The sequence below is a fragment of the Callospermophilus lateralis genome, chromosome 18 (genome assembly GCF_048772815.1).
Source record: "Callospermophilus lateralis isolate mCalLat2 chromosome 18, mCalLat2.hap1, whole genome shotgun sequence".
NCBI classification, from domain to species: domain Eukaryota; kingdom Metazoa; phylum Chordata; class Mammalia; order Rodentia; family Sciuridae; genus Callospermophilus; species Callospermophilus lateralis.
This window is the reverse complement of record NC_135322.1, coordinates 3,015,568-3,154,297: the sequence shown is the minus strand read 5'-3', so window position 1 is coordinate 3,154,297 and position 138,730 is coordinate 3,015,568. Positions and strand designations below refer to the sequence as shown.

General features: G+C 52.5%; 5 protein-coding genes, 1 non-coding gene and 1 pseudogene across 11 annotated transcripts in view; 5 read left to right on the top strand and 2 right to left on the bottom strand.

Annotated features, from left to right (window-relative positions):
• Nlrp12 (NLR family pyrin domain containing 12) overlaps positions 1-17,522 on the bottom strand; it is a 19,555-nt gene extending 2,033 nt beyond the window's left edge. The window contains exons 1-10 of one of the 3 annotated variants that reach the window (XM_076839148.2): positions 17,234-17,522; positions 15,031-15,111; positions 11,805-13,452; positions 11,578-11,606; positions 10,407-10,413; positions 7,340-7,510; positions 5,289-5,459; positions 3,413-3,583; positions 1,911-2,081; positions 1-6 (exon numbers count right to left, since the gene is read on the bottom strand). The exon at positions 1-6 is cut by the window's left edge and continues 165 nt beyond it. In XM_076839148.2, the coding sequence (XP_076695263.2) occupies positions 1-6; positions 1,911-2,081; positions 3,413-3,583; positions 5,289-5,459; positions 7,340-7,510; positions 10,407-10,413; positions 11,578-11,606; positions 11,805-13,452; positions 15,031-15,111; positions 17,234-17,522 (2,744 nt within the window). Of the gene's footprint in view, positions 7-1,910; positions 2,082-3,412; positions 3,584-5,288; positions 5,460-7,339; positions 7,511-10,406; positions 10,414-11,577; positions 11,607-11,768; positions 13,453-15,030; positions 15,112-17,233 lie in introns of all 3 variants that reach the window. The other 2 variants (XM_076839150.2, XM_076839149.2) reach the window with 2 other exon arrangements.
• Positions 17,523-29,126: 11,604 nt separating this feature from the next.
• Positions 29,127-29,199, top strand: Trnap-ugg (transfer RNA proline (anticodon UGG)). Its single transcript has one exon. It is a non-coding gene; the product is annotated as a tRNA-Pro (tRNA).
• A 26,618-nt stretch (positions 29,200-55,817) lies between these two features.
• On the bottom strand, positions 55,818-56,206 carry LOC143384196 (ubiquitin-conjugating enzyme E2 variant 1 pseudogene; annotated as a pseudogene).
• A 3,764-nt stretch (positions 56,207-59,970) lies between these two features.
• On the top strand, positions 59,971-66,739 carry Myadm (myeloid associated differentiation marker). Of its 3 annotated transcripts, none has more exons than XM_076839093.2 (3): positions 59,971-60,053; positions 63,119-63,205; positions 64,445-66,739. In XM_076839093.2, the coding sequence occupies exon 3, from the start codon at positions 64,447-64,449 to the stop codon at positions 65,410-65,412; it is 966 nt and encodes a 321-aa protein (XP_076695208.1). In that variant the 5' UTR covers positions 59,971-60,053; positions 63,119-63,205; positions 64,445-64,446; the 3' UTR covers positions 65,413-66,739. The 3 variants fall into 3 exon arrangements, with proteins under 3 accessions (XP_076695208.1, XP_076695206.1, XP_076695207.1); XM_076839091.2 differs by lacking the exon at positions 59,971-60,053 and adding an exon at positions 61,340-61,443; XM_076839092.2 differs by lacking the exon at positions 59,971-60,053 and having other exon boundaries at positions 62,912-63,205.
• A 3,073-nt stretch (positions 66,740-69,812) lies between these two features.
• On the top strand, positions 69,813-86,582 carry Prkcg (protein kinase C gamma). Of its 2 annotated transcripts, XM_076838257.2 has the most exons (18): positions 69,813-69,982; positions 70,342-70,373; positions 71,310-71,392; positions 74,415-74,526; positions 74,652-74,783; positions 75,295-75,451; positions 76,180-76,314; positions 76,672-76,759; positions 77,038-77,067; positions 80,546-80,698; positions 81,026-81,214; positions 81,990-82,081; positions 82,164-82,226; positions 82,343-82,481; positions 83,693-83,773; positions 84,913-85,020; positions 86,050-86,190; positions 86,394-86,582. In XM_076838257.2, exons 1-18 carry the CDS (start codon positions 69,813-69,815, stop codon positions 86,580-86,582), a joined length of 2,094 nt encoding a protein of 697 aa, XP_076694372.1. The 2 variants fall into 2 exon arrangements, with proteins under 2 accessions (XP_076694372.1, XP_076694374.1); XM_076838259.2 differs by lacking the exon at positions 80,546-80,698.
• Positions 86,583-89,156: 2,574 nt separating this feature from the next.
• On the top strand, positions 89,157-108,114 carry Cacng7 (calcium voltage-gated channel auxiliary subunit gamma 7). The gene is made up of 6 exons (XM_076838806.2): positions 89,157-89,244; positions 91,758-91,982; positions 92,614-92,700; positions 93,021-93,161; positions 106,353-106,498; positions 106,878-108,114. Exons 2-6 carry the CDS (start codon positions 91,787-91,789, stop codon positions 107,133-107,135), a joined length of 828 nt encoding a protein of 275 aa, XP_076694921.1. The 5' UTR covers positions 89,157-89,244; positions 91,758-91,786; the 3' UTR covers positions 107,136-108,114.
• Positions 108,115-123,404: 15,290 nt separating this feature from the next.
• Positions 123,405-138,113, top strand: Cacng8 (calcium voltage-gated channel auxiliary subunit gamma 8). The gene is made up of 5 exons (XM_076839243.2): positions 123,405-123,411; positions 124,006-124,353; positions 134,393-134,476; positions 135,614-135,754; positions 137,132-138,113. Exons 1-5 carry the CDS (start codon positions 123,405-123,407, stop codon positions 137,881-137,883), a joined length of 1,332 nt encoding a protein of 443 aa, XP_076695358.1. The 3' UTR covers positions 137,884-138,113.
• Positions 138,114-138,730: the final 617 nt, after the last annotated feature.

The following is a 138,730-nucleotide window of genomic DNA, read 5'->3' as shown; positions in this document are numbered from 1 at the left end:
CCCAACCTGGAGGGACGCGGGACAGGGTGGCTGGCCGACGCCGGGGTTTCTGCGCCCACCCTGTGCCGGCGCAGACTGTGTGACCATCAGGGTGAAAAAGAGACCAAAGGAAAGCGTAGCGGGGAGCAACTCGGACTGTGAAGGCTGGGCCGGTTGAGGGAAATGGAGCCCTCGGTGCCGCCAGAGCGCATCCGCGAGAACAGGAGCGCTGACCATGCAGGGCAGGGAGACTTTTTGTTGTTGGTTTTGGGTGCCAGCGTTGAACCCAGGGGCACTGAGCCACTTAGCCACATCCCTAGCCACCATCACCCCCTTTTTCAATTTATGATATTTATTTACTTGGTTCCATGGATTGAACCCATGGATACTGAACTACTGAGCCACAATCATCCCTTTTTTTGGGGGGGGGGCGGGGGAATACAGGGGATTGAACTCTGGGGCGCTCAACCTCTGGAGTCTCACTTTTTCCAGTCCTGGTTCGCATTTTATTTGGAGATAGAGTCTCACTGAGTTGCTTAGCACCTCAGGGTCGCTGAGGCCTGGCTTTGAACTCGGGGTCCTCGGGTCTGGGCCTCAGAGCCTGGCTCTTTTTATTCTTCACTTTGAAACGGCCTCATTGAGTTGGTGAGGCTGGCCTTCAACCAGCAAACCTTCCCCCCAGCCTGCTTCGTGGCTGGGATCACAGGCCTGTGCCAACCACTACGAATCGAATAAAGTTTCCCAGATATTTTTCCAGGACCAGGAGTGGAACCCAGGGGAACTGTACCACTGACACACACACACACACACACACACACACACACACCCGCCCCCCGAAAAATATATATATATATTTTTTAAAATACTGAAACAGGGCCTTGCTAAATTGTCCAGGCTGGGCTTGATCTTGAGGTCCTCCTGCCTTTGCCTCCCCAGTTGCTGGGATGACAAGTGTGCACACTCCCAGTCGTGCTGGGCTTTGAAGGGGTCTTGAAAGAGGTGACAGAGTTTTAAAAAGGTCACTGGGCTGGCCCGGATGCAACATGGCCTGTGTTCCTTACAGGACCTCAGGACAGAGGTACAGGGATAAACACATGGTGGCACAGTGAGGTGGTCGTCTAGAGACCACCAGGAAAGGCCTCAGGAGAAACCAATCGGCCAAACCCTGACCTGAAAGGGTGGACTGGTCCCCAAAGCCACCCAGTCTGGGTGTCTTGTTAGGGCAGCTCCAGACCCTAATAAGGCCACATTCTGGGGCTGGAGCTATAGAGCCCAGTGTCAGAGGACTTCCCCTGGAGCCGCTGAGGCCTCGGGTTCCATTCCCAGCACTGGGGAGGAATGTCAATATAAAAAGCTATTTTTCTGAGGGTTCAGACTTCAACCAAGGAATTCGGAGGGGGATTCAGTTCAACCCATAACACCAAGTAATTCAAAAGCATCACTTCACTTGCTGCTCATGACAACCATAGAAAGAAAATGCTACGAAGTGTGCGTTTTTAGTCTCCCAGGCCAGGTCTCTCGCTAGCCACTAGGAGCTGGAGTGGACACCGCTCTTGCACTTTGCAAAGCCACACAGGACACACCCAAATTACAAACTTTGTTAAGTGACCCGAGAGAAAGAGTCAGGTTATGAAGAATTATGAAACTCGGAATCCAGAGGGCCTCCATGGGGAAGGGACAATTGGTCCTGAATCATAAAAGATGAGCTAGACTTCTCAGCAGGACAGCAGAGGACGGCACAGAGGCCAGCACCGCTGATGGTCATGCCAGGAAGCAAGAACAGACTATGCAAAGGCCACATTCTGGCAGAGAATCTTTGAAGTGAGCTGAGGTAGCGAGAATTCAGGTGGGAGGGGAGGCTGCTTGGCCTCCCAGAGCATGGAGAAGTGTGTGGGGGTTTGCGCTCCTGAAGTGAGCCCAGCGGCACTCACCGCAGGGTCTGGAGATTGCACTTCGGGTGCTTGAGGCCTTCACACAGCAGCAGCACTCCAGAGTCGCCCAGGTCGTTCAGACTCAGGTCCAGCTCGGTCAGGCCCTGGTTCACACTGAGGGTGGAGGCCAGGTCTTCGCAGGCAGCAGCGGTGAGATGGCAGATTTTCAACCTACAGAAGACCCAACAGCAAATGTGGAGGGTGTTCTGTGTGGAGTTGAATTTAACTCCCACCCCAAGTTAAAGGTACTGCTCTTTGTTGTGTGGTGGTTGGAGGTTGAACCAGGGAGGCTTTACCACTGAGCTACACCCTGGCCATTATTTATTTTCAGACAGGGTCTCACTAAGTTGCTGAGGCTGACCTCAAACTTGCATCCTCCTGCCTCAGCCTCCTGAGTAGCTGGAATTACAGGTGTGCTCCATTGATCCTTGCATGTATTTGATGGTTCTGAGTATTTCACACAAGTGGAATCCCGCAATTTTTGTCCTTTTATTTTAATATAAAGCTTCAGGATGTATGTTGTGGTAGAAGTCACTCTTTTTTTTTTTTTTTTTTTTGTGGTCCTGGGGATTGAACCCAGAGCCTTATGCATGTGAAACAAGCACTCTACCAACTGGGCTATATCCCCAGCCCAGAAGTCATTCATTTTGAAGGATGAATGATATTGCATTGCATGGATACAACACTTTTTTGTTTGTTTGCTTGTTTTCTTTTGCAGTACTGAGGATTGAACCCAGGGCCTTGTACAGGCTAGGCAAGTACCATATCCCTGAGCCACATCCCTAGTCCTCTTTTTTCTTTTTTTCTCTCTTTTCTCCTTTCTTTTCAGGAGACAACTATGTTGCCCATACTGTGCCCCTCCCCTTAATTTAGGATCTTAAAAGTGGTACTTTGGGGGTTGGGGTTGTGGCTTTAGTGATAGAGAAATTGCTAGCACATGTGAGACACTGGGTTTGATTCTTAACATCACATAAAAATAAATAAATAAAATGAAGATATTGTGTCCATCTACAACTTAAAAAAAAAAAAAAAAAAAAAGCTCTTTAGCTAGGTTAGGTGCAGTGATGCACACTTGTAATCCCAGAAATTTGGGAGGCTGAGGCAGGAGGATTGCAAGTTCAAGACCAGCCTCAGCAACTTAGCAAGGCCCTAAGCAACTTAGTGAGGACCATCTCAAACAACAAAAAGTGCAGAGATGTGGCCCAGTGGTTAAGCCCCTCTGGGTTCAAACCCCAGGAAACCAGACCCCCCAAAAAAGGTAGCACTTTAATTTTTTTTTTTTTTTTTTTTTTTGCAAGACAAAGTTGATTCTTTCCCTTTTTCACTTAACATTGTCAGATTGTATAGACCACATTGTATCCATGTAGTCATTCCCCCCTGGATGTGTAGTGGCCTCCACCTTGGGCTGTGTGACAGGGAATGCTGGGCACATGCGGGATGCTATCCTCCACATCACTCAGCGGGACCGGGTTGGCCACGGGCGCTGCCCTCCAAGCACTCACCACAAGGTCCGCAGCCTGCAGCCCGGGTGCCTCAGTCCTTGACACAGCAGCCCCAGGCCAGAGTCCTCCAGGGCGTTTCCTGTTAGGTCCAGCTCCTCCAGATGTGGGTTGGTGCTCAGCACAGATGCCATCTCCTGACAAGCCCCAGCCTCCAGCAGACACTTCCTCAACCTGGGAGGGAAAAGATGCTTCTCTGCCTTCAGGCTGGGTATGCCTGGCCTGTCAATCACCCTGCACAGATCTATCCCCTGGTCGCTCAGCATCCATTGGGGACTTGTCTAGGACCCCTTGAGGATACCATGTGCAGGAGGTCCAGTCCCTTATATAAAATTACATGGTATTCATATAACCTGCACATATCCTCTTATGTATTTTATCTTTAGTTTTTCTTTATTTTTCTTTTGTAGAGCTGGGGATCGAACTCAGGGCCTCATGCAAGCCAGATAAATGCACCATCACTGAGCCACATCCTCAGCCCCTCTTGTGCACTTTACATGGTGACTTAATAACCTAGATGACTTATAATACCTGATACAATGTAAATGCTACAAAAAATAGTTGTTACACTGTGTCATTTAGGCAAAAATGACACAGTCTGTATGATTAGGCGCAGGGGTACACACCTGTAATCCCAGGGACTTTACAGGCTGAGGCAGGAGAGGCAAGTTCAAGGCCAGCCTCAGCCACTTGGTGAGGCACCAAGAAACTTAGTGAGACCCTGTCTCAAAATAAAAAATAAAAAGGGGCTGGGAATGTGGCTCAGTGGTTAAGTACCCCGGGGTCCAACCCCTGGTACCAAAGGAGGAAAAACGTGGGGGGGTTGCTGCTGGGGAAGTGGCTTGGGGTTGGGGAACCGATGAGCTCAACTTCCACCCCCAGTACAGAAACAAAAACTGTACATGTTCTGTACAGAAGCAACCTTCCTTCTTGAATATTTTCAGTGGAAGCTGGTGGAATCCCTGGGTGTGGAAGCCTTGGGCACAGAGTGGACTTCAGAGATGAGGCCCAGCAGGGAGCGCCCTGCTTCCCAGGTGCTTGCACCACCGCGTGGGCATAATGCAGCCCAGGAGAGGGGAGTCCTAGCTCCGCCTCTGCGTGTGCACCCGGGGCACCACCCTCCTGCCCTGGGACTTGGAGTTTTGCGTTTCCCGTGCTGCCTTGTGCCTGCTTCCTTAGGTTGCAAGAGTTGGATGATCTGAGAATGGAGGGAACAGACCTGGGCCTCGCCCCTCCTGTGAGCTCCTTAAGCTGAGCCACTGTTATTAAAAGCATCTCAAAGGCAGCGCCTGGAACTGGGCGTTGGCAGATAGGGTGTGCCGCTTGGGAGGAGCCCCGGGGGGAGTTGGGCTGGTTCTCAAGGGCCAAGCAGAATTCAGGAGGAGTGGGGTGCAGGTGGCATTGTGGGAAATAGGGGCCCCACAACCCGAGTCTGTTTGTTTAGGCAGCTCTGGGGTTCCCTCGGCTGAGGTCAGTAGGAGGGTGTGGGTTCTGGGTGGGCAGGTCGCTCAGGGCTTCCTGGCCATGCAGAAGAGGGTGGAGTCAGAGGCCAGAGTGACTTGAACGTGCCTAGGTGATGGGCAGAGGTGTAAGGCCATGGGCTTGAGGTCGAGCCCTGGTGTTGAGGAACAGACTTGGGGATCTTCAGCATTTGGGGTTCTTTCCAGCTAAGGCGACAGCGAGGTTGCCTGGAGGACTCGCCGTTTGAGAGCTTCTTCCCAGGGGGCAGGGTGGAAGGGGGAGGCAAATGTGATCCGTGCACATCCATATATGTATGCAAATATCACACTGGACCCCATTTAGTATTCATTTAATGCGTATTAATATTTTCATTAAAACAAGATGAAACCGAGCACGTATTCCAAGGAGGAGGACTCACCGAATCATCTGCAGCCGGCACTGGGGATGCCGGAGCCCCTGGCAGAGCAGGGTCATGCCCCGAAGCCCCAGTTCGTTGCCACTTAGATCCATCCTTATTAAATTCTGATTGGCCGTGAGGGCTGTGGCCAGGTCCTGGCAGGCGGAGCTGGAGAAGCAGCACCTCTTCAGCCTGCGGTAGAAGGAAGGAGAAGAGACAGGTCATCTCCTTTGCAGCAGTTTTGGGAATTCTGCAAGGTAGAGCCTCTGCTTAGCATGCATGAAACCCTGGGCTTGAGACCCAGCAATGCCAACAGAGCAAAACTAAAAGGAAAAAAAAAAAAAAAAAAGCAAGGTGTGGTGGTGCACACCTGTACTCCCAGTGACTTAGGAAGCTGAGGCAGGAGGATTGCAAGTTCAAGGCCAGCCTCAGCAATTTCATGAGGCCCTAAGCAAGCTAGTGAGATTCTGTATCAAAATAAAAAAAAATAAAACGGGCTGGGGATGTGGTTCAGTGGTTAAGCACCCAGGGGTCAATTCCCAGTGCCAAAAAATAAAAGGAGATTCTGGCAGTTAGGGACTGTGGGGTGTGGGGGTAGAGAGATCATTAATGGGTATGGGGTTTCATTTAGAGTCAGGAAAATGCTATGGACGTAGTGGTGACGTTTGCATAACGGTGAATATACTGAAAATGCTGAAATCTACACACTGACTGAATTTTCTGGTATGTGAACTTGGTACTTAATAAAGTAACAAAAATTATTCCTGAAAAATGCTAAGAGTAGATTTTAAATGTTCTCACCACAAATATGATCCCTTTACAGGTGATATGTTGATTAGCTAGAGTTTGTCATTCTACAATTATATATATATATTTTACTTTGGTTTTTATTTTTTGGGCAGCCCCAAGGATCAAGGCCAGGGCCTTGGACATGCTAATCAAGTGCTCTATCGTGGAGCTCTGCCCCCTGTGTGATACCTCTAGTTTAAAGCATCGTGTTATTATACACAATGAATGCATCATTTCATCTGTTATCCTCTCTCTCTCTCTCTCTCTCTCTCTCTCTCTCTCTCTCTCACCAGGTATTGAACACAGGGGTTTTTAACCACTGAGCCACATCCCCAGCCCTTTTTACTTTTATTTTGAGACAGGTCTCATTAGGTTGCTTAGGGCCTTGCTAAGTTGTCGAGGCTGGCTTTGAACTTGTGCTTCTCTTTCCTCAGTTTCCGAAGCTGCTGGAATTACAGGCATTTTTGCCACCACGCCTGGCTTTAGCTCTCAAATTTTAAAAGACGAAAAAACTTTAAAGCAACAAAAATAATACAAAATGTTTAGTGCTTTATAATCAATGAAATGTGTTCACAGAGACTGCCCTTCAAAAAGAAATTTAAGACTCTTCTTTTTTCCTTCCTCTCATTAGTGGGGGTCGAGCCCAGGGCTACTCCTAATGCTAGGACAGCGCTCTACCACTGAGCTACAGCCCAGCCCTTTTTATTTTTTATTAAAATAGGATTTCAGTATGTTGCCAGGCTGGCCTCCACTTTGCAACCCCTGCTGCAGCCTCCCAAGTCCCTGGGATTACCAGTCTTTGCCACCACGCCCAGCTGTTCCATTTTAAGGATGCAGTGTAACCCCAGTGACTCGGGAGGCTGAAGCAGGGGGACAGCAAGCTCAAGGCCAGGCTGGGCAAGTCAGTAAGAGCCTGTCTCAAAATAAGAACTAGAAAGGGCTGGGGTGTAGCTCAGTGGTAGAGGGCTTGCCTAGCATGTGCAAAGCCCAGGGTTCAATTCTCAGCACTGCAAAAAGGTGAATAGGACACAAACCTGTGCCATGTGCAGAGGGATGACATTGGGCAGACAGCCCTCTGAAAGCCAAGGGGACAGTGCTCAGGAAGAACCTACCCTGATGCCACCTTGATCTTGGGTTTGTAGCCCCCAGATCTGTTGTTGAGGGTGTCCAGACCATGGGACTTTGTTACAGCAGCAAGTGAACACTGATACACCAACCTACCACGACCCTGGAGAGAGGTGGTGGTCGGCAGGCCAGAAGGTCACGGGCCAGCTGGCACTCACCTGAGGTTCTGCAGCCGACAGAGGGGGTGTCTAAGTCCTTGGCAGAGCAGCTGCACCCCGCGGTTGCCCAGGGCATTCCGGTACAAAGCCAGCTCTGTGAGGTCAGGGCTGGTGCGCAGAGCAGCTACAAGGTGCTCACTGTAGGCATCTGGCAGCCTGTTCCTCTCAGGTCTGCAGGAAGGAGACAGCCAAGGTCTAGCCTTTCTGGTCACTTGACCACTATGTTTGCAGTTGGTATGTCACTTTATAATTTTTTAAACACTTTGTTTTACTTATTTTTTGGAACTGAGGACTGAATCCAGGGGCATGCTACACACTTAGCCATCCCCTGCTGGGATTCTAGGTGTGTGTCACCTGCACCCAGCCAACTTTAGTTTAATTTAGCTTCTGAATGAACTGGGTTACCTGCCCAGTTCCCATAGCCAGTCAGCAGCCAGACAGACTCCAGACCTGGGATCAGGGATGGAAAAGAGATGTCATCTGCAGACACACTCTGTATAACACAAGTCACCCTAATGGGTAGGGATTAAACTTCCCATTTTCCAAGCACAAAAACTGATCCAAGGAAAAGAAGAGTCTTGCCCAAGGCCACACAGCTAGTGAACAGCAGAGCTGGGGTTCCAACCCATGTGTGGATTGATTCCAAAGCCCAGGCGATTTGGGTGAGTGGTCGGGGGAGGAGATACTGGAGGCTGAACCCAGAACATTTTATCTCTGGAGCCAGAGTCCTTTCTATATTTTTGTTTTCTCTTTCTTTCTTTTCTTTTCTTTTCTCTCTCTCTCTCTCTCTCTCTCTCTCTCTCTCTCTCTCTCTTTTTTGTTTGTTTTTGTTACCAGGAAAATTTAACTCAGGGCTAATCTACCACTGAGCCACATCCCCAGCACTATTTTGTATTTTATTTAGAGACAGGGTCTCACTGAATTGCTTAGTGCCTTGAGATTGCTGAGCCTGGCTTTGAACTCATGATCCTCCTGCCTCAGCCTCCCAAACTGCTTGGATTATAGGTATGCACTACCACACCCAGACTTTTTTTGTTTTGAGATAGGATGTCCCTAAATTGCAGAGGCTGGTCTTGAACTTGCCATCCTCCTGATTTACCTCCTGAGTCTCTGGGATTGACTACAGGAGTGCTCCACTGCATCCAGCAGAGCCAGGCTATTAACCATCACTCCTACTGTCCCCTACCCAGGTTGGGCATCCCCAATCTGGAATCCAAAAAGCTCTACAATACAAAACTCTGGAGTGCCAACATGATGCCCTAACTGGCAACTTCCACAGCTGACATCCTGGGAGCAGTCTCAGGCAAGTGCCTTTGTACTAGTGTAGCCCCAGCAGAATGGCAGGCAGCAAGAGCACAAACTGCAGGGGTGGGGAGAGGTGTGGGGCACAAGGAACACTTCCTCACTGCTGGTGGGCTGGAAATTAGCATCCCACCACGGAAATCAGTATTCCAGCTCCTCAAAAGAAGAGGCAGGGAACCACCCCTGACCCAGCTGTGCCACTCCTGGGTCTTCATCCTGAAGAATTGAAATCTTCATGCTACAGCGATGCGTGCACACCCATGTTTATAATGCACCACTCCCAACAGCCAACCATGGAACCAGCCTGGTGTCCATCAGAGGGAGGTGGAGAAAGAAACTGTGGCCTGGATGCGCAATGGAGTCTTATACAGCGATAAAGAGGAAAGAAATTGTGGCTTTTGCAGGAAAATGGATGGAACTAGGGAACAATATGGTAGCAAAATAAGTCAAACTCAGAAAGTCAAGAGTCATGTGTTTCCCCTCATGTGGAAGCTGGGGAGGGAAAGGGAAAAGAAAGTGAGGTGGGGATCTCATGAGACTCATGAGACTCTAAGGGTGGTGAGTGGAGGAAATGCAGCAGGGGTGAGAGGAGTGGGGAGTGCTGGGGAGGGATATTGGCCAAATTGTTATTGTTAGGTTGTGTGCATGTACAAATGTGTGACAAGGAATTCCATCATTATGTCAGCTACAACGCTCCAATAAAAAATACGGAAAAAAGATTCCAGGGGCTTCCTGAGAGTGACCCTGAGATTTACTGAGAGGCTTCTGATGGTGAGAAAGAACAGGGCAGGGCTGGGCGCAGTCAGGGGTGAGGAAGGCCAACCTGACCACGTGAGGCCCTGGGCTCCAGAACCAGCACTGAGCAACCAAGAAAAAAGTGGGGGGAATCTTCTGGCTGCGTCTATAAGGTACAGGTGAAGCACACGGGAAGTTTGTGCTTAGACTTGGAGCCCACCTTTGAGCTACCTCATTATGTATTTGGATTTTTTTTTTTTTTTTTTTTTTTTTTTTTTGTGTGTGTGTGTGTGTGTGGTGCTAGGGATTGAACCCAGGGCCTTGTACATGTGAGGCAAGCACTCTACCAACTGAGCTATATCACTAGCCCTATTTGAAAGTATATTAAGGTCTTAAAAATGTGAAATCTGAAACATTTCTGGTCCCAAGCATTTTGGTTATGGGCATTCCACCTGCAGTGTAATCTAAAGTCCTGGCTTGCAACCCTGGAAAGAAAAGAAAGAAAGAAGAAAAACCATGATGCACATTTATGTCGTTTCTTACTAATGAGGGGTCTAGTTCCAACTGTGGTTCCAGGAAGGAGGAAGAGTCTGGTTGCTGGAATGAGCCCCAAGTCCAGAGGCTGTGGGCACTCCAACCCTCACCTGCAGCCAGGGTGGCTCCTCCTGCTCCTGCAAACCCTCCCTCCTCAACTTGTCTAAAGCTGTCTCCAGCTCACCCCACTGAGGTAGTTCAGGGCTTCACCCAGTCTTCAGGGCTGCCTGGGAGGGTGGAGACTGTAGCCACCTGGTTCTCATCCAGTGATGACAGGGGACCCTGGTTCTCATCCAGAGACTGACTTTGGACCACTTGTTCTCACCCAGTGATGGACAGGAGACCCCTGGTTCTCACCCAGTGATGGACAGGGGACCCTTGGTTCTCATCCAGTGATGGACAGGGAACCCCTGGTTCTCATCCAGTGAATGAGAAGGGACCCCTGTTTCTCATCCAATGATTGACAGGGGTCCTTGGTTCATATCCAGTGACTGACAGGGAAACTTTTTTCTTATCCAGTGACTGAGAGGGGACCCTAGTTCATATCAAGTGACTGACAGGGACCCCTGGTACTCATCCAGTAATTGGCATAGGACTCTGGTTCTCATCCCGTGACTTACAGGGGACCCTGGTTTTCATCCAATGATTGACAGGGGACACTGGTTCTCATCCAGTGAGGACAGGGGACCCTAGTTCTCATCCAGTGATGGACAGGAGACCCCTGGTTCTCATCCAGTGCTGACATGGGCTGGCTCCCTGCCTGTGGGGGCAGACGAGGAGCTGGATGCTCCTTTGCTGCTGGTTTCCCTTCCGCTCTCCTCTCCTCTCTCCCTCTCTTTTGAGGTGCTAGGGATGGAGCCCAGGGCCTCATGCATGCCAGGCAAGTGCCCCCACTCACTCACGCCCAGCCTGTCTCCACTCATGTTCATTTTCCCAAGACCATCTACCAATGAACCATTCAGACCAGAACAGTCTCCCCCGACAACTCCCCAAATGTGAATGGAACCCAGGGGCACTTAACCACTGAGCCATATCCCAGCCCTTTTTGTTTTGAGAGAGGGTCTCACCAAGTTGCTGAGGCTGGCCTCCAACTTGCCAACCTCCTGCCTCAGCCTCTTGGGTAGCTGGAATCACGTAGAACAAAGTCTTCTTTGAGTGGTGAGTAAGGTTACTCACCACCACTTCCTCAGCACCTCCCACCTGATGGCCAGCTCCAGTGTCCCCCACCCCTCATCACTGCCACCCCATCATCCTGTTGGATTTTCCTCACAGCAGTGACCTCTTTGAAACTCTTAATCTTTGACAAGCTTGTTGCCTGTTTGCCTACTTCTTTCTGTCTTTTCTCTTTTTGCGATGTTGGGTAGGAACCCAAGGCCTTGCACGTGGTAGGCAAGTGCTCTACCACTCAGCCACACTCCCAGCCCTTGCTATGTTATTTGGAGACAGAATCTCACTAAACTGTCCAGGTGGCTCTTGAACTTGTGATCCTCCTTCCTTAGTCTCCGGAGTCCCTGGGATTACAAGTGAGCGCCCTGTGCCTGACAGGATATCTTGATCGAATGTTCTCCATGACATAACCGCAGTTTAGTCCCCGTGCTTGCTGTTCAAAAGCAGGCTCTCAGCTCTGGCACTGTGGGCATTTGGGGGCCAGATCACTCTGGGACTGCCCCGCAGATTGTGGGACGTTCTGCTGCACCTCTGCCGTCTAGCCACTAGATGGCAGCAAAGTCACTCTGCTGCCCAGGTATTGCCTCCTGCATCCAGACGGCAGTGATGGCAATAAGGCTGCAAATTTCCCCTAACAGAGAACCAGTAGATGAGGGTATGGACTTGGAAGGTCAGCCTGAGGGGTACTTACGTCAGGGCCGACGGCGCCTGGGTTTCAGAAGGCCACGTGGAGCTGTCCTCTTGGTCGGCGCTGTAGGCAGCCCCATACAAGTGCAGCACCAGGACACTCCTGCAGCTCCTGGCACAGAAGGAGCAGACCATGTGCTCCATCTTGGTGGCAATGTCGCCGACCACCACCACCTGGAAGGGGCTCAGGGCCTGTTGTATAAACTCCTCCTCCTGGATCTCATACAGACAGCTGAAGAACTCCAGGGAGCCCTGCTGCAGGGTGGAGCCCTCGCTCCGAGCTTTGCTTTGGATCCACTCCAGCAGCTCCATCTTGACGTGAGGCAAGGTCTTCCAGCAAAGATGCTTCTCCAAGTAGCTTCTCATCTCCCCATTCAGTAGCCCAAACAGGAAGCGGACGGTGAGCGCCAAGAAACTCCTCTCTGAAAACCCGTATTCGGTCAACAGCCGAGTCATGGTCTGCTCTGGGCCTGGCCCACACTCCCCGCCCTCCAGAATATAGTGCATGGCAGCAAAGAATTCCTGGAAACTCAGGTGGATGAAGCTGTAGAACTTCTCACAGTCTATGTCCTTCTGAAAGATGGTCACGTTGAGGAAGGCAGAAACATCTACCCCGTCCAGGCCGTGTTTCTGGAGGTCCTGCTCCTCAAATAGGATTTTCTGATTCCAGAGGCCATCTGCGGCCAGAGAGCACAGCCCCCTGTGGTTCCGTGGGCATTTGAGGGCCGGAGTCCCTGGTTTGGGTTGCATTAGGCTGAGAAGGTAGAGGGTGTACACGGCAGTGGTGGTCCTGAAAGGCTGTCTCAAGAGCCCCCCACCCTCCAGCTGCTGCTTGAGGCAGGTGCAAACCACCCAGCACACCATGGGAACAAAGCACATGGTGAAGAGGGGCTCGTTGTCCCTCACAAAGCTCAAGACCTGGGTGGCCTGCTCTGCACTGCGGAAATACTTGTGGAAGTACTCCTTCCTTTCCGCCTCGGAGAAACCCAGGATCTCCACGTGCCTGGGGTATTCCAGCAAGCCGTGGAGCTTCTCCAAGGCGGAGGGCCGCGTGGTAATGAGCAGGGACAGCTCCGGCAGCAGCTTCTTCCGAATCAGGCTGCCGAGGAGCAGCTCGGTTGGACGTCTTTCCTCCCAGCAGACGCACCAGGATCCCTGAGGATCATGGAAAGAAGGCTTGAGCTCATCGAAGCCGTCGATGATGAGCAGGAGGCGCTCGGGGGCACAGACCAGCGCCCGCAGGGGCACCCCGGCCTCTGGCCAGCAGCTGGAGATGAGTTCCTTCACGCTCCGCTCGGCTGCGCTCCGGTTCATCTCCCGGCAGTGGATGTAGAAAAGATAATCAAACCGGTCTTGGAAGAGCCTCCCGTCGGCCCAGTCCAGCATCAGCTTGTGCGCCAGCATGGACTTGCCCATCCCTGCTGCCCCCTGCAAGACCACGGTGCGCGGTGGTTCTGGGCGCTCCTCGTCCGGCTCGAAGAGGGTCTCTATCTGGATGGGGCTGGACTGGTGTCCCCGGCCTGTGTCCAAAAGCTTCTGCTGGGCCCGCATGGGATTTGAGTGATCCTTCCCGAGGAGCAGCCGGGTGTACCTGCGGCTGAGGTTGACGCACTCTCCCAGGCGCGCATTGCGGTCCTCCATCAGCCGGAATTTCCTGCGGACATAGTCCCTGTAGGTTTCCCGGGGATCTAGAGGGGAGGAATGGGAGACTCATCAGCAACGAATAAACTCCTGGTCTGGCGCCTGCTTGTCCTGCAGTGTCCTCGGAACCGTTCTCTGCTGTGTGTGTGTGTGTGCGTGTGTGTGTGGTGCTGGGGATTGCACCCAGGGCTTTGTGCATGCGAGGCAGTCATCCTTCCAACTGGGGTGTGTCCCCAGCCCTGGAGCCGTTTTCTGGACGGAGTCTGAGGGCCTGAGCCCTTCTTTATAAAGTCCTTGTCACCTTGTCACGGGAAGCTGAGGCATTACCAGACATGGTGGGTAAGTACACACTCCACGCCTTCGACTCCAAGGACAGTCCCCAGAGCAGCAGCATTTCCAGGGAGCTGGCTGGAGGCTGCCCACCAGCTCAATCAGAGGCTGCATCCCAACAAAACCCGGGGCTGGTTGGAGGAGCAGAGCCCCTTTATCTGCACCCCTTTGGCAACCCGCAGATGCACGTTTATAGTGCAGGAGAGCTATCTCTTCCAGGAATCCTCTGCTGAAAGTCTCTGGGGGTGGAGGGCTAAGGAAAATATTAAAGATCTTCCCTGTCCGTGTGCCTCTGTGACCTTCCCACGCCCTTGAAGTAACATCTACAGAATGCTGCCTTCTGGTGGGAGGGCTCTTCCACAGGAACTCAGTCACCCTCTTATCTTGAGGCCATCACTCTCTCCCTTCCGGGATCCCCAGTCTTGGGGGCAATGAAGTGTCCTTAAGGGTTTCATTGAGTGACACAGTTTGTGGAAACAGAGCTTTCTGTGTTCTAGCTTGCATTTCAGGAGCCCCACTGGCAACAGGACTTTGGAGTCTCACCCGCCGAGCCACTGGGATTACAGGTGTGGGCTCCTGTGCCCAGTGGTTGTGCTTTGGGGCACGTGCTTGCTCACAAGCCACATCCCAGCATCATCAGCCCCATTTCCTTCCCACCAACAGGAAGCTGCTCACACAGTCGGTGTTGACCACTGTCCTCGTGAACGGTCAGTGTTGCCCCTTCACAAGCCCCAGAGGGTGAACCGTGGCTTTGTCAAACCCGTCATGAGAAGTCTTGCTTTGTACACCAGTGACTAGCTGAGGAAGCACATGGACCCCAGTCCTGACCAGTGAGCCGCCCAGCATGACTGCTAAGAGCCAGAGAGCTTACTGGAGTGACTGCATTTCTGGATAAAGTGACAGGTTCTTTTATCATTGTTGTCATTACTACTACGATTACTATTTTATTGTATTTTGAGATGTGGTCTCAGAGTTGGCCAGGCTGGTCTTGAGCTTGCAATCCTCCTGTCTCAGCCTCCAGGGTCCCTGGAATTACAGTCCTGCGCCACCACATCTGCTAAGTGACAGACTCTTGAGTCTCTTGAGGATGAAGGACCTGGCCCTCCCCTTTGTCCTGGCTCGTGATTCCCTGGTGTGAGATCCCTTGGTAGCCACTGTTCAGCCATGAGATGACAAGTGTGTCTTACAGGGTCTGACTGAACTGCAGCACAGGAAGACATGGGGGCTGCGGTGCTGTTGGTGCCCCACCGATGGCTGGTTCCACGTAGCTAGTGGGTACCTGGAGCGTGGCTCACCTTTTCTTGGAGTGTTGGGACAGACGTCCACAAGGCCCGCTGACAGGCTTCCCAGAGAGCAGGAACCACGCGGTGGAGTAACTGGAAGAGAAATTTTGGGGGATCAGCAAGCACAAAAGTGACATTAGCTGCTGTTACATCTGCAAGCTGCTTCGTTCCCCTGGTGCCTCCTCCCTGGAGCATGTGGGACTCGCCTCACAGACTGCCTCGCACCCGAACTTATATTCCAATGCGCTGTGGAGCTGGGTGCACAGAAAATACACAGCCACCGTGACCTCAGATGATGAGTGACAGAAGTTAATGAAGAGCCCGTCCCCAGGGCTCTTTCCGATGGCCCTGGGGGTGGGCAAGGCTCCCAGGGGGCCAGTTCTCCGATCCTCTGGACCAGCTGCACCTTGCCTGGTCACCAGCCCAGCAGCATTCCCTCCCTGCCAGGCCAGGAAATCATTCAAACAAGCCGACTGCACCTGCCCTCTAACTAGAAAGCCTGCCCCTGCTGGTCCACTCGGGCCCCAGGTAACTGTGTGACTCTTTGTGACTTCTCCTGGTGGGTGGGGTTCCTGTCCCCCCAGGCTCTGAGTCTACAGGAGTCCGCCTTCTCTATTTCACTGTCCGTGGTTTCAGTTGCCCACCGTCAACAGTGGCCTGAAAATATTAACTGGAGTTTTCCAGACATAAGCAACTCCTAAGTTTTCAGTTGCCCCCATCTGACTAGCATGAAGGAATCTGAGGCCATCCTCTCTGTTCCACCCAGGATGTGAATCATCCCTTTGCCCAGCGTATCCACCCTGTGTATGCTATCTACCCACTAGTCCTTTAGCAAACATCTCGGATCCACTGTTGCAGTACTGCAGTACTTGTGTTCAAGTAATCCTTATTTTATTTTTTCTTCTTTTCTCTTCCTTTCTTTCTTTTCTTTCTTTTCTTTCTTTCTTTCTTTCTTTCTTTCTTTCTTTCTTTTTTTTTCTTTTGGTACTTGGGTGGAGATTAAAGTCAGGGCACTGAGTACCACTGAGCTACCCCCAATCCTTTTTATTTTTTTATTTTGAGACAGGTATCCTTTAAATTGTCCTCAATCTTTGATCCTCCTGCCTCAGACTCCCAAGTTATAGTTCTGTGCCACTGTGCCTGCTGCTCCCTGTTCTTGAGCAGACGGAGAGGAGACAGAGCTCTGCCACATCCAGCAATAGCTGGAGCCTGAGAGCCCTTGCTGCCTGCCATGCTGAACCTTTTCCATGTGCTGGGCATCATGGGCCTCAGCTTGCTCACCTCGTAGCAGGGTTCGTAGCATTTCTTTTCTGTACTGGGATGGAGCCCAGGGTGCTCTACCACTGAGCTCCATGTCTAGCCTGTTCTGTTTTTTATTTGAGACAGGGTCTCACTAAGTTGCTTAGGGTTTCCCGAAGTTGCCCAGGCTGTCCTTGAATCTGTGACTTTCTCCCTCACGCTCCGGAGTCTCTGGGACAGCAGTTGTAGACCACCATGCCCGGTTTCACCCAGCATTTTAAACATGCCCTGGGATACTATGCACAGGGCATAGAAAGGAATCCACACGGGTTGGCACCTTTGTGACGATTTCATAAGATGGAAGCAGAATACAAGAAACCGAGAATGTTAAGGAAGCAGTGGAGAGGATTGTTAGAGCAGTCAGGCGGTCAGTGGTAGGGACCGGAAGGAGCAGGGAGTACAGAATTTGTAGAGAAGCTAGAACCTAGCTTGAGCATCCCTCATCTGAAAATCTGAAACTCAGAAACCAACAAATACAAGGATTTTAGGGCTGACTTGATGCCACGGATAGAAAATTCCACACCTGAACATGGGTGACCATGTAGACAAATAAAAATTCTGTCTGACGTCCCTCCAGGCTCTGCATCCGAGGTATACAAGAAACACAGTGGATTTCATGCTCAGATTTCAGTCCCATCCCAACATACATCACTGTGTATATGCCAATGTTCCCAAATCCAAAATAATCCCAGCTCCAAAACACTTCCCATCCCAAGCATTTCAGCTAAGAGACACTTGACCTGTGGCTCAAGGTTCTGGTGGATAAATAGGAACTTTCCGGGCACTGGAGGTAGAGTGTGCCCAGGGCAGAAGACAACAAGAAGAAAACCAAGGGACAGAGTGGGGGCCCCATGTCCCCAGGGTCAGGTGTCTGTGGGAGAAGAGGGACCCCGTGACAGTCCCACCACCTCCTTACCCCTCACCAGGTCCTCTCTCTGTCCTCTCTCCACCAGGTCCTTCCTGTGGATTCGATCAAAGATGCGGAGAGTCAGCAGCCAGGCCTCCCTGGTCCCCAAGTGGGTCACCAGCAGCTGGGCCATTTCCAGGGGCCCAGCGGGCTCCAGGCGTCCCCAGGGGATCTTGTCCTCCCCCAGCTCCGCTGCAGTCCCCAGGAACAGCTTGAACTTCTTCAGTTCCACAGCCTCGAGTTCTTCCAGGTAGGTGGACAGGCGGCAGAGGGCTTCCCCGGCTGTGGCTGGCAGCATGGGGCCCTCTGGACCGGCAAGAGACCTGGCTGCTGGGGCACACAGGAGAGCGGGCGGTTCCAGCATGCCCACCACGGACGGTCCGCAGGCCCGAGGACAGGCTACTGCAATCTCAGAGAGGAGACAGCTGCAGAGACAGTGCTGCGGGTCCCCTGCCTGCCCGGCTCACAGAGGGGAGTGGCTCTAAGAAAGGGGAAGCTGAGGCGGTGAGGCAACCCCACGAGTCCTGGGCCTTCACTTCTGCTCTGTCTTCCCGGCTCCCTTCACACACCGGCCCCTCTTCTTGGTCCTCCCTCCTGTCTTCCTCACCTCACGCGTTCTGTGGTGGATTGCATTATCACAGTCGTGGCTGGGCCTCATCTGGGGAGGCGCCACAAGAACTTCCAGGAGTCGGCACCGCGCATCCCCGTAGTCCCTCCCATTCTGGAGGCTGAGGCAGGAGGACTGCAAGTTTGAGGCCAGCCAGGGCAACTTAGTGAGACCTCATCTCAGAATAAAAAAAACAAAAAGGGCCAGTGGCGGTGATGTACGCCTGTAATCCCAGCAGCTGGGGAGGCTGAGGCAGGTGAATGGCGAGTTCAAAGCCAGCCTCAGCGATTTAGTGAGGCCCTGTCTCTAATAAAGTATAAAATAGGGCTGAGGATGTGGTCTAACCCCCTGGACCAACCAAACAAACGGACCAAGAAAACATCTCACGTGGACTGGCTGTTTCCTCTTAAACCCACAGTGGCGTTTCCCACAGAGGGATTCTTTTGGGGGGGTTGGGCTACTAGGGATTAAACACAGGGGTCCTTTACCAGTGAGCCACATCCCCAGCCGCCCCATTTCCACCCCGCACACCATTTTTTTTTTTTTTTTTTTTGGAGACAGAGTCTCACTAAATTGCCCATTTTTGCATTGAACTTGAGGTCCTCCTGCCTCAGCCTCCCACAGTGCTGGGATTACAGGTGTGGCCCCTCTGCCCATCCAATTCATGGACTTTAAATAGGTTGAGAAGATTGTGCGACCATCACCACTCCCCATTTCCAGGACTGCATCTCTACCCCAAGAGGAAATCCCAGACCCGTGAGACAGTCACCCCAACCTCCCCCTCCAGCTCCTGGCACCCACCATCTCCTTGCTGACTCTAGGGATTTACCTGCTCTGGATCCACCACCCTCCCTCCCTCCCTTTCTTTCTTTCTTTCTCTTTTTCTCAGGAATTGAACCCAGCAGTGCTCAACCACGAAGCCACATCCCCTGCCCTTTTTACTTTTTGCTCTGAGATAAGGCCTCCTTAAATTACTAAGTCACCGGGCTGGCCTCGGGCTGGCCATCCTGCCTCAGCCTCTTGGGTTGCTGGGGTTCCAGGCCCGTGACCCCATGCCCAGCCACTCTGGAGCTTTCGGATGGACCCTTGCATTTGGATTCTTTCTCATAGGAGGAGGTTTACAAGTTTCTCCCCGATGGTGGCGTGTGACTGTCTGGCTTCTTTTTTGGACTGGATAATCATATTCCACTGATGGTGTGAACTGGCTTTGAGCAGAGGTGGGGAAGTCAGATCTGGGCTAAGGAGATTCCGTCATGGCTGCTGACGTGGGCCAAAGGAAGGATGCATGGGGCCGGGAGAGTGAGAAGCTGGAGCCAGGGCTCAGGGATGGAGGGGCAGCGGTGGGTCTGAGGGGTAGGGGACCAGCAGCCAGAGTCCACAGCAGTCGGCAGAAGACCAGGTTCTCTGTAGGTTTGGTCTGAGCTTCCTCCATGAAGTCACCCACTCTCCTTCCCCGTCACCATCGCAGCAGGAAAATCAAGTGTCTAGGAATTCAGGAAGGAGAGTGGAGGAAGCTGATTCTGCCCTGTGGGCCTCCTGCATCCCTGTTCACAAAAGCCTCCCTCCTCCTGGGAGGAAGAGAACCAGCAATTTGTGGAGCCATGTCTGGACTCAGTGCCATTCCTGGAAACCCGCGAATGAATCCGTCTCCGTCCCTGCCTTCAGGGCTACCACAGTCTAAAGACAGAGGGCAGGAAAGAAAGAGCCCCGCTGTGTTCATGAGAGCCAGGGAAAGCTGGAAATGTGTCCTGGGAAGTTTTTCCTCACCAAGAAAATGTGATTTTCTGATTAAGAAAATGCCCCATGTGGATCGTAGAATCTTGCACCGTATCCATATGTGGAGAGGAACTTCAGGGGGTCAGAGTTCTTCGTGCTGTAGTGACTGGCCTTGGGATTGGTGTTAGGGAAGCTGTGTGGGATGGAAAAGTGTCTTGTTAGGTGGGTTGGAGAGAAGGATGAGCACTGGGTTCAAGAAAGGGGAAAAGCTGTTCGTTACATAAGGGCAAAAAATAATTCATTGTTTTGCTCCTGCAAGGGACAGCATGTTAGCTGAAGGTCTTCCTGTGGAGCCAGCTTGGCCATGTACGCTGCAGTTCAGCTGCCCGGCAGGCTGAGGCGGGAGGGCTGCTTGACTCCCTGGCTGGACACTGGCTTGGACCACATAGAGAAGTGCTTGGCTCAAAACAAAAGCAAACAAGCAAAAATGTTTACTGTTGAAAAGTACAAAACACAGCTCCATCTAAAGATTAATCTAGAGATTAGTATAAAATGGTGCAACCACTGAGGAAACAGTTTGGTGGATTCTCAGAAAACTAAACAGAGCTATCACAGGACCCAGCAGTTCCACTCCTAGGTGTATACCCCAAAGAATCAGAGTCGATCCTCACAAAAACCTGCCGAGGATGTTCGCAGCAGCATTACTCATCCCAGCTAATTAGCGAAAGCCCCTCAAGCGTCCATCAAATGTTGGGTGATTGAAGAAGACAAAGTCGGGTTACACAAAGAAATCTTATTCAGTCACAAATCAAGAATCTAGTCCTGGCTCATGCTGCAACGGGAGGAAACTTAAAAACGTCAACGTGAAAGAAACCAGACACGAAAGGTCAGGTAATGGATGAGTCCACCGAGAGGAAACAGCCGAGGAGACAGGCCAGGGAGAGGTAAAGCAGAAGGGTGCCCGACCTGGAAGGGGTGGAGGAGGGACAACAGGAGAGACAGGTCAGCATGGGATCTTTTTTAGGAGATTAAGATGTTCTTCTTCACAAATATACAAAAGAAGCCTCTGAACTGTACACTTTAGAAGGGCGAATGGGTGGCATGTGAGTAATGTCTCAATAAAAATGAAAAAAAAAAAAATTGAGAGGCAGGAAGGTTCCGAGATTGTCATCACTACCGGCACAGCTGGCCTGGATAAACAGGTCCAGCGCTCTTGGCTGGGCTGTCTTTTCTTTCCGTTTAAACCACCCCCAGCTGCCCACGTCAAAGGCCGAAGCATCCCTAGGCTGAACCGCTGGGAACTCAGGGACCAGAAAGGGCGCCACCCTCCAGAGCGCTCATTGGCCAGACTCAGTTACGGACCTATTTCTGAGTCTCTGATTGGTCAGCCAAAAAAGACTGACAGCTGAAAGTGAGATGCTGATAGAACTGGGAGAAAGGGGAATGAGAAGGGAGAATGAGAATGTATGCCCCCAGGAGTGGAGTGGTGGGGGTATCTCCAGACGTTTTAAACAGCGACGCATATTCTGCAGACGCTGCCATTTCTGTGCTGTAAACTTCTCCTCCATCTCCCTGTTGAACCGAGTCTTCAGTAGATCGACTCTTCGCAGGAATTTTTTTTTTTAATTATTTAAAATTTTAATTATTTATTTATTTTGGTACCAGGGACTGAACTCAGGGGTTTCCACTGACCACATCCCCAGCCCTATTTTGGATTTCATTTAGAGACAGGGACTCACTGAGTTGCTTAGCGCCTCCCAGTTGCTGAGGCTGGCTTTGAACTCGCGATTCTCCTGCCTCAACCTCCCAAGCCGCTGGGATTACAAGCGGGCACCACCGCGCCCGGCTCTCAGGAATGTTTGATGTGAATGGATTTCCCTTCATATGGGGAAATCCAACGAGGGGCTGAGTTTAATTTCTGAGGACACCCAGAAGGGGACGTGTAGGATCAGACTCAGACCCAGGTGCAAATTCTGGTTCCCTCATTTACCCCCTGGGTGACCTGTGTGACCATCCCCACTCCCCATTTCTAGAAGTGCATCTTTACCCCCAAAGGAAATCCCATACCCATGAGGCAGCCACCTCCACCCTCCTCTCTCCAGCTCCGGGTGCCCACCATCGCTGGTTGACTCTAGGGATTTACCTCTTCTCACCTCCTGCCTGAGCTTCAGTTTCTCATCTCAAAGCACAGATGTGGGGAGCCACTCCGAATGATTAACCTTCTCCTTCCTGGAGAAGAGAGCGAGGCTTTGACCGTCACTACATCTCGTATTGACCTGGACATTGCTCCCGTCCTGGAAGTTTGAAGACGAGTCTTCAGATGTAGGTGAGTTACCCCATGATTGAGCTACCTTCACTCATTCCTTTGTAATATTACCGCTTGCCCTGTTTTCCATAAAAATGCCCTTTGTGTGTCCCCTTCTCTTGATCTGCCCTTGGTGTGGCCTTCCTAGAGGTCAGTCAACCTGCTGACAGCGGACATCACAAAGCTAGATTCAGCCCCCTGAAATCTGACCCCTGGCCTCATTTGAATGGCTTCTCCTCAATAAAAGGGGTCAGCATGGCTCGTTCTCTCTTTCTGCAGACCCCTAAGGTCAGAGGAGCCGTCACAGGACCCCCAGAGAAAAAGGCATCTCTGTCTCTTGTGTGGTTATTTCGTGCAGCTTAGTTCTCCTGGAGTGACCCTGAGGTTGTAGTCGTGAGGCACGCCACAGCCACCTTTACAGGATTGTCATGGACTGCAGGTTTTAGGTCCCCTGCATTTCATATGTGCAACCTCTGGTACCCATGTGATGGCATCTGGAGCTGGGATTGGGCAGGTAATGAGGAGCTGAGGGTGGAACCCCTGAGTGGGGTTAGTGCTGTTCTAAGGAGAGATGGTGGTGCGCCTGCTCTGCGCTTGTGAGGAGGCAATAAGAGGTTAGCCATCTGCAGAGCCAGAGAGGGCGTTCCCCAGAACTAATTCTCCTGGCACCTTGGTCTTGGGCTTCCTAGCCTCCACAGTGGGAAATGTGTGCCCTGCTTCAGCACCTGTGTTTTGGTAACTTGTTAGAGCCGCCTGAGCAGACTAAGACCCAACACGTGTGGGGATAGAACAGATTCATATAATTGAGCTACAGCCAATGGCAGGTGTCATTTTTGCTATGACTGATTCCTGGTTGGAGCCAATGGACAGAGGTTACCAGAGGTTACAGGTTGTCTCTGGGTTCAGAGGTCACAAAGACTGTCACCACTTGAGATGAGAATAAATGGCCCCTGCCTGAGCGTGACCTCTGGGTCCCTAGGGCTGGGTTCATGGAGATGCTCATTCAATGTCGAGTAAATGGACTAAATGAGTGCAGGAATGGGTGAGTGGGAACTGAGTGAGTGGATCTGTGGACATTTACTCTATGACCTCACTAACGCCTCATGCAACCCTGTGTAGGGACTTTGCTTTTTGACTGTTATACACATGAGAAGTAGATCTATTCTGAGATCACTTTCTCAGTGTCCCATGACCAAGATAGTGAGAGGCAGATCCAAAGCTAAGCCCCTCTAAAGCTGGTGGTGGTGGTCACCCTCGGTTCTTAGCTAGGAGTGCACATTATGATCGCCAAGGAGGGGCTGGGATTGTGGCTCAGTGGTAGAGCACTTGCCTAGCATATGCAAGGCCCTGACTTCAATCCTCAGCACCACATAAAAATAAATAAGTAAAGAAAAGGTATTGAGTCCAACTACTTCTAGATAAATGTTTTAAAAAATGATCACCAAGGACATTTTCAAAGACATATATAATAAAATATCATATTCTTGTACATAAATTATAGGCATAGTTATGAGCATGTAAATACACCACCTGGGCTCTTCCTCAGCCTCCTGAAGCAGTGTTGGTGGGGCAGGGACTGAGCAATGTCAGGCATCAAGTGCTGTGGTTTTTTTTTTTTTTTTTTTTTTTTTTGTTGTTGTTGTTTTGGTATCTGGGATTAAACCCAAGGTGCCTAACCACTAATCCACATCCCCAGCCCTATTTTATATTTTATTTAGAGATAGGGTCTCGCTGAGTTGCTTAGGGCCAAAGTTGCTAAGGCTGGCTATGAACTCACCATCCTCCTGCCTCAGCCTCCTGAGCCACTGGGATTACAGGCGTGTGCCACTGGGCCTGGCAAATGCTTTTTTTTTTTTCATAAAGCTCCCTAAGAGACTATGCTCTGAAACACTTCTCTACAATAAACTGTAAAGGAACAGGGGAAAAAGTGCTCCTATCAATTCTCCCCTTTTGTCATTCCAGAAGAGACTGGTTTCTGTTGAGGGAACACATCCAAAGGCCACCTGTGGGGGTCCTCTCTGTGGGAGGGCTGGGTGAGCTGAGGGGTTTGCAGGTGGAGCTAATCAGGTGGGATAAAAAATAAATCTTTGAAGTCACTTGGGGAAGGACAGAAGGAATGAGAAAAAAAACAAAAACAACACCAAAAAACCAACCTCAGATGTCTGGAGGAACCCTTTGGTGGGTTTCTGGAGGGACTAGTGCATAGAGAATGAAGGGCGGGCCATCTCCCACCCCAGCTGAACCCACCGTCAGTGAGGTCTGCGCTCACTAATGGGGTGTGGAAATGCACTAGCTTTTACCTGGGATGTCACAAAATGCCCAGGTCTTGGGTGGCGCTGGCTGAGACCAGGGTTGGCCCGTGGCCGTCACAACCCGGGTTTCCCCACCACCTTGCTGACACCTGGAGAGCTCAGCGCTGCCCTCACCTTTGCCTCCCCACCAGCAGCATCACCAGCTCTCAGCCAGCCTGCCAGAAGAGGGAAAGCATCCTTCCTAAGGTACAGAGGGGCACGGAGGCTCAGAGACAGACCCACACAGCAGAGGTGGGAGAGGACGCGCTGACCTCCACCTTGGTCTGTCTGGCGCCAGAGACCACGCTGGTGCTTGTACACCCGCCCACCAGGCCATGCTCCCACCCAGGAGAGGGGCAAGCTGAGCCAGTGACATCTTCCCGGCAGACCTCCCACAGCACCCCAAAGCCATCAGCTGTCCAGGGCTCCACATCCCAAGGCACAGTCACCCATCATGGGGCCTGAGCTTGAGAAACTTCCTCTCCTGTGAGCTGTGTCTTCACTCCCTGACCACTGACCCTGGCAGGAAGCTCCTGTTCTGCTGTCCCCTCCCCCGTGGGTTTTAGGGACAGGCAAACAGTCTGGCCTTCAGGCTCCACCCCACGTGTCCCTGTCAATCAGGAAGACTCAGACACCACTGATGTTAAAACAGTAAAGGAGGAGTGGGGTCACCCAGAAAACAGCTCATGTTCCTCACTTCTCAGACCCATCATCTCCCCTTGACACATCAGGGATCTCCAGAGATGAGCCAACAGGATAGATAGATTGCAGGATGTCCATAAAGATATGCAAACCCACCCACAGAGTACAGAGGGAAAGAGAGGGGTCTATTCTGGGCATTGGGTCCCCCAATCCTGGAGGCCTAGAAGGCTCCCATCTGCCATCTGCAAGCTGGAGAACCAGGAAGGCAGAGCTACAGTCCAAGTCCAAGGCCCTGAGATCAGGAGCTCCAGTGTCCCAGGGCCAGAGAACCTCATGAAGCTCCCAATTCAAGAGGAGAGTGCATCCACCCTTCCCCCACCTGCTTGTCCTATTTGGGACTCCCAAGGTTGCCTGAGGCTTGCCCACACTGACCAGGGCAGTCTTCCTTATTTTATTTTATTTTTTTTGGTACAGTGGATTAGAACCAGGGGTATTTTACCACTGAGCTACATCCGCAGTCCTTTTTATTTTTATTTTTTATTTGGAGACAGGCTCTTGTTGAGTTGCTTAGGGCCTCACTTAGTTGCACAAAGGATGGCCTCGCACTTGAACTTGGAATCCTCCTGCCTCAGCCTGCCAAGTCACTGGGATTACAGGTGTGCCCCACAGCTGTCCAGGGCAACCTTCTTTACTTGGTCTATGGATTCCAAGGCTTATCTCTTCCAGAAAGACCCTCACAGACCCAGCCAGCAACTGTGTTTTACCAGCTTCTGGGCCTCTCATGACAATGAAGTTGACACATGATTAACCCTCGAGCTGCCAGTCACAGGCTTTCCCTGAATCCTGGACTTGCTATGGCTTAGATTAGCACCTTGTCCTTGTCCAGTTAGCCTAGGACACCGGAACCATCCTGTGGTTGGCAGTGTTCAGGAGGAACAAGATGAGGCCAGAGTTGGGCCAGGGCCCTGGGCGTGGAAAGGAAGAGATTAAATTGAAAAGGATTAATAAAGTAGAATCAGAAGGGCTCAGTGACCAGCTGGGCATGGAGGCCAGGTTTTGCCTGTAGGGAAGTCACACACCACAGGTGGAACAAACTCTCATTAAAATCAATTAATTAATTATGTTTGCAGGGGCTGGGGATGTGGCTCAAGTGGTAGTGTGGTCGCCTGGAATGTGTGCGGCCCGGGTTTGATCCTCAGCACCACATACAAACAAAGATGTTGTGTCCGCCGAAAACTAAAAAATAAAATATTAAAATTCTCAAAAAAAAAAAATTATGTTTGCAGCACTAGGGACTGAGCCCAGGATCTCCTGCATGTAGGCAAGCACTCTACCCTGAGAGATACCCCAGCCCTGTTTTCTTTCTTGTTCCTCTCTTTGGTGCTGGGGTAGGACCCAGGGGTGCCTACCCACTGACCTGCCTCCCGGGCTCCCCTTTTTTAAATATTTATTTTTTAGATGTAGTTGAACACCTTTATTTTATTTATTTATTTTTATGTGGTTCTGAGGATCGAACCCAGGGCCTTACAGGTGCTAGGCAAACGCTCTACTGCTGAGCCACAATCCCAGCCCCCATCCCAGGCCCTTTTTAAATTTTACATTGAGGCCTGGGGATGTGGCTCAAGCGGTAGCGCGCTCGCCTGGCATGCGTGCGGCCCGGGTTTGATCCTCAGCACCACATACCAACAAAGATGTTGTGTCCACCGAAAACCAAAAAATAAATATTAAAATTCTCTCTTTCTCTCTCTCTCAAATAAATAAATAAAAATCTTACCTTGAGACAGGGCCTAGTTGTGTTGCTGAGGCTGGAGGCAGACACTCTCCTAGCCCATTCCTTACTTTGCTCCTGGCCTGTCCTTGGTCTCTGAGTCTCTGTGGCTTCTCATTATGTGGGGACACTCAGCGCCTACCCGCTGGTCTCTGGTAACATTTAGAAGGCCGCTGGGCAGGAACACTGGCTCAGGGAGCACAGTGACATAGGACAGCACAGGGTTTGCCTCCTGCTCCCCACTATTTGGGGGAGAAGTCTGTAATTTGCTGAGTGAAAACTTTGAAGAACCCCTTTGCAATGAGATCTGTTATTTCCAGGGACTTTATTACATTCCGAGGAGTTGATACTGTTTGGAACTAACTCTGATGATATAGAGATTTTGGATTTTGCTTGTGCTGTCCTGATACTTGCTTGCTTCACGTTTGAATGGCGATTTCACGGACACTTTGAAACGGCCAGCATCATTGCTGTACCATCTGCTCTGTGTCCACAAACAGGCCGCACCTTGCAGCCACAGATCAAGAAACTCAACAGGGCTGGGGATGTGGCTCAAGCGGTAGCGCGCTCGCCTGCCATGCGTGCGGCCCGGGTTCGATCCTCAGCACCACATACAAACAGAGACGTTGTGTCCGCTGAATACTAAAAAATAAATATTAAAATCAAAAAAAAAAAAAAAAAAAGAAACTCAACAGGGCAGCACCCTCTGCTCCTGCAGTCAGCCGCCCTCCCCAAGGCAGTCAGGACAAGGCGGTTGGTTGGGAGGAACCTGAGGACTCTGGACTCCTGTTACCTTCTCCACACATCAGTTCTCTGAGCAGAGTGTGGCTGGCAGATGCCTCCCCAGCCTCCTCTAAAACGCATACCCACTCATCGAGAGCAGGGATGCCCAGCAGAAATAGAATGTGGGCCACAAACACGAGACGCATTCCTCCTTTAACATTCTGTAGTAGTCACGTTACAAGGAACAGTAAAGTAAAGCCAGGGGCCATGGCACACACCTTCATCCCCACAACTTGCCTAGGCAGAAGGTTGGCAAGTTCAAGGCCAGCCTGGGCAACTCAGCAAGACCCGGCCTCAAAAAGCCAGAGGTGTAGCTCGATAGTAGAGCAACTCTGGGTTTTCGCCCTAGTGTTGAGAGAGAGAGAGGGAAAGGGAGAGAGAGAGGGAGAGAGAAAGAAAACAAGAAGTGGAATTAGTGTTAGTGATGTCTTTCATTTAACTCAGTATGTCCAAGACAATAATTTCAGCATGAAGTCGATATGAGGGGACCATCCACAATTTCCACCCTGACTGCTGGAGTGCATGTGAAGCACACCTCGCTTCACATGAGCTGTGGTTCAGTTCCCAACAGCACATGGGCCTCATGCTCGCCACATTGGGCAGCCAAGGTCTGGCCCATTTCTCCAGTGTCCTGGTCTCGTGGTGTCCACTGTCACCCTTCCATTGCATCTTGCACATCAATCTCAGGGAGATCGCTAACTCTCAGAGCTGAGCCTGTCTCTCCTCTGCTCAGAGCTCTTCCTTGGCTCCCCATCTCCCTGACGATCAAGTCCCAGCTTCTCAGCTTGCCATTCAAGGCCCTTCAGGATGGGACCCCAGCTGATCTCTACAGTTTGTCCCTTCTTCTCCTCCATCAGAGTCATCTGTGTCCCCCTTGTGAGCACATTTACCTGCGGTAGCCTCTGGCTAAACCAAGTGTCCGTCTGTCTCTACCTGAGTGAGTCAACTCCAGGACCACCTGCGAGGACAACAGTTGAATTAGGCTCGTGAGAGAACGGAGAGCAGAGAGGAGCTGGCCTCCTCCTGGACCAGCGAGCTAAGGATCCTGGGCTGGAATCAGAAAGTGGGGGACCAGTGGAGGCTGGCTGATAGGGAGTGAGGGCCCATAGTTCCTGCCCAAACAGGGGGAGTCAGTGGCGGACAGGGGACTCTGCATCCCCTCACAGCACTAAGTGTTGGATGCTCTGGGTATGAACACAGTAATAAAATCATTGATATTTATTCAGTCTGTACTAATTGATGGTCTCTGAGCTTGTGTGTGTGTGTGTGTGTGTGTGTGTGTGTGTGTGTGTTTTGCGGTTCAGGGATTGGAAGTCAGGCCCTCTCACATGCTAGGTAAGCACTGGACTACTGAGCTACAACCTCAGCCCTTTTTATCTGGAGGCAGGAGCTCATTAAATAGCTGAGGCAGGCCATGAACTTGCCTTAGCTTCCCAAGCAGCTGCAGTTATAGGTATGTGCCACTATGCTGGCGTAAGCTAAAAAAATCAGCTTTCAGGAAGGAATTTGTGTCTTTGTGATTCTATTCTCAGGCCATTCTCGAATGTGTTCTAAAACAAAAAAGCTTTTGTACTCAAAATTTGGCTTCGGCAGCCTTGAGTAACAAATAGGAGTTCAGAATGAGACAGTAAACAAGTTAGACCAAAAAGACAAGTTGCCTTCGATTACTGAGATATAGACATAAATCCATAAGATTCCATAAAAATCAGACCACGTTTTCCTGAAATAATAGAATCATATTTTTTATATCTTAGAGATGATCCCTTGAAAAATATACTTGTTAGGGGGCTGGGGATATAGCTCAGGTGGTAGAGTGTTTGTCTTGGATGCAAAAGGCCCTGGGTTCAATCCCCAGCACCACCAAAAAAAAAAAAAAAAAAAGAAAAATTGCTTGTTGAGGGCTGCTCCGAAATCTTGATGGCTTCACAAATAGGTTGAAAAGGGGCTCTGTCCCCAGCTGGCTTTATTCGTGTTCTGGGGAGTTGAATCTGTTGACCTAATGATAATCTAACGACTTCTCATTGGAGACTGCGTTTTAAACGGACTTTTTCCCTCTTACAAAGTTTGAAGACTTGGAAGGAGACGATCCATACATTTAGAAAGTAGAATACGGCAGCTGCTTCTGAGTGGGTTTATTTGCTGTGTGCGAAGAGGCGGGTCAGCAGGAAACTGAGATCCCGACGGCCTTCTGAGCGGCTGGGGTGCACCTGCGCCAGGTGGGGCTCACTCCCAGAAGGCCCAGGGTGCCTGGCATCTCTGCCGTCCCTGAGGTGCACCTGTGCCTCCAGCTGCAGGGGCATGAGGTTGGCAGCAGTGCCCATCATTCCCACCAACACTCCAGTGAGCGCAACTGTCACAGGGTCACACCTGCCTGCAAGGGGGCTGGAAATACAGCCCCTGGCTGGGGATCTGCTCGCAAGGTGTCAACGTGTGTTTTAGAAACAAAAACTGGATTTGATGAACAGCCATTCCCACTGTTGAGATAAGCTAAATTTTTTTATGTGCATTTCATCCTATAATTCTATAATCATTTCTCATATATAATATTCATATGAATCATATATTATCTATGTTCTACACACAATATACTCTCCAATCCACAGGGAAAAAAATACAGATCACTTTGTATTGAATGCATATGTGTGTACCAGTGAATATATGTATGTGTACGACAGCTATCTAGCCTACCATCACAAGCATATATGCACAGACGTAAATGAATGTGTGTATATAGGCATACGCACTGCATATACACGGGCCTTATTGTCATCACCAGGAGGTCAGGACTTCTCCAGCTCCTCATGATGCCCCTGGCTATGCCGCAGCACAGAGCCCGAGAATCACAGCCACTCAGCCAATAAATGATAATCATTGAACAAATGAGTAACGAGTTCTCCGAATAGTGAATAAAAATCAAATAAATGATGAATGTGAGAAAACGAATCATTGGCTGAATTGGCTAATGAAATAAGGCTGCAGAGGAAATGTGAAGTTTGGGAGCACTGGGGGATAACTCTGCCAGGCTCAGACACCCTGAATTCCCCAGAACCCTGGAAAGGATTTACCCCATCACCTCCAGGGAAACACGAGCAAACCCCGGGAGGGCGCCCTGGCTGCGGATCCTCCTCAGCCAGAACTGAGGGAACAGGCGGGTCCAGGTTGGAGCCCTGGTGCGGCCAGGCATCAGGTATGGGGCCTGCAGAGGTGGCTTCCCGTCTGTGCCTCAGTGTTCCCCTCTCAGAGGAGACTAACACCTGCTCTGGCGTGTCCATCACTGCTGCAGGACCCACAGGACACCTAGAACATGCCAGGTGAGCAGCGGGGCTGTGAAAACAAGCACAGTTCACTCCCAGCGTGGGCTCTGTCCAGCTAAAGGTTCATCTTCCAAATCTGTGACCCTGGCCCTGCAGGAAACCTGGCTGCCTCCCACCTCCTCAGGCCAGGACAACCGAGCAATCTCTCAGAACCTGCAGGAGAGGACTCGCCACCCACCGCCCCATCACCCCCTGACCCAGGGAGGGCTTCGCCAGCTCTGCTCCTCCTCCAACGTCAGTGGCTCCCTCCTGCTGGGCCCCAGGCTCCTGGAGATGGCACGAAGGGGGCCCACGTAACCCGTGTCTCACCTGGAATTTACACAGCCTCCTGTATCAGGGAGGGTCTGATTCTATAATTTTTCCAGAGAGGAACATGGTGTGAGATGGTCAAAAGGAGCAGGTCATTAGGTAAACAGCCAAGTGACAGAGATGCGGAAAGGCCAAAGAGAGGAAGGAGACACACCAGGTCAGACAGACAGACAGACACAGAAAGAAAAGAGAAAGGCAGGGAAACCCTGGGAGTAGATGGATGAGGTGCAGACCAAACAAGGGGGAGCCAGAGAGCCAAGCAGAGGGAGGACGCGGCATAAGAAGGGCTGATAAACCAAGGCGAGCACAGCGAGAAGAGCGCTGGGTACTTGAGGTCCTTGTTCAAGACTGAGCTGTCTTGTTCTCCGGAGGCCACGCCGTTCCAGGTCACACCCAAATGTCAACCTGGGGAGTTGTTTCCCCCTCGCTAGTCTCCCAACTCCTCCTCCCTCCGGGGACTCCAAGTGGGAGAGGGTCAGGCCTCAGGACCCTCCCTCAGGGACCCTCCTCCTGAAGGGACTGATTGACTCCACTTCTTCAAACATGGCTCACGGGAACTTGTTTGGGAGCTCAAGTTTTGGGAAAAGTCTTTTTTTTTTTTTTCTTCCTTTGTTTGCTTTTCTCCAAGAAGAGAGCATGATCAGGCTGCACTGAGAGAAGAGGTAGAGTAAGGGCGAGGCCTGGCGTGGAAGCAATGGAGCGGAGAGGTGGCAGGAGGAGTGGGAAGACTGGGGACAGGGACAGGGGGAGGGCTGTAAGAGAGCAAGGGCAGGGGGTTCCAGGTGTGGAGCATCCTCTATCCCAGACAGGTTGACCCAGATCCAGGCAGCCCCAAGGAGATTCGCCAGGCTGTAAGGAGCCCCCACGTGACCTTATTCAGTGGGTGGCAATCGCATGGCTCAGAGTCTCACTCAGCTTTATATACCGGGTCACAGCAAAGCCAGCAGCACGCCAGATGTATCCTGTGGTTTTATAAGAATGTGCCTGCTCTGGGGCTTGGTTGTGCCGCAGTAGTAGAGCACATACATGTGAGGCACAAGATTCAATTCTCAGTACCGTGTGTGAATAAATAAATAAAATAAAGGTCCATCAACAACTACTTAAAAAAAAAAAAAAGAAAGAAAAAAGAATGTGCATGCTTTTTTGTTTGTTTGTTTTTGGTAGCAGGGATTGCACCCAGGGTGCTTATCCCTAAGCCATATCCCCAGAACTTTTAATTTTTTGTTGTCAGACAAGGTCTCACTAAGTTGCTTAGTTGCTAAGTTGCTGAGGCTGGTCTTGAACTTGTGATCCTCCTGCCTCAGCCTCTCCAGTAACTGGGATTACAGGCATGCGCCACTATGAGGTAGGAGTTCAGGGACACTCTGGTCCATGGGTACAGTACCAAGAGGGTGCATGCTCCACCTTGGGAGGTGGTCAGTGTGTCAAGGGCCATCCTATTTCCCTGACCTGCTTTCTTCATTTGGTACACTTCTTCATGTAAGAAGGCAAAGGACTCACAGTGCCATTGAGGGCTCTGGCTGTGTGCAGTGCCAGAGCTGTAATCTCCACCTCATGAACAATGGTGGCCACTTGTGGTGAAAGCAAGGCTAAGGGGTAGTACCACTGTGGAGTGCACTCCACACAAAGCCTTCTCTTGAAAGTGTCCTGTAAGTTTTCATTTGAATTGCCAACTTGCTTGGATTGAGATATGCTGATGATTAAGAGGCTTATGGGTGTGTCAGTGAGGGTGTGTCCAGGAATGATTGGCATGTGGGAGAGCCAACTGAAATGGAGACCCACCTAAGCATGGGCAGCACCGTCCAATAGGATGATGGCTTGGATGGGATAAAAGTTGGAAGAACAAGGAAGCAGCAGCAGACGCAAGCTCGGGTCTTCTTGAGGAGGCTCTGGTTGCTGCTGTGATCCTCTGAGGATATCAGACTCTCACTTCTTCATTTTAACCAACCAGACTCTGCCAGCGATTCTCCAGAAGCCTTCAGTCTCAGACTCAGGTAGCACCTTTAATTCCTCTTGTCCTGGGGCTTCAGCTATTGGTTCTTCCAGCTGTCCAGACTTCAGATGGCCATTGTGGACTATACAGCTTCTGGTCAGGTAAGCCAGCCTAATAAATCCTCTTTTTATAATTATACTTCCTGTTGATACTGTTCCTCTGGAGAGCTGTGTCTACTACATTTCCCAACTGGATAACATTTGGATAAGAATTTGGAAACTTTGCTGGGAGATATGGCCTTCCCCCAGTGCATGGACCAGTCCACTTGGTAGGTAAAAATGGCTACTCACATTTATTCATACCCATAAATATCCCAGGGGCAAGGGGTAGGCACAGCTACCATTTCATGACTTCCAGTGTTAGAACCTTTAACTGTTATAGTGCAAAAGACGTGCAGGGTCCACCCCATAGATCCTCCTGCCCTGCTATTGTCACACTGGGGTGCCTTCTGGTTAAGCTCTACAGCTTCAGTAGGACGCCATCTTATACCATCCTACACTGAATAACTCTAAAGGACTGTGACAGAGTTGCCCACTGTTGTACACCTGCAAAAATATGACTCCTTGTATAGTTCCATTGAGGGTCAGCATGCTCCAAGTCCAGGCAGAGGTTGTTGGATGACAACAGGGGACCCTGGGCGCTCTGCACAGTCTGCTTGGCTCCCATGAATGCCTGGTCACTTCCTGTAGCCCAGTCCCACTTTTCTCCCTTCTTTACTAGGGCAGAAGAGTCGGTATCATTTGGGCCAGAGAGGGAAAAAACACTCTCCAATACCCTGACAATCCCTAAAGGGTTTGTAATTGCTTTATGGTTGTGGAAATGTGGTAGGCCTGGAACCTATCAGTAACTGCATTGGGAATAACTTTATGCCTCCAAGAAATTGACAGACAATCCAGGTCCTTGCGACTTGTTGCTATTGATAGACAGACCACATGTTGCCAGATGGACTAGCAATTTCAGTACAGCATCCACTAAATCTGCAAAGGAACCACTGGTAACAAACAATCACTAATTATAGTGGAATAGACGCACAGGGGATGGCTTTGGCCATAGCCAAGTCAGAGGCTCCTGGACCAAGGTACATAGATGGTCTATGCAAATATCCCTGAGGCAGCAAGGGAATGGTGCACTGCCACCCATCCAACATGAAAGAAAATTGGTCTTGGCCACCAACAGCGATATCTGTGGGAGAGAAGGCATTAGCTAAATCAAAATGGATGCCCATAAGTCGTTAATCAATACGTCCCTCAGGTCAGCCACTCAAGGAACGGCAGCATGACCTGGGGGAGCCACTTTACTAAGCCCACGATAGTCCACAGTTGTTCTCCAGGATCTATCCGGTTTCTTCACTGTCCACACTGGGGAGCTGAAGGGACTACGGGCAGGTGGCACTGTGCCCACCGTCCCACCTCCACCATGGCCACAGTCTCTCTCCATGCCCTGCAAGTTGACATTGCTTGTTGTTGGCGATGTGTCTGGTGGTGGTAGTGAAGCACCAGGGATCCCCCACGTCCCCACCACTGCCCTTAGTTACAGCATGGACACACAGCGAAGCCCTCCTCCATAAGCCTTGGAGGACGTCCACCTGGCTTGCACTTTATTTACTTATATTTTTTCGCTTTTCAGTATTTATTTATGACATAAAATAAAATTGGAACAATACAGAGAATATTAGCTTCACCCCTGTGTACTTTGTTTACATTTTTTCTTAGTTTTATTGAGGTAAAATTGAAGCACAATAAAATGCACATATTTGAAGTTTGCAATTTGATCAGTTTTTACATGTATGTAATCAATACAATTAAAATAAAAGCATTTCCATTACTTTTTTAAAAAATTGAAATTGTGCAGACTGTGTTTTCCAAATGAGTTATTACATTAGAAATCAATCACCTTAAGTTTTATAGAACCCAACTCCACATGTCAACTACTTCAAAATTAAATGGCACACATAAATATCTCAGAGGTCAAGGAAGAAAGCACAGTAAAAGCAAATAAAAAATGCTTCAAACTAAGTGATAACAAAAGATTAAAATATCAGGATCTCTGGTATGAAACAGTACTCAGATGAATATTTGCAACTTAGAGTCTTTGTATCAGAAAGAAGCTAGAATAACAATCAAGTTATTTTCAGATTATGTAGTAGGAAGGAAAAAGTCAGAGCAGGGGCAGAAATATATAAAATAGAGAAAAATAATATAGCTAAAGTTTGATTTAAAAATAAATAAGTCTAATCAAGAAAAAAGCAAGAATTAAAAAAAATTAATATCAATGGAAAGGGAGCCATCAAAATGACCCTACAGGTGCCAAAAAATCTTTTAAGGTAATATTACAATTTCATGCCAACATATGTGATAGCTTACATCTGTAACATGGTCTGTGTTAGAGAAGGATCCGTGTGCAGCTGGGATGAAAGTGTATTTCATCATTGATGGATAGTCTCTCTCTCTCTCTCTCTCTCTCTCTCTCTCTAATATATATATATATATATATATATATATATATATATATATATATGTAAATAAAGTGCAAGCCATGTGGACGTCCTCCAAGGCTTATGGAGGAGGGCTTTGCTGCGTGTCCATTACCAACAGTCTGAATAATCAACTGTATTTCTTACTTCTGTAGCCTCTTTATTTAGTTTTTGTTTGGAGGCTCTCTATCCAGGGGTGACAGAGGCATGTTAAAGTCACCCAATATTATTGTGTTGTGGTCTATTTGATTCTTGAAATTGAGAGGGATTTGTTTGATGTACATAGATGCACCATTGTTTGTTCCAAAGCTTCTTCTTTGTTTTGTGACCCTCACACCTCAGCACCTCCAGGACAGTGGCCCTGGCTTCTGCTCTCAGAGCAGCTGCACATGCACTGCTGTTTTCCCACGTGATATGACGCCTTTTCCAACCCCATGGGGGAAACACCAACCTCTGCCCATTCCTGGGGAAGCCAGGAAGCTCACAAATACCACATTCCTGTGGCTGGCCACCCCTCCATACCCACTTCCATGGGTGCAGAGGGTGCCATAACAGGAGGCTGCTGATCCTGCCGACTATGCCAACTGTAGTGCATAGCTGTGGGCCGCCTACAGAAGACATGCAGAGCTGCAGGGAGGTCTGACATATCTTCATTCAATCCATGCTGCAGAAAGCCCCTGCTCAGCTTATGTACAGAATTACAACGAGCCAGCTGCATGCCAAATGTGATGTGTGGTTATATAAGAATGAGCATGCTCTATTGTTCCTGACTTACATAGGACATCTTAGTCATTGCTTCCTTGGCGAGGGAGCCTGATTGATTCCATTTTTCTTTTAAATATTTTTTTAGTTGTTGATGGACTTTTATTTATTTATTTATATGTGGGGCTGAGGATTGAACCCAGTACCTCACACATGCTAGGCAAGTGCTCGACCACTGAGCCACCATTCCAGCCCCTCGATTCCATTTTTCTTACATGAGGTCCGGAAGAAAAGGGCGCAAAGAGAGTGTGTAGATAATAAGTCTTGGAGGAAAGAGTACAGAGTACGGGAGAGAGTAAGCATGCAAAAGGAAAGACACAGTGTTCACAAGAGAGAAGGAACTAGTTCCAGGAGAAATGGGGGGTAGGCAAAGAGCAAGTAACAGAGGCAGAAAAGGGAGAGGTTGTGAGAGGAAGAGCATCTGGTTTGGTAAAGAGGAATGTGGCTAGTGAGGGAGGGAGCTTCCCAGGGAAGAAGAAAGTAGATATGTTGGGACCACACAGCTGGGTATAAAAGTCTGTTGGGTAGAAGGTCAGCTAGGGAGTAGGAAAAAATATGGGGGTGTGAGCTAAAAGCATCATGCAGATGGAGAAAGAAGATGGGGCTATGGTCCTGGGAAAAGAGGTGAGGAACAGAGAGGAATACAGTACAGAGCAGGGAGGGAAAAACCAGCTTGGAGGAGCAGTGGACTGATATGTATGGGGGAAAGGACCAGGTATTTATTAAATAGAGTTGTTCCATATGAAGAAGGTGAAATAAATTATGTTTTAGCAGAGCACTTGCACAGAGCCTTAAGCCTGATCTGAGTACATTTGGGTTTCAAGGCTACCGTTTTTCCAACACCAGTAATCCTATACAATAGCCACCAACCACAAGTAGCTGTTGAGCACTTGAACTGTGGCAAGTCTGAATGAAGATATTCTCTGAATGCAAAATACACCCCTGATTTCAAAGAGTTGGTATGAAAAAAGTGACAAGTTTCATTAATACATTCTTGCATCTGTTAGATATTGAAATTATAATATTCTATCTGGGCACAGTGGCAGGAGTAATCCTGTGTGTGTAATCCCCAGCTAATCAGGAGGCTAAGGCAGAAGACTCCCAAGTTCAAGGTCAGCCTGGGCCACTTAGAGAGATCCTACCTCAAACTAAAAATAAAATAAAATAAAAAAGGCTAGGGATGTAGTTCAATGGAAGAGCAGTTGCCTAGCATACAATTGAACTGGGTTCAATTCCAGTTCCACCAAGGGAAAAAAAAAAGATAATATTTTGGATTTTAAATAAAATACATGATTAAAATTATTTTCATCAGTTTCTTTCTACTTGATGATTCCCAGAACTTTTAAAATTATACATGTAGTGTACATTATAGTCTGTTGGAAAACATTGTTATACAGCAATTAAATTTCCTTAGGTGGGGTTGGGTAGTGGGGGATGGAGAGGGTGGTTAACAAGTATGGGAGTGCAGTTGGATAAAAGGAATAACTTCTTGCTGTGTTTTGCAGTGCTGGGGATTGAACACAGGGCCTTGCTAAATGCATGCTCTTCCACTGAGCTACACCTCAGCCCAGGAGGAATAACTTCTAAACATCTATAGCACAGTAGGGTAACTATGGTTGACAATACTTAATTGAAACATTTCAGAATAGTTTAGTAGAGAGGATTTGGAATGTTCCCAGCATAAGGAAATGGTAATGGTTGAGGGGGTGAATATACATATTACCCTGATCTGATCATTACATGTTGTGTATTGAAATGTCACACTGTACCCCATGAGTATGTAAAATTATTATAATCAATTAAAATTTTAAAATATTTTTTAAAGTATTCAATTAGATGTCATGTCTACAATGCAAGTTAATGAGCAGCTCTGAGCAAGTTCACTCAGGCATGAGGCAGTGAGACAAAGGCAGTGTGGCCACCCCTGGCTGACACCAACACAACATGCCATCAATCACAAGACAACTCGTTTCAAAGATAATAAAAAATTCTGGGCATGGTGTGCAGGCCTGTAATCCCTGTGGCTCAGGAGGCTGAGGAAGGAAGATTGCAAGTTCAAAGTCAGCCTCAGCAATTTAGGGAGTCCTTAAGCAACTTAGTGAAAACTTGCCTGTAAATAAAATATTTTTAGTTGTAGACAATACTCTTATTTTTTTATTTTTATGTGGTGCTGAGGATCGAACCCAGGGCCTTGCATGTGCTAGGCGAGCACTCTACAACTGAGCCACAACCCCAGCCCTTGTAAATAAAATATTTTTAAAAGGGGATGGAAATGTGGCTAAGTGGTTAAGGATCCCTTGGTTAAATCTCCAGTACCAAAAAAAAAAAAAAAAAAAAAAAAAAAAAAAAAAATATATATATATATATATATATATATATATATATATATATATATATATGAAATGATAGAATGAAGGAAAGAAACAGGAAAGATGATATAACTTCATGAAAGACTTAATTCATGTAAAATAGCAAACCCTGGGCTATGGACTCATGCTGTGTTACTATTTTCCCTGACCTAGGATTCATACTCCACCTTCCTCTCTAAATTAATCAGAATTTTTGTGGTTTCTATAGATAGGAAAAGTGGCTAAACAAAAATAAATACATAAATAAAAGTTCATATTATTGGAACCCAATATAAACAAAAACAATAGTTAATTGCTATAAATATATATTCCAGACTTTTTTTTTTCCTGGTCCTGGGAGTTGAACCCAGAGGTCTTTAATGTTGAGCTACATCACCAGCCGTTTTTATTTTTTATTCTGAGACAGGGTCTCACTAGGGTTCTTAGAGCCTCACTAAATTGCTGAGGCTGGCCTCACACTTTTGATCTTCCTACCTCACCCTCCTGGGCCAGTGGGATTACAGGTGGGCACCAGTGTGCTTGGCTTCTAGACTTTCTTAAGTGTCAGACCCTCTTGTCTAAACGGGAGTGTGGGTTTTGTTTTTCAGTTCTGAGGAGGTAACCCGTGGCCTCACATGTGCTAGGCAGACCCTCTACCTCTGAGCTGGATCCCCAGCCTGTGGCTTGTTCTTTGTCCAGGATTCACAGGGACAGAGCCCCAGCCACATTGCCAGGAGAGCCAATCAGCTGGTGTAGGAGTCCAGGCTGGGACACAACACTCTTGGGGCCAGAGCTGGCAGCACCGTCCTAGCCCCACATACACATACACTTGGGAAAGTTAGTGAGCGCACCACGGAGGAGGGCAGGAGGTGATTTTGCATATGAGCAAACTGTGGCTCAAGTTACAGGGCTCTGTCTGGGCAAGTGACTTCCCTCGGCCTGCTCGTTCACAGCCACTGAACATCATGAACACTTGTGATCTTCAGACTAAATACCCAGCAGTCAATTAGAGAAAAACACATTTTTCTTCCACTGGGCCTTTTGTGGATGGTGGTCGTCCAAATTGGAAGTATGTTCTTGGAGGACAAGGAGAAGTGTCCCTGTGTGAGTTTTCTAGACTGGCTTCTGACGTCTGTCTTGGAGGGCCAAGCCAGGGCTGGCCGGCGACTGACTGACCGCAGAGGATTTCAAGCATCCACAGAGGGAGCTGGAGACCAGAACGGAGACTGAAAAGGGGAAGGAAATGAAGTTGAGAAGCCTTAAGCCCTTAAATGAAATGACTCACCTCGCAGGGGGAGGAGGGCAAGCAGGAGGCCCCTGAGCGAGCAGGGCCCCAGAAACACAGAGGCGCTCAGGCAGAGGAGTTCAGACAACCAACCAGCAGAGCTCCCAAAATGCGAATTAAAGCATGCCGTTGTTCTTGGAGGGAAAGAAAAAAATTCCTCATAAGTGCTATAAGCCAGTGGTGACCAGCACAGGGCAAAGCCGGGTCACAGGAAGGTCACGGCAGCCGTGGAAACTGGTATGGTCTCAGGTATAAGATCCCTTTGTTCCTTTCAATGGTGGTGGGGACTGAACCAGGCCTCACATATGCTAGGTAGGTGCTCCGCCACCATAAGATCCTTAGGGGTGACTCTATGACAAATACTTCAGCAAACTGCATTCAGCAAACTGTATTTGCCGAGGTGGTTCAGCTCTGTGAAGGTAGCTGGAATGTTTGCAGTGCCACCAGGTAAAATTGGCACTCAGAACAGGACAGCCATCTGTTTTTGCTTGTTTGTTTTTGTTTTTCAGTGCTGGGAACAGAACCCAGGCCCTCAAGCATGCTAACAAGCACTCTACCACTGAGCCACACACCCCAGCCCTCACTCACTTCTTTATTTAAGAAATAAGGATGGAGTCAAGCAGGTCAGTGCATACCTGCAATCCCAGTTATTGGGGAGGCTGAGGCAGGAGGACTGCAAGTTTGAGGCTCTAGTAATTTAGTGAGTCTCTGACTCAAAATAAAATTTTATAAAGGGGTTGGGGATGTGACTCAGAGGTAAACTGCTTCTGGGTTTAATCTCCAGTACCATAATCATCATCACCAACACCACCACGACCATTAACATGATCAAAAAGAAAAGGAGCCAGGCACGGTGGCACGTGCCTGTAACCCCAGCAGCTGGGGAGGCTGAGGCAAGTTCAAAGCCAATTTCTGCAACTTGGTGAGTCAATAAGCAACTTAGTGAGACCCTGTCTCAAAATAAAAATAAAAAGGGTTGGGGAGGTGGCTCAAGGGTAAGCACCCCTGGGTCCAATCCCTGGTACCAAAAGGAGGAGGAGGAGGAGGAGGAGGAGGAGAAGAAGGAGGAACTGGGCATGGTGGCACACACCCGTAGTCCCAGGGACTCAGGAGGTTGACAGAGGAGGAACCCAACAAGTTTGAGGCCAGCCTCAGCAACTTAGCAAGACCCTGTCTCAAAATAAAATAAAGAGGGTTGGAGCACAGTGGTAGAGCACCCTGGGTTCAACTCCCTGTATCAATAAGTAAACAAACAGGAAGACCAAAAAAAAAAAGGGAGGAAGGGTCTTGAGCCATCAGTTAAATATGTCAGAGGTGGAGGGGCCCAGGTGCACCCAATGAGCTTGCCACCGTGTTCCAGCACAGGAAGTCTACCGAATCAGGAAACTAGTAAATCAAGAAAAGAAATGAGGTTTTGAGTTTGGTTCTAAACGAGGGCATCTTGGCCTTGGCACAGTCGTCCCTGGGATCAGTTAACTGGTGGGGAGCCGTCCTGGGTGCTGCTGGCTCTGCTCGCTAGATCCTGCCTAGATCGCTCCCCCAGCAGTGACAACACAGTGTCTGGGGGCATGGCGGGGTCCCCTGGGAGGGGGGACTAGTCACTCTTTCTATTCTGCAGGCTTGGTGCTTTGACCTTGGAGACCTTGCTCTTGCTGGGGGGAGCGTCCCTCCAACGATGATCAGTTCCTAGAGGTGGCACATTTCGCAGAAGGAGCCTCTCCTACAAGGGCCAGCCAATCCAGAGCGCACGCCCAGACACCTCCTCGACCAGGTTCTCATGCTCGGGCCACCTAGAGTTGTTCACTGCCCCGTCCCCCAGGGCAGGCGCAGGACAACTCCTGGCTACCCCGTGTCCCACAGCCTGCTGAAGTCACTCCAACCAGCTGATCCTAAAGCTACTTGCCCTGACAGTCACATTTCTTCCCATGAAAACCACAGCCTGCATTATTTCCTCTGCCTCCCGACAAACCCTGCAGCATATGCCCATCCCTTCCTTGGGCTCTGTGAGTCACAAATCACACCCCCCCTTCTCTCTCTCTCTCTCTCTCTCTCTCTCTCTCTCTCTCTCTCTCTCCAGGGATGGAAACCGTTTTTTTTTTTTTTGTTGTTGTTGTTGTTGTTTGATCACTGAGCCACATCCACAGCCCCTACTTTTTTTTAGCTTTGAGATAGGGTCTTGATAAATGACTGTGCTGGCCTCACATTGGCAATCCTCCTGCCTCTCAGCCTCCTGAGTGGCTGAGATTACAGACATGGGCCACTTCACCTGGCTGAACTTTTGTTTTACCTTTCAACAGATTAAAAATGTCATCTGGGCTGAGCATGTGACACATGCCTATAATCCCAGTGACTTGTGAGACCGAGGCAGGAGAACCACAAATTTGAGACCAGTTTGGGTAATTTAGCAAGGCTCTGTCTCAAAATAAAATAAAATGGGCTGGGGATGTATCTCAGTGGTAAAGCACTCACCCAGCCCGCCTGAAGCCCTGGGTTGGATCCCCAGCACTGGGGGGTAGGGGGAACACACACACTCACTCACACACACACACACACACCACACCATGTGAGAGATAAGGGGTACTTCAGATCACTGCTCCCGGAGGGGCTGCCTTGTCCAGCTCTGCCAGCTTTCAAAGTTTTCTCTTTATTGTTGGCCACCGGCAGCTTGACTGTGACAGGCCTGAGTGTGGTTTTCATTGCATTTATACCAAAAGGACATTTCAGTAATTATTTCCTTAACAATGCTCGCCCTAGGTTTTCCCTCTTCACTGCATGTTGAAGGCAGACACCACCAGTCTCGGTGACAATTGGGTTAAAGACAGGCCTCTTGTCCTTCCGTTCTATTTTTCAGGCAGCCCTGAGCCCCTAGATGGCAGCATGTGGTGTTGGAGATGAGACTGGGGACAGGCAGGTTTCAGGGTCTCCAGGCCTGTCTGACCACATGGCTGCAGTGTCTCCAGTGCGACCCTAGGTTGGGCAGTGACCCAAGGACTCTAGTGCATTGAGTGACTTAGTCACCAAGCAGCCCACATATTTTAAAACAATTAGAGGCAGTGAGACACAATCTGCTTCCTTTTCTTTGTGGTGCTGGAGGTGGAGCCCAGGGCCTCCCAAGTGCTAGGCAAGTGTTCCGCCCCTGACCAACACCCTGCTCTCTGGTTCCATTTCATCCTCGGTCATTTCATCCCCCTTCCTCATAGCTGGCCCCGCCCACTCCATGACCAATACTACCTGCCAGACAGCCTTGTGCAGAGGGCTGAGGGGCCTCCCGTAACTGGCTGTGGTCTAATTCCAGGAAATCTCACCGTGTGTGTCCTGCGGCGGTGGGGGTCGGGGGGGGGGGCTAGGTTGGCCAAACCCCACTTCTTAGGGGTAAGTTTGAGCCAGGATGTCAGCAATGTCAGCACCCCCAAACTGTGATTCTACACCATTATGTAGAGGTGACATGGAAATTGTGTGTCACAAATTTTGGAAACTATACATTGCATTTTGCTTGAAGAACCATCCTACACACAAAGGGTCTGGGGTGCAGAGACCCACTGAATCCCAGACTGTCCCCCAAGTTATAAGAAATGCTTCTTTTCTCTAAGCACTTGTGTTGGTACCCCCAGTACAGCACGTGGGAGTCCCAGATATGCAGGGCCTGGGACCTGGACTGTACCGGGATCTTCTTTCTCCTTCCTCCCTCCAGGTTCTTCAACCAACCCTTCTCACTCTGCAGATCAACCCTCTATTGTCTCTCTCCTACACAAGGCTTCTATACTTATATGCATAATTTTTATTAATGTCTGCTTTCACCAACAGACTCCAAGTTCCACATCAGCAGGGATCATTTTTCTGTCTCCTTATGGTAACTCTACCAACAGGTATAGGGCTGACTCATGATTTCCAAGACAAAAATTATTAAATAAATGAAATAATGAGAAAGTGAAATATCACATTTTCCCTTTATGCTCTTCACATGCACCTCTGTTTTCTCTCTTCCTCCGGCACTCTCTCCTTCCCCTCGTTTTCTCTCAACCGTCTCCTCACCCACACAGCATTCACTCACTCCAGCATGTCCCAAACTCTGTGTGGCTCCGAGGATAAAGACAACGTGTCTTCCGTCCTTTCTCCTGGGACCCCACGTTTAGTGGAGGTAGATAGATATCAGCATCCTCTTAGCCTTGACTACCAGCTAAGCAGCCCCTCTGAATGTGGGCAGCCAAACCCCCAAATAAATTCATCTGCCTCCCAGAGCACCTTGGCCCCAATCCTCTGGATATGCCCATTGGCCTCACAGAATATTCCAGATGAGTGCTTCTTCCTCTTACAAGATGCATGTCCCATTACAGCAATAAAAGGATTCTCAGAAGAGTCACTTTCTCTTAACGTTTTACTATGCTTCACACGTCCCTCCAAATCCTTTGAGACACCAAGCTCTTAAGCCGGAATGAGAACCATGGCCCTAATCCTCCACGTCTGGAATTTAGAGGGAGAGAGACCTCAGAGTGATGAGCAGCCTCTTCCTCCGGGGTGTGTTGGTCAGGTCTGGGGTTTTGCAGTACTGTGTGTACTAAGAAGCCTCCTGGTCGTGTTGCCTGGATCCTGGCAGACCACACAGGGACATCATAGCTCACAGCCGAGTGGGCAGCATGGGTATTGTGTTTGGGTCTGTTTCCCTGTCCCCAAGTCTCACTTGGGCAACACAGAGGGGCCCAGCCAGCCAGCAGGGTTTGCATCGCAGCAGAACAGTCTGGAGAACCCACCCACTTTGTCCCAGGGGGAGACTTCCTTGTCCATCCGGCTTGCTGATGGCAGACTCCACCCTGAGAATCAGCCAGGTGTGGAGAGGTGGGACCTGGGTTCCTGGCCTGACCAGTGGCAGTGCATAGGGCTGCCTCTCCCAGCCGTGTGTTGGAGCTAATGGGCCCTTCACATGACCTCCACCTATAGACCCTGGATGGACATATGTGGCACTGCGACTTACTCACCACCCCCCACCAAGGGCCCTACTTCTTAACACTATCACATTGCAGATTAGGGTCCAGCATATGAATTTTATGGTGATATCAGATAATACTAATTCCCATAGCACTGCCAATACTAATACTAATCTCCTTTAATCTCCTTTAATCAGACAGAGAGAGAGAGAGAGAGAGAGAGAGAGAGAGAGAGAATACTTGCGTATACTTGTATTTCTTAAAAAAAAAAAATGAGAGAGAAAAAATAAAGAACAATGAAACCCCACGTTAGGAAGGCCATGAGTGAGGGGACCTTGCTATTGGTAACCTCAGTAACTTGCAGCAGGCCACACAATTGCTCATGGACAGTCCTGCCAGGATCCATGATCCAACCCTTTGGGATCTGTTCTCCAAGTGTATCTTTCCTGCTCCCCAAACCCTGCTGGCTCTCAGGTCTCGCCCCTTCCTCCTCTTCCCTGTTCACGCTCCTCTAGTCGCCATGTCCACTGTTCTGCTTCTAGAATGAGCCGCACACGCTTCACCTGCAGGCATCGGAAGTCGCCCTTCCGTCTCGGCTGTCCTTGGAGGCACTGAGGCCCTAGGTCAAGCCTCGTCCTCAGAGGGGCCTTCCCTGCCCACCTTACCTGGAACTGCATCAGATGCTCTGGTTCTCCTGCCTGTCTCTCACAGCCTAGGAGGCCCCTCCCTGCAGCACCTGCAAAAGGACACAAAGTGCCTGCCGATTATTTTTATTAGTAGCAGTGCACTGGGATGGAACCCAGGGTGCTTAACCACGGAGACACATCCCCAGCCCTTTTAATTTTATATTTTGTGTTGCTGGGGATTGAACCCAGGGCCTTGTGCATGCTAGGCAAGCACTCTACCAACTGAGCTATATCCCAGACCCCTTTTTATTTTTATTTTGAGACAGGTTCTCTCAAAGTTGCTGAGGGCCTTGCTAAGTTGCTGAGGCTGGTCTAGAATTTGTGATCCTCCTTCCTCAGCCTCCTGAGCTGCTGGGCATACAGATGTGCACTACCACGCCTGATTTATTTTTTATTCTTTACAGGGTCTCACTAAATTGCCCAGGCTGATCTTGAATTTGGCATCCTCCTTCCTGAGCTCCCACGTAGCTGGGATTACAGGTGTGCAGCTCTGAGCGGGGCTCACACTTCCTGTCTTTATCTTACTTCTTCGATCTTTCCTCTATCCAGCAAGATCCTTTCAAAAGCAGAAATCAGATTATGTCATTTCCAGCTTAAAGGCCTCTAATTGCTTTCCTTTCCACTTAGAACAAAAGCCAGATCCTCTACCGTGTCCTAAAATGCCTTCATGATCCAGCTCCGCTGCTGCGTTTCTTACCTCCCATTACATCATCCGTCATTCCCCTCCCTCTCTCTCCCCAACTACATTAGCAGTTGGGCCTTGTCACGCACCTAAATAGATTCCCTTCTGTAGGCCCTTATGCTAGCTCTGCCCGTGCTTGAGATGTCCAGCCTTTGTTGGGATCTTTGGGTGACGGCTCTTCTTCATCCTTCAGCTCTCAGCTTCAATGTTGCCATCTCAGGATCCTTGAAAAATTAAAAATAGAATGACCATATGACCAATGATCGTACTCTTGGATATGGATCCCAAGGAAAGGAAGTCAGGGTGTTGAAGAGACGTCTGCACCTTGTTTGTGGCAGAATTCTCAATCACCAAGGTAGGGAAACAACCTAAGCATACATCAGGAAAATGTGGCATACATTCGCGGTGAAATATTATTCAGCCTTAAAAAAACAAATGGGCAGCGGGTGTAGCTCAGTGGAAGAGTGCTTGCCTAGCCTGTGCAAAGCCCTGGGTTCATTCCTCAGCACCTTAAAAAAGAAAGAGTTGGGTGCAGAGGCACACGCCTGTAATCCCAGCTATTCAGAAGCCTGGGGCAGGAGGATCACAAGTTGAAGGCCAGCCCCAGCCACTTAGCTAGATCCTGTCTCAAAATAACCTAGGGGTAGAGCACCTGCCGATCATGTGCCCTGAGTTCCATCCCCAGTATTACAAAATAAAGAAAAAGGAATAAGGAACAAGCCCTGACATTTGCTACAACGTGGACAAACCTGAAGACTTACACCAAGTGAAAGAGACCGGGCAACAGAGAGAAAAAGGCGCATCATCTCACCCACGTGGACTAGAAAACCGTGGACCCTGTGGAAGCAGAGAGGATGGTCACCACCTGCTGAGGCCAGGAGGACCCAGGATTCTAGTATCCTGCTCAGAGGACCAGGAGTTTCTGTTAGAAGGAGGAAGAAGTTCAGGGAGCTGATTGTACAACATGGTAGCAATAATTGATAACAATGTATCACAGTATTAAAAACCTCCCAGGAGATTCTAAGCATACAGATCACCAAAAATGATAAGTATGTGGGTAGTGTGCATGTTGAGTAGCTTGATTTAGCCACTCCACAGTGTATGTATGTATCCACCATGTGTCACACCATAAATATACACAGTTTTGATTTGTGGAAAAACAAAATCACTGCTTGTCAGCCACAGTGGCCCATGCCCATCATCCCAGCCACTAGGAGGCTGAGGCAGGAGGATGGAAAGTTCGAGGCGAGCCTCAGCAATTTAGCAAGATCTTGTCTCAAAATAAAAAATGAAAAGGGCTGAGGATGTCACTCAGAGGTACAGAGCCCCTGGGTTCAATCCCCTAGTACCAAAAAAATAAAATAGAATAAATCACTGCTGATTTGGTAGGCAAGACTTACTATCTCAAGCAAATAAACAAAGTCACCACCTCAACCCACCCTCCCCTGCATGGCTCACAGCAGGTGCCTGAGTCTTTCTCTTCTTGAACTTTCCATACTGGAAAGCCTCTTATTCATGGCTCTTCTTATTTGTTGTCTGCCTCTCTCCCTAGAACAGGGCATAGTCATAAACAGAAAGATTGGAAGAATCTAATCGTTTTTTCATCATCACGCAGGATGAATGTGGCTTCCCCACCACAGCCCCTTAGAGGGAGACCTCAGCCCACGAGCCTTCGACAGTCCGGAAGGCCCAGCGGCCAGGCGGAAGGTGGCCCAGCGGCGGAGCACCTGCCTAGCATGCCCAAGGCCCTGGGTCTTCCCATCCCCAGCACCACAGAAAGACAACCACAAAGAGAAACCACCACACCAACAGGGTCAAAGGTGGAGTCCCAGCTACTTGGAAGCCAGGTGTGGTAGTAGCACATACCTGTAATCCAGTACCTGGGAGGCTGAGGCAGAACAACAAATTCAAGGCCACCCTGCACAACCTAGCAAAACCCTGTCTCAAAATAAAAAATAAAAAGCACTGGGGTATCGCTCAGTGGAATAGCATCCTGGGTTCAATCCCGAGCACTAAAATACAAACATACCTACAAGGCCGGGGATGTGGCTCAAGCGGTTGAGCGCTCGCCTGGCATGCGTGCGGCCGGGTTCGATCCTCAGCACCACATACAAACAAAGATGTTGTGTCCGCCAATAACTAAAAATTAAGTTAAAAAAATATTTTAAAAAAACATACATACAATACAGTACAGTAAGAACAAATTCCAGGGCTGGGGGTGTGGCTCAGTGGTAGAGCGCTCGCCTAGCACCTGTGAGGCACTGGGTTCGATCCTCAGCACCACATAAAAATAAAACAAAGATATTGTATCCACCTAAAAAATAATTTTTTTAAAAAAGAACAAATTCCAAATGTCTCACCACCACAAATGATAAGTGAGGGGCTGGAGGGATACGCTCTTTAGTTTAATTGAATCATTCTACACTGTATACGCATATTGAAATACAACATTGTTCTCTGTAATGGTAAATGATCATGATCTGTCAGTTTAAAATAATATTGATTTGAAGCCAGGTGTGGTGGCTGGCACGCCCCTCTAGTCCCAGCTGGAGTCAGAGTTTGGGGCCGGATCTAATCCGTGTGGGCAATATGCAAGACCTTCATCTCAAATGATGGTGGTGATGGTGGTGGTGATAAAGAGAAGTGCCCACTGTAGAGGCAGAATGGAACTCTTCTTTGGAGTGCATCATTCTGCATCAGATTCTAGCAGTGTTTTAACAGACAGTACGCGGTAGTCAAGTGGGGATTCTCTTAGGAATGCAAGGATGGCCGACATCAGGAAACCATTGCTCACAATGATGATCTCATCTATCATAACAGAGCTAGGTGGGATAGTCCCTGTGATCCTCCCATACTTTCTAAAAGGGGGCTTGACCAAATTTGGTATCTGGAGACACTTTTTTTTTTTTTTTTAAGGAGAGAGAGAGAGAGAGAGAGAGAGAGAGAGAGAGAGAATTTTTCAATATTTGTTTTTTTTTAGTTCTTGGCAGACACAACATCTTTGTTTGCATGCGGTGCTGAGGATCGAACCCGGGCCGCACGCATGCCAGGCGAGCACGCTACCACTTGAGCCACATCCCCAGCCCCCTGAAGATACTTTTTTAAACACTGAATAAATAGGATTTTGAAGTTCCACAGTCATTGGGTACCCATGGCCCTCCTGGGCTCCTGGGCTCTTGGGCTCCTGGGCTCCTGGGTTCCTGGGCTCCTGGGCTGTGAATGGGTTCTCTGGTCTCTGCTGTCAGGGTGTCTAAAGTCCCTGCTTCTCAAAACACTCTTGTGGGACTTCAGCGTATGTGAAATCTACCACACCTTGTTTGATATTTGGGGGACTTCCCAGCATGTAGATCCTGGCTTATTTGAAAGGATAGGTGATTCCTCACTGTAGACATACTCATGGGAGTTGGTGTCTGGCTTATTCAAATGCTGAAACCTTCTCCCCAGCTCCCTGGTGTAGACAATTGGCTGCTTCTTCTTGGGAAGATTTGGACTAGTGTCAGCCCACTTTCTGTTGCTATAACAAAATCCCTGAGGCTGAGTACTTTATAAAGAAATTTATGTAGTTCACAGTTCTGGAGATGCATGGCAATAGCTCAGCTCAGGTCTAACAAGAGCCTTCAAACTACATCACAATATGACAACATGGTGGGAATCCACAAGAAAGGAAGAGTTTATGCCGCCAGAGAGATTTAGAGTTTGGGCTCTCATTTTTGATAATTAACTAGTGTTCTACAAGACTGCATTCATTCCTTCTGAGGGCAGTGCTCCTTATCATGGCCCACTGGGCCCCACTTCTTCTGTTTTGGGGGGATGGTATCTGGGATTGAACTCAGGGGCACTTGAACACTGAGCCATATCCAAGCCCTATTTTGGGGGCTGGCCTCCAACTTGTGATCCTCCTGCCTCAGCCTCTCGAGTCTCTGGGATTACAGGTGTGAGCTGCTGCACCCAGCCCTAGGCTCCACTTCTTAAATGTGGCACCACCTCCCAACACTGCTACACTGGAGACCAAGAGCCCTGCACATCAACCTGTGATGTGAGTGTGAGTGACGCACTCAGACCATATCAGACCATAGCAATTAGACAGGAAAGAGGAGACCATGTCAGGAAGTGTGACCGTGTTGCAGGTCCGGAGAGGCATGGTGTATACAGAGCTGCAGGCAGCAAGGGCAGCTCCCAGCCTGGCTGTGGTTGCTTGTGACTTTAGGAACATTCCCTCTGTTATCTAGCCTTGGCTTTTTGCCAAATTCCTGAGCCTGATTCTGTAAGCATCCCAAGTCTCCTGGGACCTCAATGTCCTTCCACATGCTGCTCCTCTGCTTCACAGGACCAGAGGCAACATCTGTGGTCTGCAGACAAGAACCTTGGTAGGCAAAAGCTTTTATGGCAGCCCTGCAGGGGGCCCTCAGGAATCCCCCTTTCTGCAGCGCCGCCGAGGGGCTTTTGCATCTATGAAATGAAGTTCCTTGGCCTCAGCTGCAGATTGGATTCACAGATGGTGTCTCTGCCGTTCTTAAGCAGAATAGGCTTCTGAAGGGTTTCTGTTTTGAAGACGTAGGCTGCACTTCAGGGGATGAGGAAGGAAATCTATTTGATTTCTAAAACTCCTGTTGAATGTACTTATCAGATTGGAAATAACCCAAAAGCCTCCATCTAGAGCAAACGGGATGAACGACAGTATGTTCAGCTAGTGCAGCCATGTTAAGAGAGGATTAGGGGATAGCATCCATGCAACTGAGAAACCTTCAGGATACAGTCCTAGAACAGGGCAGGATGCAGAACAGGGAGTCAGGATGTCGTTTGTATGTGTGTGTGTGTATAAAAATAAGTCTATATTTCTGTTTCATTATGTTCATATAAACACTGGAAGAACATAGGAGAAGCTAATGGGAGGGGTTAGGTCTGAGAGCAAGATTGAGATCATTGTTTAGTGGGGGATGGGACTTTCTTGTGCGTATGCTTGCATTTTTGTATCTTAAACTTATTGCTGTATTATTTGTTTAAAATAATATCTGTGTGTTTGTTACATGGCTCAATAAGCACTGCCTTATATCTATGAGTATTAGCTGACATGAGTGTACACATTGTGTAGATATGTATAGATGTGCATGGATATTTCTGGAGAGATACAAAAGCATGATATTATGCAATGGATATTTCTGGATAGATGCAAAATAAATCAGTCAAAGCAGAAGGGGAGAGGAACTGGGCAACTTGAGAATAGGGATAGATGAGGGACTTTATTTTCACCCGTAAACACACACCACCTCAAAACATGCAGCCAGAGAAGGGGCCTTGCAAAGACAAATGAACACAGTGGTCCCTGACCCTGAGGTTTCTGAGGTTTCAGTTTCCTGAAACAAATAAACTATAAATATCTATATATCTACACACACCCTGAGGCAATGAGAGTTGAAGCAAGGGGCATCCACCACTCAGTTACATCCCCAGCCTTTTTATTTTTTATTTCGAGACTAAGTTACTGAGGCTGGTCCCAAACATGTGATCCTCCATACTTAGCCTCCCAAGTCATTGGGTTTATAGTGTGCACCATGATCCCCAGCTGCAGTCTGAAAATATTAAATGGAAAATTCTAGAAATAAATGATTGATAGGTTTAATTCTGGGTAGCATGGTGAAATCCCCACTGTTTCAGTCTTCCCAGCCTGAGAAGTGAACCATCCCTTTGTCCAGGTTTACGTGCTGTCTACACTACCCTCGTCTTAGTCGCTGGTAACAATCTTCATTATCAGATCGACTGTCAAGGTATCAGAGTGATTGTGTTCAAGTATTTTGAACACAATTATTTTGCTTAATAATGGACCAAAGTCCCAGAGTCATCATGCTGGCAGTCTGGATATGCCAAAGTGAAGCCTCAAAGTGCTTCCTTCATCACTTCACATCATTACAACAAAGGCCAGGACATACGTGAAACATACTGAGAGGGAGAGACAGGTTGGGGGGCACGCGTCTGCCATCCCAGCTACCAAGAGGCTGAGGCAGGAGGATTACAAGTCACAGGCCAGCCTCAGCAACTTGGCCAGACCTGTTTCAAAATAAAAAAATAGAAAGTTCTGGGGGATGTAGCTCAGTGGGTTCAATCCTCAGCACTGCACATATACTCAGAAGATGCACCAAGAGACCACAGTCACATGCCTTTTGCCTCAGTACATTGTTAGGATTGTTTTATTTTATTATTACTTATTACTGTTGATCTCTTACTAGGCCTGATTTATACATAAACTTTACCATAGGTGTGTATATAGGGAAAACACAGACCACACAGTGTTTGACTGTCTGTAGCTTCAGCCTCCCCCAGAAAGCGGGGAGTACTACCTAGGATTCCTCACTAGCCCCTCGCCCAGCCTCTCATTGCTGGCTGAAGGAGAAAGTTTCCTGTTAGATCAGGCGAGGTGGGCAGCGACCAAAGGAGGCAGATTTAAAAAGGCTGCCACAGGAGGCTTTATTGAGGTATCACTCCTGGATGGAACTCGATCAGACCCACAGCGTGGACAGGGGAAGGGTCTGAGGAGAAACCCCTTGAGAGCTCGACCAGACTGGATTTTATGGGGCTTATAGCAGGAAGGGAAGGGCTTGGGACCGGAAAAGGTGTTTTTAGGCCCTTGTCCCCTTGGAGTTGGTCAGGGGCGTTGGCTGAACTCCAGGATTGGCCAGGGGGTCCCGCTGATTGACAGGCGTTAGTCAGGAGATCTGGCTGATTGACAGGCGTTTCCACCAGCACCTGGGCACCTGATTGATGTTCCTTTCCCTGGTGCAGGCTGCTTTGTCCTAAGTCGCCGCCACCGACCTAACATCTCCTGAGCTCGAAAGCCACAGGGAAGTAAATCCTACCAGCACATGAGCCAGTGTGGAAGCAGATCCTGCCCCAGTTCAGCCTCCGGATGAAAACCCACTCCCAGACCAAGCCCTGATTCCTGTCTTGCAGAGAGCCCAGCTCCAAAACCGTGAAATGCAGAAATGATGAGATAAGAAAACGGTGAGGCAAGACATTCTGTGTGGTTTTAAGCCACTAAGTGTGGCTTATGTTGTTTACAGAGCAATAGATCATTGATGCTCTCTGCTAGGCAGGGAGTGTGTTAAGAGGGACCAGGATGTGGCCATAAAAAGAATGAGGTAGGGCCTGCTGGGGGGCCGCCCAGGCCTGTGACCCCAAGTGACTGAGGGGTGAGGCAGGAGGATCGCCAGTCACATGCCAGCCTGGGCAGCTCAGGGAGACCCAGGCTCAAAATAAAAATACAGAGCTGGGGATGTGGCTCAATGGTAGAACACCCCTACACACACACACACACACACACACACACACACACACAATGGGGTGGGGCTGGGGTGCAGCCCTGAGTTTGAAACTAAGCATCTTCAAAAGGAGGAGTCAAAAGTTGAAAAGAAGGTTGGCATGAGATGCAAAAAGTTTCTTTATTATTAGAGGAGAACAGCCCTGGCTGGGCACGGAGGTCTCTGGTTTCAGAATGGAGAAGTAAAGAGCTTCCGCGAAAGAGCTTCTATTTTCTATTTAAAGACGGTAGGTCCTAGGGGGAGCTGAGGGGGAAGAGAGAGTGCCAAAGGGTGCAAACTGAGTGTCCCTTATCCAAAATGCTTGGAACCAGATGTGTCTGGAGAATCAGATTTTTTTCAGATTTTGGAATAGTCACATACACCAGACTCTTGACGACGTGACCCAAGGCTAAACATGAAATTTTTGTACACGGAGCCTGAAGGTAATTTTACATAATACTGTTTAAAAATATATTTTTAGTTGTACATGGACACAATGCCTTTATTTATTTATTTATTTATTTATTTATTTTTATGTGGTTATGCGGCTCGAACCCAGTGCCTCACACGTGCTAGGTAAGTGCCCCACCACTGAGCCCCAGCCACAGCCCTTCTACAACACTTTCAATAACTTTGTGCATGAAACAAAATTTCATGGTATGAAATTTTCTACCCGTGGTGTCATTTCAGTACTCAAAAAGTTTTTGTATTTGGGGGGGATTTCTGATTTGGGCCAAGGATGCTCCAGCTGGCCTGCGGCGTGGCTCACTGGTGAGGCACTTGCTTAGAGTGAGCAAGGCCCTGGGTTCCATCCCCAGCACGAAGCAAGCAAACAAATAAATAACTGCACCCTCCACCTGTTCTTGCCATACAGGAAGCGGAAGAGTAGATAGATCTTCAAGAGGACTGCGATGCGGCTGTGGGCGGTGAAGAGGGCCTGTTTGAACTTGGTAATCAAAGGCAGGCTTGATGTCCCAAGCCTACAGACCCAGCACTTAGGGAGAGGAGGTGGGGAATCACTGGAGCCCAGGAGTTGGAGAACAGCATTTGGTGATGTGTGCCGGAACGACTTGGCTCGCCTTGGGCCTTTCCGCAGCGGTGCTGAATAGCTGAGGTCAGCACAGCACGGCCTTTTCTTCTCCAGGACTGGGGCAGTACCAACACAGGGGGCACAGGAGTGGTGGGTACCTGGGGGCCACAGTGCGACTGAAATTGGATGTGCAGTCACATCTAAACAAGGGCGAAAGGAGAAAGGCTGGAGAACTGGGTTTCTCCTGGGGAAGGAAGGGCCGAGTGGGAGTTCCGAGATGAAGGGGAAGCCGCGGGCAGGAGAGCCGTGGATAACGGAGCCGGTGGGTGTCTGCCTCAGGGAGGGCGGTCAGTGGCTCCCAAATACTTTCACATCGTGGGGCAAAAAGAAACAGGAAGCTCTTTCTACAGCACGCGGCTCGACAGACGAGGCTGCCATGGTCAAGGCCACCAGTCCACTCGGAAGACAGAGGGATTCCAAACCTCATGGCCGGATCCAGGGCACAGCAAGTGGGAAGCCTGTGACGCCAAGTGGCCAGGAGGTTCACAGACAGCAGAAAGGTATTATCGCCAGAAAACAGCTTAGGGGCTACCTCTCAATAAAGGCAAGAGGGAATAGAATAGACAATATGATTGGTGGATGTACATTCCATGTATGCATATGTCAGATTACACTCTGCTGTCATGTGGGACTAAAAAAAATTAAAATTTAAAAAAAAAATGAATAAAGGCAAGGGGAGGAGGGAGCGAAAGCCGAAGTGTGGGTGTGGAGTGGGGCTCATGGTAAGCGCCTGTCTAGCACGTGCAAGGCTGGGTTCCATCCATGGCACCGGGTGGGGTGGGGGGCGCTCTCAGAGGGGAGTTTGCCTGGAGAAAGCCCAGAGGGCAGAGAGCAAGAGGAATCGGAGCCGGTGGTGATGGAGACCGACGGTCAGCTCCAGCAGGAGTCTTCCTCCTCCTGCCTGGCTCTGGGTGCAGAGGCTCCACCATCCCGAGAAACCCAACCTCCCTGGGAAAAGCTGAAACGTGGACAGAGAGGGTCCCCCTTCACAGGCTCAGGACACCATCAGGGCAGCTCCAAATGCAGCTGCTCCTCCAGATGTGATCACCCTATGGGATGAGATCCAGCCAGCCCTTGGCATCTAACAGGGCCGCTTTACCACAGCACACGGGAGACTGAGGAGCAGTTGGCCTGCCCGCGGGATGGTGGATGAAGGAGCTGAATGGCGGCCCCAAAGGTATTTCCACATCCTGGTCCCTGGGAGCTTCCTTTCCAGTCCCTTGAGGTCTACAAGACGTATCTAGAAAATTCACTGTGGTGGAAATGAAGACTGCTTGAGTCAAATGGGGGGAGAGCTTGTTTGTTTGTTTGTTTGTTTATTTAAATTAATTGAAGTAACACTGTCCTTCCAGTGGCTGAGGGAGTTTCATATTTTCTTTTTATGACACCATTAAGTGCCACAGCTCTTACAGAACGACTTTGATGCTATATGAATGCTGCCATTTTGCTAGCACTGATACGGCTCTTGGGTCCTCCAATCCATTAGAACTCTTTACTCCATTCATATTAATTTTCATTACAACTCTTACAAAGGGGGGTGCTTCTAGGTATTTAGGTCCATGTTCTATATTTTAAGGCTATATATTTGGTTTTCATAAATTGTCCAAGCCTGTGCTGGCTGCCATCTTGCCAAGGCAATCAGTTTTACAAGGAGGAAACATTTATCTTGGCTCATTGACTCCATGGCTTTTGGGCCCTCGGTGAGGCAGAACATCACGGCAAGGAGCATGCAATAGAGGACAGATGCTCATCTGGTGGAGGCCAGGGAGCAAAATAAGAGAGGCGGGCCCAGGGTCCTACAGGTTCCACCACCCAACAGCTGAGGACCAAGCCTTCAACAACAGGGTCTTTAGGGCTCACTGAAGAGCTAAGCCATAACACAGTGATAGCTATCATGATGAGAGAGAGGGAGATTTGACCAGACACCCAGGAGAGAGCAATGTGGAGATGGAGGCAGGGAGGCCCGAAGAGGCCAGAAGAGGGTGGGAGCCCTTGTTCAGGGGCAGAACTTGGAGAGATTAATGTTTTCTATTGTTTTAAACCACACAGATTATGATAATTTGCCAGGCACAGTAGCACATAGCTGCAATCCCAGCTACTCAGGAGGCTGAAGGAGGAGGATCTCAAGTTGGAGGTCCTCTTGGTCAACTTAACATCACCTTGTCTCAAAGTCAAAGAAATTTGCGTGTGTGTGTGTGTGTGTGTGTGTGTGTGTGTGTATTGAACACAAGGGTGATTAACCACTGAGCCACATCCCCAGCCCTTTTTATTTTTTATTTGAGACAGAGATCACAGGCGTGTGCACCACACCCAGCTGAGATAGTAACTTGCTAATTGCTGAGGGTCTTAAGTTGCTGTGGATGGCTTTGAATTTACAATCCTCCTGCTTCAGCCTCCTGTGTGGCTGGGATTATAGGCGCGTGCCACCCCTGCCTTGTTCAAAATAAGATTTTAAAAGAGAGCTGGGGCTGTACTTCAGTGGTAGAGTGCTTGTCCAGTGTCGGGAGCTGCCACACAGGAGGAACCAAGCGTCCCTTAGCCCTGAGTGATGGGAATGTGGAGAGGTGGCAAGCCAGCCCTGGGCTGTGTGTGTGTGGACTGAATCCACGTTGCCCTCTGTTTGGATGGGCCTCGCTCTACCATGATCCCCACATAGCTCCTGAGATGGGCGTGGCCTCCCTAGATGCAGACATCAAGAAGCTAGACTCAACCCCTGAAACCTGACCCTTTGCCTCATTTGAATGGCTTCTTTCCCATAAAAGGGTTCAGCACGTGCTCCTCTCTCTCTTTCCATGGACCCCTAAGGTCAGAGGGGCCACCACAGGACCCAAAGAGAAAGGTATTTCTTTGTCTCTGAGTGACTATTTTGTGCAGCCCAGTTCACCTGGAGTGACCCTGAGTGTTTAGTCAGTATGTGTGAATTCAATCCCCAGTGCCATTAAAAAAACAAAGAAAGAAAGAAAGAAAGAAAGAAAAAGAAGAACAAGAAAAAGAAAAAGAAAAGGAAAAAAAAAAGAAGAAGAGGAAAAGATTGTGATCATGTGTGCCGGTGCCCTAGGAAGCTAACTGGGATGAATGGCAGTTCTAAAGGTGAAATTCTTTCTTCAAGTCACTTCCAAATGGACTCCCCAGGAGATCAGGTTTTTCAAAACCTTCTGGACAGCTTTCTGGTCAGCTGCTCTGATGATACTGTGCTGATAAGACCCCCAAACCAGGAAGGAACAGACACAGGGGAGGTGATCAGTCCCAGGAAACTGCCAGTGTGCACCTCGGGGAAGACATTGGGAACCCTACAGCCGGAGGCCGGTAAGAACATTCTCTCCAGATAAAGACGTGATTTCATCTTGACCCCTGTGTCACTGGTGAAAAGGGAAGATGTCCTCCAGGGGAGTGGGCACTTCTTAGCCTGCTTTGTTCCAACACAGGAGATTCTCGTAAATATTCATGGGTGACTGAACAAATGTCAAAAGGGCCCAAAGTACGGTACATCTGTATGAGACTGTGATACACAAAATATGTCCTTTAAAATATACCAGTGCCTTCCCAAATTCTATGTGCCCTTCTAGGAAATCATCAAACCCAAGAAGGAGGTCCTGGGGTTCCTGATACAGCAGTGTTCAGAGCCATGGGAGGCCCAGACCCCATATTTGCATCTAGTGGGGGAAGCCTGGTAGGACAGAGCCATCAGCCGTAGGGCTGGACCCTAACTTCAGGCAGTGCTGGGATAGAATTACAACACTGGTTACCCAGTTGGTGCCGGTGTAGAAAATTTAACAGAAACTTGACTTTTGGTGTATAAAATAAAACCCACATGTTTAGTGTTAGAAGCTCTAGAAGTGAAAAATGGAGTAAAATCTGTATCCCAGGCGAACTCTCCCCCAAACAGAGAGTGTCACAGGGAATGCTATTATGTCATCTGGTAGGTCAGAGGCTGCTCTGTGGCTCCCAGTCAGACTTCCACTAGCCTCCCCAGTGCTTGCTCAGTAGACTCCTGAGCCCATGGCCATGGTGGGCCACCAACCTTAGCCAGCTCTGTCACTGAGGAGTGCCCACCTTGTTGGCAGCAGCCACTGCTGAGCCCCCACCAAAGCACAGACTCCTAGCAAGGCCTGGTCAGTTGAGGATTACATTGGACCCCTTCCATCATGGATTGGGCAATGAGTTTTTCCTCCCTGGAATAAATAACTCTGGCCTTGCTATTTGCTTTCCTTGCCCTTTGCACTTCTGCCAAAAGCAGCCTTTCTGTGTGCGATGAATGGCTCTATTCACCATGATGTTAACACACACACAATATTGCTTCTGATCAGGGAACTCAATTTACGAAGAGGTCAGCGTGTGTGTAGGGGGGTGCTGTCCATGTACCCCATCACCCCAATGCAGCTAGCCTTGTGGAACAGAGGCACAGCCTGTGTGAGACTTGGTGGCAGTTCCAGGTTGGGGATAACCTCTTGGGGTTGGGGTGCTGTCCTACAGGATGGGTAAACACTGACCCAGGGACACATATGTGATGCCAGATTACACAGACTTGGGAACCTAAGAGGGCCATTTCTGAAAATCACACCCAGTGACTCACTCTTCAAATGTTTGCATCTTGGGCTGGGGGTGTAGCATGAACCGAGACCTGCGTTCCATCTCCAGCTCTAGGGGGGAAACAAAAAGAAAAAGCCAAATGTTTGCGTCCTTTTCCTGCTACCCTGAACCCTGCGATGGAGGGGTTTTAGTGCCTAGAGGGGACATGCTTCCACCACAGGGCACAGCATAGTACCCCTGAAGCAGAGGTCCTTCTGAACCTCAAATCTGCCACAATGGGGTCAGGCAAAGAGGTGACTAGGCAGCAGGGGGGCAGAGGTGGGGCCAAGGAGGTGTGTCAACAACCTGGGGAGGTTCCAGGGAGCTTTCCACTAATAACTGACTTCTATCAATACACAGGCCCACCCTTTTCAGACAAGGCCAGATACTGGGAGCAGTAAAAACCCCTCCCGGTCACCTCACCCCCAAAGTAAAAGCCTTCCGCTGCTGGTTGCTGTAGCCCCTGCCTGTAATCCCCGAGACTAGGGACCAGCCAGGGCAATTTAGCAGGACCCTGTCTCAAAATGAAGAGAGGTTGGAGATACAGCTCAGAGGCAGAGCACTTAGCAAGCAGAGGGAAGCCCTGTATCAATCCCCAGGGCAGCCAAACAAACAAACAAGCAAACCCCTCCCCGACGCAGGACACAGAAGGACGAAGGGTCTGTACCCCCGCCCCCTCACTCTGCTGGGGCACGAAACCGAGCTTACAGGCTCTCCTTTCCTCCCATCTCTGCCCCCACCCCTGCAGAGCTAGCAGCCTGGTCCCCCACCAGCCCCTCCCTCCTCCGCAGGGCAGGCAGGCGGGTACACCTAGCTCCCAAGCCCTTTGGACCCCTCCCTCCGCCACGCGCGCGTAGTCCCCCGGAAGGGGTCCAGCGGCAGCAGCGGAGGAAGCTGCGGTTAACTGAGCGTCGGGAAGCCTCCGCAGTCGCCATCAGGCCCCGCCCAGCTGCAGCCGAACTGGGCCGCGCCCGGGACCGCTGCAGAGCGCGGTGAGTGAGCGCGGCCAGGAGGGAGGGAACCGGGCGTCTGGGTCCTCGCTCAGCCCCTCCCCGGGGGCCCAGCCCCTCCCCGGGGCACCCCGACCTTCAGCTCCCTTTTCTTTCTGGGCTGTCAGTCCGTTTCAGGGCCGCAGAGCCGCCCCTAAAAAGATGAACCCTGCAGCCCTTCTCTGCTCTGGGCCCCCGACACATTGATCCACTGCATCCCTCCCTCTTGCAGAACCCGGAATCCAGAGCCCCCAGACCCAGCCGTGTCCTCATTGAGACTCGAGTCCCTGCCTGTCCAGGAGCCGGGAATGCAGGCCAAAAATAGCTTTCCAGGCCCAGAAGGCTCGCTTTTAACCACTTGTGCTCCTAAAACTCTGGGAGTCTGAATTCAGATTGCTCTTTCCAGTCAGAAACCTGGCCCCCCAGCTTAGGCAGCATGTGGAACCCAGTGATCCGTACCCCAAACTCCTACGGCACTGGGTCCAGGAATTTTGCTACAACACCCTTCCACCCCTACTGACTGTGATATCTGAGACCCAGGAGTCTGTCCCCCCTCCCACCCCGTCCTTACACCGCAGATACCAGTGAAAACGTGGTTTAAGGGACCTCCTCCCAAGATCCTTAAATACAGGAATCTAGCCTCCACTCTTTCGTAGGAACCCAGGAGTCAGGGATTCTAGCTAGCCAGGACTTCATGTAGAGCCTAGGGTTGGCACCCTCAACTCCATCTTCTTTTTGGGAGACAGAGACCCTAGCACGCAGATCCTATTCAACCCAGGGGTCTGGTTCCCCAATCCGTTGCAACCCAGGTAGCTAAGGTTTCCTCTGTATTAGCAGAGCGGCGGACTGGAGCAGACAAGGAGGGCGGGGGGGGGGGTGGAGAGACATGAAGGGAGAGGCACAATTGAGTGAGATGAGGCTGGGGTGGGGACCTGAGTTGGGGGGCTCTGTTCTAAACAAACCACAAACATGTGGGTTTCTATGGAAACAGCCTTTCCCAGCCTATCCTGGAGACTTCTCTGGGCTGTGTCGGGAAGGCATCCCCCAGGAGCCCCCACTCCGCCAGCTGTTGTGTCTTCCTGTTTTGTCACCATGGCAACGGTGACCTCAGTTCTCCACCGGGCTTACTGGTAGAGCCCGAGCTCCGCGACCAGCTTCAGCTCAGGAGGGGCGTGGTGTGATCTTGGCCCCGCCCTCAGGGCGGGCAGGGGATAGCCCCAGCTTGGGGAAGTCCCTTTCTACTGCCCCAGCCGCTAGCCTGGCCGCTGCCCGCGGCCCGCCCCCGGCCCCGCCCGCGCTCCCTCCCCAGCCCGCCCACCCTCCCCAGCTCGCAGACCCTTCTGGTCTGCAGCTGTCGCGCCCGCTTCAGCCGCAACCGCCGCTGACCGAAGAGGTGAGGCTGACGGACCCCCCAGAGGGCGGGAGCAGCGGTTCAATATCCTTGGGTCCAGAGGGAGGAATGGGCTGTGGTTCGGAACGTCTACGTCCCTAGAAAGACTGGGGCTGGACCAAGATTCCAGGATTCTGCGGAGTAGAGGGTTGAGAACCTGGACTGAAGAGCTGGGGCCTGGACCCTGGGTCTGAGGGAGGAGGGCTGTGGACTGGAGGAGGAGTGGTGCCGGGACCCCTGGGCCTGAGGGCGTGGACACAAGATGGGCCTCCCAGGTGTCTGGCTGGGCTGGAATCTGGTGTGCGAGGTGCTCAGGAGAGGAAGAGGGGAGGGATTTGGGGCTGGGACTCCTGGGTTTGGAAAGTGGCTGTACTTCAAAATTTCTGATCCTCTCCCTCCCGGGGACGAACTTTGTGCTTCTCTGAAAGGCGGGGGCTGCCGTCCGGCCAGGGAGGCCAGGAAAGCACAAGGCTGTCTAGCTCCTGGTGTGGAGAAAGGCCGATTCGGGGTTCGGGGCGGCCCCCGTGTCTAGGGAGAGATGGGTGTGGCGCCTGGAATGGAGGGGAGGGCGCCGAGGTGCTGGGTGTGGCTGGGGAGTCCTCCGCGTGGAAGCCCCGAAGGGGCGTTTCCTCTCCCAGCTTCAGTCTGCGGCTTTGCATTCCCGAGCTCTGACCTCAGGCAGCTGCTGGAGGCCTTCAGGGCGGGGTGGACCCCCACCTCTCCGCAGGATCCCCCTCCCCGCCGCCCTGCAGACCCACCTTCCACGAGAAGTGAGTGAGTTACTTCGCTCCTCCTTCACCCTCCGGTGGGCGGCGGGGCAGTACCCGCCTTCAGGAGCTAGGGGGTGCGGCCAGTCCCGACTTCCTGCTAACAGGTCCTGGCTGGGTCTGGGGAGCTGGAGGTGGCTGACTCCATCCACGTGGCACCTCCCCGGTGCCCGCTAGGCGAGCCCTAGCCGGGGACCTGCGTTCATGAATGTGTGGCTACTGATCTCCGGGCATCCTGGGCCAGATTTCCGGCCTGGAGCCAGGGGGCCTCTGCAAGGTGAAGCCGGGCGTCTGGGGTCCCAGCTTAGTACTCCTTCATGGAGGTCTAGGTCCCCAGCCCGTACTTACAGAGCTCACACTTTTGGAACCCAGAAATTCGGCCTGCCATCCCTGCTAGGACCTGGGGGTCGGGGCGCCCCTCCCCTGACAGCGGGCGAGGGGTGGGCAAGGCGCTGGCCAGTGCGGGGCTGGGGTCCCGGCACCGCCTCTCGGTCCGCGCCACATTCCAGATGGCTGCACCGACTTGAAGCCCTTATAAGGCGCGGAGACGTCGGGCGCGGCTGGGCAGCCCGCCCCCGCAGCCACCGCCCAGGGCCTCGCGCCTCCCGCCGAGTACTTCCCTGGCCAGGGCAGGGTGAAGATCGCACACGCCCCTTGCTGGCCGCGGGCCGTGCTCCTTCGCCTGTTTCTCTTCACTCCCGCCCGCAGTTTGTATCTGGGGAGGAAGAAGGGGCGGTGTTTCTCTAGGGTCAACTCCTGGACGCGTCTGGGCCTGGAGCCAAGTCCCGGCCGCGACCAGGAGGCGCGCGGAGGTTGAGGAGTCCATGGCCCGCGCTGGCCGCTTGGGCCCTGGGGGGAGGAGCCAGGTCAGCTAGCTGTGAGCTGACACAGAGGGCCTCTCTCCGCTCCAGGGGCGCTGACCAGTGTTTTCCAGGTGTACGACTGAATCGCCTTCATTGCCGGATCTTTCTCTTTGGCCGGCTCAGCGGAGACCGCAGGTGAGTGCCCTGAGGTCCTAACCACCTGGGTCTGAGGGAAGAGGCTGGGGCCTGAGGGAGGAAGGTTGGAGTCCAGACCTCGATCGGAGGGAAGAGAGTCCCGAAGCTTGGGTCCCAAGGAATGGGGCCTCAGGCATCCGTGGGGGAAGTAGAGTGTTGTGTGTCCTCTGGGAGCTGTTTGGGACAGGCCTCTGGAGAGGTAAAGCCTGGCTCTTGTTCTGCTGTGAGCCTGACACTGGAGAGAGGAAAGTTTTTTGGCTGAGAGCCACGTCCAGATATTTTTAGGGATGTCAGCTGAGATTAGGCATTTTTGCATCCTGAGGAAGGGTCTGAGCGTCTGGTCCTGACACCTGAGGGCCTTTAGGATGAGGCGTGGGAGATGTATAATTTGGAAGTGGGGAGAAAGGTGTCTCTAGAATGTGACTCACCTGAGACTGAGGGCTGAGTGATTGACCGGTGGAGGCTAGGGACTCCAGTGCGAGGAGCTGGGGTGGGGTGAGATGGGAATGGGAGCAGCTGAGTTTCCCAGAACTTGGGGACTCCTGGGGGAGGGGACACTCAGTGTGAGGGAACAGACAAAGGAGAAAACTTAGCCTTCCTTGGTTTTTAGTACTCTAGATCTAAATCTGATTCCTGACCTCTGCAGAGAGAGGTGGGAGCAGCAGTTTACACCCCCCCCCTTCCAGAAGCTTGTAAGACCATCAAGGGGGGAGGTTGGAGCTCTGATCAGACATGTGAGAACATAGCACATGGAAGTTGAACTCTTGGATAAGTAGGACCCGGAAATGTCTGAGTGGCTATTAGTTCATAAAAGAAGGAAGCTTGTTTATAGGGGCTAGAGTGTAGAGCCTTCAGTCTCCATAAGAAGGAACTTCAGAGGGGATTTTGGAGCCTGCAAGATAGGCCTCTTGTCTTCCTATTTGAATCTAGAAGAATTCAAAATGTTAAGTGGCTGGGTTGCTGGTCGCTGAGTCCCATCTGTAAGGAGGAAAGGAGTTTTGAGTGTCTGGAGGGGGCAGGAGAAATACAGAGACCCAGAATTCTGGGTTCTGACTTGGGTGAGGTAGTCTGAGCCAAGAACCAGGGTGACCAATTCATTCTTATATGCCTGGGACTGTCCTGTTTTGCACACTGAAAGCCCCATGTCCTAGAATAATTTGTCCTAGGACAAATGAGGGCTGGGCCACTGGATTTCTTTGTCTGGGACTTCACTGAGACATTGTCTTTTGCCTTTTGCAGCCATGGCGGTGACAGTGACCCGCACTACCATCACAACCACAACAACGTCCTCAGGCCTGGGGTCTTCAATGATTGTGGGGTCCCCTCGCGCACTGACCCAGCCCCTGGGCCTCCTGCGCCTGTTGCAGCTGTTGTCCACCTGTGTGGCCTTCTCACTGGTGGCCAGTGTGGGTGCCTGGATGGGCCCCATGGGTAACTGGTCCATGTTCACCTGGTGCTTCTGCTTCTCCGTGACCCTCATCATCCTCATCGTGGAGTTAGGTGGGCTTCAGTCCCGCTTCCCCCTGTCTTGGCGTAACTTCCCGATCACCTATGCCTGCTATGCGGCCCTCTTCTGCCTGTCGTCCTCCATCATCTACCCCACCACCTACGTGCAGTTCCTGTCTCACGGTCGTACCCGGGACCATGCCATCGCAGCCACCGCTTTCTCCTGCATCGCGTGTGTGGCTTATGCCACTGAAGTAGCCTGGACCCGGGCAAGGCCTGGTGAGATCACGGGATACATGGCCACCGTGCCAGGGCTGCTCAAGGTGCTAGAGACCTTTGTAGCCTGCATCATCTTCGCCTTCATCAGCAGCCCCTCCCTGTACCAGTACAAGCCGGCCCTGGAGTGGTGTGTGGCAGTATATGCCATCTGCTTCATCCTGGCAGCCATAGCCATCTTGCTGAACCTGGGGGACTGTACCAATATGCTGCCCATCCCCTTCCCCAGCTTCCTGTCAGGTCTGGCCCTGCTGTCTGTCATCCTGTATGCCACTGCCGTGGTCCTCTGGCCTCTGTACCAGTTCGACGAGAGGTATGGTGGCCGTTCCCAGCGGGCGAGGGATGGGGCCTGTGCTGTCCGTCACCCCCACTCTGTGTGTGACTGGGACCGCCGACTGGCTGTGGCCATCTTGACAGCCATCAACCTGTTGGCGTATGTGGCTGACCTGGTGTACTCTGCCCGCCTGGTGTTTGTCAAGGTCTGAGACTCACAAAGGGCTCCCTGTCTCCTTCCAACCTCTTCATTCTTCCCATCAGCGTCTGCAGTTGGTTCTTTTTCCTGAGTCCTTCTTCCCTCTCTATTTTCTTCATGCTTCTCCAACTTTTCTTCCCTCTCCTCTCGCCGTCTCCCTTCCTTTCCTTCCTGTTTTGTTTGCTTGCCCACATTGTGTTTTGCCCCCAACTGTTTCTCCCCAATCCCCTTCTGCCTCTTCTCACCGCTGGTTTTTCCTGTAGCCTGTTTCCTAGTCACCTCTTCCTCCTCCTTTGGGAGCCCTGAGACCTTTCTGTCTCCCTCCACCCCACCTCCAAAGGTGCTGAGCTCCACACACCCCACACCCTTCACTTCAGCTGTTCATGCCTGGCCTCCTGAGGGGCCTCATTGCCAAAGCATGCCTGCCCGCCCTAGCTGTGCCTTAGTTCTTGTGTATTTGTGTGTTGGGGGGGGGGTGTGAGGGTAGGTAGCTAGGCACCAGCCCCCCATTCTCCCAGTGGAGGAGGGTATACAGTGCACCTCCCCCTTTAAAGTAAAAAAAAAAAGAAATCTCTGGAGGTAAATAATTGCTAGTGGGCGGGAGGCTTTAAGCACAGACCATGGGTCCCTAGGCCCTGCCTGGCACTCAGTCTTGCCAAGGTTGACTGCAGAATTGTTGCCAGGCTTACTAAAATCCCACTGCCCCAAGGCCGTCTTAAAGGCAGCAAGAGGTGCAGTTACCTTTTATCCTAATTATTCTGTACTATTAAAAAGAAAAAAACTGGCAAGAACCACATGGACTTGAAGATGACCATCTGACGTATTTGTGAGGGGCAGTGACATGGTCCTCAGTGTTAAAAATAACATGTCCTGCCTTGGCAGGGATGGGAATAAAATGGCCACTGCCAGCCTTAAAGGCAACACATGCCTGGGTTTTTCTTTTCTTTTTTTTTTAAATTTTTCCTGGTCATGAGGGCAGAAATTACTGGTAGCCCTATTCTTCCAGAGTGAAGTTTCTTTTCAGCTTTCTTTTCTTTTTGGGTGGGTGGGGAATGGGGATTGCTGCTGCCATAGCCAGAGGGATGGCATTGCTTGAGTGTGGTGCATGTGCACGTGTGTTTCTGTGTGCTCGATGCTTCTTGCTGCTGCTTCCTGCTTCTCTGGGACTCACATGCATAATGTGATATATAAATGTATAAATATATATTTTATTTTTTTTAATTCCCTGGAGCTTTTGGTTCCAATAGCTTGTGCTGTCAGTCATAGAAGCCTTGTCCCTTCCCCACTCCCACATCCATAATGTTCTTTATAAAAATCTCAATATAAAGATAAAAGGAGAACTTGTGCTTTCTTTATTTCTGGGGAGGACTCCAGGAGAGTGGTGAGGTCCAGACAGATTTCTCAGTCTGATGGAGGAGGAGGTTGGAGCCAAGATGATCCTGGCCACATGCGAAAAACCTAGCTGTGCAGGATGTTTTAATCCCAGCAACTAAATGCAGGAGGATCACAAGTTCAAGGCCAGCCTGGGCAACTCAGCAAGGCCCTAAGCAAGTTAGTGAGACCCTGTCTCAAAAAATAAAAAGGGCTGGGGATGTGGCTCAGTGGTAAGGCACTTCTGGGTTCAACCCCCAGCACCCTCTCCCCTGCCAAAAAAACAAAGCTAACACTAGCAGAATCTGGGTCTTCTGGATTCCTCCCCAAGCCAGGAGGGCTGGATGGGATTTTCCCTTCCTTGGTGTCCCTTGAGCCCCTCAGAAACACAATGTCCCACTGAGTGCAGCATCTTTTCTCGGACATCAACTCTTCCTCCCAGGTTCCCTGCCCAGCCACAGACTCTCACAGCTGAGAACCCAAGCACCTGGTCTAAAACACTCTCTATTCTTTCTAAGTACCATTTACATCGGTTCCCCACCTGAGCTACTGCCCCAGCCTCCTTGACCATCTTACCTCTGGCCTTCCCTAGCCTCAGAGGATTTCCCAACATCCATAGCTGATCTGCCCTCTCCTGTTGAAATCCTTCCACATCTCACCCCACGTGCCTATAGGTGCTATCAAAAACCCTCAGTGGCATTCAAGGCCTTCGGGTTCTGAGCCTGCCAACATTCCTGCTATCATCAGCTCCATGGTCTTATCTGCTGGGTGCGCCTGACCACACATCCTGATTGAGTGTATTACTCCTGCCGGGAACCTCTGTCCCACAGGTCCTGGTTCCCCAAACTGAGGACAATATCTAGGAAAACTCCAAAATCACGCAACCTCCTTTGTGCCCTTACACCTGCAAAAGCAATTAGGAAGTGATACTGAAAAGTTTGGAAGAAGGCGGGGTAGGGCCAAGTAGGGCACATTCCTTTTGGGTAATGCAAAGCCGCTTCATCTCTGCGGGAGTCCGACCTGCACCCAGCCGCCTTCTCAGAGGGCGTCTCGTTCCCCTCCCCTGCCCGGCCTCCGGTGAATAGCTATCACCGTCACCACGGGGGCGGAGAAAGCTTTGGGCACTCGGGAAAGGGCCGAGGCCGCTGGCCTAGAAGGCGGAGGGGCTCCTAGTCCAGTCTCCAGGGTCTGCCAGCTGAAATCCTGGAGCTGGGGCGAAGGCAGAGGACCCACGCCTCCCGAGGGAGCGTCAGCACCCGGTGGCTGCGCGCGCGGGGCCCCGCCCACCGCGCGCGGCTCGCCGGGAAAGGAAGGTCCGGGCCGCGCCCGGGCTCTGCCTGAGCGCGACGCGGACTGCAGGTCCCAGGGTGCACTGCGCCCGCAGCCCGGGGCGGGCCTTGGTTGTCCTGGCAACAGTGTGGCCTCCGCGTGCCCCGACCCGGAAGCGCGCGCGAGTGGAGGACACCGCCCAGCGGAGCGGGAGCGGGGAGGATGCGCGCAGCCGGCAACCGGGGTGCACGGACTCCCAGGGAGACTCGGGGAGCGACGCCCAGAGACGCAGAGTCCTGGGGCTGGACACTCGGGAGTGGTGGGCGGGGCGACCCCCAGAGACAGAGTACTGGGGCCGGGGGCGACCCCCAGAGATGAATAGTCCTAGGGAGGCAACGGGGGAGAAGCCCCGAGATGGAATCACTCAGGGAGACACAGGTGGAGAGGAACCACCCCCAGAGATCAAGATGACCAGAGCCAGAGACATGGAGAAGCAACCTCCAGGACATTGATTCCCAGGGAGCTACAGAGGAGTGAGCCCCAGAAACAGAGTCACAGGCCAGAGGGACAAATAGTGGATCAGAGGGAAAGGGACAGAGAAGAGAAAATGGAGAGACGCTGAATCACAAAGAGATACAGGGAGAGAGACAGAGGCAAATATTCAGAGCTTTTCCCTAGCGACAGAGAGATTAACAGAACCAGAGAAGGACAGGCAAAGAGAAACATATTAAACCACAGATTGAGGAGAAAGAGGCCAGCTCAACAGATTAGCCATGAAGAGAAACAGACAAGCAGGTATAAAGACAGGGATGTGGGAGAGAGAAGAGAGGCAAGAACAATAGAGAGAGGGGCAGAGATTGATCCTCCTAACACTAAGACCCAGAGAGGTGACAGGCATTGATGGAGACACACAGCCCAAGAAAGAGAGAAATGGAAACAGACGTTCTTGGACAGGGAAAGGAAAACAGATCTAGGGAGAAAGGGGGAGAGAGGGAGAGGGAGGGGGAGAAAGGGAGAGAAAATTGAGAATAAGAATCTTCGCGAATAGAAGGAAAGTGACAAAGTCAAGAGGAAGAGACGCTTCCAGAGAGAGATGTATAGAAAAAAAATTCACAGATCGTGGGAAAAAAAGAGACTCCAGTAGCATGGGAGAAAGTAATACACCAAATCTCTGTCCACCATTGGATTCTCAGCACTAAGCAGAAAGTTTGTTGATTGACGCAGAGTGACACCGTCAGAAAGACGGAGACCCGAGGGGAGATGCAGGGGGCGAACGGGACACTTCGTTCAAGGCAAACTGGGTGGGGGAGAAAAAGGGAGCCGATCGGGATAACAGATTGTCGGGGACAAGGCTTAGAGAATGCCCTCTCCCCGCAGCCAATTCACGGAGTGGGTGTGTGCACGTGTAGGGAAGAGGGAGGGCATTCGACCCATGTCTCAGGGAGGGGGGCGCCTTTAAGCAGAAACCCCGCCCCTCGGTCGCCATGGCAACGCCTCCCCCCACCCGGGGCTCCCACATTTCAGCAGGTGCCGAGCCCAAGCTCCCGCCGCCGCCCGTGCCTCCGGCTCCTCGGCGCCGGGGCTCTGCTCTCCCGCACCCGCCCGCTGCCCCAGGCGGGGCCGGCGGGGGTGCCGCTCCTGCCCGCGCTGCGCACCTGGCGGTGCCTCGCCCCTCTCCTGCCCACCTCGGGATCTCCCGAGTCCCTGCTCCTCTCCAGTACACCTGTTTCCCCAGAAAGGCAGGGTCCTGGTCCCTGCTGCATTCCTGGGGCCATGGCGGGTCTGGGCCCCGGCGGAGGCGATTCAGAGGGGGGACCCCGACCCCTGTTTTGCAGAAAGGGGGCCCTGAGGCAGAAGGTTGTCCACGAAGTCAAGAGCCACAAGTTCACCGCTCGCTTCTTCAAGCAGCCAACCTTCTGCAGCCACTGTACCGACTTCATCTGGTGAGGGAAGGGGCTGGGGGCCGAGAGAGGAGGGGACTGGAGGTGTAGACTTGTGTCAAACAGACCTTCGAGGGAGGAGCACAGAGGGGCTGCGGCCCCGACTCCTGGGTTCCAGGAGGGTGGGAACCTAGGGTCCGGACCCCTGGGTCTGAGCGAGGAGGGGCGGGGGCTGGAATCCAGGGTCTGAAGGAGGAGGGGCTGGACCAGAATTTCTGGCTTCTAGAAGGGGAGGCGGCTGGGGCTCAGCTACCTGGGCCCAGAACTGCAGGTCGGAGGCCAAGACCTCAGACTTCCAATGGCTCTCAGAGGTGGGAGGGACCACCCTTCCCTGCGCTGACCTCAGGTCCTTGCTCTTCCAGGGGAATTGGAAAACAGGGCCTGCAGTGCCAAGGTAAGAGCCGGGACCTAGACTGCTGGGACCCCCGAGGGTGGAGGCTGGGGTTTCTCAGCTGAGGCTGCTGACACACGTGTTCTCTGGTCCCCAGAGAGGCGCGGGGGAGCCCGGGGCGGGGGGTGTGGCAGAGACACAGCCTGTGGTGGGGAGGGAGTTCTGATGGCAGGGCCACCGCGGAGGTGGTGCTGGGGGCCCCTCCCTCGGCCGGCTCCAGGTGGGGACAGATATTTGGAGAATCTGTTGCCATGGGAACAGGGAGATTTGGAAAAGGGGAGCTGAAGGGGGAAGGGGCTGGAGATGCAAAGTCAGAGCCCCCCCACCCAGGCAGCCATCACCATGACAACGCCATTCTAGGCAGGGGCAGGCCGGGTGGGGTCAAGGATGGGCGGGTGGGGGCCCAGCCGGCCAGGCAGTTCTGGGGGGCGGAAAGGGGGGGCGAGTCCTAAAGCACCAGCTGCCACTGCTGAGAACAGAGTGAGTCAGGGTGGGGGGCGGGCCGGAGCAGCGCCCCCAGACTCACTTCTGCCCAAGTTGCCACTCTCTGCTGTGTCTGAGGATATTTCTGTGTTTTCTCTCCTTAAATCTGTCTGCCCCTCTCCTGGCTTTCTTAGCTCCATCTGTGGGCTGGGGTCTGTTGGTCCGTGGAAGGCTGCTTTCTTTCTCCCTGTCTCCCTTGGGCTGTGGTTGCACACTGGGGGCTCTGTGCTCTGAGTCTGATTCTCTGCATCTCTGAGAACATTCTTGGTTCCCCCTTCCCCGGCCCAGGGTCTCTCTTCTGATTTTCTATCTGTTGGACTCTGTATGCTGGAATCTTCTCTGTGTGGTTGTCTCTGTCAGAATTTTGACTCTCCTTCCAATTTTGTGACTGTCGGGGGTCTCTCTGGATCTTCCCGTCTCTCCTTGCCTCTGTGTCTCTATGATTTTCACCTTCAGTCTGCAGCTTTGTGGTTCATCGACGATGCCACGAATTTGTGACCTTCGAGTGTCCAGGCGCTGGGAAGGGCCCCCAGACGGATGTGAGTGTCCGGACACCTGGTTCTTCCTCCTCAAGCCGCACCCCCGCCCTCACCCCCTCGGCGTCCGTCCCAATTTCTCCTGCTATTTTTAAGGCTGGTAGGGGAGGGGGGCTGAAGAGATAGGGGGAGCTAGTCTGGCCCAGATTCTTTGCCCTTGGCCTGGAAAGGGGGAATGTGAGGGGGCCTGGGACAGGCCAGGGACACAGGTGGGGGACAGAGAGGAGGCAGGGGTGAAGAAACCAAAGACCAGCACTGGAGGGGGTAGGCTACAATCCAGAGGTAGGGGGATTTAAGAAAATGAGGCCTGAGGAACAGAGAGGTCAATTTGGACCTTGATACCTTGAGATAAGATAGAAAAAGGGACAGAGATACAGGAAAAGAAAGACACAAGAGATTGATACAGAAAGAGAAAGAGAAATGGAACAGAGAAAGCAATAGAGGGGAGCGGGGTAGTTCTGGACACAGAGAGACAGGCCGAGAATCAGAGGCAGACACGCAGGTACTGAGAGAAGCTAAAATAGGAAATGGTGGATCCTGGACCTTTAGTGATGCTGACAGAGGGCGGCCCAGAGACCCTGCGGCACACACCCACACATGCCCAGTGCAGTTGCACACGTGCACACACTCGGGTCCACACAGCCTCCCACCCTGCCCCTCTCCCTATCAAGGGCTGACAACAACTGTCAACTCTGGATGCCCCTCCCAGCCCCTCCACTTCCTCTCTGAGCCTCAGTTTCCTCTTCTGTAAAACAGGGCTGATGACCTAGCCTTGGCTAGTAGAGCTCTTCAATGACGGAAGTGTCCTGTTTGCTATCAGGTGGCCGTCAGCCACGTGCACTAGTGAGCACATGAAATGGGGCTGCTTCCACTGAGGGGCAGAGGTCTCCATTCCATTTCATTCCAACTGACTTAAACTTAAAGAGCTACATGTGGTTAGTGGCTACTGAGTGGGACAGCACAAATCTAGACAGATGTCCCTGGCTTATGTTGGCAGTTCCCTGAAGCCGGTGGGTTGACACGTGCAGGGTGTGATACAGGTGGGTGACTGCTCTGTGATTAGATGATAGGCAAAGAGAGATCCACAGAAGCCTGGGAGACAGTCAGCCAGCTGGTCAGGCTGTTGAAGTACATAGCGGTGAGACCTCATAGAACGCCGCAGCCCACACGCCTGTGTGTTCTGGCCACCTGCCCACCTCCACCAGCCCTGGCTCGGTCTGTGCAGTGCTCATCCCATGCACACACCGAGGTCTCTGGACATGGAGTAGAACTGAATCTCCACAGCCAGTAAGGTTAGCTGAAGTGTTCTGTCCCCGTCCGAGCAGGGGACCACAGCCCTGCCACATTCTGATTCTGCAGCCTTCTTCAAGGAACTTACCACTTGATCTCAAGTTCCTGATCTGTAAGGTGGGGGTGTTAATTGTGTCCACCTATGGAATAATTCTGAGGTTTCAGTGAGTCAGATACTCATGGATGGTATCTGGAACCTAGAACCAAAATATTATTTATTATTATCATTGCTGAAAGTATTATCATCAGAGAGGAAACAGGATGAACAGTGAGGAGGAAGTCTTTCTTCTGCTCCCCCCCCCCCCCTCTCTCTCTCTCTCTCTCTCTCTCTGTGCTTCTTAATGCTTTTGATCTTGTTGTAAGTAAACGGATCAAGGCTTTAGAAATGCCAAGGGCTTGGAAGCATGATTTCACTTGGTCCTCATGAATCCTTTTCAGGAAGGGCCCATGGCCCCCATTTTACAGTAGGGAACCTAAGGTCCTAAAAGAGCTGGTTGTGGGGAGGCCCAGGGCCAGGTAATGACTCAGACCAAGACTCAGACCTGGATCTGCCTAACCGGAGGCTCTGTGCTGACTTCTTTTAGCAAGGACCTTCACTGTGAGACTAACAGCTTCTGTCAGTGGATAGCTTGTGTCAGGCACCCTGCTGAGAATTGTCCCTACCCCACCCAGCACACACCCTGGCACAGGCATCTTATTTAGGGTGGCAAGAACCTTTGGAGTTAGAGGCCCAGAACCTTGAAGGAGATCATGGCCATTTCCAACTCCCTCCCCCGACCCAAATATATATATTCAAAATAGAAGCCTTGCTAAAATAAAGGCCAAGACTGTTATAAATTTTTCCCTATGACAATTCTTTCAATGAATTCTTAGAAAAGGAAAAATATCAAGTTATTTAGCAACCAAACATTGTCCTAGGGGTAGAAGTTTGGGGGGCTGGTAGGAGATGTGGCGTAGGTGTTCTAAATTCCTGTGGAAATGACTCTGAAAAGTTAGCATTGCTTCAAGCTGTGGATTGCTTATTTCCATTAGACAGAGGAGGACGCTGAGGCTCAAGACTGGGAATGGCTTTGCACAGTCACAAGCTCTCATTTAAACTCAGGACTACACAGGACTAGCAGCAACCTCACTAGTAATAACCACACCGATAACTACGGCCAGAACCATGACATTGAGCACACCTGACATCCAGAGTCCTGCTGGGTGTTCTCTGCTAGTTCATTCAGGTCTCCTGGGTGCCTGCCATAACTGAGGGGTCACCACCCCTATCCCATTGAGTCTGGGAGAACACAGACCTCAGCAGACACTGAGGCTGTCAGGAAAGGATCCTGGGGTTCAGGGCAGCCCACAATTTCTCCAAAAATGTTAGAAGCCCCCACCTTCAAGTTCTGCCCAACTGCCATTTTGTTATTTTGACCACTCCACTTCAAATTTCAGCTCCCCAAATTCTGGCCGTCTTCATCCCTGCTGTTTTTGTTTGTTTTTTCTCTAGAGCATCTATTACTGTCCACCACACTACGTATTTTATTTACCATGTTTATACTCTGCCTTCTTTCAATGCTGAGCCCTGTTAACCAGAACAGTGCCTGGTGCACAGTAGGGGCCTGGTGAATATTTGTAGCCCGAAATGAGTAGATGGCAGGCAGAGAGCAAGGCAAAAGGAAATAAAAATCCTCCTCTTGCTGGGGGGCCCTCCCCACCCCTAAGCCCCCCTAAGCGACTCTCCTCCGCCCAGGACCCCCGGAACAAGCACAAGTTCCGCCTGCACAGCTACAGCAGTCCCACCTTCTGCGACCACTGCGGCTCCCTGCTCTACGGACTGGTGCACCAGGGCATGAAGTGCTCTTGTGAGTGCCCGCTGCTGACTGCTCGCATCTGGGCCCCTTCAAAGCCAGGGTCAGGGCTGGGGGAATGCCGGGTGCGGTGTGGGACCTGGGATGGGCTTGCGCTACCCCCAGTGTTATCTCGCCAGGCTGCGAGATGAACGTGCACCGGCGCTGTGTGCGGAGCGTGCCCTCGCTGTGTGGGGTGGACCACACTGAGCGCCGTGGGCGCCTACAGCTAGAAATCCGGGCCCCGACGGCCGACGAGATCCACGTGACGGGTGAGGCCCCACTCCCTCCCAGACGTGAGGCTGTGACCCAGCCCCACTGTGCTGGCCCACGTCCACAGCACTGAGGCCACGCCCTCAACAGTGAGGCCACGCCCACCCGCGCCTCCGCTCAGCCACTCCCTTCCAGCTTGGCCCTGGCTTCCTGCCTGGGCTCTTGCAACTTCTAGGGATCAGAACCCTTGAAGGGGCTGGATGTGGGAGGACCTGGGGTCCGATTTCTGGATGAATGGTTGAGGAAAGAGCCCGGTTGCTTGGGCTTCTGGCAGGTGAGGGACGTGAGAAAAGTCGGGGCTCCGAGTTCTTTTTTTTAAATGTAGTTGTAGGTGGACAACATGCCTTTATTTTATTTGTTTGTTTTTATGTGGTGCTGAGGATAGAACCCAGTGCCTCACGTGTGCTAGGCTACAGCCCAGGAGCTTGGGGTTCTTGATTGGACTGAAGAGGGCTAGGAGCCTCTTCCTGGGCCTTAACTCAAGTGACCCCTCCCCCATTTGTGCTTCAGTTGGTGAGGCCCGTAACCTCATTCCTATGGACCCCAACGGTCTGTCTGATCCTTATGTGAAACTGAAGCTCATCCCAGACCCTCGGAACCTGACAAAACAGAAGACGCGGACAGTGAAAGCCACGCTAAACCCTGTGTGGAATGAGACCTTTGTATTGTGAGCTGGGATGCTGGGGAGGCTATGATGACTGGCAGATGGTGATCTAAGGGTCCTGGTGGCCAGAAAACCCCAGAGAGAAGCTGAGAGAAGTAATAGGATAGACTTCCCAAGCAGGGACAAAAGAAGGTGGTAGGACAAAGGAATGGAAAGATTGAGGGAGAGGAATGGAGATACAGAAGCTGAGAAAAGCTCTCAAGTTTAGAGACAGCCAGCAGAGGAGACAGATTGGAGGACAGACAGACAGACTCACAGATACTCAAGAGGTGGTTGGGACAGGTGGGGAGGGGACCAGAGAAAGAGGCAGACCTAGAGACAAAGGAGATCCAGAGAGTCTAGAGGAGACAAAGAGGAAAGGATTCAGGAGAGAGAGGAACAGTCAGAGGCGGTCACTAGGAAGAAAAGACCAGGGGAGGCACAGACCCAGAGAGAGAAAGAGGTCTCAGGAGAAGAGGTGTGAGTCCAAAGACAGGACAGGGAGGGAGGGTGGGGGGAGTGGCAGGGCACCGAGAGAAGCCATAAAGACAGGACAGAGACTCGGGGAGGGAGAGACCAGGAGACAGGGATGGGAAAGGGCCTAGAGGTTCAGCAGGGAGGGACAGCTACTGCAAGCCCTGGAGGTTTATGTGGGCCCCACCAGCCAGGGTGGAGAGACTCCCTTCTAAAGGGCGGAGATGGCTGCATGGGTAGGAAATGGCCACCCCTCACCCTGCCCCTCTCTGCCGCAGCAACCTGAAGCCGGGGGATGTGGAGCGCAGGCTCAGCGTGGAAGTGTGGGACTGGGACCGGACTTCCCGCAACGACTTCATGGGGGCCATGTCCTTTGGTGTCTCCGAACTGCTGAAGGCACCCGTGGATGGCTGGTGAGGAGGAGGGCTAGGGCCGGGCACACTCAGGATCACCTTCTCCATCCATGTGTGGTCTCTCCTCCAGACCACCGTCATCCCCTCCACCTCAAAGCACTCTCCCTCCTCCTCTTCCTTTCTTTTCTCCTCCTCTCTTTTCCCTCCTCTCTCCCCCTCCTCCTCCTCCTCCTCCTTCTCCTCTTCTCTTTCCCCTCTCCCCTACCCTCCCTCTCCCCCCTCCTTATCTCACTCTTTCTCTCCATCTCTGTGTCTGTCGCTCTGTGTCTCTTTCTTCCCTTTGGTTGTCTCTGCCTCTCCCATGGGTGCCCTGCTTCCCCTACCCCTGCCCGGCCCTGGTCTCCGTCTGTATGTCAGGTACAAGTTACTGAACCAGGAGGAGGGCGAATATTACAATGTGCCGGTGGCCGATGCTGACAACTGCAGCCTCCTCCAGAAGTTCGAGGTACCTGGACGGCTTCCCCAGGGGAGCACAGCTCAGCCTCCCCCAGCTCAGAGCTGGCCTTGCCCTCTTCCCACTGGTTGCCCTCTGGTCCTGGGACTACAATTCCCAGAAGACACTGGGGGCTCCTTCTTCTACCCTTCTGGGGGCTCTAGCCCCAGGGCCTGTTGGAAATTGTAGTTCTTCATCCCCACAACTTATGGGTATCAGGGGCCCTGGTCCCCAGTCTTGGGCAATCACCTGCTCTCTTGGGGCCCTGACTCTGCTTTCTTCTCCCCTAGGCCTGTAACTACCCCTTGGAGTTGTATGAGGTGAGTATAGCCGGGCTCTGAATGAGACCTGCTTTTCCTCTCCCTCTTTCTACCTACCCCTCCTTCCCCTGATCTCCACCTTCAGTTCTGCACACATAGGTTGAGCACATACTTTGTGTCAGGTACATGCAGTGATTGCAGAATAATCCCAGTGTCCTTAGGCAGAGACTTGTCACAGATACTTAAATAAAGGAAGGTGTGCTAAATTAGAGATGGCTGAGGGTACTGGAGAGGCCTGGAAGAGGCCATGAGCCAGCCTGTGGGTGGGTGGCCAGGAGGGCTTTCCTGAGGCACTGAGGTCTGACCTGGCCCTCAGGTTTTCCATCTTTCAGTGACTGGGACCCTCCGCCTTTGCCTTTGCTCACCAGTCCCAGAGCAGTAGTTCCTGAGGCATGGCATGAGTCAGGCCCTGTCCTGAATTAGAAGCAGGTGGTTCTCTGACAAGGAGGCAGCCTGAGATGGCCAGGACAAGGGGATATGTGTTTGAAAATGGAGGCGGTTCAGGCCCTGGGGAGGGGGCACAGCCTGGAGAGTGGGGGCAGCTCCCCAGAGCCTGGAGGGGCAGGCAGGCTCTCTCTCCAGCTCCTGTGTCAGAGAACATTTTGGGGAGCATCTCCATGTGCAAAGCCTGGTTCTGCACAAGACAGAAAAAAGTCCTCCCCTCCTGGGGCTTTCACTGGGGGAAGACATGAACCCAAATAAATAAGTACATGGTCATGTGTAAACGGTGACAGGTGACAAGTGAAAAGAAGGAATATGAGCGTGAGGGAGGGCAGGAATGCTGCTGGGGAGTTCTCAGTAGGCAGAGGGCTTCCCCGGGAAAGTGGCTCTCAGGCAAAGACCAAGAGGAATGAGGGAGTGAGCCTCAGGGACCCCGGGAGAAGGGCCTCCCAGGCAGAGGGACGGGCACATGTAAGGGTCCTGAGGCCAGAGCAGGTCAGGATGCCTGGAAGTGAAGCCTGAGCAGAGGAAGAGGGGAGGAGGTGGAGCTGAGAGGGAAGGGATGCCTGCTCCTCTCTCCAGGATGGCCCTGGGTGAGGGGGAAGGCATGGAGCACCCAGCAGAGGGCTGAGCTGGGCCCACTGAGGTTGTAACAGGTGACTGCCCTGGTGTAGCATGCAGGCCGCAGAAGGCAAGGTGGAAGCAGGAAGAAGGCTGCTAGACTTGGGCTGCTTCTGTGGACAGCTCCTTCATAGGAAGGATCAGGAAGTACACTGGGCCTCTGGCTCCCAAGGCCTTGTTGCTCAGCACCCTCTTGCCAGATCTTGTAACCAAGCAAGGGGATGGGCAATGCTGGGGAAGCTTCGACTGCCCAGGCTGCTGCATGAGGACAGAGGGGCTGTCAGGGGTTGCTAGCAGGGGGTGGGAGTGGGTGGCCACAGGCTGTGGTAGGAGCCCAACACCTGGCCCAGAGGCTTCCCAGAAGAAGCGGCACTTAGGTGATAGCTGCAGGACAGGTGAGATTCAACAGCAGCAGCACAGCTGATCCTTCCTGGACTCTTAGAGCAGCTCCCACCAGGGTTCTGGTTGTGTTTGTGGTCACCTGCATCAGAATTAGAGGAGCATTTGCTTCAAAAAGCATGTTTCTCACCTCTTTGCAGACCTACTAAGTGAGACTATCTGTGTACTAAGCACATTCCTCCACTGGCTCTTTTGCGTTGTGAAATTTGAGCACTGGCTGCATTGAAGGAAGGACAGAGGGAGGAAATCCATGCCCAGAGAGGCAGAGCCTTTTTCCCAGAGTCCTTCAGCAGCCGCATGGTGGTATGCATAACACCTGCCTGTGCCTTCAGCTGAGAAGGTGTGGTCTGCAGATACCTGGCGGATAGTGGGCAGAGGCCTGGTGGCAGGAAGTTGGAGATGGCATATGCCTGAAGTAGAGAGGTCATGAGTGACAGTGGAGGGAGGTGTGGCTTGGGGTGATTTGTCCTGAAGTACCCAAGTCTAGAACCTGTTATCTAATCTTGCTCTCTTAGCCTTTTGGGCGTTAATAGTTTCCTTAGAAAATTAGAGATGAGGGACACGAAGCAAAACAAAATAAAATGCATGCATGTATAGTGTGTACAATTTCCTTTGAATTCTACCTTTGGATTTTATTAATTCTGTAGTCCATACATATCACTGATAAGGCAGATGTGCCTGTGGTATCCTTTGCCACTCAGTGATGGGCAGGGATTAATATCATCAATGCATTTCCACAGGCGCCAGCCCCTAACGAGGCGGGGTGTCCTGTGGGTATCCGGGCCATGGCAAACACAGCAGCCTTTCTCACACTTTAGGCACCTTCTGGGTGCTTTGCGTATGTGAATACACCTGCTCTTCGTAGCTGCCCTGGTGGTCACTCCTGTTATCCCAGCATCCTAGGGAGGCTATGGAGATTTCTCAGCAGTGGCAGTCCAAATCCAGGAGGTCAGACTGCACTTCTGCACAAGACTACACCTTGTGCAGCTGCAGCTATGCCCCAGGAACTGCCACTGCATCTTGGAGAACAAAACAGACCCCTGCCGCAGGGGGCTGGCCCATGGTGTGAGCAGATAGGCATGCAGAGAGAGGCAAATGACCAGGGCTATGAAGGAGCTGTCCACAGTAGCAGAGACCATGAGAGGCTACTGACCCCGTTAAAGCAATCTGCAGAAGCCTCCAAAGGCCTGAGCCAAGGTCCAAAGGATGCTTGAGAGAGCTAGGAGGAAAGGGGAGCGGTAGGAAGACTGGGCGGGGCATCCCTGTGGGGGGAGGGAGGACAGTGCATCTGAGGCCGGGGTGGCTGAACATGAAGGAGGAGGGACCCGTGAAGCCACATGGAATGAAACCCTAACGCAGGGAGAAGCTGTTAGAAGGTTGGAAGCATAGGGGAGACATGACCTGGTTTATTTATTTTTAAATTGGTCCCTTTGCCTGCCGAGCAGAGAGTGCATTAGAAAGAGCCACGCGACAGACAGGGACAGTGTAGAAGCCAGGTCGCTCAGGGGACCCTCCTGGAGGCAGGGGCAGGAGGAGGTGCAGAAGCTCTGGCAGCTCAGAGCCCAGGTGGTCTCCAGGCCAGCAGCATGCAGGGCCTCCTGGGACTTGTTAGAAATGCAGATTCTCAGGAGCGGGGCCCCTTGTCTAAGGGATTCAGGCTGAGAGGCTGAGAGCAGCAAGATCAGAGATGAACAGCGTGGGTCCGATGGCTGGCCAGGTTCCTGCCCTCTCTGACTCCGGGCAGATTGCTTAACCTCTTCTCCCTGGTTTCTTCTTCTGTAAAATGGGGATGACGGCAAGGTTTCCCAGAGGTGGCATAAGTATTAGTTAAACAATAAATCAAGCGCTCGGGATATGGGGGAGTCGGAGAAGGCTCCTCGGCCAAGCGCAGGGTGGGAGGAGTGGCACCCTTTCCTGTCTTATCTCTCCCCACCCTCTCATTCTGGCCCCTCAGGGCCTCTTCCTACCCCTGTCTGGGTTTGACCACCTCCGGACCTCATTCTCCCTTTTCTCACAGAGAGTGCGGATGGGCCCCTCTTCCTCTCCCATCCCGTCCCCATCCCCTAGTCCCACAGACCCCAAACGCTGCTTCTTTGGGGCCGGCCAAGGACGTCTGCACATCTCTGACTTCAGCTTCCTCATGGTCCTAGGAAAAGGCAGTTTTGGGAAGGTTGGATTTCTGGGGTTCTGTGGGAAGGGGAGGATGTCTGTGGGGAGGCTGGATTTCTGATCCTTAGGTGAGAAGCAGGGGTGGGGAGAGATGGGGCTCCCATGTTCCCAAATGGATTTTGGTTGGGTTGCTTGGGTTCCTGGAGGGAAGAGGTACAAAGGTGTGGACATTTCCTCAAGGGCATGGAAGCAAAGTTAGGGGATCACCGCTTGGGAAAGGGGAAGGTACCTGGGACCCCATTCTCTGTGTCCCTGCTAGGAGATGGGGCAAGGTCCTGCACCCCTGAGTTCCCCAAACGGACTGCCCTTTCCGGATCGCTGTCTGTAGGTGATGCTGGCTGAGCGCAGGGGCTCTGACGAGCTCTATGCCATAAAGATCCTGAAAAAGGACGTGATCGTGCAGGACGACGACGTGGACTGCACTCTGGTGGAGAAACGTGTGCTGGCACTGGGGGGCCGAGGTCCTGGCGGCCGGCCCCACTTCCTCACCCAGCTCCACTCCACCTTCCAGACCCCGGTGAGGAGGGAGGGGACAGAGTCTGGCCCAGAGACCTTGCCTCTCCCCCCTTTGGATGGATTTGCTGTCTGCTTTGGGATTCTGAGTTTAGGGCAAGTAAAAGGAAACTTACTCATTCTTGAGTGGGCATGGCCAGACGGTGGACTCCTGGGCATGCTTGGAATGGATGCCATGCTTGGAGGGTGGCCAGGGGATGGGATCCAGAGTGGGTGCGGCCAGGATGCCTGTGCCCCTGGCAAGCTTGGTTCTGAGCACATGTAGCCAGCTCTCTGGATCTTGGAGCACAGGAACAGGTGTGTTCTAAATGAAGGATAGGTCAGAAACGGGTAATTCCCTGAGAGTACGGCATGGAGCCAGGGGTTTGACTTTCAGGGTTTGGGGAGGTGTGACCAGCTTCCTGGATTAAAAACCAAGTACCGGTGAAGCCTGACCACCTTTGGTCGTAGGTAGCCAGAATTACACATGTGGTGGCTGGTTGTGGAAAGAGGTTTTGGTGTGCTGAATTTCAGTCCCGTGTGTGAGCCTTAGTATTCAATTCTGGGACAGCTGGGGCCAGATCATCTGATAGGTGTAAGGAGAGGGGAGTGGGCCATGCAGATTATGAGGAGGCAGGATTAGAAACTTAGGGCCCTTCGTGTTGGGGTGGCCACTTGCTCTGGATTTCTGGCTGGGTGGATCCAGAGCCCTCTATGTTTGCCCTAAGTGGGGAACAAAGGGCTTTTCCTATCCCAGATGTTTGTGTCCCTGCCTCTAAGCCCTGCCCACTCCTCCCCAGGACCGCCTGTATTTCGTGATGGAGTATGTCACCGGGGGTGACTTGATGTACCACATTCAGCAGTTGGGCAAGTTTAAGGAGCCCCATGCAGCGTGAGTCTCAGCTAAGAAAGAAGGGAGGGGAGGGTGGTAGGGCTAGGTCCAGTGACCTTCCAACTTCACACTGACTTTGCAGGTTCTATGCAGCCGAAATCGCCATTGGCCTCTTCTTCCTTCACAATCAGGGCATCATCTACAGGTCAGCCCCAGGACTTTCCTTGGAGGGATGTCTGGCCTTCAAGGGGAAGGGATTAGGGCTGCAGCCTGCTGAACTGAGCCCTTCCCACAATTCCTTCTCCTTCCCTCATCCTCCAGGGACCTGAAGCTGGACAACGTGATGCTGGATGCTGAAGGACACATCAAAATCACTGACTTTGGCATGTGTAAGGAGAACGTCTTCCCTGGGACCACAACCCGCACCTTCTGCGGGACCCCGGATTACATAGCCCCTGAGGTAACCTTGGAGTTTAAAGTGCTGCTTTGGGCACATTCTGACCTCCCTTGGTGGGTGTGGCTGTGTAGTATTCACAGAGGGTGGTGCCCAGGGGCCTGTGGGTGTTGGAAGCAGGTGAGGTCTCCCTCCAGGGTCTGCATGGGAGGCTGCTGGCTGAGCACCCTAAGTGGAGGAGCTGGGTCTCTAAATAGGCAGCGTGAGCAGCACGGGTGGGTGGATGTTGGAAGGCAGTGGCACCAGCTGGTAGGAATGCTGAGTGAGTAGGGCCTGGATCATCCCAAGGAGTGGAGACTATTTCTAGGGTACTTTGTGTGGGCAGGGGCCTGTCCCCTAAGAATACTATGCATGCGTTGAGGCTGTCCTCTCCTGTGTACTCCAGCTGGAGTATGCACTGGAGGAAAGCTCTTGGGTGCATTTGCACATGGATTTGTTTTGTTTTGTTTCTGAGGTGCTGGGGATTGAACCTAGGGGGCACGGCTCTTTGATCTCAGTGGGCTGCTCTTCTGCCACTCTCAGAGGGAAGGGTCACACCCCTAAGAGTCCTGGAGAGCAGCTGCACTTCCTCAAGTACTCTCAGTGGGCAGAGAATCGCTCTGGCTTTGTGAAGGGGCTGGAGTTCATGTTCTGGTGTGCATGCAGATGGATGCTGTGTGTCCCTAACTTCTTTAGGTTGGGGAGAAGCTTGTGTTGGGGGTGTTGCCCCTTGATCTTTTCAACTGATGAATGCTAATGCCCAGATAACATTAGTGGTTACAAAACCTGGTTGGTAATAACAGAATCACCCGTGGAACATTAGAGAAATACATGTTCCTGATGGTCGCTCTGTCTCACCAAAGCCAGAATTCTTCAGCGGCAGGAGCATCTATTTTTAAAATAATACCTTAGATGACTGTGTTCTCTAGTCTCCAAGATTGAGCCCCATACCTGATATTCAAAGGCAAGATTCAGTTACCCAAATGTTCTAGATGGCTGGAACTTGTGCCTCGGCCCTTAGGTGGTCTTTCTGTTTGAGAGCAAAGGAATGTTTTAAATAGATGAATTTGTTTCATGAATTTTCCAAAGGGTGGAGCTCTAGCCAAAATATTCAGAGTGGGAAGAATTCAAGTGCTTTCCTCGCACTTGAAGTGGGTAGGGATCCCGAGAGTGAGGCCGGGGAATCCTGGGCTTCTTAAAGAAAAATTATGATTCCTTGCCTTTGGGCCTCCCTCCAGATCATTGCCTACCAGCCATACGGGAAGTCTGTCGATTGGTGGTCCTTCGGAGTTCTGCTCTATGAGATGTTGGCGGGACAGGTAAGGGAAGATGGGGAGACGACGCTGGCTGGCGTTGTAGAGGCAACACAGTGGGGTGCTCCCATTGTGTGGCCTTCATCTCAGGAAAAGCAAGGTGGAAAGGAGGTCAAAAGTCTAAGGAGGTGTCCCCAGCCAGGCAGAGGTTGAGCCCAGGCAGCGTTGTCCAGGGTCCTGAAATATTGTCTCGCCATAGGCGGGACTGCGTAACCACCTCCCTTCTTTGTTGCCAGGGACCCCACTAGCCTGGGGAGGCCTGTGTGCTTCTTCTCAAAATATTGTTCTCGTGTACACAAAATAAGATAATAGAATGACAAAGTCAATCACATAGATTTCAAAACTTTAATAATTTAATTGAATCTAACTTAATTAAATATATACAGTTGTCTAAATATTAAAAATTGGGTTGTGAACATATGCTGTTTTTAATCAATCCACTAAGTAGTAGCTCTAACAGTGATACACAGCTTTAGGAAGATCTTACATATTCAGAGGTAGGAATGACTGAAAACTGATATTCTGAAGTACCTGCAACTCTCATGATAAGATACTGTGGTTTCTATTGGTGATGAAGTTATATAGGTAATGCTATCAGAGATTATTGCTTACATTCACAGTTGGAGGAAATGTTAATGCTCAGCTAGCAGATTAAAAAGATAAAGTGCCATTTTTTTCCCTACCCAAATACATGTTCCCCCCAGTTGTCTGCACAGACCACCTAGACTCCAAACTAAGACCCCTCACCTTGGTGTTGCCTTTCCTGTCCCAGAGTTGTGCATTCAGCAGGAGAGTGCATTTACGGTCTGTCCTGCAGCATTCCTCCCTTCTATTTAAATGGCATATTACATATTTAACACCCTGTTGATTGACATATCAGATAAATAAAGCCAGACAGTGAGCTGCATTGAACTGAGGCATGTGAGACCAAAAAAAACCAAACAACAATAACAAAAAAACCAAACCTGCAGAGAAATTAAACTTTGAGAGTTTGGTCTATCTTCCTGGGAAGTTTTCTGGTGGCAGTGAGTGGCTGGGTTCAGTGGTTGGTTCCCTTGGTCGTGGTCATGGTGGGTGATGAGGGCATTAAAGTTTGGGAAAAGTAGTTTGGAGGGTCTCTGACTTTATTTCCTCCACTTCCACAGCCACCCTTTGATGGGGAAGATGAGGAGGAGCTGTTTCAGGCCATCATGGAGCAAACAGTCACCTACCCCAAGTCACTGTCCCGGGAGGCTGTGGCCATCTGCAAGGGGGTGAGGATCCCCACTCCCAGCTTCTTCAGACTCATGATCCATGCCCCCTTTGTGGTCTGTCTTTACAAAGGCTCCCATTCCTCAAGTGTCTTTACCCCCATCTTCTTGGAAACTGGTGGAATGCACAGGTTTTTTTAGAATCACCATGTGCTACTCTGCTTGCACCCAGCCGAGCCTCTATCCTACCCTCCTTGGCTCCCACTCCCTGGCTCACGGCTGGAAGTGCTGAAAGGCCAGGGCTTGTGTCTCCAGAACTTGGTGAGTCAGGTAGACTGAACTCCTGCAGCTTTTGTGTTCAGGGGGACTCTTAGAAGAGTCACAAGACCATGACCTCAGTCTTCTCCTCCAAGGTCGTGGCGTTAATGCAGGAGAACCATGGGGTTCTCTGACCATGGGTTTCCAAGAAGTGTCAGCCGCTCCTGCTCGGGTGTCTCCACATCATCTGACTCGCTCTGGGTCTCTGTCTCATACCTCTGCCTCCATCTGCATGTGGTGGTCTTCTGGATGTGGCCCTGGTGATTCTTGGTGTTTCCTCCTATATCTCTGTCCACACTTTGACATTGTCCCCCTCTCCCTGGGTCTCCACTGCCCTCTTCCCCACTCGTAACTGCACACTGTGGATCTCTTGTTCTGCCTTCTCTGGGTCTCTGCCCTCTGCCTCTCCATGCTCCCTCCCTCTGACTCTCTATTCCTCCTTTTCTCTGGGTCTCCAAACTTCTCTCCCTCCCCCTTCCCTTTCCCCTTTGGGATTCCCCCCATGTCTCCACTCCTCTCTTTCTGGGTTCCCTGCCCCTCACACCTTGATTTTTTTTTTCTGTTTTTCGGACTGTCCTTTGGTCTCCGGGTCTGGATTCCACTTGTTTTCCCTCTTCCCCTTCCTCTCTCCCTTTCTCTCTTGCCCCTCCTCCCCAACTTCGTTCCCCTTGCTGTTCTTCTCCCTCTGGATCCCGTGCCTGTGTCTGTTCCTCTGTGGCCTCCCTGTCCTGGACTCCATCTGTCCGTCTGTCTGTCTCTCTCTGCTTCCCACAGTTCCTGACCAAGCACCCAGGGAAGCGCCTAGGCTCCGGGCCGGACGGGGAGCCCACCATCCGGGCGCACGGCTTTTTCCGCTGGATTGACTGGGAGCGGCTGGAGCGCTTGGAGATTGCGCCTCCCTTCAGGCCACGCCCGGTCAGTCGTCCTCGGAGCCGCCAGCCTAGGTTCCCGAGTGGGGGAGGGGGCACTCCTGAGCTTCGTTTCCTTTACGCGGAGTGGACCCCTTTGCGGAGACACCCTGAAGGGGGGTGCGGAGATGATGCAGGGTGTGTCCAGACTCTGGAGGAGGCCCCCCAGGAGCCGGCAGAGCTTGACTTGCCCTTCCTACTTTCCCTCAGTGTGGCCGCAGTGGCGAGAACTTCGACAAGTTCTTCACGCGGGCGGCGCCAGCACTGACCCCGCCGGACCGCCTGGTCCTGGCCAGCATCGACCAGGCGGATTTCCAGGGCTTCACCTACGTCAACCCGGACTTCGTACACCCGGATGCCCGCAGCCCCACCAGCCCGGTGCCTGTGCCCGTCATGTAATCTCACCTGCAGCCGCTAGGTGTCCTCAGTGCCCCCTCCGCCCGCCAGTCGCAGCCCCCACTTCTCTGCCCGCTTCCCCATTCTAGATCCTGCCCCCAACATTCTGGCCTCTGCTCCCATGGGTTCTAGATGCTCCTCTCAAGCATTCCTGACATTCTAAACTCCATGGAGTCTCTAGAGCCGCCCTGTGTTCTAGATTCTGCTGAGCCCTGTATTGTCCCCCACCCCCAGCGTTCTGGATGCTCTTCCACTGGCTTCCGGAACCACACTACCATCCCAGCTCCATGGGGTTCTAAACTCCATCTTGGTAGTTCAATGCCTCTTTCTCTCACCCCACCCTGGGGCAGTAGTCTCTTGGGGGTTGCTTGGTCCAGACTCGGATTAGACCCACCTCTATCCTCTAGGCCCCTCCCACTTTGGCCCGAGTTGTAGACTAAGAGGAAGGCTGTGCTCCCATTCTCCAGGCCTCCTCCCTACCACATCGGGTAATCCTGGGATGGAGGATTCAGCTTTTGTTCTAGACTCCCCTGTCCCCAACCCACTACTGCTCACCTGCCCATGCATGGCTCCAGTTTTACTGGGAACCTCTCACGCCCTGCCCAGTGCCTGCCACTCTCTGGGACTCTCTCCCCTCCTCCCCCACCTCCCCCTCCTCTTCCCTTAGCCTCTCCCACCCAGACACAGCTGCTGGAGAATAAATTTGGGATGCTGATGCTGAAGTGTTGGGATGTTTTCTTGTAAGCTTGGAGAATGAAGGGAATGTGGAGGTGGGACAATGACGGTACATAGAAACAAACAGAGGCGGGGAGGGGGTTGCACACAGAGAGAGGGAAAGTAGAGAGTCTCCCTGCCAAAAAGAGAAGATACCCACAGCATGAGAAAGGGAAGAGAAAAGATCCCCGAGAGATAGGGTACACAGAAAGAGAGCGAGCCTGCTCTAGAGAGGACCAAAGTGGATACTCAACACAATGAGAAGTGTATACCTAGACCATTCAAAGTATAAGGTAGAGATCCCTTGCACGGAGACATGGCATCTACATATCTATCCAGAGCAACATGCAAGGGGCGTGCGTGCACACACATGCTGCGCGCACACACATACCCACACACCAAGATCCAAACCTGGAAGGTCCTGGGAAAAGACATGAAAGGTTGGCCTCTTAAACAGAGACCTGAAGACTTGATTAGAGGAAGAGACCTCACAATGGAGAAATCAAAACAACCAGAAACCTGCAGCTCAGTGGGCGAGTAAGTCAGAAGGAAGGTAGAAGTGTCCTCTGGCCTGTCCCCCCGACCCACTCGTAACTGGGGGGCAGGAGGGGCGTAGAGGGGCCAGTCCATAAGGACTACACTTCCCAGAAGACACTGCGACAGACCCTTCCCTCAGGTGCGGCCCCTGGCCGCCAAGGCTGATGGGGAATGTAGTCCCTGAACGGGACAGGCCGGCAGAGTGGTATGCCTGTCTATGCGTTTGGAGGGGATTGAGCCCCAGAGCTTCGCAGGCCCCCTTGAGGGCCTGGCATACTTTCTGGTCTGCAGGTTCCTGGGTTTCTGAGCCCCAGTCCAACTGGATGCTGAGGCTTCCTCTGTCTCCCGTATCATTGCCGTTGTACCCCCAATTCTATGCCCGCAGGCCCCAGCCCCCGCTTCGACCCTCGGCGGGAGGCCTGCCCCTTTAAGAGTGGCCCCGCTGACATCACGGCGGGTGGGGGGGGGTTGGCCCCGCTCCCAGCTCCGCGGCGGCTGCAGGACCCGGCTCTGCTCCTCTGCGCCCGCCCGCTGCTCTGGGGACCCCGGCCCGGGACGCCCCCTCCCGCCTCCTCCAGTCCCTGGCCTGGCTAGAGTTCCAGTCTGTATCAGGGAACCCCACCACCACCCCCGGCTCGCCCCTGCTCTCTCTCCTTCTCAGGGTCTGTCTCTGTTTCTCTTTCTGTCTCTTCTGCCTCTTTCTGTCTCTGTCTCTCTCTTCTCCAAGCTCAAGGTCTCTGGATCTCAGCATCTCTCGGCCCCAGGCTTTTGAGCGCTCTCTGCCTCTTTCTTTCTCTTTCTGGGTCTCTGACCTCTCCACTCCCTCGGCCTTAGAATCGGAGCCTCGGTAGTGGAGGGGGTAAGGGATCTTAAAGTCCTCTGTCTCTCCCTTTCCCTGTCTCCTACCGTCTCAGGACCCGTGGGTCCCTGACTCTCTCAGCCTCAAGGTCTCTGCGTGTCTCTCTCTCTCTCTCTCTCTCTCTCTCTCTCTCTCTCTCTCTCTCTCTCTCTCTCTCTCTCTCTCTCTCCTCTGTCTCTTTGTGCCTGTCCCTCCCGGGCGCTCTGCCTCTGTTCCCATTCTCTCTCCCTCTCTGCCTCCCCCATCCTCAAGGCCCATCTCCCTCCCTCCCTGCATCCTTCCCCCTCCCTCCCCGCCCCTCCCCTCCTCCGCAGTAGCCAATGAGCGGCCGCCGGTCCCTGCTCCCGGCTCCGTCCGCCGAGTGAGGCCGCGGGCGCGGGGGGTGGGGGGTGGGAGGCCGGGAGGGGGCCGGGACGCCGGGCTCCGGGGCGGGGGCGGGGGGCGCGGGCACCGGCGACCCCGGTGGCGGCGGCGGCGGCGGCCGGGGGAAGCCGCGAGGCCGGTCATGCGGCTGCGGGGCCCGCGGCCCGGAGCGTCCGCCCAGCCCTGAGCGAGGTGAGCGCGAGGGGAGGGTCCTGGAAGGCCGGGGGCGCCCCTGGAGGAGAGTGGAAGCCGCAGCTGGGACCGAAGGGGCCTGAGTGGCGGCTGGGGTGGGACTCCGGCGGTCAGGACGCCCGAATTCAGGAGGCTGTGGGGGATGTAGGGGAAATTGGGCCTGGCGATCCCCAGAGGACAGGGTCCGAGGGTCCCGGAGCCGGGAAACTATACTCCTAGCGCCGGTGTCTCCGAGACCGTTGCCACTGGGGAGGGTCTAGGCAGAGTCCTTGAGAGGCGGTACCTGAGTGAGGGTGGAGGGCACAGGCCGGAAAAGCAGGGTGTGAATCTGGAAAGGGGTCCCCAGAAAGGGGGAGTTACCGTCTCCCCAAGAGATTAAAGGGAGAAGGAGTTGGGACTGCGGGTTTGAGGATTAGGACCCCTGGGACTCAAATGCCTGGGGTAAAGGACGAGAAGGAGGCTCCAGGCCTGGGGGGAGGGTCCCATAGGAGGATGGGCTGCAGAATAAGGAGCTCTGGGCCGGCCAGGTAGAGGGGAGACTGGAGCGAGGAAGGCGCGTGTTCGAAGGGGTGCAGACCGGCAAGATCCCAGCTGGGTGTGGAGGCAGACCGAAGAAAGTGTCAGCTACCTGGGCAAGAGAGTCGGCGACGGGGTTTAGGATGCTTGCTTCGCAACTGAGAGGACTGGAGCGGAGCAGGCAGCGGGCGGTCAAGCCCTGGAGCCACCCGGTGGGGGTTGGGAGAAAAGCTAGCTAGAGCTTTGCCAGTCCCCGATCCCTGGGGGGGAATCTTGATGCTGTGAATAGGAGGGTGGGGGCTTGTCATAGACTCCGGGGGTCCTTATTGAGGTGGGACAGAGTTTCAAAGTTTCAAGAATTCTAGTTAAGGAAGGTGGAGTCTCACGTCTTGGTTACATTGTTTGGCGAGTATTTAGGGGGTCTCAAACTTTTCTGTCAAAAAGATGATGGATATAGCTGGTATTCGGGGATGTTGAGGTCTCTGGCTGAGATAGGCTGAGGATCCCAACGTGAGCCCCCGTATCACGGCATTGTGTGGTTTAGGGGAAGGGGGATATGAGGATTGCAGGTGAGGAACTGGAAATCCTTCCGTTTCATGTTTAGGGGCCTCCTGGTTGGAATATCTGGGTTGCCAATTGGACTTTGGGAGATCATAGGTATGAACTAGGGATTTCTTGTTCGGAGGGTCCAGTGTTGGGATCTGCATTCCATGGTTGATGTTGAAGAGTGTCTGTTATTAGAAGTCCTAGCATGAGAAGTCAGGGGCAGAATCTCTGGTAAGGAATTTTTGGGTCATCTGATGGGGGATGGGATCCTAAAATTCCTAGTTTTCTGATTTCTAGCCAGCAGATGAGGATCCTAGTTTTACTGGGATGCTCTGGTTGGGATGCCGGGTCAAGAGTACCCCAGCTTGTTGTTTAGGCATTCTGGAGTCTCTAGTCAAGATCATGGTTCCAGGTCTCTGGGTCTCACTGTCCTGGGATCCAGAAGCCTGTAACCAAGACCCAGTATCCCAGGTTCAGGGGCTGCCTGATCTGGGAGGGTGAAATTAGGGTTCTGGGGTTTTGGCTCTGGATTGTGGCAGTGATCTTAGATTGGAGTGCCAAATTGAGGTCAAGGCACAGGATCAGCTTTAGAAGGTCATGGGTCAATTTCATGGTGTTAGAATGGGGTGTTAGGGTCAAATCCGAGAGTTTAAGCTTTGATGGGGCCTCTGCTCAAAGTCTCAGGTAAGCTTGAAGTCAAGGGTCTGAAACCAAGATATGGGGGTTAGGAATTCTTGATTAGTGACCCACTTAGGGGATTTCTGCAGTTCAGAGACAGGGTCCAAAGGAAAAATATCGTGGCATTGGATCAGGGCATGGGTTAGTTTCTGAATAGGTCAAGTGACACAGCATCCAGAATCTAAGCCTACTATGCCAGGTGCAGGCACCTAAGTCCTGGCTTAAAGTTGAGATGATGGATACTGGTCTGGGAGCTTGGGTCAGGACAGAAGAAGGGTTGAAGCTGCCAGTCAGCCTAATAGTTCTGTGTCACCAAGTCAGGCTCAAGGTTGGGGACTCTGGTGGGGCCTGATTCTAAGACCAGGTTCTCAGTTTAAGGCAGGAGGTCAAGGCTGGGAGTCTGGAGATGGAACTGAAAATCTGGAATTAGAATTTGTGATAAAAGCCATGACATTTGGAACCAGGTTCAGGCCTGGGATCAGTAGATTTGAGGCTTCTGGTTGGAAATCTAAACCTGGGGTTAGGGACCCGGAGCCAGAGCCAGAGCACAGTTAGCAGATACCAGAAGGCCCATCCTGAGGTTGGGGGTCAACAGTTGGTGGCTCCAGTCAGTAGGCAGGGCCCGGTGGTGGTTCAGGACACAGAATTCGTGTTGGAGAGTTTGGTTGTGGAGTTAGCTTTCTGGCCAGGGCCCGGTATACCAACTGGCCCCACAGGTTGGGGACTTGGGTGAGTCGGCTCCTGGTTCTGCACCTCAGATTCTGGTTCCGCAGGCCCCGCAGGGCGCCCCCCGCCGCTGAGGATGAGTCACTGCAGCAGCCGCGCCCTGACCCTGTTGAGCAGCGTGTTCGGTGCGTGCGGCCTGCTCCTCGTGGGCATCGCGGTCAGCACGGACTACTGGCTGTACATGGAGGAGGGCACCGTGTTGCCGCAGAACCAGACCACCGAGGTCAAGATGGCGCTGCACGCTGGCCTCTGGCGAGTCTGCTTCTTTGCAGGTGCAGCAGCTCACCTGCTCTTTGCCCATCCGTCCAGCCTTGCCTGGGACCCTGAGTACTTATCCATCGTCCCCGTGTTCCCGAAATCCAGAAGCCGACCCTGCTTCCCTTCTGGAAGCCCAGGTTTCTATGTGGAGCCCGTGCCTAGCCCTTTATTCGCTAGACCAGGAGCCTGAGGCTGACAGACTTCAGGTCCTCAGACCCCTGCCCACCCCTGCCCTTCTTATTAACTCTAGACTCGGTGGTCTAGAGTCAGAGTCCCCTGGACAGTTCCAGGGTGATATGGGCCGGATAAAAGAATCCAGCCTCCGGGTTGACCACAGAGACCCCGGCCTTTCGGGAATCCTGATCTGCGGTCCTTATTCCTATCGGGTCCCGGAGTCTTCGGTGAACAGTCTACTCTCTGAGGACCCCAGGTCCAGCCCTGCCCTCTTCCAACCAGGTGTCCCCAGGGCAACTCACAAGACCTCCTGATCATCCCGCCTACCCCATCCCCACTCCTAATAACAGAACAGCCCAGAGCCCTTGGGGGAAGTGTGGCCGCTCGGTCCTGGGGACTCACTGTCCCTCCTGCCCCTGACGACCTCTCTGGAACGTCCCTGTCATCCTGCCATCTTTGTCTTCCCACCAGGTCGAGAGAAGGGTCGCTGCGTGGCCTCGGAATATTTCCTTGAACCAGAGATCAACTTGGTGACGGAAAACACGGAGAATATTTTGAGTGAGGGGAAGAGGGGGGAGGTGCCCAGAAAACCAGCGGGGTCACGGGAGGAGGGGCAACGTTGGGAAGGGGAGGGGTCCAAGTGAAAGAGCAGAGGCTAGAGGAAAACCAGGCGGAGGGAGAAGGGGCAGGTGGAAAGGGCGGGGCCTGGGCAGGGAGGAGTCGCAGGAAAGGGGCGGGGTCAAGCCACGGGTGTGACGGGGAGAAGGGTGGAGTGTCAGGAAGGGGAGGAGCCGGAGGGGCCAGGGTGATGAGAGCCGGGGGAGGTGTCCCACTGGAGAGCCCCCCTCACCCTGCCTCTCACTGTCCACCTCTCCCAGAGACAGTGCGCACGGCCACTCCCTTCCCCATGGTCAGTCTGTTCCTCGTTTTCACGGCCTTCGTCATCAGCAACATCGGCCACATACGCCCTCAGAGGACCATCCTAGCCTTCGTTTCTGGCATCTTTTTCATCCTGTCAGGTGAGCTGAAGGAAAGAACTTGTAAGTTGGGGAAATGGTTTCAAGTGGCCCCCTCTCCCACTTAGAAAGCTGTTTCCTTGCTGTGTGTCTCGGGAGGAGTTGCAGAACCTCTCTGAAACCCCACTGTCCTTCTCCACTGCACAGCATTGCTTAGAGAACCAAATCATAGCAGATGCGTATTGGGTGCTAATAAGCTGCCCTGCTCTGTTCTGATACAACAGCCCTGTGAGGTGAGTGCTATTAATAGCCCCATTTTACAGATATGGAAGCAAACACTCAGAGGAATGAAGTCATTTGCTGAGGGCCACACAACTAGTGAGAGGCAGAGCTGGGAATCAAAGGCACTGCCAGTCGCCTCCAGAGCTGTATTTTTAACCACCCCTGATATTTTAGTAATTAACAGTTTACAAAGCTCTTTATTTTCTGTGCAACATTTTAATTTTTCTCAAAGAGAAAGTCAAAAGTTTTGTAGTGAATGCTCATGTGTGCAGGACTTGGGTCAACGATTGGCGTCTTGCTAGATTTGTGTTATCCTATATCTGTTCCTCTGTCTATCTTTCTAACCCTCCATTCATCTCTCTTACTTTTTAGATACGTTTCAAAGTAAATTTCAGGTGTCTGTTCACTTAACCCTAAGCACTCCACTGTGCATGTTGTTAGCTAGACTTCTGTATTTGTATACAGTTCTTTTTTCTTTCTTTTGAGGTTAGAGGCTCTTTGTATGATCTCATACTCCTCTCATGCTATCTCTCAGAGTTGTTATCACTTGCTTGGTAAAGCGGGGTAGTGAGATCCAGAATTGTGTAGAGAGTTGCCCAAGAGGGCTGGGGATACAGCTGAGTTGGTAGAGTGCTTGCTTTGCATGCACAAAGCCCTGGGTTCAATCCCCAGCACCACACACACACACACACACACACACACACACACAGAGTTGCCCAAGATACCAGTCTAAACTGGTACCAGATGACTCAAGGGCTCAGACTTCCAGTAGACTTCACTCTGGAGTTTAGCCTTCCAAATTTCAGCTCGGTGCAATCCACTTCAGTCCAGCTTAGCCCAGTGCAGCTCAAACATGGGAGGCCTGTCAGTCCAGTCCAGCTGACCCCAATTCATTCTGACTCAGTTTTCCAATTCCATTTGAATGAATTTGCCACAATTAAATTGAGCTGAAGTCAGGTACTTGCAGCTGAGATGATGTTTGATAAACAAACCCTGCCATGTGTCTCACCTCCACGCTGTCCCCCTAGAGCTGCACTTGGCTTCGTCTTTCTGGTTGACTGTGCAGAGTTGAAGAAGCCTCGTCAGTGTCCCCTCCTCCAGGCTCCTCCCTGCTCCTCACCCAGCTCTCTAGCCACACCTCCCCCGAGCCTTCAACCTAGCCTGACGAGACCTTTTCCAGGGAAACCAGGGTGCAACCTCTGTGCAAACTCAGATCACGGCATGTGGAGCCAGACTGAGCTAAAATAAGACATGTAGAATATCACCATCCCAGAGTGTCAGAGCAGAAAGGTCTCATCATTTTTCAGATGGAAAAATAGTGGCCTAGAGAGAGAAAGTGGGACAGGAGTAGGTAGCATGGGGCGTTTTATTCAACCTACCCAAAAAACGTTAGGAGGAAAGCCCCATTGTTTGCAGTTCACAGAAATGGAGAGGGACTAGAGGAGGTGACAGCCAGTCAATGGAACTGGGATTAGAACCAAGGGTATTCTCCCAAACCACGTGTTCACACACCACTGCACCAGGAACTGCCTGCCCAAGGTCAAGCCCAGAGTCAATGATGCAGTCAGGGCTGGACGTCAGACTTCTGATCCAACAAGAGTCATTTGGAAGAGATCGAACCCTATGTCTGAAACTCTTCCTTGAGTTTATTTCAGAGACTACAACCAATGTGTTCTACCCCATAGGGAACCATTCCTATGTCCTCAGGCTTATGGGGTACAGTGGGTAGAGGCACATGAGGCGAACCTAGAATGACTGGGGTCCAAATCCTACACTAACACTTACTTCCTAGGTGACTTAAGACCTTCTCTTGCTGAATTGTTGCCAATAACTCTTCATTTGTGGACCCTGAAATTTTAATTTGATGTAATTTTCATGTGTCATGAAATAGTGTGCTTCTTTTATTTTTATTTTTCCCCACCTGTAGACAAAAAAAAAAAAAAAAATTCTTAGCTGGTAAACCATACAAAAACACTTGGTGAACCAAACTGTAGTTGGCCAACCCCTGATCTAGATCATGGGTGTAAAGTTCCTGGACTGAAATAGTGCGTACTCAACATGTAGGGGAAATAAATGAACAAAAACTGAAATGCAGAAGTAATAGCAGTCACACAGAGTGCCGTGGGGCCAGCAGTTCTGAGCACTTCATACAAATTAAGTTATTTATTTGTCTTGACTTAAAAGGCAGGTACCATTATTATCTCCATTTTACCACTGAGGAAGCAGAAATACTCAGAGGTTAAGTTTTCTGCATTAAAAATGGATTCCAACCCAGGCCTCCCTCACCATGGCATTACCCTGCCCCACTAAAATTTAAAAAATTCTAAAAACAAAGGACCTAACACCAGTACCTTAGATCTTGGAACAGAATGACCTGGTCCAATCACCTCATGTTCACAAAGAAGACTCTGAGTCTCAGAGACAGACAGAAGTTGCCCGGGGAGGGTTTATTGATGGATTGGGCCCTTGGTTCTAGAGAAAGCAGTGAGGGCTGGGGCCGGGGCAGGAGAGGGGCATTGCTGGGGTTAAACATCCCTCAGGAACTGTTCTGGGCATGGACTAGGGGAAGGAGACTGGAAGTGGTGTCACAGAGGAGGTGGCTCCTGTAGTGGCCCATGCAGGGGCCGATGAGGTCTGTGTGGGATGGAGGTGTGGGCATAGGGACAGTTGGACAGTTGTAGGAGAGAAGGACATCACAAGGGGATCAATGGAACCACATGACTTGCTGGGGGTGGGGTAGAGGGCATTGATTTTCTTTTTCTAGGCCATAAGAGGCAAGCACATGCACAAGTGTACACACGCTGCTGTCACCCATGACCTGTGCCTCTGCTCACTCATGCAGTCATGGGGCATCCTGTGTGCCAGACTCGGTGCTTGGCCCTGGAGGTACAACCCACTCTAAACAGGAATCCAGATATAATCTGGGCCTTGGTCAGAGCCTGTCACCACCAACTCGATTCCTTTGGGTGGACTTAAATACAGAATGCCTACTCCAGCCCACAAGCTCTTCCACCATCTGGCTGCTGCTCAACCTCTGACCCCACTTCCTAACCCACTAGCACTCTTGACTCAGAACATGGATCGCAGGCTGATCTTGGGATGTCTAACCCACGTTCCTCTCTGTGTGGGTCGCTTCCTCCTCATCCTCAAAGGGCTCAGACCTTTTTCTCTTCAGGGCTGCCTTCTCTAACAAATCCAGCAGCCCTTATGTGTCTTCATAGTATTTGCTGCTGTTCTCATCTCGTGTGTTTTCAGCCTCTTTCTACCAGAATGTAAACCCCCAAGGGCGCGGACCTTTCAAAACCTGTGCTTGCTTGTCTGCAGAGCCTGGATGAGTTGCCAGTGTGACATAGACGCTAGAGTGTGTGCAGAATGGAGGAGTGTAGAAGGGGGAGTGACCGCTCAGGGCGTTCTGGAAAAGGGGAGATGCATTCACCCAAGACAGTCCGGTGGCATGAGCAGTGGCCAGGGAGGGCTTCCAAGAGGAGGTGACACCTGTGTTGGTGCTGAAAGGGCAAGGGAGGATTTTTCCAATGAAGAAAGGAAATTGCCTTGTATGGAAATGTTCATAGCATGTGTAGAGGCTCAGGAGCAGCTGTCCATGGTGCTGAAACCCCATTGTTCTGAAGCCAGGTTGGTTCTATTCAGCTTGATTTTGCCTACTGTGATCTAAGAATTATGGAGCAGGTGTAGTCGAGGGAGTGGGAAGAGAGTATGAGAGCTAGATTACAGAGACAGGAAGGGGGGAGGGAGGGAGGGATGTGTGTGTGTGTGTGTGTGTGTGTGTGTGTTTTGGAGAATCAGAGCCATCGTGAAATGGCCAGGATGGAGAAAGGAAAGAATGGCTTATTTTCTAAAAAGCCTTTTCCTCATTGGAGATATTTGCTACAGACCTTGCTTCTGGCTCTGCTGGTGGGGACTGTTGGCTACTTAGTACTGTAAGGTAAAGCAGGGGCTCACCTCCAGGCTGGAGGGGGCGGGAGGCAGGGTGACCAGCAGGAACTGGATCAGCCCAGACTTTCAGGCTGAAGGTGGATGCCTCCCCTGTGGGAAGCCGGGAGCCGAGAGGAGCTGAGAGCACAGACGGGTAGAGTCCATCCTGTTTTTAGAGAGAACCAGTATCTGAAGCAGGATGATAAAGATTTTGAAACAATGACACAGGTATAGAGAATAAGGGCCAAGCCGGGCTAGGCACCTGGGGCTGCAGGGAGGGTTTTGCTACATGAAGAACCCAGAAATAAAGTGGACCATTTGGTGGGTGACAACTCTTTGTGGTGGAGAGAGAGAGGGATGGAGATGACCCCTGCATTTGGCTTAGGCACTGAGTGGGGCTGGCATCTGGGCTTCCTTCCAAATAAGGGCAGGCTTCCCTGTGAACCTGCCTGTCTTTCAACCCTGTCTCAATGGCTTTCCACTGGATCGCACTTCTCAGGCTCTCTCTTCCCAAGTGTCAAAATTATGGAATACTAGAGGTCGGAAGTGCTATATGGTGTCCAGAGTGAGGAAAGTTTCATTATTAGAAGGGATGAAGGAATAGTGGGATTTGGAGTGAATGAAAGAGCAGGCCAGGCACCATGGTGCCTGCTTGTAATCCCAGCTACTCCAGAGGCTGAGGCAGGAGGATGGCAAATCCTAAGCCAGCCTTAGCAACTTAGCCAGATTCAGAATAAAAAAATAAAAAGGGTCAGGGTGTAGCTTAGAGTGTTACCTGGATTCAATCTCCAGCGCACAAAAATATATGTTAGTTAAGATTTAAAGGAAGAGACAAAGGCAGTCAATGTGCTTTTGCAGAGGTTCTGTTTACCTGGCAAGAGTGTTCATGCACTCATCCTTGCTGGGTATTTTGTTAGGTGCCAAGAATGCTACCCAGTAGGACCAAGTGGACGTGTACTGGCATCATAGAGTCCCCAGCTTCCTCGTGAGTTGGGGGACATGTACAGTAAAGAAATGACAAGGGCTGGGGACACAGCTCAGTTGGTAGAGTGCTTGCCTTGCATGCACAAGGCCCTGGGTTCAATCCCCAGAACAAAAAAAAAAAAAAAAAAAAAAGAAGAAGAAGAAGAAAGAAAAGAAATGACAAGCAGGAGCATGTGAAGTGGTAATGCGTGCCACAAAGGATACCAAGCAGGTTAAGGAAGGAGAGTGAGTCATTGCTCTGTCACACCCATCAGAATCACCTGATCTAAAATATCTGCCCCCCCCACTCCTTTTTATACACACCATACACATTCTTGGCTTTATTATTTGAAAGTAAGTTGTAGGCATTATGATAATTCATCTCTAAAAAGTCAATGACAGCATGCATCCTTTAAGGAGGCATACACTCTTCCATAGGACCACAATGCTGCTCGCACAGTTAGAAATTTGATAAAAATTCCACAATATAATTTAATCCATTTTCTTACTGTCCCAGTTGTCTCAAGAATGTCTTTTTTTCTGGACTGGGGGTATAGCGCATTTGTAGGGCCCTTGCCTAGCATGCAGGAGGCCTTGGGTTCTGTCCTCAACGTTGTGGAGAAAGAAAGAAAGGAAGGAAGGAAGAAAAAAAAGAAAGAAAAGGAAAAGAAGGAAAGGAGGGAGAGAGGGGAAGGAGGAAGACTGCTTTTGAGCTTTCCCTTCAGAACAAGGGTTGGGTCTAGGTTCACGCGCGGCATTTCGTTAATAAATCTCTTGTCATGGAGACTGGTTGTGCCACAATGTTTCTTTTCCAACATTGACTTTCAAAATATATTTCATTCTGAAAATATGGAAAGACTGGTTAGGGAAGCCCCGGGCACCCTTCACTGGGTTCCAGCGATTGCCAGCATATGGCGGGCTTTTTATAGTCACACCACCGTGTCCCCTTTCTGTACTTTGCTGCCTTATTTTAAAGCCAGCCTCAGACAGCAACCCATTTTGTCCACAAGTATTTTAGTATATCCCTGAGTTAGAAAGTACTCTTTTATTTACTATAGCCATGTTTCCATTATCGAGCCCAAACAAATAAGAAGAATTGCTCAAGATCATCTCCTATCTGGTTAGCGTTCAGTCCTCCCACCGGGCTCCTCAGTGTCTTTTAATGGCTAGTTTGCTGCAAATCAGGATCCAAATTCCACATGTGCATTTAGTTGATAGATCTCTGAAGACTTTTAATCTCGGTTCCTCTCCTTGACTGTATGTTTTTATTTTTATTTTTCATTTGTATTTTGAAGAAATCTGGTCATTTGTCGTGTAAGAATTCCCACATTCTAGAGTTTCCCAATCATGTCCCCGTGCTGTGGTGTAATACACATCAGCCATCTAAGATCTCAGGAAGCCTGGGCAGATCTGGGTTTGTTTTTGGCAAGAGCACTTCATAGGTAGGTGGTGCTGTTCATGTCCTCCTGCATTCCACCCATGGACAGACGCTTCATGTCTGGGCCTCTTCCTGAGCTACTGGGATTGCTCTCTGGCTCGGGCACTTTCACCTTGATTCACACATCATCCCCTGAAGGACAGGGGGTCCCACAGAGTATCCCCAGCCTTCATTGACCCGACTCCTCTTTTAATCTATTCCTCTTTCTTATATTTTCTGTAAGCTGGAAGTTGTCACACTAGAGGCTCGATGACAGCAGATTAAACGTGGCTACCCAGAAAACTCAAGAGGTGCTGCTCTGACTTTTGGATCACTTCAGTAGCAGCTAATGTCAGGCAGTCCCCACCCCCTGCCCCTGTCAGCCTCAGCCCCATGAAACTTGAGCCCTTGGTACAGGTGATGTCCATCAGAGCTCTCCATTGATGAGGTAGACTTTTCTCTTTGCAATGAAGAAGTAATTGGCAAGGCCACGCTGCAGCACTGTGGGGAAAAAAATCCTGTTTCGGGGTGTTCATTTTTATTTTAATTTTTTTTTTTAGAAAAAAAATGCAAACCTATGGAAAAGTTGCAAAAAGAATACCAGGAACTGTCAGATAGCTTTCACCTAGACCAGTTTTTACCCTTTTGCTGCTTCCCCCACATGTACATGTACACTTGTGTATGTAATATATACATTGTGCATACAAATGGATGTATACACAGAAACACCTAAGTTGCAAACACTTCACTCCTAAATAGTTTAGCACATGTTTCCTAAGAACAGGGCATCCACCCCCCACCCGGACTGCACTGAGGATTGAACCCAGAGGCACTTCACTACTGAGCTACATCCCCAATCCTTTTTTAAAATGTTGAGAAAGGGTCTTGCTAAATTGCCCAGGCTGGCCTTGAACTTTCTATCCTCCTGCTTCATCCTCCTGAGTCACGGGGACTTCAGGCTTGCTCTACCACACCCAGCTATAAGCATTTTCTTATGAAACCACAGTACAATAGTCAAACTCAGAAAGTTTAATATTTTCAGGTAATACATAGTCCATACCCAGATTGCAGCAGTTGCCCCAATATTCCTTTGTAGTCATTTTTTTTTTTTTTTTCTGACTCAGGATCCAACCTAGGGCTATGGTTTGCATTTCCTTTGTCTCTTTAATCTCCTTACAGATTAAAAAAATCATATTTTTTTTTTTCTTTGAAAGGAGTAAGCTAGGTACAGGGGGGGTTAGATGCTATAAAGAGGAAAACATCCAACATATCCATCTTCCTCCCCCCGCCTTGCGCCCTGCGGTCCTCCCTGTCTCCCTGCTCTGGCTCAGTTTGGCTTCCTCCCACCTTGAAGACTCGCTCTCCTTGCCCCACAGGCTTGCCTTTAGCCTCGCGGGCAGCAGTAGGCCTTTCCTGTTTCTGCTGCTTTGCAAAGTCACCGGTGGACAGGCCGAGATGTTCTCCTTTGATACTCTGAACAGAACAAGGAAAGGGCCACAGGAGGCCTCTTGGGTGCTTTGGGATCTTTGAACTTCTCTTTCCCGTTCAGGAGGATCTAGGTGGCTCTTTCCCTTTCATTCTGCCCTTGCCCTGTCTTCAAATTTTCCTTTCTCCTTGGCAGACTTTATTCTCTCTGAACACTTCTTAGAAACCCCGAGAAGCTGACCGCAGCCTCTGGGCACTCCTGGGCGCCTCCTGCGAGTTTGTGCAGATGCACACGAGGACATTTTCCTCTGGAATCCTGCTTTCTCATGTTTTGTTGCTCTCCTCCCTCTGCGGCCGGTGCCTGCTGCCCGCCTGCTCTGCTCGCACTGCGCTGTCTCTGTGGGTCTGTGCAGTCGATGCTCTGTAGCGCTTTTCTTTCGTCTTTTATATAGCTCCGATGCTTTTTTTCCCCCAATCTTTCATGTTGGCGTTTTTGAACTGTGAAGTCAGTGGTTTTGTAGACTGTCCCATGGTGTCCCTGTGAGTGGATCCGGGTTACGCATTCTCAGCGGGAGCACTACCCGAAGGAAGGAGAGGCTAGCTCAGCCTTCCACACGGGCCCTGGGAGTCCACCTGCCCGATGATTGGCAGTGTCATAGACAATCCATGGGGAGGTTCTGTCGTCTAGAGATTCAGCGTCCCCTGGTGATGCTCGCTTGCACCTAACACGTGCCACCCTCGTGTACAAATGGGGATGCTACTGAAGCAATTTTATTTCTCTTATTAAGTTTTAGAAATATCAGCATGGACTCATACTTAAAAAAAAAAAGTTTTTTTTTTTTCATCTTGTCACATGACTTTGCTTGAGTCATTCACTTTGGTGCTCATACTGTCCTCAATTTGACTACCAGGAAGCTCTTCCAGCTGGTCCTTGTGGGATGGGACCCAGAGCCTCACCCATGCTAGGGAAGCACTCTACCACCCACCCATGTCCCAGCCCTTAGTTTGTTTTCTTATTTTAAGACAGGGTCTGACTAAGTGCTGAGACTGGCCTTGAACTCGTGAGACTGTGCCATGGCTCCTGGCTCTTTACCACCCCTACCCCTGGCTTCAAATTGGCTGTTTCTTCAGGGAGTCTAGTTCCTTTTAGTGAGGAATGACATTAGGAACCAAGAGCAGGGGGGCTTGGTGTGCTCAGTGCTTTTCGGGGTGCCACTCTCAGGACCTTCAGGTCAGAAGGCTGGGAAATTATACATATTTAAGGAGCAGGACCTTATAATGATATCAAAACAGCACATGAGTTTTCTTGCCTTACTTTGTTTGTACCTTTCTTCTTTCTGAGAAGCTCTCACTCCCTGAAGCATCAGTGTATTCATGGGTCCACTCAACCCCACAATGCACATGAAATAACTTCAGAACTGCTACCCCTAGATTCCACACCCCGCCCCGAAAAAAAATCTACTAAGAAAGGCTCAAGATAGATTACTTTGTAGGTCTTTGGTCTTTAGTCTGATATATATATATAGGCAAAGTGCTGTTTTTAAAAGCTGCTTGGGGGCTGGAGATGTAGCTCAGTGGTAGAGCACTTGCCTAGCAAGCACAGGCCCTGGATTCAATCTACAGCACCCCCCCCCAAACACACACACACACACACACACACACACACACACACTTTTACTTAGGTTATGCTCCTTCCTACTGTGGCCATACTTTTAATTTAATATAGGATTAGATTCATTTATTTGCCTATTTTTAATTTCAGTTTTCCCCGTCTTGATGATTCTCTTTTAATATTTAGCTTTGCGCAGTGGCAGTATCGTAGCCAATGAGGTTTAATATAAAGTATTTGCCCAGTTTCGGAGGTGCACTGTTCTCCTCCTTGCTGGCGCCCACCCCGTTTGCCTCCCATGCGCCTCTCCACAGAGAAGCAGGTGCACGCCTGTATCTTCAAGCTTCTTTCCCGCCTAAGAGGCAGCTTGCTGAGCACTCGGGTCCACGAGTTGCCTTGCTCCTTGCGCTTGGTGGTGTGGTCTGGACTGTGACACTGCCTTGGGTCCCGGAGGTCTCCCTCCTTGTTTCTCTGAGGCACAGCACTTTGTTGGACGGATGTGCCACAGTGGATTCCATCTCCATGAGAGCATTTCCTGCCTCTCCAATTACAAATCAAGCTGCAGTGAGTTTGCTTGTGCATCTGATTTTCCACAGGATCAGAGGGATGCCTTCAGGATAAATTCCTAGAGGTAAAGGATTGATTCACATGTGGCTTTGTTAGGTATTGCCATATCCCCTGCTCAGAGTCACACTGTTCTGCACTCCCACCTTCTCCCAGTCTCACCTGAAGATGATGGGAAGCTTTTGATCTTCTGAATGTTTAGTTTTCATCTGCATTGATCTTATTTTGAAAGAGGGAGGTTTTTAAATTTATTATCTATTTATTTAAGACAAGGTCTCACTGTGTTGTCCAGGTGGCCTTGAACCTCTGGAATCAAGCCACACTCCTGCCTCCATGTCCTAAGTAGGGGAATGCAGCAGTTGTGTGACACTGTCCCTGGCTTAATTCAATGCCTTTTTATAGAGGTGACAAAAACCAACAAATCCCAGCATCTCAGGAGGCTGAAGCAGGAGGATCATGAGTTCAAAGACAGCCTCAGAAATGCTGAGGCACTAAGCAATTCAGTGAGACCCTATCTCTAAATAAAATACAAAATAGGGCTGGGGGTATGGCTCAGTGCCCCTGAGTTCAATCCCTGGTATACCCCCCCCCCAAAAAAAAGAGGTGACAAACACTAGTGCACACCTGTAGTCAAAGTGACTTGGAACCCTGTGCAGTGGCTCAGGCCTGTAATCTCAGGATCTTGGGAGGCTGAGGCAGGAAGATCACAAGTTCAAGGCCAGCCTTGGCAACTTTGTGAGACCCTAAGGAACTTAGGGAGACCCTGTCTCTAAATAAAAAATAAAAAGGGCTGGGGATGTGGCTCACAGGTTAAGTGCCCCAGGTTCAATTCCTAATACCGAAGCCAACAAACCAACAAAAACAGAGGTGACAAACTGGAGGAAGGCACTCAGGAAACTGGGAGAGGCATATTCTGGGGGCAGGAACAGCACAGGTGGAGGCCCTGAGGCAGAAACTAGCTTGATGTACTCGAGGAAGAGAGGAGAGCAAGGAAGTAGGTGGCTTAAGCAGAGGGACGGGAGGACTTCTCAGGGATGAGGTTGGTGGGGACCAGGCATGCAGGTATTAGTGTCTACAAGGTCACCCAAATTTTTCTCTAAAGGGTCAGATCACAAAGATTTTCATTTTTGCTGTCTGTGTGTCGCGATACTCTGCTCTCCACAGCAGTGGAAAGCAGTCAGCAATATATCAACAAATGGGTGTGGCAGTAAGCCAAGAAATTTGTGTTTATAGGGACAGAAATTTGAAATTCATATACTTTTCAAATTTGAGATTTAATTCACAACATACAGTTCATGTAATGTGCATCATAGACTTTTTAGTAGATTCACAAAGCTGTGCCACCATCTCCTTAGCTAATGTCACAACACTTGATCACCATCAAGAAATCGCACACTCGTTAACAGCCAGTCATGGTCGCCCTCCCTCCCAGGCCCTGGCAGCCACTAATCTACTTCCTGTCTCTGTGCAGTTGCCTGTTCTCGGTAGGAACGGGGTCACATGGAGTGTGGTCTTTAGCATCTGGCTTCTTTCTTGGACCAGTTTCCCGTGCATTCCCGTGGTAGCCTAGGTCGGCACCCATCCCCTTTGCAGGCCAAATAACATTCCTTCTGTTGATGGCCCACAGTGTGTTTATCCATTCATCAGCTGGTGGACATTCAGGCTGTTTGCACTTTTTGGCTACTGGGGAACGCTGCTACAAACATTTGTGTACAATTTTTGGGGAGAACATATGTTCTCGATTCCCTTGGTTATATACCTAGGAGTGGAATTGCTGGGTCATATGGTAATTCTATCTTTAACTTTTTGAAGAACTGCCAAAAGAAATCCATATACTTTCTGCATGCTACAAAATATCATTCTTCTTTTGACTTGTTTTTCAGCCGTTTATTATGTAAAAGCTGTTCAGAAACAAGAGGTGCACTGGATGTAGTCTATAGGTCTTTGGTTTGCAGATCCCTCTTAGAGGCAATGAAAAGAGTTTGGATTCTGGGTGTGACAGTCACACAATGCTTATTTGTAGGACTCTGAGGGAAGACGCTGATAGGACTACGTTAGATGGATTTAGGACAAGAAATGGTATGGCCTCCTTAAGTCACCCAGGTCTGGCTGCTGTTAAAAGCAGAGTTCATATTAGGAAAGTGATATTTGTCTTTTGAAATTCTCAAGCCAGACTTCTCCACACCTCCATGTGCCTCTGTTTCTTCCGCTGTAAGTGGTGATAAAATGTGTCTACTTCAAAGGGTTGTTTTGAGTTTTGAATGAGTTACTCTCTATTTAATGCTGAGAACAGCACCTAGCAGACCAAGACCCACATAAGTAGCTGCTAGTATCATTGATGCTGTCACTTCTTTCCAGCTCAGGCCTCGTTTTCTTCCCCATAGAATATCACAACTCCAGTGACTCCCTGCCCATCTGTTCCCAACACCAAAGCCCTGAAAGGGTCTTCTAACACTCTGATCTGGCTGTGTCCTTCCTCTGCCCCAAGCTGCCATGGCTCCCCAGTACCCCTGGCATCATGCTCAGCTCCTCAGCCTGGCATTCAAGGCCTATCAGGACCTTGTCCCTGCTCCCTTCTCTAGCCTCAATTCTGTGGCTGTTGCCCATGTTGTAGGATAGACTAGCTTGGTGTGCCCCCCATGAAATCTTGCCCATGCTGTTCCCGCTGCCAGGAAATGGTGGGGCTCATCCTTTAGGACTTGGACAAAGGAAATTTTCCTTGATTTCCCTTGGTCCTGCCCCAGGTGACCTTGGGCCTCTTCTGGACCCACAGAGCTCAGTGCCTCATGCCTCATAGCTCATATCACCCTGCTTGTGATTGTTGGTTAGTGTCCATCTTTAGCTTTCCCAGCTGCACTGAGAGTCTGGGTGGGGGGTTCGGGGTAGGGTGAAGAGGAGGTTGTTGGCTCCTCTTCAGACTCCCTGCACCTAATCTAGGTCCAGCCCAGGGGGTGCTTTAAAACAAAAATATCAGTCCTGGACGTGGGGGGAGGGAAGGCAGTGCTGTGGGGCTGGGGTTCCACTTCCTCATGCACCAGGGCCCCTGCTCTGCTCCCCCTAGGCCTCTCCTTGGTGGTGGGCTTGGTCCTTTACATCTCCAGCATCAACGACGAGGTCATGAACAGGCCCAGCAGCTCCGAGCAGTACTTCCATTACCGCTATGGGTGGTCTTTTGCCTTCGCGGCTTCCTCCTTCCTGCTCAAAGAGGTGATGTCGGTGGGGTCCAGACTCTAGGGTCAAGCGGGGAGGGTATGGGGGCCTGATTCCCGGGCCCAGGAGGATGAGGAGGCTGGGATGTAGGCTCTGGGTTATGAGGGAGATGGCGGGACTGCGGGGGTGGGGGTGGGGTCTAACCCCTGGGTCCTGGAGAGGAGGGATCTGGGAACTCCAGCTCCTGGGGTCCTGGTGAGGAATGGGGACTGGTTCTCCCGGGTCTGGAAGAAGGGGGTGCCTGAGGGCTTGAGCTCCACGGGCTTGGGCGAAGAGCGGACTGGAGCCTTGACTGTTGGGTTCTGCGAGAGGAGGGGACTGGGCTCGGGTGGAGGCCTGGGAGCGCCTCCGGGACTCTGACGGTGCCTCGCCGCAGGGGGCCGGCGTGATGTCGGTGTACCTGTTCACCAAGCGCTACGCGGAGGAGGAGATGTACCGCCCGCACCCCGCCTTCTACCGTCCGCGTCTCAGCGACTGCTCCGACTACTCGGGCCAGTTTCTGCAACCCGAGGCGTGGCGTCGGGGCCGCAGCCCGTCGGACATCTCCAGCGACGTCTCTATCCAGATGACGCAGAACTACCCTCCCGCCATCAAGTACCCCGACCACCTGCACATCTCCACCTCGCCCTGCTGAGGCGCGGCTGCTCCGAGCATCCCCTCGCCCCTTGCCCTACCCCTCCCCGCGGGCCGCCCTGACCGCAGCCCCCTGCCAGGGATACTCCGGCCTGAGTCAGCGGCTCCACCTTTAGGCCCCGCCCCGTCACCCTCCCTCTCTTCAGTGGCCCCTCCCACTTTCCCGACCTCTCCTCTTCATTGATTCCTTCCACTTGAGAATGACCCCGCCCTCTGGTCTCAAGCCGCAGACGGCCACGCCCAGACAGCTAGCCCCGCCCCTTCACCCCGTCAGTGAGCGCAGCACCCCGAGCCCGGCCAGAGCCGCTTCACTGCAGGGGCGCTGGGCTGCAGAGTGGGTTCTGCAGCCGCCAGGAATGCCGATCATCCTCTCCCCTGCGCCCGACTCCTGTCCCGACCTGCCCACCGCTCCGGGTCGGGTGGGGCTGGGGGCCGCGGATAGGGCTCGCTCGGTCTCTGCCACCCCCTTTCTCTGCGCCTCCGAGCCCCCGTTCTTTCTCGCTGGCTGGGCCTTTCCTGCCTCCTGAAGGACTTCCTTCCAGGGTTCCGGCCAGTCTTCTAGCTTTCCCAACTGTCCTTGGCCTTCCTTCCTCTCCCCCCCCCCCGCCCCCTTTCCTCCCTCCACCTGCACAACCCCAGCCCTCGGTGCATCCAGCCCGGCTCTCCGAAAGACACGGGTGGGGACCCTAGGGTGGAGGGACCTTCCCCACGCCATCTGCACACCTGTGCCCGCCTCTCCCCCCTCGAGGCCCCTTCGGGGGAGGGAGGGGCAGTAGCGGGGGTCGACACCCCCCAAAACCTTTGTCTTCCATTTTCTGGCACTTCTCCTCATTGATGTCCCTCTTCCCATCTCACACCCCCAACTTTGGCCTCTTTTAAGGGCCCGTCCGCCCCCATGGACAGATGGGGGGAAAGGGGAGGACACCAGGAAGTCACCCACCCCTCCTTATTAGGGGAGGAGGGGCGAGGTAGCACAGTGTTGTACACGGAACCAGAATGCCCCCCCCCGGGTTGGGGGAGGGGGCAGGGGAGGGACGGGGGCTTTTAGTTTGCATCTTAGGGGGGAGGGGGGAGGGGGGCCGCAGCAGTTAACCTGTCTTTACGCAGCGATTTTTAATGAGGCTGGGGGGAGGGGGGGCCTGGGAGGTGGGGAAAGGGGTGGGGTGGGGGGCCTGGCTCTGTTATTTACCGTGTATCATATGTAAATATCGACAGAAACTTCAATAAACTTTATTTCAAACACGTCTTTGCTTGTCCAGAGGGAGGGAATTATAGCGCTGCAGCATAAGGTTAAAGTGGTTTTAGGGGACTTAATAATCGTAATGAACAGACGCACTTTTATTCGGTCGTGTTAAGTATGAGGACAGCAAGTAACTTGGGTCAGGATTGATAAAAGTTCCCTTGGTATGAGGATCCTCACTCCCAATGCTGTTACTACTGCCTGCCTTTCTACTTCCGCTGCTTCCTGCAGCTTTCTCCCAAGCCTCACATGGGCCAGAGAGGTGAAGGGCTCATCCAGGATCACACAGAAATCAATAAAGCCACTGGCTGACACAAGTCCATCCATCTGGTTCTGAACTTGACTTCCTTCCCCTTCACCAGGGAGCACTCGGCTCCCTAATGCTTGGCTCTGTCACTCCGTGGAGAAACAACTGCTGCCATTTGTTGCACACACCACAAGCCAGACACTTTCCTCCTGAACAGGATCCCTTAGGCACTCACAGCAGCCTGTGTGGAAGAATTGTCACTCTGCTTTTGCAGGTGAGGGAAGGAGACTCAGAAATAGGCTCCAAGCTCTATGGTCTCCCCCACTATAGTGAGGGACTGGGAGCAACCTAGAAGTTGGATAAGCTTATTCTTGAGATTGTTTTTCCCCCAGTGCTGGGAATGAACCCAGGGCCTCCCACATGCAGGCAAGCACTCCACTGCTGAGCTACACACTCAGCCCCAGAAAACTTATTCTTCAAGTGTATTGGACAGGAAGAATAGGGCCAGCCCCTCATTCTTTGCCATGTCTAAATTTAGCCTCTTGAGGGGCAATAAGAAGCACCTCTGAATCACACCACAGTTGGTGACATCACAGCCCCATTCCTGGATGAGTTGAGCACTTTTTATTTATTAGCTCTTTGGAGCTTCCCACCTCCCCTGAACTAGGCATCCCAGTCTCCCCATCTAATAGATGAAGAAACTGAGGTGCAGGGAAATTAGGTCACCCAGCTGGTAAAATGCAAAAGAGAATCTGTGCCCAGGCCCATCTAACCCCAGAGTCAAGCCTACTAGCTGCTGTAATTTATGACTACAGATCTGATGCAAACTCATTCTGTGACCTTGATCAAGTCTTTTATCTCTGGGGCTTTGGCTTCCTTTCCTGTTTAAAAAAAAAAAAAAAAAAAAATGAGGGGGATGGTTTAAAATGATTCCAAATCCCTCTGGAACAGGGAGGGCGGTGTGAATAGGTTCTCGGGAAAGAACTCATGTTCAGCAGGGTCAGACTCCCGGAGGGAAATATTCTGAGTCATTTTTCATGATTCCAGGAATTTCTGAAGGTCATGCTTGAGGTTTGCAATGGCAAATACATTTCAGCTTCTTTGTTAAGACTAATTGATTCATAGTGACTGCTTGGAGCACAGTATTAGAAGGATTCTGAACATTTGCTCAGTGGGGAAGAAGTTTCCATTGATTGGTGCTGTCTGTCGTGCTGATCGATTGGTGCTGCCTGCCTTGCCTGCAGCAGGAGTTTTGGTGTTGCAAGTGCTGGATCTTTGCTGACTCTGTCTAAGACCAAACAACTTGAAATCCTATAGCTCATGTTCTTTTTAAATAATAAGCCAAAGAAAAAGATAATTTAAAAACAAAAAAAAATCAAATAAAAACTTAAGCAAGGTTTTTTTTTGTTTTTGTTTTTTACATTTTAAAAATGGAATAGGATCCCATAAAGATTTATTTATTTTTTAAAAAGTCAAGAAAAGTTCCACATTGTTTATCTAAAGTAAACCTGAATATACCAATATTGGAACATATTTCAGGAATATACTATGTATATTCAAGCATATATGCATGTGTTTAAATTCACTTATAAGGGAGAGTGTAACAACATAGGCACATCTACTTGACATAATGTCATTATATTAGGGGGTACACGTAGTTCTGTACCTTCTGATTTCACATGTCATGTATTATAAAGCTCATCTACTGTTACCTGTTTTCCAAAGTTCACTACTGTTACCTGTTTTCCAAGAATGCTTAATAATAATAGTTTGCATAAATTAGTTGCATAATTTATCAGGTGTTTCCTCTGTGCCAGTCACTTTGTATTCAAGTCCTAAACACCTTACATTCCATAACCCAAGGAGGTTTGACACTCTTATTATCATCTTCATTTTACACATGAGATTCCAGGGCATAGAGAGGTTAATTAATTTTCTCTTGGTCACACAGCTAGAAAATGGCCAAACTAAAATTTGAATCCTGGAAGTCTCCTGAGCCTACAATGCTTCCCCACTGAGCTCTAACCATGTATAATGAAGTCTCACCATTCCACTTGTTTATCTGTGACTATTTTTCACACACTTATATTATTTACACACTTGTATTATTTACAAACCACGTTATACATCAGTGGTTCTCAAAGTGTGATCCAGGGTCCCTGGGCATCCCTGGGACCCATTTAAGAGAACCGCAACATTGAAACCATTTTTATGACAACACTAAGATATTATTTTCCTTTTTCATCCTTATTCTCTCAGGAAATAGTATCTGGAAGTTTCATGATAAATCAGAACACAGTAGATTCAACGCATAGGCAGGAACCCTACTTTCCTCTATCAGGCCAAACAGTGAGTAGATTTTTAATAATATTAACCAATAACACTCTATATTTTCTTTGTATTGGAAACCATAGTTATTTTTCTTTAAAATACATTAAAGCATGCTCTAACTTTACTATTTTATGTATCAAACACATATTTAAATTATACATTTACATTTTTTATTTTTTATCCTCAGCATTCCAATAAAGTAAAATAAAATAAATCTTTATTTCAAACTAAGAAATGTGAAGCATGTGAAATATCCACAGCTATAACACACACTCAGGTTGTGTGTGTGTGTGTGTGTGTTTTCCAGGGACTTGGGCACGGTAGGCAAGTGTTCTATCACTGAGCCCCATCCCCAGCCACAAGTGGTGTTTTTGAAGTGTGTACAGGAAATACATCAGTTGTGGAGATTTATCTCACTTTCTTTTCTTTTGTGGTGCTGGGGATGGAGCCCTGGGCCTGTCACAGGGCTCTGCCCCTGAGCCCGCTCCAGTCCCAGCCTCTTCTTTGAATGGCTATGCAGTGGTCCACTGCACGCAGGTGATTTATTTTAACAGTCATTCATTTCATTATTATTACATGTTTTAACACCTGATCTCGAGTTTAATCTTTCAGCAGCAGAGAGGGTGTGAAGGGGAAGGTGGCTTTGCTTTCCCACCTTGGCAATCCCAGCCTCACCTCCAGAGCAATAGCTCCCTGCTGGTGGCTTCTCCTCTATGTCCCTGGTCCCCTGGTGGGGTGACCTTGCCCTCAGGTCACATCTGGCAATATGTGGGCACATTTGGGGTGTCCTACTGGCATTTAGTGTGTGCCCTACAAGGCACTCTCCATAGTGAAGAAGAAAAAGGGACAAAAGCTGGTACCCCTGGGATGTCCAGCCAAAGTCCAGGCCCTTGGCTTCCCCAACAAGGAACTGAGCAAGACACACAGAAGGTGAAGATAGCGCTCTGTTAGGTGGAGTGGAGCACAGAAGGCAGAGAGGGAGAGCCAGGGAGAGACCCCAGTGTCCCGAAATTAGGGTCTTATATCCTGAGCTGTGGGGCCTTCTCTGCCCTGTAGGGGCCTGGTGGAAGACCTTACCCCAGTTGCTCCCATTGGTCACCTTGATATACCTGATTAGAATAGTTTCCAAGTCCTCCTTCCCATTGGTTACTTTAGAAAAACTAATTAGAATGCCGCCCACTTTACTTCCTCCGTTGGTCATTTTAAAATTTGAACCTGTGGCAGAAGTTGTCATGGTGATGTCCTCTGTCCTGGTGGTGGGAGTTGTCATGGTAATGGGATTTGTTGTAAACAGGGACGCCTCCTGGTCTTGTCCTCCTGCAGCTTCTTTCTCATACCCTGACTTGGCCATCTTGGTGTCCCTGAACTCCTACCCAGGAGAGGCAAGTCTGAGAAAACCCAGGCTGGACGTTGTCTCCACCACCCTTCCCACCCAGGGCTTCAGGCCTGCTAGGCCGACTGCAGCTGAGTGCCACTCCCCCGCATCTGTATTCTTACAACACAAGAGAAATATTGCTAAGCTGATTGAGGAGCGGTGGTTCTTAATGTGCAGGGGATTAGGGGCCCCTCTGAGAATCAGAGAGCGGCTGGGGCCCCTAGGAAAAATAGGCCCGTACTCACAAAAGTCTGTACCTGATTTCAGGGGCTTCCCTGGAACCCCCAAGCTGACAACCCCAGGGCATGCCGTCCCAAGAGACAGCACCAAGTGCATCTCCGAGGGGCCCCGACTGTGCTCGGCCCCCAGGAGAGGCAAGGAGGGGAGGAGGGAAGCTCAGGCCTCCCGGCTCCCCGGCGCTGGAATATTTCCACTTCACCCCGAGTGAGGACGGCTGAGAAATGCTGATCCTCTCCTCCCGGTGCAGCAGGAAGAGGAGCCGCGCCGCCCGGTTCCTCTTGAGAAAACACAAAGGCCCCAGCTGCTGCTGACGGAACCGCTCCGACACCTGGGGAGAGGAAGGGGACCAGGCGGGGCGGGGACGAGGCGGGGCTGGCCGCGAGGGAGGGCCATTCCCTCCTCCATGCACCCTGGACAGAGGCCTGTGCCCGACCCTGGTGAGGGACAGGGCGAGGGGCACAGGCTTCCCGGCGCAGGGAGCGCCCCGTTGACTCTCTGGGGTGGAGGAAGGGTTTCCACGGGGTGAGAGAGGGCAGGCTCCAGGCAGGGAGCCACACAGCGAGCCCCCCGTGGAAGGACCCCGCAGGGCCAAAACCACCGTGTGCAGGAGGCCCAGGAGATGGAGCAGGCTGGCGTCTGGGAGGACAGGAGCGCCGTCCACTGTCCCTGCTGGCATTGTGCCCAATGTGCCAAAGCAGAGGCGGGACAGGGTCAGCCCTGAGCCGCAGAAAGTCCTTGGGGACTATGTGGAAATGAGCCCAGAGGCGACTAGTGCCGTGGGGTGCGGGCACAGCCCCTTCCAGAGCAGGCAAGGGAGCAGAAATGAGAGAACCCAGGAAGGAGGGCTCTTAGAGGGCCGCCTGAGGTCTGCACAGGGTCGCCTGAGGTCTACACAGGGCTGCCTGAGGTCTACACAGGGGCTGCCTGAGGTCTACACAGGGTCGCCTGAGGTCTACACAGGGCCGCCTGAGGTCTACACAGGGGCTGCCTGAGATCTACACAGTACTGCCTGAGGTCTACACAGGGGCTGCCTGAGGTCTGCACAGGGGCTGCCTGAGGTCTACACAGGGCCGCCTGAGGTCTACACAGGGCCGCCTGAGGTCTACACAGTACTGCCTGAGGTCTACACAGGGGCTGCCTGAGGTCCGCACAGGGGCTGCCTGAGGTCTACACAGGGGCTGCCTGAGGTCTACACAGTACTGCCTGAGGTCTGCACAGGGCCGCCTGAGGTCCACACAGGGCTGCCTGAGGTCTACACAGTACTGCCTGAGGTCCACACAGGGGCTGCCTGAGGTCTACACAGGGGCTGCCTGAGGTCTACACAGTACTGCCTGAGGTCCGCACAGGGCCGCCTGAGGTCCACACAGGGCTGCCTGAGGTCTACACAGTACTGCCTGAGGTCTACACAGGGGCTGCCTGAGGTCTACACAGGGGCTGCCTGAGGTCTACACAGGGCCGCCTGAGGTCTACACAGGGGCTGCCTGAGGTCTACACAGGGGCTGCCTGAGGTCTACACAGGGTCGCCTGAGGTCCATACAGGGCTGACTTGGGTCTACACAGGGGCTGCCTGAGGTCCACACAGGACTGCCTCAGGTCCACACAGAGGCTGCCTGAGGTCTACACAGGGCTGCCTGAGGTCCACACAGGGGCTGCCTGGGGTCTACACAGGGGCTGCCTGAGGTCTTCACAGGGCTGCCTGAGGTCTTCACAGGGCTGCCTGAGGTCCACACAGGGCTGCCTGAGGACCACACAGGGGCTGCCTGGGGTCTACACAGGGGCTGCCTGAGGTCTACACAGGGGCTGCCTGAGGTCTTCACAGGGCTGCCTGAGGTCTACACAGGGGCTGCCTGGGGTCTACACAGGGGCTGCCTGGGGTCTACACAGGGCTGCCTGAGGACCACACAGGGGCTGCCTGGGGTCTACACAGGGGCTGCCTGAGGTCTACATAGGGCTGCCTGGGGTCTACACAGGGGCTGCCTGAGGTCTTGCCTGAGGTCTACACAGGGCTGCCTGAGGTCTACATAGGGATGCCTGAGGTCTACACAGGGGCTGCCTGGGGTCTACACAGGGGCTGCCTGAGGTCTACATAGGGCTGCCTGGGGTCTACACAGGGGCTGCCTGAGGTCTTGCCTGAGGTCCACATAGGGCTGCCTGAGGTCTACACAGGGCTGCCTGAGGTCCACACAGGGCTGCCTGAGGTCTACACAGGGCTGCCTGAGGTCCACACAGGGCTGCCTGAGGTCTACACAGTACTGCCTGAGGTCTACACAGTACTGCCTGAGGTCTACACAGGGCTGCCTGAGGTCCGCACAGGGGCTGCCTGAGGTCCACACAGGGCTGCCTGAGGTCTGCACAGGGCCGCCTGAGGTCCACACAGGGCTGCCTGAGGTCTACACAGGGCTGCCTGAAGTCTACACAGTACTGCCTGAGGTCCACACAGGGGCTGACTTGGGTCTACACAGTACTGCCTGAGGTCCACACAGGGGCTGCCTGAGGTCTACACAGTACTGCCTGAGGTCCACACAGGGGCTGCCTGAGGTCCACACAGGGGCTGCCTGGGGTCTACACAGGGCTGCCTGGGGTCTACACAATACTGCCTGAGGTCTACAGAGGGCTGCCTGGGATCCACACAGGGACTGCCTGAGGTCTACACAGGGGCTGCCTGGGGTCTACACAGGGCTGCCTGAGGTCCATACAGGGCTGACTTGGGTCTACACAGGGGCTGCCTGAGGTCCACACAGGACTGCCTCAGGTCCACACAGAGGCTGCCTGAGGTCTACACAGGGCTGCCTGAGGTCCACACAGGGGCTGCCTGGGGTCTACACAGGGGCTGCCTGAGGTCTACACAGGGGCTGCCTGAGGTCTTCACAGGGCTGCCTGAGGTCTACACAGGGGCTGCCTGGGGTCTACACAGGGGCTGCCTGGGGTCTACACAGGGCTGCCTGGGGTCTACACAGGGGCTGCCTGGGGTCTACACAGGGCTGCCTGGGGTCTACACAGGGCTGCCTGAGGTCTACATAGGGCTGCCTGAGGACCACACAGGGGCTGCCTGAGGCCTGCACAGGGGCTGCCTGAGGCCTGCACAGGGGCTGCCTGGGGTCTACACAGGGGCTGCCTGAGGTCTACATAGGGCTGCCTGAGGACCACACAGGGGCTGCCTGAGGTCCACACAGGGCTGCCTGAGGTCCACACAGTACTGCCTGAGGTCTACACAGGGCTGCCTGAGGTCCACACAGGGCTGCCTGGGGTCTACACAGGGGCTGCCTGAGGTCTTGCCTGAGGTCTACACAGGGCTGCCTGAGGTCCACACAGGGCTGCCTGAGGTCCACACAGTACTGCCTGAGGTCTACACAGGGCTGCCTGAGGTCCACACAGGGCTGCCTGGGGTCTACACAGGGGCTGCCTGAGGTCTACATAGGGCTGCCTGGGGTCTACACAGGGGCTGCCTGAGGTCTTGCCTGAGGTCTACATAGGGCTGCCTGAGGTCTACATAGGGCTGCCTGGGGTCTACACAGGGGCTGCCTGAGGTCTACATAGGGCTGCCTGGGGTCTACACAGGGCTGCCTGAGGTCTTGCCTGAGGTCCACACAGGGATGCCTGAGGTCCACACAGGGAGGCCTGAGGTCCACACAGGGAGGCCTGAGGCCTGCACAGCGGCTGCCTGAGGTCTACACAGTACTGCCTGAGGTCCACACAGGGCTGCCTGAGGTCTACATAGGGCTGCCTGGGGTCTACACAGTACTGCCTGAGGTCCACACAGGGAGGCCTGAGGCCTGCACAGCGGCTGCCTGAGGTCCACACAGGGCTGCCTGAGGTCTACATAGGGCTGCCTGGGGTCTACACAGGGGCTGCCTGAGGTCTTGCCTGAGGTCCACACAGGGAGGCCTGAGGCCTGCACAGCGGCTGCCTGGGGTCTACACAGGGGCTGCCTGAGGTCTTGCCTGAGGTCCACACAGAGGCTGCCTGAGGTCTACACAGGGCTGCCTGAGGTCTACACAGTACTGCCTGAGGTCCACACAGGGGCTGCCTGAGGTCCACACAGGGCTGCCTGAGGTCTACATAGGGCTGCCTGGGGTCTACACAGTACTGCCTGAGGTCCACACAGGGGCTGCCTGAGGTCCACACAGGGGCTGCCTGAGGTCTACATAGGGCTGCCTGGGGTCTACACAGGGGCTGCCTGAGGTCTTGCCTGAGGTCCACACAGAGGCTGCCTGAGGTCTACACAGGGCTGCCTGAGGTCCACACAGGGGCTGCCTGGGGTCTACACAGGGGCTGCCTGAGGTCTACACAGGGGCTGCCTGAGGTCTTCACAGGGCTGCCTGGGGTCTACACAGGGGCTGCCTGAGGTCTACACAGGGGCTGCCTGGGGTCTTCACAGGGTCGCCTGAGGTCTACACAGGGCCGCCTGAGGTCTACACAGGGGCTGCCTGAGGTCTACACAGTACTGCCTGAGGTCCACACAGGGGCTGCCTGAGGTCCACACAGGGGCTGCCTGAGGTCTACACAGGGCTGCCTCAGGTCCACACAGGGCTGCCTGAGGTCCACACAGGGGCTGCCTGAGGTCTTGCCTGAGGTCCACACAGGGCTGCCTGAGGTCTTGCCTGAGGTCCACACAGGGCTGCCTGAGGTCTTGCCTGAGGTCCACACAGGGCTGCCTGGGGTCTTGCCTGAGGTCCACACAGGGAGGCCTGAGGCCTGCACAGGGCTGCCTGGGGTTCTGCGGGACCTGCCTAGGTGTCGGGTCAGGAGAGCACCCAGGAGTGACCTTGACGGTACAGTGTGATCCACAGGGTCTGCTCCCCACCCAAGGTCCCCCTCAGCTGGAGGCTCTAAACATCGCCTATTTATTGTCTCACAGGTTCCCAGGGTCAGGCGTCCCCCGCGGGCTTGGGTCTTCTGCTTGTGGCCTCTAAGGCCTGAAATCAAGGTGATTCACCAGGTGTACAGTGGAGACTGTTCATCCGAAGGCCCGACTGGAGAGAGATCTGCTTTCAAGCTGCTGTAATTCAATTCCTTATGTTTGTAAGACCGAGGCCCATTTTCTTGTTCCTGTTGCCTCTCAGGTCTCAGCCCTCTCTACGGTGTGGCAGTTTGCTTCTTCAAGGACATCAGGGGACTCTCTTCTGCTTCAGATCTCTCTGATTCCTAGACCCTCTTTGAAGACATCACCAGATTAAGTCTGGCCCACCAGACAGTCCTTTCTGATCAGCTTAGTGTCAGCTGTAACTGAATCATGGGTATGACATCGTCCCATCCTATTCAGAGCCCTTTCCCACACCCACGAGGAGTGCATTCTACACACGTGTACCTGAGGGTAGGCATTGCCTCCCCGGGTGGAGGTGAGGATGGAGGACCTTCTCACGGGTAGGGCCTGGCCAACTTAGTTGTCTGAAAGCACATCTCCAGGTCCCTGGGCACGACCCACAGGGAGGCCATGGCACAGGTGAGGTGAGTTCACGAGCAAACCTAGGGGCAAGGTCTAAGGGAGCCAGTGACCTGCAGCTTCTCTGAGGTGCCTTCTGAAGCATCCTCCCTGAGCTGTGCGGGAGTGCTGAAAAGGGTGAACCCCTGATTCCACCCCTAGGCCCAGGGCTAAGAGATGAAAAAACACATCCACAAGGAAATGTCTGCTCTAATGTACACAGCAGCATGATTCATACCACCCCAAACATGGAGGCAATCCTGTGGCCTGTGATAGACTAATGGATAAAGTGTGGTAAGTCCATGCTGAGGAGTATTACTCAGGCATGAAGCGGAACAAAGCCCTGGCCCATGCTGCAACATGTGAATCTAGAGGAATGGGCTAAATGAAAGAAGCCGTGAGACTTTGCCTCTGAGAAATGCCCAGAACAGGGAACTCTGTAGAGAGAAAGTGCGCTGATTACCTGGGGCTGGAGGAGATTGTGGGTGATGGCTGAGGGGTGACTGGCATTTCTGAGAGCTAATGAGATTGTCCTAAAGTTGACTTAAGTTGATGGTAGCACACCTCTGCAACTAACAGGCATCAAGTGACCCAGTGCAAGTGAGCGGGTGGCACAGCATGCAAATGTCTCAACAAAGCCCCTAGGACAGAAAAGTCCCAGATATCAGTAGTGCTGAGGTTGAGGAGCCCTGGCTTGTAAGGTCATCTGATGCTCTGACTGTGACATGCACTGACACTACTTCAAGCTACGGCACATGCCAGCCTCTCCCAGCCTCAGTTCCCACATCTTCAAAACAGGGGCCAATAACAGAACCCTAACCCTTTGAGGTCTGGGCTGAGGCCCGCAAGCTGCAGAGTGTGTAATGGTAACCACTCAATCAACTGGTATTGGCTGCCACCTTGTTTCCTACTGGAGTCTTCTCCCTGGCAGAAGAGCGGATGAGTAAATTCCAGGTCCCTTCCTTCAGGGACTGTTTTTCTTTGCTTCTAAACCAGTGGTGTCTGAATGCTTCTTGAAACTCCCGTCCTTCTCAGGGCACAGTGAGAATCAAGTGAACTGAGCTAAAGAAATGCCAGTGGGCGCGGGAGCCACTGGGTACTGACAGACATGGAAGAGGCCAGCTGTACAGACACTGAGCAGAGCACCAAGAGGAGTACAGGCAGCCCCAGGAGGTGGGTGGGGCTAAAGGGCTTCACAAGTCACTTCTTGCTGGCCACCCCTGCCCCAGTTACTCCCTGTGAAGAGGCTGCTTGGTCCCCGGCTCTGCCTCTTATTGATTTCCTGGATGAGCCATCACACATGGGGACCTCAGTTTGCTCATCTATGACATGGGCGTATGGCTGCCCACCGCGCAGCAAGGACTCTGTCAGAATTCCACGAGAGACCGGAGCCCGCAGGCTGCCCAGCTGAAGGCGAAGACGGGGAGCAGTCCTGGGAAACCTGCTTGCCTACAGGACGCGAGAAGCCCTCCCCATCAGTGTGCTCCACTAACTGGAGGCAGCTGGTCCCCTCTGCCCCTCTGTAGCTGGGAACAACTGAGTTTAGGCCACGGCGAGTGAGTGCTTTGTCCAAGGTCACACAGTGGCTAAGGGACATTCCTGAGATTCAGACCAAGACCAAACTTTCTGACTGCCCTCCTGTCCCAGCCCTGTTGGTGGCTAGTTCTGGGGTGGACACATGGACACATGCATCCTTCTGGAAACCGTTGGCTGGGCAGCTCTCAGCCGGGCCCACAGGAAGGAGTGTTTCCACAGCTTGTGGCAGGCCACTTTCCTCCCCAGCCCCAGCCCCATGTTGGGGGGACTCTAACTGTACCCCTTCCTCCCCATCAGTCAGTAGGGGGTGAAAGGAAAAAGAATTGTTGGTGAAAGTCAAAATGCTCTCTATCCTTACGGATTCAATCGGATTCGAGTCTTGGCAGGATCTTTGCCCTTGCTACTAGGGGAAGGAGGTGGAAAGACCCTGAAAAGTTGAGCTTTTCCTTGGATTTGGGGAAAGGGGAGCTTTCCTGGGGTCCTTTTTAAAAGGCCCTCCCCTCATTTCCGGCCGCGGCTGCCAGCCTTGGCTGGGCGCCTGGATCCTGTTGCCATGACGACAGGAAGAGGCGGTGGCGGCGGCAAGCGATGCTGAGAGATGGAGGCTAGTGGGGGTGGGGGTGGTGGCTTTGAAATGGGGGTGGGGGTAGGGTTCAGGGGCGGGGGACGCGAGGGGGGAGGGGCAGGTACCCTGCGTCTCTGGCCCCCTCAGTGCCTCTGAGCGGACCCCTCTTCATTATTTTTCTCGGGCTCCCTGTGGTGTTCCCCCAGCCTCTGCCTGTCTCTGGGTCTCTGGGTCTCTCTCCAGTCTCAGTCTCTCTCCATCTGTCTCTCTTTCTGGGTCTCTCTTTCCTTCTGCACCTGGCTTTCTGTCTTCAGGCACCTTCTGTCACCCAGAGCCCTCTCCCCTAATTTTCTCTCCTTATTTACTCTCTCTTCCTGTCAGTCACCCTCTCTCCACCAAGACCTTGCCCCTTCCCCGCTTCTCCCCTTCCCCCTTTCCATTGCTTCCCGTCTTCCCAGTTCTCCCCCATCCTCTCAGTCCCTCTGTCTGTCTCTCCCATCTGTCTCTCCTTCCTCCTCTCTGGATGACTCTGTCCCTTGTCCTCCTTCCCTTCTGTTACTCAGTTCCCGACCCCCCCTCCCCCTTACCCCAGCCCTCCCCCACTCCATCCCTTGGTTCCTCTCTCAGGTCTCCGTCTCTGTCCCCTTCTCTCCCCGGGTATTTCTCTCTGTGTGTGTCTCTCCAACTTCCTTCTGTTACCAGTCTCTGCCTCCCCCAAATTCCTCCCTCCCCCATTCCTGTTTCCCCGTCTCCGAGTCTCTCTTCCCGTCTCTCCTGTCTCGCTGTCTCTCTCCCTCCCTCCCCAGCTCTCACTCTCTTCTTCCCCAGCTTGCTTCTGCCACCCAGACCCTGCCCCCCATCCTCTCCCTTCCCCCATCCATCTCCTCTCAGAGGCTCCCCATCCCTCAGCAGCTCCCCTCCCCCTCCCTCCCTCCTCCCTCCCTCTCCCGTCCTCCAGCTCCGCACTTTACCCAGCGACACGAGAACCAAATTGTCTCTTCACCTTTTTTTTTTTAATCCAGACCCTCACTCCCGGGGGGGCCCAGACTCAGAGCTGCCCCAGCTCCCCCTCCGCCTCCGCACCCCATTCCTCTTACGCCTCCTCATTTCACCCCCACCAGGTCGGACGCCTGGGTCCCTCACTGCTGGGGGAGGGGGAAGCTGCGAGAATTGGGAGCCAAAAGGGCTTTTCTGGGGGGGTGTCGGCGGGGGGGCTGGACATCCCTGCCCAGTGCATCGGAGAGTTGACCTATCGATCACAGAGGTGAGACCATCTTCTTATTAATCGGAGGTGGGTGGATGTAGAATTCAGGCTCTCTGACCCCCCTAATTCTGGAGAAAGGAGCCGGCCCGCAGAAGAGAGGACAGTGACCCCCTCCTATCCGGAAGCTTTAGAATTGGAGGGTCCCCTGTTCCTTCCTCCTTTGCAGCCGCGGGCAGATGGAGTCAATGAAGAGTCCCTAAAGCCAAACAGATTGTCCCCCAAATTGGCAAAATGAAAAGATCCTCAAATCTTTATTGATGGAGAAATTCCCTCCTTTCCCTCCTCATCCCTTCCTCTCTGTCCCAGGTGGTAGGGGCCCAGCAGTGGGGAGGTACATCCCGGGGTCACAGGCTCACCCTGTGGAAGCAGAGATTAGTCAGGACAGCAGAGGTGGCTGCGCTGGGGGCCAGGGGCCAGGAAGAAGAGGCCGAGAGGCAGGAGAGGGGCTGGCTCTGGTGAGAAAAGAGAGGAAGGGGCCAAGACCGAGCACCAGGACAGAGGCTAGGGACACCACGTCCAGCGTGCCCAGGAGGGGGCTGTGTGGGCAGGCAGGAGTTGCAGTGGGGGAGGGAACACATGTGTGGGGCACTAGGCCCCGTTGCCATGGAGACGCCCCCCTAGACAACCTTTCTCAGCAGCCCCTCCTGGGAGGACCGGGGTCTGAGGCCAGCTGATGGGGGGCGGAGAGCCAGAGGAAACTGGGAGGCCAAGGTCACCCTGCAGGGGGACCTAGGTTTGGGGGTTTATTTCCCCTCCTGTAAGGCTGCCCGGCTCCTTACTCTAGGGGGACTTGAGGAAGAAGTCTAGGAAAGTGGTGGAAACAGCTAAAGGACACATGGCCAGGGGGAGTGGGTATGGTGGCGTCAGGAGGCTGGGGTATGGTGGCATGGTGGTGGGGAGCTGTGAGAGAGAGAAGTGAATGGACAGTGGGGGGGGGCAGAGTGGGCAATTGTTCCCAGTTGAAAAGAGAGTTGCAGTCTTGCGGATCACATTTTTCTGAGGGTGCAGTGGATTAGAGGATCTTTTTAAGTCTGGAAGAAGTTGGGGGCTTCTCTGTAAGTTCCTGCACATGTGAAATGGCTGTGGGGGATAATGTGGGGGTGTTCCCAAGAAAGACAGTCCATGGGGGCAGAGGAGAGGGTCTCCCTTTTGGCGGAGATGCTAGGAGCTAAAGAGGGTGAAGCTAGCCGACAAGATTGAGGGGACTGTTCGTGGTGTAAGAGAAGTTGGGAGGGCGCTTCCTTGAACCTGAAAGACAGCAAGGTTCCAAGTGAGTTGGGAGACCCAGAGCGAGCGAGGGATCCTCTGTGATGCAGATGGTGAGCTTCTGATGGGGGCTGAGGGCATGGGCCATGGTGCAGGGACAGAGGACCAGGGCCAGTGCATGCAGGGGTTAATTTTGGATAGCGGTGGTGCACAGGTCAGGTATTGGGACTTTCCTGAATGGAGAGAAACTGGGGTTTGGAGGAAGCAGGTGTTGTGGGCAGAGACGCTCAGATGCTCAAGGTGGGGGGTGGTCATCATGGAGGAGAATGTGACGGTGATGAGTTAATCTAAGTTGTAGAGGTAGCAGGGCCAGATTTGGAAGACTTTGATAAGCAAAGGAGAGAGTGAGGAGCTCTCTTGGAGTCAAAGACAGGACTGGGGACACCTGGGGTCGTCAAAGGGGATGTGACTGCCAGGGAGGCATTCTCTTAAACCGGGGGTCTAACCTAGCCTGCACGTTCCACTTCCCAAGGGAGTTTTTGAAAATCTAGATGTTTGGCCGCTCCAGGCCAATTAAGAGGAATTTCCCAGTGGGACCCAGATATTAGAATTTTTAAAAGTCCTCTGGAAAGGTGTGTTGGAGGCTGCAAACCTGTGTCCTGAGGCACAGGGGCTGGGAAGGGAAGGGGAGTGAGTGGTAGTGCTCCGGTTATCCTGGCTTGTGCAAATAATGAGGGTCACTTGGGAAAGTTGTGTTGTTTTTTTTTTTTTTTTTTTAAGCTGAGGTGGGATTGAACAATCTATTTTTCCTAAGTAGAGGAAACTGTACCAATAATGTCAGGCTATGGAAGGTATTTCTCCAAAGAAGAGGTGGAAGTGGAGGGACTGGGGATTCCCAAATTGTGGAGATACTTTAGGCAAAGCCAGGGTCAGGAGGGCATTTTCAGAGGCCTCCCAGCCGTTGCAGAGGTGGGACCGGCAGGGAAGAGGGGAAGATCGGTACAGAGAAGGCCCCGGGGAAGGTGGGGGGTCTTGACAGAAAGGAGGAGGGTCAGGCCTTCCTTGGAGGAGGAGGCAGTGGGGCCCGGGTTGGGTGGCTTCCAAGGGGAGGACAGTGGCCCCGCAGAGCAGCTCTCAGGGTATAAAACCTGGCTGGTGGACTTTGGGGGGCAGGGGACGATACTTGCGGAGGGTTTCCTTTCCAGGGATGGGGACCAGGGTGGAAGGAGTTTCTTCAAGGGGGCACAGTCTTTCCCGGGCGGGCGCGGGGGAGGGCTGGGAGAGCCTCGGTGCCATCTAATCCCTTCTCTCACCCTGCCCTCCCCAGCCGGAGACCATGGCCCTGCCCTGACCCCCGCCCCGCCGCAGCCTCCTGCTCGCCGCCCCCGCCCCGCCCCGCCGGTTCCCGGCCCCCCCGCTTCTGCCTGCGCTGTGACCCCCCCCAGCCGCCGGCACGGCCCCGCCCCCGCTGCCCCGGTGGTGGCCCACGGCCCCCCGGCTGCCCGTGGTCAAACTGGAGTCGCTGAAGCGCTGGAACGAAGAGAGGGGCCTCTGGTGCGAGAAGGGCGTGCAGGTGCTGCTGACCACGGTGGGGGCCTTCGCGGCCTTCGGGCTCATGACCATCGCCATCAGCACCGACTACTGGCTGTACACGCGCGCGCTCATCTGCAACACCACCAACCTCACGGCCGGCGACGACGGCCCCCAGCATCGCGGGGGCGGCGGCGCCTCCGAGAAGAAGGACCCCGGGGGCCTCACGCACTCGGGCCTCTGGAGGATCTGCTGCCTGGAAGGTAGGGTGCGGGAGGGCCTGCCGGCCGCCACCGCGCCAGCCCTGCGCTGGCGCCCCGTCAGGCCTCCAGGGCGTCCCTCTCGGTCCCTGCTCCGCCCCACTCCACCCACTCTGCTGCCGCACCCGGCCCAGCTCAGCTCCTCGGCCTGGCCTCGCCTCTCTGCACGTTGGTGCCCCCTTCCTCGGGGGAGCCCCTTAGCTCATCTTTCATTCATTCTGTCGCCCCCTTCCCTGCTCCCAGCACCCGTCCCTCTGCCCTCCCTCTCCCGCACTCGCTGGGGCCTCAACCCTCCTCTCTTTCCTCCCACCCTGAGTTTGACCCTTCTTCTCCACTAACCCGCCCCATCCCACCTGCCCCTGGCCTCCTGCATCCTCCCCTTCAACGCTCCTACCCCTCCCGTCTCTGGGGCCCCTTCCTCCACCCCGCTTGGCCTCCTCTTGGGTTCCGTGGCTCCCTTGGCACTTCTGCTTTACCTGGAATGGAGGTGTGACTCGGGCCCCTCCTCTTCTCCCCCTGCCACCTTCCTCCTGCAGGTCTGTCTTCCATCTGCAGCCCCCACGACTTCTCCAGACTCCCAGGGTGTCCTTTCCTCCTTTCCCTTCATCTTCCCTCCCCTGTGCCTTCTACTTCTTCCTCTGCACATTCCTCCACTCCTCCTCCTCCTCTCCTTCCTGCTCCGTCTTCCAACTACTACTACTACCACCACCACTATCTCTCCTTCTCTTTGTGGCACTGAGGATGGACCCGGAGCCTCACTATGCCAGGCAATCACTCCACCCCTGAGCTGCATCCCTGACACTCTTCATTTTATTTTGAGACGGTCTCACTAAGTTGCCCAGCTGGCCTTGAACTTGTGATCCTGCCTCAGTCTCCTGAGTCACTAGGATTTCAGGCATGCATAGCTGGATTCCTCATTTCTAGACTGTACAGTTTCACTCTCCTGACCTTGCCTCCTCCTCAGATCCCCATCTTGATTCTTTTCCTCTGGGCTCCTCTCTTTCCCCTGCTAGGTCCCCAGGCTCCTCTGGGCTCCTCTCTTCCCCCTGCTAGGTCCCCGTGCTCCTCTGTGATCCTCTCTTTCCCTGCTAGGTCCCCGTGCTCCTCTGTGATCCTCTCTTTCCCTGCTAGGTCCCCGTGTTCCTCTGGGCTCCCCTCTTTCCCCTGCTAGGTCCCCGTGCTCCTCTGTGATCCTCTCTTTCCCCTGCTAGGTCCCCGTGATCCTCTGGGCTCCTCTCTTTTCCCTGCTAGGTCCCCGTGCACCTCTGTGATCCTCTTTCCCCTGCTAGGTCCCCGTGCTCCTCTGTGATCCTCTCTTTCCCCTGCTAGGTCCCCGTGCTCCTCTGGGCTCCTCTCTTTCCCCTGCTAGGTCCCCGTGCTCCTCTGGGCTCCTCTCTTTCCCCTGCTAGGTCCCCGTGTTCCTCTGGGCTCCTCTCTTCCCCCTGCTAGGTCCCCGTGCTCCTCTGTGATCCTCTCCTTCCCCTGCTAGGTCCCCGTGCTCCTCTGGGCTCCTCTCTTTCCCCTGCTAGGTCCCCGTGCTCCTCTGGGCTCCTCTCTTTCCCCTGCTAGGTCCCCGTGCTCCTCTGGGCTCCTCTCTTTCCCCTGCTAGGTCCCCGTGCTCCTCTGGGCTCCTCTCTTTCCCCTGCTAGGTCTCCGTGCTCCTCTGGGCTCCTCTCTTTCCCCTGCTAGGTCCCCGTGCTCCTCTGGGCTCCTCTCTTTCCCCTGCTAGGTCTCCGTGCTCCTCTGGGCTCCTCTCTTTCCCCTGCTAGGTCCCCGTGCTCCTCTGGGCTCCTCTCTTTCCCCTGCTAGGTCCCCGTGCTCCTCTGGGCTCCTCTCTTTCCCCTGCTAGGTCCCCGTGCTCCTCTGGGCTCCTCTCTTTCCCCTGCTAGGTCTCCGTGCTCCTCTGGGCTCCTCTCTTTCCCCTGCTAGGTCCCTGTGCTCCTCTGGGCTCCTCTCTTTCCCCTGCTAGGTCCCCGTGCTCCTCTGGGCTCCTCTCTTTCCCCTGCTAGGTCTCCGTGCTCCTCTGTGATCCTCTCTTTCCCCTGCTAGGTCCCCGTGCTCCTCTGGGCTCCTCTCTTTCCCCTGCTAGGTCCCCGTGCTCCTCTGGGCTCCTCTCTTTCCCCTGCTAGGTCCCCAGGCTCCTCTGGGCTCCTCTCTTTCCCCTGCTAGGTCCCCGTGCTCCTCTGGGCTCCTCTCTTTCCCCTGCTAGGTCCCCGTGCTCCTCTGTGATCCTCTCTTTCCCCTGCTAGGTCCCCGTGCTCCTCTGGGCTCCTCTCTTTCCCCTGCTAGGTCCCCAGGCTCCTCTGGGCTCCTCTCTTTCCCCTGCTAGGTCCCCGTGCTCCTCTGTGATCCTCTCTTTCCCCTGCTAGGTCCCCGTGCTCCTCTGGGCTCCTCTCTTTCCCCTGCTAGGTCCCCAGGCTCCTCTGGGCTCCTCTCTTCCCCCTGCTAGGTCCCCGTGCTCCTCTGTGATCCTCTCCTTCCCCTGCTAGGTCCCCGTGCTCCTCTGTGATCCTCTCCTTCCCCTGCTAGGTCCCCGTGCTCCTCTGTGATCCTCTCCTTCCCCTGCTAGGTCTCCGTGCTCCTCTGGGCTCCTCTCCTTCCCCTGCTAGGTCCCCGTGCTCCTCTGGGCTCCTCTCTTTCCCCTGCTAGGTCCCTGTGCTCCTCTGGGCTCCTCTCCTTCCCCTGCTAGGTCCCCGTGCTCCTCTGGGCTCCTCTCTTTCCCCTGCTAGGTCCCCGTGCTCCTCTGGGCTCCTCTCTTTCCCTGCTAGGTCCCCATGCTCCTCTGGGCTCCTCTCTTTCCCCTGCTAGGTCTCTGTGCTCCTCTGTGATCCTCTCTTTCCCCTGCTAGGTCCCCGTGTTCCTCTGGGCTCCTCTCTTCCCCCTGCTAGGTCCCCGTGCTCCTCTGTGATCCTCTTTCCCCTGCTAGGTCTCCGTGCTCCTCTGGGCTCCTCTCTTTCCCCTGCTAGGTCCCCGTGCTCCTCTGTGATCCTCTTTCCCCTGCTAGGTCCCCAGGCTCCTCTGGGCTCCTCTCTTCCCCCTGCTAGGTCCCTGTGCTCCTCTGGGATCCTCTCTTTCCCCTGCTAGGTCCCCGTGCTCCTCTGGGCTCCTCTCTTTCCCCTGCTAGGTCCCCGTGCTCCTCTGTGATCCTCTTTCCCCTGCTAGGTCCCCAGGCTCCTCTGGGCTCCTCTCTTCCCCCTGCTAGGTCCCTGTGCTCCTCTGGGATCCTCTCTTTCCCCTGCTAGGTCCCCGTGCTCCTCTGGGCTCCTCTCTTTCCCTGCTAGGTCTCCGTGCTCCTCTGTGATCCTCTCTTTCCCCTGCTAGGTCCCCGTGCTCCTCTGGGTTCCTCTCTTTCCCTGCAAGGTCTCCGTGCTCCTCTGAGGCTTCTGCAGTCCTCCTCCCCAGTTTCTCGGTCTCCTGCTCTCAGCATCTGTATTTCCTTCGTACGTACCGTGGGACTGCTGGGCTGGGAAGCACGCATCCTTCCTGTGCACCTGTCCCCTGTGTGGCCTCTCTCTCTACCTCTCTGAGCCTCAGAGTCCAGGTCTGCGAGTGAAGGGATAGGACCAGCAGCCCCACAGTGCCCTTCTGCCTCCACAAGATTGAAATCCCTTTAATCTTCTTATTTGCCTCTCTCTTTTCTTCTGTCCCTTTCTCCTGTTCTGCTAAGCACGTACTTACCACAAGCCAGAAATTCTGTTCTCCCTTACCCCTACGAGGTAGACACATCTTCCTGTCAGGGATCAGGAAACTGAGGCTCAGAGAGATCAAGCCACTTGCCAAACGTTACCCAGCTATGAAACAAGTGGGCTTTGCAGATGTGCTCACTGGCATCTGGAGGGTTTGAAACAAAATCTGAAATTTGAATCAGTTGCCAACAATTAAAAATAGGGAGACCATACATGGAAGACCCATTACTCTAGAGGCCTCGGAAGACCTGGCAGGGTGGGCTCTGTGGCACTGACTGTGACTGAGCAGCAGGTGCCTTTGCAGATCAGGCATGGCCTCTCCACCTCTCCTCAGTGGCCTCCACTCCCTCTTGCCTCATGGGGACCTCGTCTCTCCTTGTCACTGTGGTCAGGATGTTTGAGTTCATGTCCACTCCCAGGTCAGGCACCAGGCACAGAGCCAGGTGTGGGGCTTGCACAGTGGAACCCAGGACAATGTGTCCAAAGATTAAGAGCATCATCCACTCACCCAACAACCAATTTTTATTGGCTTGATACTGTGTCAGGTTCTGTTCTTGATTCTGGGGCAGCAGAGGGGAAAAGACAAAAATTCCTGTCCTTAATTACCTTGTGTTCTAGAGAGTGACAGATAATATGGAGGTAAATAAATAAAGCATTTAGAGTGTTATAGAGAACCGAGTGCTAAGGAGGAGCAGGAGCGGGGGGGAGGTGTGTGTGGGGAGGAAGCCTAGCACCAGGGACATGGCTGTGCCCAGGGAGCTGGTGCCCTGTGCGTGGAAGCCTGCAGGAGTTGCAGAGCCCCTGGGTGGGAGTGAGCCTGTGCGCCTGGCTGCCAGGGAGGGTTCAGCATGGTTGGGGCAGAGTGAGGGAAGGGGGAAAGCAGGAGGAATCACAGGCAAAGAGATATCAGTGTCCTGATCTCAGGTTCCTGTGCATTCCTCAGAGGACCTTGCTTTAACTCTTGAGTTGGGAGCCATCGAAGATTCTTGAGCAGAGAAGGCACAGGAGCCTACTTGGATTTTACCAGGAGGGCTCTTGCTGCAGGGTGGAGAAATGACTAAGGGGAAGGCAAAAGGGGAAACAGGAGGTGGCTCATCCCCAGTGGGAACTGTGGCTGAGGAGTGCCTTGAATTCCTAGTACATTCCAGGGCTTCCGTGGGCAAGGGTGGCCACGGTCACTGCTGTGGGGCGTGAGGGGAGAAGAGCCGGCGGCATCTCAGGCCGATTCCCCACTGTGGGCTGGAGCACGCTGGGCACCGCAGGACACTGAGCAGCCTCCCTGGCCTCCCCCACTGCATGTCCAAAGCCCCCTCCCCACTGTACTGATCAAAACGTAAATTGTCCCTAGGTGTTGGGTTAAAATCGGCCCCTGGCCATGCCCAGGCTCTGGCCTGAGCACCTAAGGACATGGACAGCAGGTGTCTTGTTTCATCTCCTTATTAAGGAGGGACTCGAGGCTCAGGTTTTGTCATGTTAAATTCAAGATACCCACTAAGAGACAGCACCTAGGACAGAGGGCAGCGAATCGAGAAACCACAGGGGAGTTATTTTAGGCTCTGTGGACGGGCGGTCTCTGTCACAACTGTGCCCGAAGATAACCGGAGACTAGGTGAGTGTGTCCGCCCCGATCAAAGTCCCTTTATGGACACTGCAATGTGCACTTCATGTCACTTCCCCATGTCATGGGATCTTCGTCTGTCACGTGCCGCACAGCACGTACAGATTGTCAAACCCCTTTGCAGCCGCCTTTGTCACAGGGCTTCAATCTGCTGCCCCTCCTCGGGGGCTGCTGGCCAGCGGGTGCCTGAGGCTGGAGTCAGGGAAGAGGTTAGACTGCAGGTGGGAATGGGAGGGTCATCATTGTAGTTGCAGGAGAGGTTACCTGGAGAAGGAGCCGGCTCAGAGATGGAGCCAAAGAGTCAAAACATGAGGGAGGGGGGAAGCAAGCCTAGGAGATGTGAGCAAAACCAGGTAAGTGGGTATCCCGCCCGCCAGCCAGGGTAGTGTGTCGAGGACGGGTAGGTGAAGGCTGACTTTGTTGTCACTGTAACTGTCAATCATTCATCATGGAATGCTATGATAACCTGCCAAGTAGCTACTGTTAACTGGAAGAGAGAGCAAGGGCTCAGAGAAGTGCAGTGCTTTGCCCAAGGTCACACAGCTCATGCCCCTTGGGGTCTGGATTGGAATCCAGGTCTATTCTGTTTCCCAGAACAAGGGACAAATCCCCCAGCAGGAACCCAGCCCAGCAGGAAGCCAGGAGAGGAGGAACTAGACCTCTGAACACACTTCCCCTGGGGATTTGGGGCTCAGTCCTCATCTCCTCAGTGGAAAGCAGTATGAGACACAAGCTCTTGGACAAGACAAATGGATCTACCTTTGTCTGCTATAGGCAGCTGTGTGACCTTGGGCCATGTATTTAACCTTTCTGACCTTGGGCCATGTGTTTAACTACTGCTTTTCTTTCCTTCCTTTTTTCCTCTCTCTCACTGGGGATGAAACCCAGAGGCACTTTATCACTGAGCCACATCCCCAGCCCTTTTTTAATTTTTTTAATTTCAAATCAGGGTCTCGCTAAGTTGCATAGGGCCTCACTAAGTTCTTGAGACTGGCCTCAAACTTGGCCTCTTGCCTCAGCCTGGGATGACGGGTGTGTACCACCCACTGGGCTGTATTTAGCCTTTCTGTGTTTCATTTGTCAGTGGGGAGGTAGGATGGCAGGAGCCCCTGCTGCCCCAGGTCAGAGAGGCCGTGGAAGAGATCCTGTGAGTGCCACTTTACAGGCTGGCAGGTGCTGGGAGGGCTGGATTATGGGGTTTGCATTTTGTTGTCTCTGCTGTTTTCTTCATAGTATTACTAGACATTCAGGCAACTGAGCCCTGGGTCCTTCCTCCTAGTCACCCAGGCCAGATAGAAATATAACAACGGCCACATATTTTCAAATATCTAGTAGTAACATTAAAACAAATAAAACTAAATAGGTGAACTTGATAGTTTAACCCAGCATGGCCCGAACGTCATTTGAACAGGTAATCAATACACAAAAAATGACTCGTGAAGTATCGCACATGCTTTCTCCACGTGCAGCCTGGAGCCCGTGTGGTCCCCGCACGCTGGTGGGGTTGCCACCTGTAGGGCTGGTGGTCTGTCAGTGGGTCCTCCAGAGTCTAGGCTCCCGCCTCGGCTCTGCTCAGGACCCAGGAGGCCAGACCCACCCAATCCAACCCCCCTCCCCAGCGCGTGCTGAGCATGGCTGCGCACTATCTCACCAAGCGGGTCCTCTGGTTGGTCAGAGCAGGAAGCCGCGGGACCCCTTAACCCTCGTTCCCAGCTCCACCTCCGTGTGGGCCAGCCAGCAGACAGAGGCCTGTGCTGTAACCACCACACCATCTCAAGGACATTTGGGTTCCTAAAGCAACACAGCTGGGAAGCCACAACTGGGAGGCTGAGTGTGGAGGACTTGCCCCCAGAGCCCGGGCAGCCACCATGGTCTATGGTCCACACAGGCCCAGCCCGGCGGAAACCAGGGCTGCTTGACTTCCTCCAGGAGTGTCCGCTGGAGACAGGCTGACTTCTAGAGTTGTCTTGCCTCAGTTTCCCCAAATGTGAAGCAAGGATCCCGCCGCTGTCTTTCTCCTGGGGCTTGTCCTAAGTAACCAGTGACATGTGGCTCCTGCCCCAAGCTGCCTGGTAGCCACTGGGGCTAGGTGCTAGGCAGCACTGTGCGTCCTGTGCATGGTTTCAGGCCCATCTCATGTAAGTATTGGTGCTTTGAGAGAAGGACTGTGATTCCACCCAAGAAAGAGGGGAACTGGAGCTCACAGTCTCACCTGTGACCCCAAGGATGGGTCAGAGTTTACACCAGGGAGTGTACATCCATTCACCTTCTTTTTTTAAAGTTGGGGTACAATATGCATGACCTAAATTTACCATCTTAATAATTTTCAGTAATGTTAAGTACATTCACATTGTACAACCAATCTCCAGAAGTGTTTTCTTCTGCAAAACTGAAACTCAATCCATTCCCCCCACCCTCCAAATACCATCTACTTCGGTTTTGATGAATCGGATGCCGGATGCTCCAGGTGCCTCATATAATCATGCAGAATCTGTCTCTCTGTAACTGGCTTGATTCACATAGCACAACGTCCTCAAGATTCATCGGTGTGATGGTGTACTTCATACCCCCTTCCTTGGAAAGGCAGAGTGATATTCCACGGCGTGTATACATCACATTTTGTTTGTCTTATCCATTCATCTGTCAATGGACGTTTGAGTCTTTTCCACTTTTTGGCTATCTGAATAATGCTGCAATGAAAATGGGGTGTAAATATCCCTTTGAGTTCTTGCTTAGTTCTTCAGGGTGTACCCAGGGTGGAACTGCTGAGTCATCTGGTAATTCTGTTTCAACTTTTGAGGAACCTCTGCACCAACAAAGGGCCCCATTTCTCCACATCTTTGCCAGCACTTGTAATTTTATTTTCTGCCTTTTAAAATAGCAGCCTTCCTACTGGGTATAAAATGGTATCTCCTTGTGGTTTGGATTGAATTTCTCTAAGGTATAGTGATGTGGAGTGTTTTTTCTGCTTCTTGGCCCATTCAATCATTCTTTTCATTAAAAACAGTTATTGAGCACTTACTATGTGCTAGGTATTGTCCTGGATGCTGTGAACACAGTGGTGAACAGCCCAGATGCTTATGGCCCAGAGGTGTGTGTGTGAGTTCTGCTTCCTCCACCCATCAGTCCTGGGCTAATGAGCCATGCAGTGCCCAGGTTTCTATGTCTGGACAATGGCTGTAAAACATCAGTTACCTCTCCTGGTCTAGACCAAATCCTCACATCAACCTGGACATAGGTCCCAGTTTCTGCTTTTTATGGGTGAGGGAACAGAAAGTTGGCCTATGTATTGCAACAAGGTAGAAGGTGTAACAAGAGTGGAGTCAGGCTTCCTGCCAAAGCAGTAGGACTGTGTGACACCAACATGTTTCATGGAATCTTTTTTTTTTTTTTTCTTTCTTTCTTTTTAATTCCTAGGTGCTGGGAATGGAACCCGGGGCTTGGGCCACGCTAGGCAAGTGCTCTAGCACTGAACTACGCTCCCAGCCCTCAGGGGCTCTTATGTACCTATCGAGTTAATCCACCTAGGAAGCACTTAGCAAATGTTCATTTTTATTGGTATTACTCACTGCCGTGTCCTCCTTCTTACCAATTCTTTTCTTTACCCCCATTTCTTCGGCTCTTCTTTGCCTGTATTGGTCTGCCTTTACTCTCCACTTCTGCTCTCCTTCTATTCTGTCCATCATTCACTCATTCATCCGTCTATTGTTCTTCTAGGTCTCTGGGTACCAGGCAATGCTAGGGACAAGGAATCTGACTCCAGGCCCTTCCCCTTGAGGAACTCCCAGCTTGAGTAGGATGATTGTAAATCAACCCAAGCACACCCTTTAGGGGGCCGCCAGGGAGCTGTTGTACCCAAGAGGAGGCCACTGGCCCAACTAGTGTGTGTGTGTGTGTGTGTGTGTGTGTGTGTGTGTGTGCACGCCCGCTCGTGCATGCAGGGAATGCTTTTTAAAGAAGCTGCAGGGTAAGTACTACATCAGCAGAGGATGTGAACAGAATGTTCCCTGGCCTGGAGGTTGGAGGGAGCTTGGAGAGTTGAGGAATCTAAATTTACTTATACTTTTTTTTTTCTTCAGCTATGTGCTAGAGGTTGTAAAATAGACAGTGTGTCTCCAAAGAAGTCAGATAGGTTTCCAGAGGGTGTGAGGATGAGGATCCGAGGAGAGCCTGCAGTACCCCTAGGGCCATCCTACACTCCCTCCTCAGCCACTCCATCTCTGGAGGTTCCAGATTCTGCTAGACTGGGAATCCCTCCCAAAAACCAAACTCCCACGACCCACTGGGCTGCTCCCTCCTGCAACTGGACTTCGCAGGGTCTCAGGGGAAGTTCAGTCCTTGTTTTCTCACGCAGTTTCAGACTTCTCAACAAGTTTAGGGTTACAAGGGCGGCTTGACACAGTTGAGACCAACACCCTTTTCCTCAGAGGGGAAAGAGAAAGCCAGACAGGATGAGTGTCTTAGCCCAGGTTACAGGGCAGACGTCCTGGAGCCTGTAGTGCGTGCTTGGAAAGATATTAGCCTTTGGGTGTTTTTTTGTTTCCTTTTTAACAGGTGGGGAAACAGACCAGAGAGGTTGAAAGTTGTCCCGATACCGACACCGGCTCAGGGCCAGGACTTCTGTCTCACCATCAGACCAGAGAGAAGGGGTCTGGGGAAGGGGGGGGCTTTCTCCCTGTGGGCCGCCCCGCCCCGAACTCTGAAGTTCCCACCCCCACCACCCCCGTCCCTTCTCCAGGGCTGAAAAGAGGCGTCTGCGTGAAGATCAACCATTTTCCGGAGGACACGGACTACGACCACGACAGCGCGGAGTATCTGCTCCGTACGTGGGGTCCGGGACAGCCGGGGGGAGGGGGCTGCCGGGCCGGCGCTTGGATCACACGCGTAGGTTAGCTTCCCAGCCGATCCGCGTCCAGATGCTCAGATCCCCTGGCTCCCCATTGGCTAGTGATGGGTCCCCGCCCCCTCCTCTCACCGCGGGGCGGGCCGAGGGGGGATCTTGGCTGCTGATTGGCCGCCCGGTTCTCTTTGGTACTCGCGGCAGCTGTGCACAATGACTGGCTGTCGATTCTCGGGCTGGGATTGGCCGCCGCGCCCGGGCAGTGGACCAATCCGCGGCAGGGACGGGCCACTCCAGGAGCGGGCTGGGGAAGCCTGGGCTGCGATTGGTAGTCACCCCGAGAACGCGGCAAAGCTTGGGTTACGATTGGCTGCAGCCTCAGCCGGGCTCTGAAATCGCAAAGTCTGGTGGCCTGGGGTTTTAGAGGTGGATGGAAAGGACTGCAGAGAGATAGAGACGGAGAAAGACAGATGGAGGGAGAGAGATAGATGGGGGTGGGGAAGAGGAGAGGCCAGGGGGGGAAGAGGGGAGAGGGCAGCCAGGAAGAGGGGAGGGAGAGCGAGCGACCCAGAAAGGTTGAATGAAGCCAGGCAGGAGTCGCGGGGAGGGGGGTTCTGGAGAAACTCAGAAAGAGATGACGCCTGGCAGAAAAGGGAGGAGGAGGGAGGGGAGAGAAGGGGTGTAGACAAGTATGAAGAACATTTGAAGATCTGGAGAAAGGGAAGATTCGCAGAAGGGAACGCCAAGAAAGAAAAGAGAGACATGGGAGAGGAACAATGGAGAAGCTGAGAGAAGAATAGAGAGGGAGGGTGGTTTAGAGAAAGAGGAAAATCATACGACAGGAGAGGAAAAAACATAGACCAAGGAAAAAAGAAACGGAGGGAAAAAAAGAGAGGAAATCAGATATATAAATATATGGAGAAATTTTTAAAAACAGGCGGGAGAATAGAAGAAAGAAAAAAGAAAGGATCACAGGCAGAGAGGCAGAATTCGAGAACTAGATCCAGAAAGAAACAGTGGCGAAAGCAGGCAGGAGGCGCCGCGGGCCGGGGAGCGCCCGCGGCCCGTCTCACCGCCCTCGCTCCCTTCCTCCCTCCTTCCCTTTCTTCCTCCCCGCAGGAGTTGTCCGGGCCTCCAGCATCTTCCCCATCCTGAGCGCCATCCTGCTGCTGCTCGGGGGCGTGTGCGTGGCGGCCTCCCGCGTCTACAAGTCCAAGAGGAACATCATTCTGGGAGCCGGGATCCTGTTCGTGGCAGCAGGTGAGAGGCAGAGGGGAGGGGCGGCGGGCTGGAGCGGGCCCCGCGAGCGCGCGCGCGAGTGTGTGCGCGGGTCTGCCTGCAAAGAGACCCTACCCCGAGCGCCCCCTGGAGCCCGAAGCCTTTCTAGGCTCTTCCCAAGCTCCATCGCCTCCCGCTGGGTAAGGTAGGTGTATTCTTCTTGCGCTCAGACCAGTGTCTGGAGCGTAACCCAGGATGCTGGGAGCTTAGGTTCCAAAGCCCCCAGTTCTGGAGGCGGAAGGGGAGGAGCTTTGGAAAGGGGGTGGGACCTTGAGAGAGGCTTGAGATATTGGGGTTAGAGGGGCGGGGCTGGCCACCGAAGGGAGGGGCCAGAAGAAGGAAAACGTGATTTGCTTGAAGATGCGAGCAGCCTGCTTTAAAGTCCAGTAGATTCCAAGAAGGGGGTGGTTCTGAGAAACCATGTAGAGATGAAGGCTGAAGGGGCTAGGCCAGTAAGACGGTGTGGAGGAGTGGCTAAAAAGATTGGGCGGTGCCTGGGAAATTCAAAATGGGAGGGATTATGTCATTAAGGGCATTAGTAGCCTGGGTGATTTAGGGCGCTTAGACCAACTCCTTGAGAGGCGTGTTATTAGGAGTAAGACCCCCTTCCCCTTTCTGCTCTGCAAGAGTAGAGCTGGGAAATTCCAGGGGCAGAGTCGTTTGAAGGGGTAGGATAAGGAGAAGAGAGAGGATTTAGCATATTTAAAGAGCAGGGTCTGCATGGGGTTGGGTCTAAATCTGCAAGGGAAGATCTGGAGGACCTGAAATTTGGAGCTAGTTAGGCCTGAGAGGGGTGTGGAGGAGCTTTGCCTAGACCCACAGTGGGCGGGGTTTGACAAACTGGAGGCGGGACCTAGAGTTGAAAGGGGACCTGATTTATCGAATTTTAAAACATCAGGGGAGCGCCTGGAGTAGATACCCAGGCTGGAGAGTGTAGATCAGCAGTAGACAGGACATAGAGAGATCACATCCTTGAGTTCAAAGGGCAGATGGCGGAGACTGAGTTTATAAATTAAGTCAACCAAGAAAGGACCTGGAAACCCAGGCTGTGACCGTCTCATCAAGAATAGTGTTTGGACCATCAGAACAGCGCAGCAGGAGCTTGGGCTAGCAGGGGCGGAGTCTAGGCCACCGAGTGGAGCTTAGCCCATCCGGAGCCCTGACTGTCCCATTCCATGTGGAGGGGCTGGGGGTTTGGGGCCTAGGTCCTGAGTCGAGGTTCGCCCAATGGGGCGGGGCCTAATTCCCTGGGTGGAGCTTAACCCTCGCGGGGCGTGGCCTGGACTGCGGGGCGGGGCAGGGAGGGGCGGGCCCGGGCCCTGGTGGCCTGGAGGCTCCCCTCTAACTGTCCCCGCCCAGGCTTGAGCAACATCATCGGAGTGATCGTGTACATCTCTGCCAACGCGGGCGAGCCGGGCCCGAAGCGGGATGAGGAGAAGAAGAACCACTACTCGTACGGCTGGTCCTTCTACTTCGGCGGGCTGTCCTTCATCCTGGCCGAGGTGATCGGCGTGCTGGCCGTCAACATCTACATCGAGCGCAGCCGCGAGGCGCACTGCCAGTCTCGCTCGGACCTGCTCAAGGCCGGCGGGGGCGCGGGCGGCAGTGGCGGGAGCGGCCCCTCGGCCATCCTCCGTCTGCCCAGTTACCGCTTCCGCTACCGCCGCCGCTCCCGCTCCAGCTCCCGCTCCAGCGAGCCGTCGCCGTCGCGGGACGCGTCTCCCGGCGGCCCGGGCGGCCCGGGCTTCGCCTCCACGGACATCTCCATGTACACGCTCAGCCGCGACCCGTCCAAGGGCAGCGTGGCCGCGGGGTTGGCGGGGGCTGGCGGCGGCGGCGGCGCGGGCGCGTACAGCGGCGCGGCCGGGGGCGCCGGGGGCGGCAGCGGGGCGGGCGCCGAGCGGGACCGCGGGGGTGCTCCCGGCTTCCTCACGCTGCACAACGCCTTCCCCAAGGAGGCGGGCGGCGGCGTCACGGTCACGGTCACCGGGCCGCCCGCCGCGCCCGCGCCCGCGCCGCCCGCGCCCGCCGCCCCCGCCCCCGGGACCCTGGCCAAGGAGGCCGCCGCCTCCAACACCAACACGCTCAACAGGAAAACCACGCCCGTGTAGGAGCGCGCGGGGAGCGGGGCGTGTCCGGGGCGCGTGCGCGGGCGCGCGTGCAAGAGGCTGCCGGGTCGGGGCGCCTCGCTCTTCCCCGGGAGCGCGCTGGAGACTGCGTGGCCTTCCCCCTGCGCCCCTCCCCGGCCTCGGGCGTCGGGGAGCCCCCTCACCCGCCAAAGGGACCCCAGGGAGGGGTGAAGCAGGGAGGGGGCTCTGCTGAGGGAGCGTCGTGTTTTATTTTTTTGTGGGATTTAGGGGGCGGGGGGAGGGCCAGTGGTGTTTTTTGCAGTTTTGAGATGTTTTCTTTTTAATGTTTTGCTGTGTGCATGTGGGGGAGGGGCGGGGGGAGGGGAGGGAGGGACTCCCAGCCCAGCCCAACTCCTGGAGAGGGGCCCATAGCACACGAGTTACACCTACATACTATATATAAGCTCTACATAAAGGGAGAGGTCAAGAGAAGGGACTCGGAAAGGCAAGTGACTAGAGATGGACGCAGGTGTTCGTTCACTTTTCCATTCATCTTTCCACAAGGGCTTATTACGCACCTGCTGTGTGGCAGGTGCTGACACACAGGAAGGCACTGGGGAAGGGGCGTAAAGGCAGGCGCAGAGAGTTACTCGTTCATTCATTACTGGCAATGTGTGTGCTTAACTGCCAGGCATTGTGCTGAATGCTGAGCATGCAGAGGGAGGAAAACAGACAGGGTCCGAGGTCCAGGACATCTTCAGAGTTGCATCTTGCACATGAGACAGGCATTAATCCGAGAATTATGTACACATACAAGAGATTACAGTTAGGATGTAGGAGAAACCCGAGATCCTCCAAAATGCTCTGTGAGGGAGGGGGCTAACCCAGT

Bases quoted from the DNA above. Each gene is read 5' to 3' on its own strand.
- Myadm (XM_076839093.2), top strand. From the start codon at position 64,447: ATGGCGGTGACAGTGACCCGCACTACCATCACAACCACAACAACGTCC.
- Prkcg (XM_076838257.2), top strand. From the start codon at position 69,813: ATGGCGGGTCTGGGCCCCGGCGGAGGCGATTCAGAGGGGGGACCCCGA. The intron at 81,215-81,989 runs GTGAGGAGGGAG...ACTCCTCCCCAG, and splicing joins ACTCCACCTTCCAGACCCCG to GACCGCCTGTATTTCGTGAT. The intron at 86,191-86,393 runs GTCAGTCGTCCT...ACTTTCCCTCAG, and splicing joins CTCCCTTCAGGCCACGCCCG to TGTGGCCGCAGTGGCGAGAA.
- Cacng7 (XM_076838806.2), top strand. From the start codon at position 91,787: ATGAGTCACTGCAGCAGCCGCGCCCTGACCCTGTTGAGCAGCGTGTTC. The intron at 93,162-106,352 runs GTGAGCTGAAGG...TGCTCCCCCTAG, and splicing joins CATCTTTTTCATCCTGTCAG to GCCTCTCCTTGGTGGTGGGC. The intron at 106,499-106,877 runs GTGATGTCGGTG...GCCTCGCCGCAG, and splicing joins CCTCCTTCCTGCTCAAAGAG to GGGGCCGGCGTGATGTCGGT.
- Cacng8 (XM_076839243.2), top strand. The intron at 124,354-134,392 runs GTAGGGTGCGGG...TCCCTTCTCCAG, and splicing joins GAGGATCTGCTGCCTGGAAG to GGCTGAAAAGAGGCGTCTGC. The intron at 134,477-135,613 runs GTACGTGGGGTC...TCCTCCCCGCAG, and splicing joins CAGCGCGGAGTATCTGCTCC to GAGTTGTCCGGGCCTCCAGC.